This window comes from Pelophylax lessonae, assembly GCF_965119305.1.
Source record: "Pelophylax lessonae genome assembly, chromosome: 7".
Taxonomy (NCBI): Eukaryota; Metazoa; Chordata; class Amphibia; order Anura; family Ranidae; genus Pelophylax; species Pelophylax lessonae.
In genome coordinates this window covers 20602154-20746332 of record NC_138774.1, presented here as the reverse complement: position 1 = coordinate 20746332, position 144179 = coordinate 20602154, and positions in this window count along the sequence as shown.

The following is a 144179-nucleotide window of genomic DNA, read 5'->3' as shown; positions in this document are numbered from 1 at the left end:
CCAAGCAGAACAGATATATGTAGATGCCACCACCATAACTCACCGGAGTCTACACGACCCGTAGAAGAGATGGAGCTTTATTTGGCTCACAAATGAAAAACAAATGACACTAATGTATCAACCCCAACGTCGTTCTTTGATCTATAAGGATGATTATAACGCATGACATTTTATGCTGGGATAATTCAATAATACTTAGGATTTTTTTTCTTTCGCAATTTGGAGAACATTGTGTTTGGATTATTTATGGAGACCAAAGGACTTAGTGAGTCATTGTGAAGTTAAAATCTGTTTTTCTCTTACGTAAAGGTCAGAAACTGATAGAGAAATTTGAAAGCTTTGATAAGAGAAATTACCCTGGCTGGGCAAAGTCTTGCTCTTGCTTGCTTTTTATGGTGAAAGGGCAAATGGGCACTTAGCAGTATTTCCTAAGTAGTTGGAACGACTAAAGGTTTGCGGTCTTTGCATGGAGGTAAAAAACTTTCCATGTGCTGCTCCCCCCCCCCCCAATACTTATCTGAGTCCCCTCTCCATCCAGCGATGTGTAAAAGGGCCTCCGCTGTCCTAGGACTCCCTCTCCTCATTGGCTGATACAGTAGTGGGAGCCAGTGAGCAGGGGAGGACTGGGCCAGGGGGCAGGAGGGCAATTGCCCCCTGGGCCGCTCTGATGCCCCTTAAAAAGGCTGCCCTGCTTCTGCCACAGACATGCCTAAAGGATTCCTGGTGAAGAGAAGTAAAAAGTCCCTATTTCTGACCTACTATGTGCATGTTGAAGACAAGAACAGAGCACAGACCTGCCGCCCAGCATGGATGGTGTAAATTGTGTCTGAGCAGAGGCCGGTTCCATGCCCCACTGGAGACTCTTCTCCCCCGGCAAGCTCAGGCCGAGCTGTCCCAGGGCGGGGGGGGGGGGACGAGTTGCTGCACCATGGGCCTCTGGTTTGTACTTGCCCCCTGGGCCGAAAGTTGCCAGTCAGCCCCTGCCAGTGAGCCAATAAGGAGAGATTGGGGGGGGGGGTTGGGGGAGAGATCAGGCTCCCCTGATTACCAGCACAAGGCTACCTTTAGATAAAGTCCACTGGAGACTCTTCTCCCCCGCCAGCTCAGACCAAGCTGTCCCAGGGAGGGGGGGGGGCAGGCGATTCGCTGCACCTTGGGCCTCTGGTTTGTACTTGCCCCCGGGCCGAAAGTTGCCAGTCAGCCCCTGCCAGTGAGCCAATAAGGAGAGATTGGGGGGGGGGGATTGGGGGAGAGATCAGTCTCCCCTGATTACCAGCACACGGTTACTATTAGATAATGTCCCTGGAGCCCTCCTTGCTCATGATGACTTGTCAAACAAATGAACAGTCTAGGGGGGTTGGTTTTTTGTTGTTTATTTGTGATTGGATAGGAGAAGGGAATAGTGGGATACTCCAACTGAATTATTCACATTGGTTGAGGACTTCTATCTTCAGGTCTTTCTTAACAATTAGAAACAGCCAGGCTGTTAATCCACACTGCCACAAGTGTAGATGGGGTTAAGTCTCTTGCTCTCTTTACTCTCTGAAAAGAGGACTTGATGGACTATAACTTATCATCAGGACACTCTCACTAGCATCCCCTTTCAACTGACACCCGTCCACTGACTATCCTAGGAGCAGGGGTTGCCCCCCTCAGGTCAGGCTCCTTGACACGAGTTTCTGTACTCACTGTACTGCAGAGACAGATCCTCCAGTGTCTCCGCTCTCAGTCAGATTCTTTGGACCTCTGGGTTCAGTTCCTCACTGCTACACTTCAGGTCCTCAGGACAACCCCCTGAGGCCGCATGGCACCTCTACAGAGGAGGAGGCAGCTGCCCTCTCCCTCCGGGACTCTGCTGTCCAGACGAAAGACCTCAAGCACATGTGCTCCTGGTTTTTATACAGTATCCCAACATGCACCGAGGCAGTTTTCCATCTGCCAATCACCAGGACTGTATCAAAGCCCATGCACCCATTCGTCAGGTTTCCTCCAACTGTCCTCCCTATTGGACCAGTGTGAAACACTCTCTAGACAGAATGAGTTGCATTCTGAGCACAATGAGCAGCAGACCTCACTAACCGATCATGCTCTCTGGTAGGCAGAGAACAACAGAGAACTGGTAAGCAGACAGAGCTCAAACTATACTTTCTCACTAGCACCTACCTAGGAGGGTGCTACAGGAGTATGCTCGGGCAAAGCTTTGCCAGTATCCAATCATCTGAAGGCACCAGTCTATAACCTAGGGTCTATGACTATCCAGCATGAGTCATATCCTCTACAGTTATGATATTACATTTTTTAAATTAATAACAGAAGTATATCTAACATAATACATTTTTTTCCATAAACTAAATGGTGTGGGGAATAACTAAAACACCCATTATGTTTTGTTTTCTTTTTGCTGTTACATTTTTTAACCACTTTACCACCGGAGGATTTTGCTGTCTTACGTCCAGGCCACTTTTTGCGATTCGGCACTGTGCAACTTTAACAGACAATTGCGCGGGCGTGCAACACCGTACCCAAACGAAATTTACGTCCTTTTTTTCCCACAAGCAGAGCTTTCTTTTTGATCACCTGTGCGATTTTTACTTTTTGCGCTATAAACAAAAAAAGAGTGTAAATTTTGAAAAAATAACAATATTTTTCAAATTTTTTTATATAAAACCCCCCCCCCCAAAAAAAATGTAAAAATCAAATTTTTTTAAATTTTTGGCCAATTTGTTTTCTGCTACCTATGTTTAGTAAAAAAATCACAATAAGCGTATTTTGATTGGTTTGCGCAAAAGTTATTGCGTTTACTAACTAAGGGAAAGATTTTTGTAATTTTTGGTGTTTTTTTTTAACGAGTAATGGCGGCGATCTGCGATTTTTTTTTTGCGGGACTGCGACATTGCGGCGGACAGATCGGACCCTTGACTGACATTTTTGACACTTTTGGGGGTACCAGTGACATTACTAGAGTAATCAGTGCTATACATATGCACTGTTACTGTAAAAATGACACTGGCAGGGAAGGGGTTAATTTTATTGGAGAGGGAGGGGTTAATGTATGCCTGGTGCTTACTAACGTGTGTGGGGGGAGGTGACTGAGTGACACAGGGACAGATCGCATGTTCAGCTATGCTGAACCCTGCAATCTGTCACTGTTTGTCACTTAGGAGATCTGCCCGCTTTGTTTACACAAGCGAGCGGATCTCCAGACTCGATTCCCCGACGATCGGGGAAGAGCAGCGGAGATTGCCGCCGCTCCTCCCCTGGCCCGACTCCCGCTGTGACTGAAAACAGCGGGAGTGAGCCTCTGGCGGCGCGCGAGCGCCGCCCACAAGGGGAGGAGTCCAGCGTAGACGTAGACGTAGACTTAGGTCTACGTCGCTGGAGGGGAACTAACCACTAACCACTTTGCCGCAGTAGAGCTCGAGTGAGCGGTCGGCAAGTGGTTAATGTTATCATGATGAAATTTGTCCCTAGCCTTGACCCTGCCCCTGCCCCTAACCCTGACTTAGGTCAAACCCTGGTTTTGTTACATGGATGGAGCAATTGGGTCTGCCTGTCAGTTTTTGAGGCAGACCCAATCAGACCATCCATTGCTCTCTATTGAGTGGTGATGTCAACAGACATGTGTCCACTGACACCCGCCAAAATCCAATCCTGCCACTCAAAACAGACAGAAAGGGATTAGTTCCCCGCTGTCTAGCGGATTGGATCGGATGACAGTCGGATGAAAATTGACAGGCGGTCCATTTCCATGTGAAAGCCCATAAAGGACAGCAGGCTGTGTCCGTGTCTGCTCTGCATCAGTGCGGATCAGTGGAGAGATCCCTTGCTGTGCAGGTGGATTTCCTGGCAGACTCCGCCAGTGTGAAAGCGGCCTTTTTTTATTTATTTGTTTATTTATTTTTTTATTTACTTTGCTATTTTTTACACTTTTCTTGCTTACAATCTTTTCTAGCCAGGAGAAAAAGATACCATGTCTCGTTTTCTTCATTAACCCCCCTAGCGGTATTCCCGAGTGTGGCTCGGGGTTTATTTTCAGTACCAAAAGCGGTAACCCCGAGCCACACTTACCTTCCTTGCGATCCCCCGCCGTCCTCCCCTGCCGTCCTCCCACTCTTTCCCCGCTCTGTGCTCGGCAGATGTCGGCGCCTGTCTTCCAGTTCCCTTCGAAGCGAGCGTTGCGACGCAGGGGGGGGTGGAACCGGCAGCAAATTCAAAAATGTAAATACACCAAATGAGATGATGCAAAGCTGTGATCCTAACGCATTACACTGTATCATCCCATTTCACCACAGGATTTCACCTGGTGACTTTTCCAGTGCCCTGCCTGTGCTTTTCCAGTTCTTTGTGCCTGGAAAATAGAGAATGACCATGGCGTCCAAAAAGCGTTCTTTTTGCGAAAAATCGCTTTTAGACAAACTGTGAAACAGTGACAGAGAAACGGAGTTATTTGAAGAACTGAGTGATAGCGATTCATGGCAAAATTCACCATCAGGTATGGAAAGTGACGACAGCGACGATTCTGATTTCTGGCACACAGCTTGTGGAATTTGGGAAGTATATCAAATGATTCTTCAGAATTTCCAACGGGACATTCCCTCCTTCTGTGGACCTTCTGTTCCAAATATCCGGAAATCCCATTTTCTTGGGGTTTTTCTGGCTGGGTGAAAATTAACACCACTACACTATACGTTTTTGATACTTATCTGTGATTTTGTTGTCAATACCTCTATTATGTATATTTTATGAATGTCTTTTTTTTTTTTTCTTTTTTCTTTTCTATGAATTAATAAATAATAATTTTTAGTATAATTTTATTTATTTGTAGCACTACTCCCTTGGGAGCTGCTTGAAGCGGATTCCCCTGGGTTACCCATAGCAACAACTGGTGAATTCTTAAGACTGTAAGTGCTTGGCTCAGTCAGTAAACAGTCCAGGGGATTTGTTTTTTTGTTGTTTTTATTTTAGAACTTGGGATGGGAGAAGGGATGAGTGGGATAATCCAACTTTGTACCTATGCACAAACTTGCGGACTTCTAACTATGTTGAGTGCGGCAAGGCCACTGCTTCACCTTGCCACTGAAGTGAAGTGCTTAAAAGGTGAATTACTTAGTTGATTATGCTTCAGGGTTCCACTTGACACCCCCTTTACACTCTTCAGGGTTCTATTTGGCACCCCCTTTACTCACTAACTGTGTGAGCTGACCTTCTGTCCACTGACTTCACCGGGGTGGTCCCCCTTCCTGGGCAGACCCCTTGGCAAGCCCCCTGGTACTCATGGACACTGTTTTTCCCAGGTGACTCTGCCCACAGCTCCACCGTCAGCTTCACCAGGACCCTCAAGGCTCAGCTCCACACCTGGCTCACTAGGCCAACTGCCTGTGACCACTTTCCTCAGACTGCAGAAGGAGAGACAATCGTCACCCTCCTCCTGGGACTCTGCTTCCCGCCAAAGACGCCCTGTCACATGTGCCCTCAGCTTTTATGGTTACTCCCAGGATGCACTGCAGTGGTGCCCTCCCACTGAGACTGCCACAAAAGCCCGTTTGCCACTGGCTGTGTTTCCTCCACTGTCCAACAGGCTCCCCTATTGGATACAGTGGGGACACTCCCTCAGACCAAGTGACTCACACCTGGACACATGCAACAGGCATAACTAACAGATCAGGCTCCCCTGATAAGCAGATGGAGCATGTAAATTCTTTTTACTAGCACCTATCTAGGAGGGTGCTACATATTATTGCCTTCAAAATCCCAAACCTATAGGAGCTGCTCTTTACTTTCTTAAGTTTATTGATGCCACTCCTTTTACTGTCCTGTCACAGGTTGGGGGAGGGACAAGACCTGTAAGAGTTACTTTACTGCAGCAGAGAAAAATCAGGTCTTCTAGACCAGTGTTCCCCAACCCCCCATCAAACAGTACCGGGCCGCCCGAGGAACTTTAAATTATTTTACTGTCGCAGTGACGGCCGGTATCTCTGCATTGAAAGGGGGCACGCTGGCATCTCTGCATTGAAGGGGGCACGCTGGTCTCTGTGCATTGAAAGGGGGCATGCTGGTCTCTGTGCATTGAAAGGGGGCACGCTGGCATCTCTGCATTGAAAGGAGGCACTCTGGCATCTCTGCATTGAAAGGGGGCACGCTGGCATCTCTGCATTGAAAGGGGGCACCCTGGTCTCTGTGCATTAAAAGAGGGCACGCTGGTCTCTGTGCATTGAAAGGGGGCACGCTGTTCTCTGTGCATTGAAAGGGGGCACACTGGCATCTCTGCATTGAAAGGGGGAACGCTGGCATCTCTGCATTGAAAGGGGGCACTCTGGCATCTCTGCATTGAAAGGGGGCACGCTGGTCTCTGTGCATTGAAAGGGGGCACACTGGCATCTCTGCATTGAAAGGGGGAACGCTGGCATCTCTGCATTGAAAGGGGCACTCTGGCATCTCTGCATTGAAAGGGGGCACGCTGGCATCTCTGCATTGAAAGGGGGCACGCTGGTCTCTGTGCATTGAAAGGCGGCATGCTGGCATCTCTGCATTGAAAGGGGGCACACTGGCATCTCTGCAATGAAAGGGGGAACGCTGGCATCTCTGCATTGAAAGGGGGAACGCTGGCATCTCTGCAATGAAAGGGAGCACGCTGGCATCTCTGCATTGAAAGGGGGCACGCTGGCATCTCTGCATTGAAAGGGGGCACGCTGGCATCTCTGCAATTGAAAGGGGGCACGCTAGCAACTCTGCATTGAAAGGGGGCACGCTGGCCTCTGTGCATTGAAAGGGGGCACGCTGGCATCTCTGCATTGAAAGGGGGCACAGTCATCTTTTGTGATTTATATATATTTCACAGTTATTTTATCTGGCGCAACACTATTTTATGTTTTTATTGTTTCCGATTGTGAGGTGTGAGCACAGTTAAGTGTAAGCTGCCGGATTTGTGCACTTTATCTGATTTTAAAACAAGCGGGCCACGGAAAAATTATCAAACATTTACAGGTCCACGGCAATAAAAAGGTTGGGGAGCACTGTTCTAGACTGAAAGATTGGGCTGTACCAGAATTACAAATCTAATGGCAGGTTAAGTGGCTCCTATATACTGTATGTATTGTTTGCTGAAAGTACAATTTTACACTATTCTTAAAATACCTCTCTGGGACTCACTATGTAGCCAGGTAATGAAACACGACTTGAAAGCAAACTCCTGGAGCCGTCCTTGCTTTAAAAACAGAGCAGGTTTGAAAGAAACGGCTCACTTTATATAGCGATGGCAGCCTCAACCCCCAAAATAATCCATCTGAGAATCTGAATTCCCCGCTGTTGATGGATGGTTAATAGCTTGGCTCACAGTGTCACAGCAGAACAGTCTTTGCTATTTTAACTCAACTCAGAACCTAAGTCGAACTAATCCTTAAACCAAATATTCAGTTCACTGGCTGACTAGAAGGAGAGCCGTCATTTGCAAAGCCATTTCTTTTTTTTTTTTCTTCCTCCACGCTACAAATTAAATTGATCGTCTCAACTTCTCATGCAGTTTTTTTTTTTTTTTTTACTTTCTAAGAAAGAAATGCATTTTAAAAAAGACCCGAGCTGAAACTACAAGCTGGAGAATTAATTATAAATCTTCTTAATATTCCATATTGCCGTGTGTACAAGTCGGATGTTCTATTTTGGGCGCTACACGCGACGCAATGTGTTGAAATGTTCCACGCATGCTTGAGAAGCTACAAGCAAGAAAGATTATTATTCTGCCACAAGTAGAGGAGCTGTAAGCGTTCGCAAGGGCCCGTGTTAATTAACTTGTTATTCGGAAGTAAATCCATGAGAATTTTTTGCTACGTTGTTCACACATAGTTTGCTTACTTGTTTGTTTTCATCCCTGATGTCGTCCCGACAAAGTCGCTGTCGTCAATTAGAGTTCCATGAAAGTATATGCCTACAACACCTTACATCTGGTGGAGGAGCAACGAGTCATCGACCCGGATCATTATCGCATATCATTAACCACTTCTGGACCGGAAGGATTTGCCCCCTTAATGACCAGGCTATTTTTTGCGATTCGGCACTGCATGACTTTAATGGACAATTGCGCTGCCGTGCGACGCTGTACCCAAATAAAATCAATGTCCTTTTTTCCTACAAATAGAGCTTTCTATTGGTGGTATTTGATCATCTGTGCAATTTTTTTGTTTTTGCGCTATAAACAAAAAAAGAGCAACAATTCTGAAAAAAAAAAAAAAACAATATTTTCCACATCCTGCTATATAACATTCCCAAAAATTAAATAAAATAAAAATCAGTTTTTCCATTCTCTTAGGCCAATTTGTATTCTGTTACATATTTTTGGTAAAAAAAAAAAAAAATCCCAATAAATGTATATTGATTGCTTTGCACAAGTTATTGTGTCTAAAAACTAGGGGAAAGATTTATGTCATTTTTATTTGTTTGCTAGTAATGGTGGCGATCTGCGATTTTTAGCGGGACATTGCGGTGGACAGATCGGACCCCTAACTGATATTTTTGGGAGGACCAGTGGTATTACTACAGTAATCAGTGCTAAAAATATGCACTGTTACTGTAATAATGACACTGGCAGGGAAGGGGTTAACCCAGGGATGATCAAAGGGTTACATGTGAGCCTAGGGGAGTGTTTTCTAACTGTATAGGGGAGGGACTTGTGGAATCAACACAGAGACCTGTGATCCTAAATAGGAGGATCACAGGCGCTCTGTGTTCATTCCAGAGAGAATAACGGTCTGCTGTGTTTGCAACAGCAGACCGTCATTCTCTCTCCACAGGGAGCGATCGCGGGTGCCCGGTGGCAATCGTGGCTGCCGCCCCCCGTGGCTCGTTTTCCCTGCTGCCTAATAGGGGCCGGCACATGCCTCCGGATGCGCACGCGTGCCCCCAGGAGCGGTTTACGCAGCCGAGCCAGGCTGCCGCAGGATATCTGAGGCGGCCGGTCGGCAAGTGGTTAATTACATGAGTGCATGAGAGGGGAGCCAATTTTACCAAATAATAAATCAGTGGATAGACCTGGGATTGCAATATCACACCGGAACTGTGTCAGTGGAATGTCGTGGCAAACTGGGAGACGTTTATATTGTTTAGACACGTATTGTTCTGCCATCTGGTGAGTGTGAAGTTTGGAAGGTGGTGGATAATAGCATGCATGGATGGGTGTATCATCATATGAGCAGCTTTACACATTTGGCATGGAATGGATTAATATACTTTTTTTTACATTTTTATATATTTATTTTTATTTTAATATACATATAGCGGACTACCACTATATATATATATATGCATGTTTATCATTATTGTTGAAACTGCTAGTGTGCCCCTTTAAGGCTGCTTTCAGAAGGGGATCGGCCTCTCACAGGAAGTGGAAGAACTGGATCGTGGGAGATATAGTTCTGTACTGGGAAGAGTCTGTGATCTGGATTGCTGAAGGACCTGTACTCCCAGGGAGCCTTGGGGGAGTTAAGGACCATAGGAGAGCCTATAAACCTATCTGCTTCACAGTGTGCTCTCTCTCTTGCTTCCTGGACTCAGCGAGGAGAGGTCAGCCTGAGAGATGTGTCGGGACACTGTTGGTGATGGAGGCCCAGGGCGAGCGGCCTAGAGAAAGAGCGGAGCCCATCTTCAGCGGTGCGGATGCTGGTAATCACACAGTGGTGAAAGATCCAGTGGAGCTGAGTATGATGGCGGGTGAAGCTGAACTGACTGACCGGGACAGCCAGGTACCTATCACTCCCAGTGATGCAGGAGCATTGGAGAGCACATCGCCCGGGTTACAGGATAAACACAAGTGGACACCGACAGATGGAAGAGCGCCTTGTGTAATCCTAATCCCAAGTATAAATCTTCATCTATGACACCCTGATTGCAGATAGGATCACACATACACTATTGCCCTGTGATTACAAATATCACGCTGAATAGTGATAAGAGCTCCAACTGCCGGCGAAGACTTAGAAAGGCCTTGCTAGGAGAGGGACTTCAGCACCTGCTATCTTAAAGGGGACCTATTATAATTCTATTGAGTCAATATTAGTGAGGATTAGATATTGCTAGAGTTGATTCCAGAGGTCTTCAGTTAGAGTTGTAAGTTAATGGATGTTGCAATAACATTGACAGGTTTAGCTAATGATATAGTTTGTTTGCATTATCCATGTGATAAATTACCCTTTTTGCTGAATATTCACCTTCATGGTGTCAGTCCATTGAGCCTCACTGTGTTAGGTGGGGTTCAGCTGACTGATACTGCTAAATAGTGATGTCGCGAACCTAAAATTCGCGGTTCGCGAACGGCGAACGCGAACATCGGCAAATGTTCGCGAACCGGCGAACCGGGCGAACCGCCATAGACTTCAATAGGCAGGCGAATTTTAAAACACACAGGGACTCTTTCTGGCCACAATAGTGATGGAAAAGTTGTTTCAAGGGGACTAACACCTGGACTGTGGCATGCCGGAGAGGGATCACGCAAAAAAAAGTTCTTAAAAATTATAATTTTTTGATAGAGAGCCAATTATTGGAAAAATTAAAAAAAAATAAAAATAAAAAATTTCTTTGGATTTAGCATCTGGGGGGTCTAAAAAGTGTACCTGTGAAGTTTCAGCTCTGTAGCATGTCCAGAACCCCTAAAAAACAGCATTTTTCTTATATTTTCAGGAATATGGCTTCTCTGCGGCTGGCTTTTACTCTTGCAGGCATTTAGCGGGCATTTTTTTAGGCAGGCATGTCATTTTTTGTATTTAGTGTCTGGGGGGTCTAAAAAGTGTACCTGTCAATTTTCAGCTCTGTAGCATGTCCAGAACCCCTAACAAACAGCATTTTTCTTATATTTTCAGGAATATGGCTTCTCTGCGGCTGGCTTTTTCTCTTGCAGGCATTTAGCGGGCATTTTTTTAGGCAGGCATGTCATTTTTTGTATTTAGTGTCTGGGGGGTCACAAAAGTGTACCTGTCAAGTTTCAGATCTGTAGCATGTCCAGAACCCCTAAAAAACAGCATTTTTCTTATATTTTCAGGAATACGGCTTCTCTGCGGCTGTCTTTTTCTCTTGCAGGCATTTATCGGGCATTTTTTTAGGCAGGCATGTCATTTTTTGTATTTAGTGTCTGGGGGGTCACAAAAGTGTACCTGTCAAGTTTCAGATCTGTAGCATGTCCAGAACCCCTAAAAAACAGCATTTTTCTTATATTTTCAGGAATACGGCTTCTCTGCGGCTGTCTTTTTCTCTTGCAGGCATTTATCGGGCATTTTTTTAGGCAGGCATGTCATTTTTTGTATTTAGTGTCTGGGGGGGTCACAAAAGTGTACCTGTCAAGTTTCAGATCTGTAGCATGTCCAGAACCCCTAAAAAACAGCATTTTTCTTATATTTTCAGGAATACGGCTTCTCTGCGGCTGTCTTTTTCTCTTGCAGGCATTTATCGGGCATTTTTTTAGGCAGGCATGTCATTTTTTGTATTTAGTGTCTGGGGGGTCACAAAAGTGTACCTGTCAAGTTTCAGATCTGTAGCATTTCCAGAACCCCTAAAAAACAGCATTTTTCTTATATTTTCAGGAATACGGCTTCTCTGCGGCTGTCTTTTTCTCTTGCAGGCATTTATCGGGCATTTTTTTAGGCAGGCATGTCATTTTTTGTATTTAGTGTCTGGGGGGTCACAAAAGTGTACCTGTCAAGTTTCAGATCTGTAGCATGTCCAGAACCCCTAAAAAACAGCATTTTTCTTATATTTTCAGGAATACGGCTTCTCTGCGGCTGTCTTTTTCTCTTGCAGGCATTTATCGGGCATTTTTTTAGGCAGGCATGTCATTTTTTGTATTTAGTGTCTGGGGGGGTCACAAAAGTGTACCTGTCAAGTTTCAGATCTGTAGCATGTCCAGAACCCCTAAAAAACAGCATTTTTCTTATATTTTCAGGAATACGGCTTCTCTGCGGCTGTCTTTTTCTCTTGCAGGCATTTATCGGGCATTTTTTTAGGCAGGCATGTCATTTTTTGTATTTAGTGTCTGGGGGGTCACAAAAGTGTACCTGTCAAGTTTCAGATCTGTAGCATGTCCAGAACCCCTAAAAAACAGCATTTTTCTTATATTTTCAGGAATACGGCTTCTCTGCGGCTGTCTTTTTCTCTTGCAGGCATTTATCGGGCATTTTTTTAGGCAGGCATGTCATTTTTTGTATTTAGTGTCTGGGGGGTCACAAAAGTGTACCTGTCAAGTTTCAGATCTGTAGCATGTCCAGAACCCCTAAAAAACAGCATTTTTCTTATATTTTCAGGAATACGGCTTCTCTGCGGCTGTCTTTTTCTCTTGCAGGCATTTATCGGGCATTTTTTTAGGCAGGCATGTCATTTTTTGTATTTAGTGTCTGGGGGGGTCACAAAAGTGTACCTGTCAAGTTTCAGATCTGTAGCATGTCCAGAACCCCTAAAAAACAGCATTTTTCTTATATTTTCAGGAATACGGCTTCTCTGCGGCTGTCTTTTTCTCTTGCAGGCATTTATCGGGCATTTTTTTAGGCAGGCATGTCATTTTTTGTATTTAGTGTCTGGGGGGTCACAAAAGTGTACCTGTCAAGTTTCAGATCTGTAGCATTTCCAGAACCCCTAAAAAACAGCATTTTTCTTATGATTTTTAGTAGAAAACTAATGCAGTGTCTTTCCAGCTGTCTTTTTTTCTTTCTGGCAAGCTGAAATATGATATGCCAAGGCAAACATGCCTATCAGTTGAGCTATGACACAGACAACACTGCACACATGGGGAAATATGTAAAACAAAAAACAGGAAAAGGAAATTAGGTGACGGTAACAAAACATGATATTGTGATTGGCCAAATAAAAAGTCACCTCGCGATGAGGTCGCGCCAAAGTCGCGCTAAGTCGCGCCAAAGTCGCACTGGAAGCGACGCTACTTTAGTGGTAGCGGCAGTGTAAACCAGCACTAAAACATCCAGTGTGTGAATACGATCAGGTATGATGTTTTATCGGTCAAGTAGTGTAAGGGTTACGCCCGTTGCCCGCTTCACAGTGACAGACCAAACTCTGACAGACCAAACTCCCCGTTTAACAGTCAGTCAGTCCATTTGCACAACCGCAAACTCCCAATTTGCACAAGGTTGGATACCAAGCTAGCCATGTCCCGTTCCTTGTCCTCACTGACATCATTGAAGGTCTCTTCCTCCACCCAGCCACATACAACACCAAGGGTCCCCGAAAGGTGAGAACAAGCCCCCTGGGACGCCTGCTGTGGCTGGTATTCCACCTCCTCAAAGCCACCTTCCTCCTCTGACTTCTCTTCTTCAGACTCCTCTCTCTGCGTTGCCACAGGTCCAGCAATTGACAACGACAAGGCTGCTTCTGGTGGTGATGAGGACCACAACTCTTCCTCTTCATGCTCATCTACAGCCTGATCCAGTACTCTTCGCAGGGCACGCTCCAGAAAAAACGCATATGGGATGAGGTCGATGATGTTGCCTTGGGTTCGACTGACCACCAGGGTTGTCATCTCCGCAAAAGGACGCATGAGCCTACAGCCATTGTTCATGAGCATTCAGTAACGCGGCCAAAAAATACCCAGCTCCGCAGAAAGAATGAAAGAAAATGAATGTTTTTTTTTATGAAAAATTATCCTGCGGATCGCTTTTGGTCTGTACACAATGAAGCAACGACCTTATCATCTGGGGTGTGCCAACACAATCCTAGAGGTGATCGCTTCATTGTGATACGCAAGCCCCTTCACCACGACAAGGTAACGATCACGAAGGGGAATTGACACATGTATGTGCCTTTTTTTTTGTTTTTTGTTTTTTTGCAGCCACAGTGTAGCACCAGAGGCCAGAAAAATTAGGCATGTACACATGCATGAAAAAGTAGGTATTGTTGCAGCCGCTGCTGTAGCAGCGGCCTGAAAAATTGAGGTTTTAAGGCAGAAAGTGCACTAAAACATTGCTGCTTGAACCGTAGTTGGTGGCGGAGACGTCACGTAAGTCATCCGGCATGCAGAGAATGATTATATACAGCAGCGTGTGGACCATTTTTAGGCCAAGGCATCTCAGTCATCACCAGGCCTTTTTTAGTCAAATGCATCCCCCACTGTCAGTCCCTTCGGGATCCATGCCTCATTCATCTTAATAAACGTGAGGTAATCAAGACTTTTTTGACCTAGGCGACTTCTCTTCTCAGTGACAATACCTCCTGCTGCGCTGAAGGTCCTTTCTGACAGCACACTTGAAGCGGGGCAGGCCAGAAGTTCAATGGCAAACTGGGATAGCTCAGGCCACAGGTCAAGCCTGCACACCCAGTAGTCAAGGGGTTCATCGCTCCTCAGAGTGTCGATATCTGCAGTTAAGGCAAGGTAGTCTGCTACCTGTCGGTCGAGTCGTTCTCTGAGGGTGGACCCCGAAGGGCTGTGGCGATGCATAGGACTAAAAAAGCTCCGCATGTCCTCCATCAACAAGACGTCTGTAAAGCGTCCTGTCCTTGCCGGCGTGGTTGTGGTGGTAGGAGGAGGATTACTTTCACCTCTTCCCCTGTTGGATTCCCGTTGTGCTGTGACATCACCCTTATACGCTGTGTAGAGCATAGTTTTTAACTTATTTTGTAGCTGCTGCATCCTTTGCGACTGCCGGTAATTGGGTAACATGTCACAGACTTTCTGCTTATACCGGGGGTCTAGTAGCGTGGCCACCCAGTACAGGTCGTTCTCCTTCAGCCTTTTTATACGAGGGTCTCTCAACAGGCATGACAGCATGAAAGACCCCATTTGGACAAGGTTGGATGCCGAGCTACTCATGTCCAATTCCTCGTCCTCACTGATGTCATTGAAGGTGTGTTCTTCCCCCCAGCCACGTACAACACCACGGGTACCAGATAGGTGACAACGAGCACCCTGGGATGCCTGCTGTGGTTGGTGTTCCTCCTCCTCAAAGCCACATTCCTCCTCTGACTCCTCTTCCTCACACTCCTCTTCCAGTGTTGCCGCAGGTCCAGCAATCGATGGTAAGGCTGTTTCTGGTGGTGGTGATGGTGACCACAACTCTTCCTCTTCCTCTTCACGCTCATCTACGGCCTGATCCAGCACTCTTCGCAGGGCACGCTCCAGGAAAAAAACATATGGGATGATGTCGCTGATGGTGCCTTCAGTGCGACTCACTAGGTTTGTCACCTCCTCAAAAGGACGCATGAGCCTACAGGCATTGCGCATGAGCGTCCAGTAGCGTGGCAAAAAAATACCCAGCTCCGCAGAGGCTGTCCTAGCACCCCGGTCATACAAATACTCGTTGACCGCTTTTTCTTGTTGGAGCAGGCGGTCGAACATTAGCAGTGTTGAATTCCAACGTGTCGGGCTGTCGCAAATCAAGCGCCTCACTGGCATGTTGTTTCGCCGCTGAATATCTGCAAAGTGCGCCATGGCCGTGTAGGAACGCCTGAAATGGCCACACACCTTCCTGGCCTGCTTGAGGACGTCCTGTAAGCCTGGGTACTTCTGCACAAAACGTTGCACAATCAGATTCAACACATGTGCCATGCACGGCACATGTGTCAACTTGCCCAAATTCAATGCCGCCAACAAATTGCTCCCGTTGTCACACACCACTTTGCCGATCTCCAGTTGGTGCGGGGTCAGCCACTGATCCACCTGTGCATTCAGGGCGGACAGTAGTGCTGGTCCGGTGTGACTCTCTGCTTTCAGGCAAGTCAACCCCAAGACAGCGTGACACTGTCGTATCCGGCATGTGGAATAGCCCCTGGGGAGCTGGGGGGGTGCAGTTGGTGTGGAGCAAGACGCAACAGCAGAAGAGGACTCAGCCGAGGAGGTTAGCAAAGAGGATGGAGTAGGAGGAGTAGAGGAGGTGGCAGCAGGCCTGCCTGCAAGTCGTGGCGGTGTCACCAACTCCTCTGCAGCAGAGCCACGCATTCCATGCTTGGCAGCCGCCAGCAGGTTTACCCAATGCGCAGTGTACGTTATATACCTGCCCTGACCGTGCTTTGCAGACCAGCTATCAGTGGTCAGATGGACCCTTGCCCCAACACTGTGTGCCAGACGTGACATGATTTCTTTTTCCACAATAGAGTACAGGTTGGGGATTGCCTTTTGTGAAAAATAATTTCGGCCGGGTACCTTCCACTGCGGTGTCCCAATAGCGACAAATTTTTTGAAGGCCTCAGACTCCACCAGCTTGTATGGTAAAAGCTGGCGGGCTAAGAGTTCCGACAAGCCAGCTGTCAGACGCCGGGCAAGGGGGTGACTCTGCGAGATTGGCTTTTTGCGCTCAAACATTTCCTTCACAGACACCTGACTGTGGGCAGGTGACGAGCAGGAACTGCTGAAGGTGAGAGGCGGAGGGGCGGGTTGTTGATAGGGGGCATGGAGGACAGCAGTGGTTGACGTGGCTGAAGATGCTGGACCAGGAGGAGGATGGTGGCTTTCAGTTTGTGTGCTGCTTTTACTCATGTGTTGATCCCATAGGCGTTTGTGATGTGAGATCATGTGCCTTCGCAAAGCAGTTGTACCTAGGTGGGTGTTGGACTTCCCACGACTCAGTTTCTTTTGGCACAGGTTACAAATGGCATCCCTGATATCAGAGGCAGACACACAAAAAAAATGCCACACTGCTGAGCTTTGCAAGGACGGCATTCTGTTGGTGGCAACAGCTTGCGTTGATTGGCGTGCTGTCTGGCTGACCCCGGGTGCCGAATCTACATGCTGTCTGACTGCGCCACTAGCTCCTTGCGATGACCTCCTCCCCCTGCTTCCAACTCGTCTCCTCCTCCTCTCTGTCTCCCCATCTGAACTTTCCCCCTCTTCTTCTGCTCTTCGAGCAGGCACCCAGGTGACATCCACAGACACATCGTCATCATCAGCCGCTTCACTTGACAACTCAGCAAAGGCAGCAGCAGCAGGTACAACATCATCATCATCACAATGTACGTCCATGTGTATAATGCTGCCTGACTGAGACATATCCCCGTTATCTACATCCTCTGGCACTAATAGTTGCGCATCACTTATTTCTTCAAACTGATGTGAAAATAACTCCTCTGACGGATCAAGTGAAGCGGCTGTGGTGCTAGTGTTGGTGGTGGTGCCGGCGGGCTGGCGAGTGGTAAATTGAGAGGTGCCCGAAGCTGAGCTGGAGGAGGATGGTGCATTAAGGTTCCGAGCGGAAGCTGTAGACGATTGGGTGTCCTGTGTAAGCCAGTCAACTATGGCCTCAGAATTTTTTGAGTTCAGGGGCTGTGGTGGCCTCTGAACACTGGGCATTATTCTAGAGCCTAAGGAAATCACAGCACCACGACCACGACGGCCCTTGCGGGGTGGCCTGCCTCTGCCTGTCATTTTTATTTTAATGTGTTGTTACTGTTGTACTATGAGTGCAAGCTGCTGTGCCACCTTATATATCAGTGGTGGGTGGGCAGTGGCACAGTACACTCTCTGTGGACCTGACAGCAGTCACTGGCACCCAGGCAACTGCAATTTAAAAAATATATATATTTTTTTTTACTTTGCAAGCTGCTGTGCCACCTTATATATCAGTGGTGGGTGGGCAGTGGCACAGTACACTCTCTGTGGACCTGACAGCAGTCACTGGCACCCAGACAACTGCAATTTAAAAAATATATATATATTTTTTTACTTTGCAAGCTGCTGTGCCACCTTATATATCAGTGGTGGGTGGGCAGTGGCACAGTACACTCTCTGTGGACCTGACAGCAGTCACTGGCACCCAGGCAACTGCAATTTAAAAAAATATATATATATTTTTTACTTTGCAAGCTGCTGTGCCACCTTATATATCAGTGGTGGGTGGGTGGGCAGTGGCACAGTACACTCTCTGTGGACCTGACAGCAGTCACTGGCACCCAGGCAACTGCAATTTAAAAAAATATATATATTTTTTTTACTTTGCAAGCTGCTGTGCCACCTTATATATCAGTGGTGGGTGGGCAGTGGCACAGTACACTCTCTGTGGACCTGACAGCAGTCACTGGCACCCAGGCAACTGCAATTTAAAAAAATATATATATTTTTTTTACTTTGCAAGCTGCTGTGCCACCTTATATATCAGTGGTGGGTGGGCACACAGTGGCACTGCAGTGGGCACAGTACACTCTGTGGACCTGACAGTCACTGGCAGCCCAGGCAACTGCAATAATAAAAAATATTTTTTTTTTCAATTTATTGCAACAAGATGCTGTGCCAACGTATATATATCAGTGGTGGGCAGTGCACTGCAGTGGGTACAGTGCACTCTGTGGACCTGACACAGCACTCACTGCAATTATGACAGAGAAAAAAAAAATATTTTTTAAAATGCCAGGTACTGTGCCTGTGCCACCCGAAATGAGTGTGGTGTGCACACAGTACAGTCTGTGGTAGGTCTGTGGCCTCTCACACACAGCGGGCAGGCAACTGCAGTGTACAATAGATATATATATATATATATATATATATAAAGAAAAAAATCTATTACCTTACCAGCCCTTGAAAGGGCTTTTGGGGACACTATATATATATATATATGTATATATATAAAAATAAAAAAATCCTCAATTACCAGCCCTTAAAAGGGCTTTTGGGGACACTAGATAGATATAGATATATATATATATGAAGAAACAACTCAATTACCAGCCCTTAAAAGGGCTTTTGGGGACGCTAGGTATATATATATATATATATATATATAAAAAAAAAAAAAACACAAATACCAGCCCTTAGAAGGGCTTTTTGGGGTGCTGATATTACAGCAGTAGTGGACCAAGAACACTGCAAGACCAGGAACACTGACTAACTGTCCCTAGCTTAACAGCAGCAGCAGCAGCAGCAGCTCTCTCCCTATTCTCACTACACACACTGCTTCAGAATGATCTAAGATGGATGCTGCCCTTGCTTATTTATAGGAGGTGGGAGGGTGTGGGAGGGAGGTACGCTGATTGGCTGGAAATGTGTCTGCTGACTGTAAAGTTCAGGGTCAAAGTTTGCCTCAATGATGTCTTATGGGGGGCGGACCGAACATCGCATATGTTCGCCGGCAGCGGCGAACGCGAACATGCTAAGTTCGCCGGGAACTGTTCGCCGGCGAACAGTTCTATACATCTCTACTGCTAAACTTTGTTATTATCAAGTTATATTTGTTATCAATAAGTTATATTGATTTATCGTTTAAAGTAAAATCACAAAACGTAATTCCATTTGTGTCAATGTGTTTCTTAAAGGTGCATACACTCTAAAATTACCAGGTGTGCCAGTAGGTGGAGCTTGTTCTTGGGGTTGAAAGGCAGAGTGCAGGACTCGTTATACTTAAGTGGCTCCTGCGGGGGTAGCGCTACATGTGGGGGCTCGTCCGGGATATATTCCACTACCCTGCAAGCAACTTCTCAAGACAGAGCCCCTACAGACACCGAGATGGACCCTGTCACTGTGGCCCAGTGGTGTGGTGAAGAAGCGCCTGCCCAGAATCTAGCATGGTGATTGAGCTTCCTGGGGAGACCTGGACTGAAGAGCAGATCAGCCAGGTGGTGAAGACCTTGGTCTCAGACAGGAAGGCATTGGTAATTGATGTTAGACAAGACCAAGAGACCTCTCGCACCAATGTACTACTAGAGTGGAAGCTAGGGATCCCTGACAGTTTCCAAGGAACCAGTGTGCAGTTAGCTGACAAGACTGAGTTTCCTCTTATTCAGCCAAAGGTGCATAGACTCTAAAATTACCAGGTGTGCCAGTGGGGTGGAGCTTGTTCTTGGGGTTGAAAGGCAGCGTGCAGGACTCGTTATACTTAGGCGGCTCCTGCAGGGGTAGCGTTACACACACAAACATTTTTATTTCATCACAATTTGTTGGGTAACAGTGTTGGAACATGTATATTGTATCATTTTTATTTGTGGATTTTTTTGTGGATATTGACATTAATAATTATTCACAGATCGGTTAGCGCAGCTACTATAAAATTCTGTTTATTTGTACACACTCCTTTAAGGAGTTTAGAAAACCACACATTAGCTATCAACTATAGGTTTAGCCTGCGCCGGTGACACACATACACAATTAATAATATACATTAACTATCCTAAATGCACTCAAAAACTTTCTTTAAAAAAAATAACCTTTTTTTTTTTTTCAAGAAAATTTCACCTAAGCAGTTTAATAAACGAAAATTGAGAGTTACCCTCTCAGCAAAATGTTGCTAGCAGTGACATCAGCAATCTTGTGCCAAAATCAATTTGCTGAAATTATTCAGCACATCCCTACTCTTGATAGAGAAGAGCCAAAATAAATCAGTTTATCCAGAGAGCTGACTGAATTCACTCGCTATTGTCTCCAATGTTTATAAAGTGTCAGCCTCCAGACTAGTGAATTAAAAACGTTGAAGAAGTCTAAAGGGGTTGAGCACAAAAGTGCAGAATTTGTGAAATAAGCGGTGGCAAAAGTGGAGAATTAGAACAAAAATGGCAAACCCATTCATAGGAAGGTTAGGCAGCTTGTAAGTAATTATATAAATTGCATTTATAGTACTCTAAAGCTGCACTTCTTCTCCTCAAATTCCAATTTTACAGCTTTTATTAAGCTAACAAAGTTCAATGAAACATGTGAAAAATGGCTAAGAAAGAGCAGAATGTAAAAGTGCTGAACTAACAAATGGAAACAAGGGCACATGGGAGGATGAATTCTCCGATGGGTTTCAAGCTAGGCACTGTTCTGAGATCAAAAGGGACTTTGTGTAAATTGTGTCAGAGAGTTTCTGCTTCTATATGCCTTTATTTTATTGAATAAATGTGGATTGCTAGAACATCTACTTGGAGTGTATCCATCTTCTGTTTAAGCTACAAAGTTGGGGCTAAAGACAAGCCATATAGGTAGCCATATAGGTATCCCTTGAAATCCTTCTGAGGTTTGGGCTTTCTCTAAATAGGAGAGGAGCAGGTTCACTATAGCAGTGTTCCCCAACCCCCGGGCCACGGACCGGTACCGGTCTGTGGATCAAACGGTACAGGGCCGCCCGAGGAACTTTAAATAATTTTACTGTCACAGTGGCGGCCGGTATCTCTGCATTGAAAGGGGGCACACTGGTATCTCTGCATTGAAGGGGGCACGCTGGTCTCTGTGCATTGAAAGGGGGCACGCTGGTCTCTGTGCATTGAAAGGGGGCATGCTGGCATCTCTGCATTGAAAGGAGGCACGCTGGCATCTCTGCATTGAAAGGGGGCACGCTGGCATCTCTGCATTGAAAGGGGGCATGCTGGCATCTCTGCATTGAGAGGGGGCACGCTGGTCTCTATGCATTGAAAAGGGGCACGCTGGCATCTCTGCATTGAAAGGGGGCACGCAGGCATCTCTGCATTGAAAGGGGGCACAGTCATCTTTTGTGATTTATATATATTTCACAGTTATTTTATCTGGCTCAACACTATTTTATGTTTTTATTGTTTCCGATTGTGAGGTGTGAGCACAGTTAAGTGTATGCTGCCGGATTTGTGCACTTTATCTGATTTTAAAACAAGCAGGCCATGGAAAAATTATCAAACGTTTACCGATCCGCGGCGATAAAAAGGTTGGGGAGCACTGTACTATAGGAAATAGAAAGAGTGGTTTTAGAACTATCAAGGTTCTCATTTATCCAGGTCATTGTATAGAGCAGGGTTTCTCAATCAAGATTCCATATGTTCCTCCAGAGGTTGCTAAGGGTTCCCTGAGCAATGAGCAATGTCTGCCTCTCAGATAAGTTCCCACTGATACCATTAATCTTTTTAGCTATCTGTAAGGGGGTAATTATTCCCAATGATCACAAATGTAAGGAGCATTCTTCCCACTGACCATCACACCAATGTTTCATGAGTTGTAGACAAAACATTTTTTAGCAAGGGTTCCCAGAGCCCGGAAAGGTATTTCAAGGGTTCTTCTGTGTTGAAAATGTTGAGAAAGGCTTGTTTGCCCTTAGTAAATTGTAATGACACCCCGGGTATGAAAGGGGTTACAATTGTTCAGGACATTTCATTCCAGAACACAAAAGCAGCTACCGGACACTCCACTCAGCCAAACAAGAAATCCATATGAAATAACCCCCCCCCCCCCAAGTACAAGACGAGGCTCTGTATTGACGGTCAAGCAGGAATCAGACTCTTTATTGAAAAGGAATACATGCTTTATATACACGTTAGAAGTAATGCAATCACTACATGAACAATGACCCAAATCCAGCCCCCAACATCGCACAATGGTTACATAACGAGCCCCCAATACACATTATTCTGAGTGTCAATACATCCCTTAGCAGACAATTTACTTATTCAGACAAAAGCAACATCGTTAAGCAATAGACAGTTCATCTCCACATTGAACTTCCTGGAATGCCCATATTAGGAGTTGTACTTCCTGGTCATGGACCTCACAATGTACAGGGATTTCAAGAGAGACATCATCCTGAATATCATTGTCCCATTTGGAGCCATCTAAACCATATCTCCAGTGCCCCCCAGTTTCCTGGTCACCCCGGGCCCAAAGTGACTCCCGTCACATAAAATAACCCCATTATCTTAAAAAGATGATGAAAGTGAAGCTGAGCTTATCCAAAAAAAAATGTAAATAGAATGAGAAAATGACGTGAATAGATAAGTGAAGAAAACAGATGAATGAAGCGCTTACAATCCTGGTGATAAATAAATTAAATCTATAAACATAAATCAATGCAATTTGATAAAAAAAAATCTAGAAGATAATAGATAATGATGGTGAGGCAGTAGATGAGTGACAAAATAAATACACTATATAATCTAAAAAGCATATGTAGCACTGCCCCCTAGAGAGCTCCTGAGAATTACACTTTCCTGGTTACCCTGGGTTACCATTAGCAACTGACAGTAGATAAATGGCAGTAACAGTCCTTGGCTCAGACATTAATCAGTCCAGGGTATTTGGTTTTTTGTTTTATTTGGAACTGGGATGAGAGAAGGGATGAGTGGGATACTCCAACTAGGAACTGTGCACAAACTTGAGGACAACTATCTGTAGTGTGTGGCAAGGCCGCTGCTTCACCTTGCCACAGACGTGAAGAAAAATTGACTGTTTGAATATTCTCTTCAGGGTTAACAACTTGGCACCCCCTTTACTCTCGCTGCCTGTGTGCTGACAAACGTCCGCTGACTCTAGCCACTGGGGTGGTCCCCTTCCTGGGCAGACCCTTTGGCAAGCTCCCCTGTACTCACGGACACTGTTTTTCCAGAGTTGCTCTGCCTTCACCTCCACAGTCAGTTGCACTGGACCTCTGGGTTCAGCCACACCACTGGTTCACTAGGCCGACTGCCTGTGACCACTTTCCTCAACAAACAGGAGGAGAGACAGCCGCCACCCTCCTCCTGGGACCCGGCATTACGCCCAAAGACACCCTGTCACATGTGCCCTTGGCTTATATCACGTATCCCAGGATGCACTACTGTCTGTGCCAACCCTCTGGGACCGTTACAAAGCCTGTGTGTCATTGGCTGGGTTTCCTCCCCTGTCCAACAGGCTCCCCTATTGGACACAGTGGGGACACCCCCTCATGAATCACACATGAACACATGCAACAGGCCTAACTACTGATCAGGCTGCCCTGATAAGCAGATGGAGCAGACTATGCTCCCTAGCTAGCACCTATCAAGGAGGGTGCTACACATACATAGATCAAAAGTCCATTAAAGTGAATCATATGCCAAAAAATGTGAATTTCATGTCATGTGTAAATCAGCGCATACGAAAATAAATGCTACTGTGTGTATAAATAAAATTGTCTACATATCTGCTGTTAAGGGGAAAGAGAACCTTCCCCAACCAAGGAGAGTCACAAGCGTACATAGACCTTTTTTCTGGTAAGAGGCTGATTTTGCTTTTTTCACTGGAAGTTGAGAGCACAGGTTTTGCAGTTTTGTTTCACTGGAAGAGTCTATTTGGATATTATTTTGCATTTACCTTCATCCGCCGGGTGGGAAATCCACAAGGTGGTGGGAGTCTGCACCTATTATTTGGAATAGCATATTTTTGATTCCTGCACCTTTGAAAATATATTCATCTTGTTTTGTCACATATATATGGTATTATGGCATTATATATATGGACTTTTTATTGACTATGATTTCATACACTCTTCCTTTATTTCATTATTGGAATATATTGTTGTATATCACATTGGTTTATATATGATTTTGCGCACCAATAAGCGGTGGAGAAAAAAAAAACATGCAGGGAAGAGAAGGAGGGATGCTTTAAAGGGGAAAGGGAGGGACATACTTTATATGTTTTTGTTTACAAAAAGTTACAGCCAAAGGAATTGTGATTGTCCTTTAGGTTAATCATTTGAAATAATAAAAAACAATATGATGTTCAAACTTTTGACTTCTTTCTTTAATAACTACATAACACAGTACTTGTACTTTTACTTTCAGTACTTGAGTAGCAATTTTTTAAAAAAAAACTACTGGTACTTTTACTTTCAGTACTTGAGTAGCATAATTTAAAAAAAAACTACTTGTAATACTTAAAGCGGAGTTCCGGCCACAAAATCGACATAATCGATTTTGTGGCCGGAACTCCGCTTTAAGTATTACAAGTAGTTACTTACCGTTCTTCCACTTCCTGCCGTGGCCCGCGCCGTCACTTCCGGCTTGCAATGATTCCTGGGAGCTGAACGTCATCTCTCCCAGGAATCAATGTGCCGACACCGGCCCCACTCGTCTCTTCCGGAAGTGACGAACGGGGCTGGTGCAGGCGCATTCTGGGAGAGGAGGACACGGAAGAGGACTCAGAAGAGGATCGCGCTGGCTTCAGCTGCCCACATCCGAGATGGCAACGCTGGAGAAGAAATTTTAAAGGTGAGTATTTCTTCTTGCAGGTAAGTGCGAACTGGGACAGATCAGAGGCTATCCATTGTGGAATGTACTAGCCCTGACTGTCCCGGGGGTATTTTTAGTGAAATTTTTTTTTTTCATGGCCGGAACTCCGCTTTAAGTACAAAAAATGTTGAATACTTTAGTACTTCTACTCAAGTCACTTTTTGATAGAGCACTTCCACTTCTACTGAAGTCACTTTTTGATCGAACACTTGTACTTTTACTCAAGTATGGGTTTCGAGTACTTTATACAAGTGTGGGTGTACTACATCCTTACCTTATTGCTGTAAGGATACAGCATGTAAAAAACCTCTGGCACTCCTGCAGTATATCCAGGATGGAGACTGTAGCACCCTAAAAACTCCAAATGGAGTACAGAAAAAAGAGGTTCTCCTGGTTTAGTATCTTCTAAGTAGTCTAGTTACAAACAAACCAATAATAACTCACATTTGAGTTGCAGGTAATCGGTAGGTTATATCCAAAAGACACGGAGGCTCTGTGTCTTTTGGATGTAACCTGCCGATAACTTTCTTGATTTATTGATTCACCGCTTTATCATCTGGTGCTGGAGCCACTTATTTGGTTGTTCACTGAACACATATTGGAGATCACCCACAATTTCTGGCACAAGACTCACTTAAAATAACTTTTTTTTTTTTTCCCATAAACAATTTTTATTGAAAATAAAGTAAGGTAAAAGAGAATTTTTGCAACATATTTGAGAGTAAAGGTGAAACTGCCCAGCGGCAGAACAAGACATACACACAAATAAGGAAACAGTAGCTATGCAACAGTTGTATTTAGATACAAGGAAACTAGCAGTGGATAGCAAAATGGAAGGCCTACGGGGGTTGCCAGTAGACTCCAGGTAACCATCGGATCTTAGGGGACGTGCTAACAAAGTATGCGTAGACCGATTCCTAGCTTGGACATTCACCTGAGTGATTTTCCAACTGTTGTAATGTCAAATAGAATAAAAAACAACCCAAATAAGTTAAGAACCCAAAGGGTTTAAGTGTAGAAAGAAGAAAAGGAAAGCCAGAAGAGAGAAGAAGAGAGAGACAAAAAAAAAGGGGGGAGGAAGGAAAAAGGGGGGAGGGAGCACAGATACAAAATGGGTTATCCCAGTCTGGTTCCCGGTGTATTCACCGCACCCCAATCACAGAACCATCCTCTCAGCTAGATAGCAATTTGTATCGGTTGGTTGTTTTAAAGTGAGCCCAGCAACTCCAGGTGGAAGTATATTTCGGTATAAGGTCTTGTGAAATATGGATCAGTTCCTCCATCTCCTCTATGTTACTCACCCTCTTAAACCAGTCCCATGCCATTGGGACACGAGTCGATCGCCAGAGTACCAAGATGCAGAGTCTGGCCACATGGCTAAGGAACGTTTATAATGTTTCTTCGATAAGGAGGTATGGTGCAAGAGATATTGCTCACGTGTAAAGTCCAGTGTATATGTGGAGATTTCCGCTATGGTGTCATGAACCATTTTCCAAAAAGGCTTAATCTTGTCGCTCCCCCCACCAAATGTTTATTAAGGTCCTCACCTCCGAATCACACCTCCAGCACACCCTTGGACCTGATCTTGTATCCATTTTCCTGAATGACCACGTTTAAAGATCCTTTGTGTATGTAAGCATGGATGTCATCCCAGTCTTCGTCAGTCAGGGTACGTTGCAAATCTTTCTCCCATGCTTGCCTCGCTCTGCCTATTGGTATTGGTGCTAATTGCCATTTGAAAGAACTTTTTATATATATTTTTTAACCTCCCTTGCGGTAACCCCGAGCATGACTCGGGGTGGATTTTTTAGTCTAGGATCGGTATCCCCGAGTCACGCTTGGGGTGAATGTGCAGAGCGCGCAGCGGTGTCTCTTACCTTCTCCTGGCGATCCAGCAATGATCTCTCATTGCTGTGACCGCCAGCTGAGATCCCCGCCGCTCGTCCGTCGCTCTGATGACTTCCTAGTTCCGTTCCCTGCAGCAGCAATGCTGCATGGGAGCGGAACTGGGAGGGAAATTCAAACGCTGCACCAAACACAAACACATAACACATTTATATTATATATATATATGTGTATATATATATATATATATATATATATATATATATATATATATATATGCACACACACACATATATATATATATATATATATATATATATGTATATAACGCATGAATTATGAATTATAATCTAATCAATAATATAATTTTATTATATATATTATATATTATATAATACAATTATATTATTGATTAGATTATAATTAATGCGTTTGTGTTTCAAATTTATCACATCTGGGATGTCTACTAGAGTCTTGTTTTGGTCAGGTTTAAGTCAGTAATTACTAAGAATTGTAGGCCTATAATACATAACGCCAAATTTCCATGAAAAAAATTGTACCACTTTTGGTACAGAATTCCTGACATAATCATACCGCCAGGGAGGTTAAGCGTGCCAAATCTTAATATATTGTGTCACCCATCTACTGTTTCACCATCACTATACATTTTTTTTTTTATCATATTTTATTATTTTTAATTATTCATGTTTTTTGGCACATGATTCACTTTAATGGACTTTTGATCTATGTATGTTTTTTAGATTATCTAGTGCACTTATTTTGTAACTCATCTACTGCCTCACCATCATTATCTATTTTCTTCTAGATTTTTTATCAAATTGCATTGATTTATGTTTATAGATTTAATTTATTCATCACCAGGATTGTAAGCACTTCATTCATTTGTTTTCTTCACTTATCTATTCACATAATTTTCTTATTCTATCTACATTTTTTTGGATAAGTGCAGCTTCACTTTCATCCTCTTTTTATTCTATTTATTCAGTTTTTGGTAAGGCTGAACAAGGAGCAGCAGCTATCCCTCACTTTATCTTTCACGTGAGAGCGCAGGGGGCCTTCTCTTTACCCAACCCCATTATCTTACTTTGTGACCCTGAAATATCATGTGACCAGATTCCCAGATCCACAAAGAAAGTTGATGCTGAAAGATTCAGAAAATTAGAGGTGTCACTCCAGCAGTGTTAATTTTGGCAGCAAATTTCAATTTAGTTTTAGTCTTAGTCTTAGGACTAAAATGGCATTTTAGTTTTAGTCCCATTTTAGTCTTCTGCAAGTGTTTTAGTTTTAGTCGTATTTAGTCGACTAAAACTCCAGTATATTTTAGTCGACTAAATCGCCCTACATTTTAGTCGACTAAAACTCATTTTAGTCATCTATAATCAAATGGGTGTAGTTCAATTATAATTTGTAATGCATTATTTAAGCATTTCTCTACAATTTCCAAACTCATTATATACTACTGCTGGTCCTGGAGTGAAAAATCTAATATGTTATTATTTATGCTTTCAGCATGCACCAGTGTTAATTTTTGGCAGCAAATTTCGATTTAGTTTTAGTTATAGTCTTTTGACTAAAATGCCATTTTAGTTTTAGTCATATTTTAGTCTTAAGACTAAAATGCCATTTTAGTTTTAGTCGTATTTTAGTCATCTGAATTGTGTTAGTCGACGAAAACGTTTTAGTCGGTTTTAGTCGACGAAATTAACACTGCACTCCAGGCTCCTAAACTTCGATCTCATCTGGTGACCCACACTGAAGGGTGCAGGCTGGGAAGAGCTTGGTACACTAAATCCAGCAAAGCGCTGCACACCAACAAACCCGACAGTCACTTAGATAAAAATAGCCTCAACCCAGGTCTGTTCAGTCCACCCTTCCAACGCATTCTGCCCCGCCCACGGGCCTTAGTCATGGAGGTCTGGAGGAGATGCTAAAAGACACAATTCTGTACCTATTATGAAATAACCTTGTGGTCACTAGGATGTATTTGGACCAAAGACCAAAGATTTTCATTGTCCTTTTGCATATATCCCTTTCTAAAGAGAGCAACCTCCATGTGGGTGCCTCTGCTAAACATTTACTTTCAGGGGGCTTTTTTATCTTCACATTTAAAAGTTTACCTATTTTTTGTCATTCCTGCCTTCCCCAAAAAATGTGCGGACCTTTGTCCTCAAAAAAAGAGTGACAACTCAGACGGGAAATCGGCTCGGTTAATACGGCAACATGTCCCCATTGTGGTCAAAACAGGCCAACCTTAGTACACAGATTTTGGCAATGCCATGTAATTTCTTCTTTTTGGGATCAGGTGTTAGACTTTATTCAATCAATGACAGACAAAAAGTCACCCCACTTCCTACTCTTCGGATACGAGGGGTCACTCACGGTTACAACAACATCAAAGAAAAGCATTACACATATACCCCAATGGGTCCACTTATGTACATTGGCAGCCAAGAAAGCTATGCTAAAAACATGGACCTTGACTACTCCTCCTTTGATTTCCATGGTGTATACCGATCTAAAAACTCTGTTATACTCTGAAAAACTAGACACGGAAACCAGGAACTTTATCTCCACTAAACGATTCTTTACCAGATGGCAATCATTTATAGAACGTACCTTTACCTCCGCTGAAATAGCAACACTGATGTCCTCTTTTCGAAACACAAAATGGGACCTGCAAGCCTCAATAGCAAACACATTTGGGAAATTGAAGATCTAAGGCGCTTACTCCACATCTCACCTCCTTTATTAGGTCCCTGGACAGTAGCCACCGTCTTTCCCCCAGGTTCGATTCTCATGGGCTTACCACCCCCTTTCTCTTTCCCCCACAGTGTCATGTAAACACACTATTAATCTAGGTGGTAGCCTGTTCTTGACCAGTACAGAGTCATCCTAGTTATTGTTGATTAATGTTCTCTTCTCATATCATGCGAGTGTATCGACCCCCCCCCTTTTTTTTCTTCCCTACATTTGTCTTTGACTTTATCGCTATCTTAGTCCATGTATATACCCAGTGCCTGCATTCTGCTATGCATATTTGTTTTGGATTGAAAAAGGCATGTACGCCATGTTTCCATGGCATGTACGCCATGTTTCTGCAAAGTTGTACTATGTTCTATGCTCTATGCAAGGGCTCTATTCAAGGGATTGGACGACCTTAATTATGAAGAGCGTCTGCAATCACTTGATTTATTCTCCCTGGAGAAGAGACGCCTGAGAGGGGACATGATAGCAATTTATAAATACCTCAATGGTGATCTCAGCATAGAAAAAAAGCTATTCAGTCGATAGGATTGCATGAGGACTTGAGGGCATACAATGCAATTACAGGAGAAGCATTTTAACCTTTAGGCAACGCAGGGGGTTCTTTACTGTTAGAGCTACAAGATTGTGGAATTCTCTACCACAAGAGGTGGTTTCTGCGGGAAGTATGGTGGCTTTTAAAAGACTCTTGGACGTACATCTCAAGGATCAGAACATTCAGGGGTATGAGAGATGATTACAGCCACACACACCTACACAGGTTGAACTGGATGGACTATTGTCTTTATTCAACCTCAACAACTATGTAACTATGTAACATATTTAAAAAAAAAAGAAGGGAAATCGGGAGACAAGGACAGAGTGTTGTCACCTTATAAAAGAAGAAGGACCTTCGTGGCCAGATTACCAGGTGTCATTTTTAGTGAAAGCGGCAGATTTAAAAACTGAGATATTTGCAGATTTGCTTTACATCTGCTTTAACAGCTTTTTTTTTTATGGATGATAAAAAACAGTAAAGGGCTTTAGTTCTTTATGCCTCTTGCTGTTCTTCCATGAAGTCTCCCACTTCTCAGTTTATAAAAAGAAAAGCCAGATATCTAAAAGTGCAGACCTCCCATTAAACACAGATGCTTGGTAACCCAACCCATCTCTCATTGCTGCTAAAGTCATGTTGAGTCCTGTAGTCTTCATCAATATTTAATGAATCCCTTTGGAAGCACACTTTAATGTATGCTCTTTATTTTAACTTTGTCCTTTTAAAAACACAAAAGCTTCTTTTATTATTTGATTTCCAGCCTCTCCCAACAATTAAAACTCAGTTTGTTCTAGTTCTTACTGTCTATTTTTTCCCCCCATCCAACATGTGCTAATCATTAGCGTAGGTTTGTGTATCACAGAGCGTCCAACATGGAGAGGTCGAAAGGCTACCATAGATGAAAAAGGAAGTTTTATGAAACTCCCGGTATGTTTGCTGATCTCAGCAGTTTCTGATATTGCTGCAATAATAATTAGACATTTGCAAAGATGAAATCCCCAACAGGGAGAATCTCAGCCCATTTCTTAATACTGTACTTAAAGTTTACAGGAAATGACTAAGGGCGAGGCATGTTGTTCAGATTGCTTTATACGCCTTTACAACATGTTTTTGGCATAGCTTGGTATTGGTTTCCAATAACCTTCTGTGTGTTCCTAAAGCACCGCTGGAGGTCCAGAACAGCAAACACCAGATTTGCAAAAAAATTAAAATAATACAGTATCTCACAAAAGTGAGTACACCCCTCACATTTTTGTAAATATTTTATTATATCTTTTCGCGTGACAACACTGAAGAAATGACACTTTGCTACAATGTAAAGTAGTGAGTGTACAGCTTGTATAACAGTGTAAATTTGCTGTCCCCTCAAAATAACTCAACACACAGCCAATAATGTCTAAACCGCTGGCAACAAAAGTGAGTATACCCCTAGGTGGAAATGTCCAAGTTGGGCCCAAAGTGTCAATATTTTGTGTGGCCACCATTATTTTCCAGCACTGCCTTAACCCTCTTGGGCATGGAGTTTAGCAGAGATTCACAGGTTGCCACTGGAGTCCTCTTCCACTCCTCCATGACGACATCATGGAGCTGGTGGATGTTAGAGACCTACCGCCCTTCCACCTTCCATTTGAGGATGCCCCACAGATGCTCAATATGGTTTAGGTCTCGAGACATGCTTGGTCAGTCCATCACCTTTACCCTCAGCTTCTTTAGTAAGGCAGTGGTCATCTTGGAGGTGAGTTTGGGGTCGTTATCATGTTGGAATACTGCCCTGCAGCCCAGTCTCTGAAGGGAGTGGATCATGCTCTGCTTCAGTATGTCACAGTACATGTTGGCATTCATGGTTCCCTCAATGAACTGTAGCTCCCCAATGACGGCAGCACTCATGCAGCCCCAGACCATGACACTCCCACCAACATGCTTGACTGTAGGCAAAACACACTTGTCTTTGTACTCCTCACCTGGTTGCCGCCCCACACTCTTGACACCATCTGAATCAAATAAGGTTATCTTGGTCTCATCAAAGCACAGGACATGGTTCCAGTAATCCATGTCCTTAGTCTGCTTATCTTCAACAAACTGTTTGCAGGCTTTCTTGTGCATCATCTTTAGAAGAGGCTTCCTTCTGGGATGACAGCCATGCAGACCAATTTGATGCAGTGTGCAGCGTATGGTCTGAGCACTGATAGGCTGACCCCCCACCGCTTCAACCTCTGAAGCAATGCTGGCAGCACTCATACGTCTATTTCACAAAGACAACCTCTGGATATGACGCTGAGCATATACACTCAACTTCTTTGGTCGACCATGGTGAGGCCTGGTGGTAACCTATCCTGTTAAACCGCTGTATGGTCTTGGCCACCATGCTGCAGCTTAGTTTCAGGGACTTGGCAATCTTCTTATGGCCTAGGCGATCTTTATGTAGAGCAGCAATTCTTTTTTTCAGATCCTCAGAGAGTTCTTTGTCATGAGGTGCCATGTTGAATTTCCAGTGACCAGTATGAGAGAGTGAGAGCGATAACACCAAATTTAACACACCTGCTCCCCATTCACTCCTGAGACCTTGTAACACTAACGAGTCACATGACATCGGGGAGGGAAAATGGATAATTGGGCCCAATTTGGACATTGTCACTTAGGGGTGTACTCACTTTTGTTGCCAGCGGTTTAGACATTAATGCCTGTGCGTTGAGTTATTTTGAGGGGACGGCAAATTTACACTGTTATACAAGCTGTACACTCACTACTTTACATTGTAGCAAAGTGTCATTTCTTCAGTGTTGTCACATGAAAAGATATAATAAAATATTTACAAAAATGTGAGGGGTGTACTCACTTTTGTGAGATACCGTGTGTATGTATATATATATATATATATATATATATATATATATATATATATATACTGCATATATCCAAATTAAAGGATGTTGTACAAGTCCTTACTGTAATTAAGGTTTATTCATCTTATATCAGGGCAGTTTAGAAATAGGTGCAATCTTTGAAAAAAAATACGAACAATGAACAAATAAATGCACAATGGTCTTACGCAGTGGTCTCCAAACAGTGGCCCAGGAGCAGGATGGGACCCTTTGCTTGCTTTTATTCGGCCTTTGGGGCCTTATTCCCCCCACTGTCAGCAACAGTGGGCCATAGTGCCTACCAATATTCCTCCTACTGACAACAGTGATCGGACACTATTCCTCCCACTGACACCAATGATGGGGCACTATTCCTCCCACTGATACCAATGATGGGGCACTATTCATCCCACTGATACCAATGATGGGGCTCTATTCCTCCCACTGATACCAATGATGGGGCACTATTCCTCTCACTGACACCAATGATGGACACTACTGCTTCCACTGACACCAACGATGGGATACTATTCCTTCCCTAATACCAAAGATGGGGAACTGTTTACTCCCACTGACACCAGGTCAATTTTTACTCCCACTGACCAAACTCTGGACCCCCTAAATTTTGAAGGACAGTAAACTGGCCCTTTGTTTAGAAAGTTTGGAGACCCCCTGGTCTTGTGTGTCTCCGATGTTTTCTCAAGTTAAGTTGAAGCACTTTTGTTTATGTATTGTATCTATTCCTAAACTGTCCTCATATAGGATGAACAAACCTTAATTGCAGTAAGGCCTTTGTACGGCATCCCTTTGTCTAGGTTTACCTATTAAAGTGGAAGTTTGGTTGCATTGATTATGAATAGGGTTGAGCGAACACCTAGATGTCCGTGTTCGACGGGTTCGGCCGAACTTTAAAAAAAAGTCCGGGTCCGTGTCCCGGACTTTTACCGAACTTTTCCCGGACACCGAACCCCATTGAAGTCAATGGGGACCCGAACTTTAAGGCACTAAAATGGCTCTAAAACACCAAAGGAAAGGGCTAGAGTGCTGCAAATGGCAGCAAAACGTAATTAAGAGCATGGCAAGTGCTCTGCAAACAAATGTGGATAGGGAAATAACTTAAAACAACAAAAAAAAAACAGAAAAATAAAACAATGTTCTTCTTCATCTCTGAAGGACGAGGCCCATATGGAGTAGGAGGGAGGTTGAGGTGGTGGTGGATGTGGCGGTGACATAGGCGTGCGCACAGGGTGTGCTGGGTGTGCCTGGGCACACCCTAATCACCTAGGGCACATAGCATTGCCAGTGAGGAGATGGGAAAGATCTCCCTGGGACCTGCTCTGCTCTATTTCTCCTTGCCTACAGGTACATGGCCCCGATACATTACTCTCCCTGCTGGCAAACACATGCATGTGTATTTCAACTTTGGGGTGCACACCTTAATGCAATAGGCTGCGCACACCTATGGGCGGTGTAGGTGGAAGCGGCGGTGGAGGAGGACCAGGGCCGGATTAACAGCATCATGGGCTTGGTGCTGAGGATTTTGAAGGGCCTTAAGGGCCGTGCCTTGCCATGCACCCAGAGGAGGAAGGGTGCAGCCATGCATGCCTAATTCAACATGGGATGCTGTCTCTGAAGCCCATAAACACATCCATGCATCGCCAACTGTCCCTCCTTGTCCGGCCTTCACGCTGTGTGGGGAGGTTCTGAGGGTGCTGCCTGGGGAAGCGAGCATAGAAGCCAGACTTCTGTGTTTACAAGTGACAGAAGAGCGGTAACAGTGAATATGGCCAACCCGGGGCCTATATAAAAGGTAGGGGCCTGGAGCTGCAGCTCCAATAGCCCCTACATTAATCTGGCCCTGAGGAGGAGGACGAGGTAGCCAACACTGCTTCTTTTCAAAAATTTTAAATGAGGGTACACCCCAAAAGAGTGAGAAAGAGCAAAAATGGAACAATGGGTGGGTAAGGTCGGTATCCATTGCTATTCTGCATAAGGTACGGAAAAGTCCCGTGGGATCCATGCCTGGTTCATTTTAATGAACGTGAGCTTGTCCACATTGTCTCTGGACAGGCGGCTGCGCTTGTCTGTTATAACGCCCCCAGCCGTGCTAAATACCCGTTCAGATAATACACTGGCTGCAGGGCACGCCAGCACCTCCAAGGCGTAAAGGGCAAGCTCAAGCCATGTGCCCAATTTGGAGACCCAGAAGTTGAAGGGGGCAGACCCGTCATTCACTACATGTAGGCGTGTGCACACATACTGCTCCACCATGTTGGTAAAATGCTGCCTCCTGCTAAGACGTTCCATCTGAGCTGCTGGTGCTGCTGTTTGTTGTGGCGTGCTGACAAAGCTTTTCCACATTTCGGCCATGCTAACCCTGCCTTCTGAGGTGCTGGCGGTGCCCTGGTTGCGTTGGCGACCTCCTCCTCCTCCTCCTCTGCCTTGTGCTTCCACTGTGGCCCCGCTGTCAGATGGGAATGCCAGCAGCATGGCGTCTACCAGCGTGCGCTTGTACTCGCGCATCTTGCGATCGCGCTCCAGTGAGTGAATTAAGGACGGTACGTTGTCCTTGTAACGGGGATCCAGCAGCGTGGCCACCCAGTAATCAGCGCAAGTTAGAATGTGGGCAACTCGGCGGTCGTTGTGGAGACACTGCAGCATGTAATCGCTCATGTGTGCCAGGCTGCCCAGAGGCGACGAAAGGCTGTCCTCTGTGGGAGGTGTATCGTCCGTGTCCTCTGTATCCCCCCAGCCACGCACCAGTGATGGCCATGAGCTGGCCTGGGTGCCACCCTGCTGTGAACATGGTTCCATCTCCTCCTCCAGCTCCTCCTCCTCCTCATCCTCCTCATCCTCCAGAACTGTGCCCCTGCTGGACAATTGCGTCCCTGGCGTTTGCGTGTGCAGGAACCCACCCTCGGAGCCCCTTGCGAATGACTGCCCTGAAAGCCTTGGAAATGTTACCTCTTCATCCTCCTCCTCCTCCTCATCCTGTGCCACATCCTCTTCCATCATCGCCCGAATTGTTTTTTCAAGGAGGCATAGAAGTGGGATAGTTAAGCTGAGAACGGCGTCATTGCCACTGGCCATGTTGGTGGAGTACTCAAAACAGCGCAACAAGGCACACAGGTCTCGCATGGAGGCCCAGTTAAATTAAATAGCGGAATAGAAAATATGATCCAAAAAAAGTGTATGTATATCACACGTACACAACCACACTGGGCCCCAATTACTATTGTTTGTACCCCTAAAAGGCTAGATGAGGAGTAGGGGGAGTATGGAACAGGCAGCACCCTCAAACCTTCAGAAGTATGAGATGAACCCCAACAACTTGGAAAGGTGGATCTCTCTCACACGTACCGACACAGACTATCCTGCAATTCAATTGATCCTCAAAGGTTTTTATTGAATAGCGGAATAGGAAATATGATCAAAAAAAGTGTATGTATCTCGCACGTACACAACCACACTAGGCCCCAATTACTATTGTTTGTACCCCTAAAAGGCTAGATGAGGAGTAGGGGGGGTATGGAACAGGCAGCACCCTCAAACCTTCAGAAGTATGAGATGAACCCCAACAACTTGGAAAGGTGGATCTCTCTCACACGTACCGACACAGACTATCCCCCAATTTAACTGATCCCCAAAGGTTTTTGATTAAATAGCGGAATAGAAAATATGATCCCAAAAAAGTGTATGTATATCACACGTACACAACCACACTGGGCCCCAATTACTATTGTTTGTACCCCTAAAAGGCTAGATGAGGAGTAGGGGGAGTATGGAACAGGCAGCACCCTCAAACCTTCAGAAGTATGAGATGAACCCCAACAACTTGGAAAGGTGGATCTCTCTCACACGTACCAACACAGACTATCCCCCAATTTAACTGATCCCCAAAGGTTTTTGATTAAATAGCGGAATAGAAAATATGATCCAAAAAAAGTGTATGTATATCACACGTACACAACCACACTAGGCCCCAATTACTATTGTTTGTACCCCTAAAAGGCTAGATGAGGAGTAGGGGGAGTATGGAACAGGCAGCACCCTCAAACCTTCAGAAGTATGAGATGAACCCCAACAACTTGGAAAGGTGGATCTCTCTCACACGTACCGACACAGACTATCCCGCAATTCAATTGATCCTCAAAGGTTTTTATTGAATAGCGGAATAGGAAATATGATCAAAAAAAGTGTATGTATCTCGCACGTACACAACCACACTAGGCCCCAATTACTATTGTTTGTACCCCTAAAAGGCTAGATGAGGAGTAGGGGGGGTATGGAACAGGCAGCACCCTCAAACCTTCAGAAGTATGAGATGAACCCCAACAACTTGGAAAGGTGGATCTCTCTCACACGTACCGACACAGACTATCCCCCAATTTAACTGATCCCCAAAGGTTTTTGATTAAATAGCGGAATAGAAAATATGATCCCAAAAAAGTGTATGTATATCACACGTACACAACCACACTGGGCCCCAATTACTATTGTTTGTACCCCTAAAAGGCTAGATGAGGAGTAGGGGGAGTATGGAACAGGCAGCACCCTCAAACCTTCAGAAGTATGAGATGAACCCCAACAACTTGGAAAGGTGGATCTCTCTCACACGTACCGACACAGACTATCCCCCAATTTAACTGATCCCCAAAGGTTTTTGATTAAATAGCGGAATAGAAAATATGATCCAAAAAAAGTGTATGTATATCACACGTACACAACCACACTAGGCCCCAATTACTATTGTTTGTACCCCTAAAAGGCTAGATGAGGAGTAGGGGGAGTATGGAACAGGCAGCACCCTCAAACCTTCAGAAGTATGAGATGAACCCCAACAACTTGGAAAGGTGGATCTCTCTCACACGTACCGACACAGACTATCCCGCAATTCAATTGATCCTCAAAGGTTTTTATTGAATAGCGGAATAGGAAATATGATCAAAAAAAGTGTATGTATCTCGCACGTACACAACCACACTAGGCCCCAATTACTATTGTTTGTACCCCTAAAAGGCTAGATGAGGAGTAGGGGGGGTATGGAACAGGCAGCACCCTCAAACCTTCAGAAGTATGAGATGAACCCCAACAACTTGGAAAGGTGGATCTCTCTCACACGTACCGACACAGACTATCCCCCAATTTAACTGATCCCCAAAGGTTTTTGATTAAATAGCGGAATAGAAAATATGATCCAAAAAAAGTGTATGTATATCACACGTACACAACCACACTGGGCCCCAATTACTATTGTTTGTACCCCTAAAAGGCTAGATGAGGAGTAGGGGGAGTATGGAACAGGCAGCACCCTCAAACCTTCAGAAGTATGAGATGAACCCCAACAACTTGGAAAGGTGGATCTCTCTCACACGTACCGACACAGACTATCCCGCAATTCAATTGATCCTCAAAGGTTTTTATTGAATAGCGGAATAGGAAATATGATCAAAAAAAGTGTATGTATCTCGCACGTACACAACCACACTAGGCCCCAATTACTATTGTTTGTACCCCTAAAAGGCTAGATGAGGAGTAGGGGGGGTATGGAACAGGCAGCACCCTCAAACCTTCAGAAGTATGAGATGAACCCCAACAACTTGGAAAGGTGGATCTCTCTCACACGTACCGACACAGACTATCCCCCAATTTAACTGATCCCCAAAGGTTTTTGATTAAATAGCGGAATAGAAAATATGATCCCAAAAAAGTGTATGTATATCACACGTACACAACCACACTGGGCCCCAATTACTATTGTTTGTACCCCTAAAAGGCTAGATGAGGAGTAGGGGGAGTATGGAACAGGCAGCACCCTCAAACCTTCAGAAGTATGAGATGAACCCCAACAACTTGGAAAGGTGGATCTCTCTCACACGTACCAACACAGACTATCCCCCAATTTAACTGATCCCCAAAGGTTTTTGATTAAATAGCGGAATAGAAAATATGATCCCAAAAAAGTGTATGTATATCACACGTACACAACCACACTAGGCCCCAATTACTATTGTTTGTACCCCTAAAAGGCTAGGAGTAGGGGGAGTATGGAACAGGCAGCACCCTCAAACCTTCAGAAGTATGAGATGAACCCCAACAACTTGGAAAGGTGGATCTCTCTCACACGTACCAACACAGACTATCCCCCAATTTAACTGATCCCCAAAGGTTTTTGATTAAATAGCGGAATAGAAAATATGATCCCAAAAAAGTGTATGTATATCACACGTACACAACCACACTAGGCCCCAATTACTATTGTTTGTACCCCTAAAAGGCTAGGAGTAGGGGGAGTATGGAACAGGCAGCACCCTCAAACCTTCAGAAGTATGAGATGAACCCCAACAACTTGGAAAGGTGGATCTCTCTCACACGTACCAACACAGACTATCCCCCAATTTAACTGATCCCCAAAGGTTTTTGATTAAATAGCGGAATAGAAAATATGATCCCAAAAAAGTGTATGTATATCACACGTACACAACCACACTAGGCCCCAATTACTATTGTTTGTACCCCTAAAAGGCTAGGAGTAGGGGGAGTATGGAACAGGCAGCACCCTCAAACCTTCAGAAGTATGAGATGAACCCCAACAACTTGGAAAGGTGGATCTCTCTCACACGTACCAACACAGACTATCCCCCAATTTAACTGATCCCCAAAGGTTTTTGATTAAATAGCGGAATAGAAAATATGATCCCAAAAAAGTGTATGTATATCACACGTACACAACCACACTAGGCCCCAATTACTATTGTTTGTACCCCTAAAAGGCTAGGAGTAGGGGGGAGTATGGAACAGGCAGCACCCTCAAACCTTCAGAAGTATGAGATGAACCCCAACAACTTGGAAAGGTGGATCTCTCTCACACGTACCAACACAGACTATCCCCCAATTTAACTGATCCCCAAAGGTTTTTGATTAAATAGCGGAATAGAAAATATGATCCCAAAAAAGTGTATGTATATCACACGTACACAACCACACTAGGCCCCAATTACTATTGTTTGTACCCCTAAAAGGCTAGGAGTAGGGGGAGTATGGAACAGGCAGCACCCTCAAACCTTCAGAAGTATGAGATGAACCCCAACAACTTGGAAAGGTGGATCTCTCTCACACGTACCAACACAGACTATCCCCCAATTTAACTGATCCCCAAAGGTTTTTGATTAAATAGCGGAATAGAAAATATGATCCCAAAAAAGTGTATGTATATCACACGTACACAACCACACTAGGCCCCAATTACTATTGTTTGTACCCCTAAAAGGCTAGGAGTAGGGGGAGTATGGAACAGGCAGCACCCTCAAACCTTCAGAAGTATGAGATGAACCCCAACAACTTGGAAAGGTGGATCTCTCTCACACGTACCAACACAGACTATCCCCCAATTTAACTGATCCCCAAAGGTTTTTTGATTAAATAGCGGAATAGAAAATATGATCCCAAAAAAGTGTATGTATATCACACGTACACAACCACACTAGGCCCCAATTACTATTGTTTGTACCCCTAAAAGGCTAGGAGTAGGGGGGAGTATGGAACAGGCAGCACCCTCAAACCTTCAGAAGTATGAGATGAACCCCAACAACTTGGAAAGGTGGATCTCTCTCACACGTACCAACACAGACTATCCCCCAATTTAACTGATCCCCAAAGGTTTTTGATTAAATAGCGGAATAGAAAATATGATCCCAAAAAAGTGTATGTATATCACACGTACACAACCACACTAGGCCCCAATTACTATTGTTTGTACCCCTAAAAGGCTAGGAGTAGGGGGAGTATGGAACAGGCAGCACCCTCAAACCTTCAGAAGTATGAGATGAACCCCAACAACTTGGAAAGGTGGATCTCTCTCACACGTACCAACACAGACTATCCCCCAATTTAACTGATCCCCAAAGGTTTTTGATTAAATAGCGGAATAGAAAATATGATCCCAAAAAAGTGTATGTATATCACACGTACACAACCACACTAGGCCCCAATTACTATTGTTTGTACCCCTAAAAGGCTAGATGAGGAGTAGGGGGAGTATGGAACAGGCAGCACCCTCAAACCTTCAGAAGTATGAGATTGTGTTCACTGTACCCCACAAAGATTGAGTTCACTGCACCCCACAATGATTGTGTTCACTGCACCCCACAAAGATTGTGTTCACTGCACCTCACAAAGATTGTGTTCACTGTACCCCCCAAAGATTGTGTTCACTGCACCCCACAAAGATTCTGTTCACTGTACCCCACAAAGATTGTGTTCACTGCACCCCAAAAAGATTGTGTTCACTGCACCCCAAAAAGGATGTTGTTCACTGCACCCCAAAAAGGATGTTGTTCACTCCACCCCAAAAAGATTGTGTTCACTGCACCCCACAAAGATTGTGTTCACTGCACCCCAAAAAGATTGTGTTCACTGCACCCCAAAAATGATTTTGTTCACTGCACCCCAAAAAGGATTTTGTTCACTGCACCCCAAAAAGGATGTTGTTCACTCCACCCCAAAAAGATTGTGTTCACTGCACCCCACAAAGGATTTTGTTCACTGCACCCCAAAAAGATTGTGTTCACTGCACCCCAAAAAGGATGTTGTTCACTGCACCCCAAAAAGGATTTTGTTCACTGCACCCCAAAAAGATTGTGTTCACTGCACCCCACAAAGGATTTTGTTCACTGCACCCCACAAAGATTGTGTTCACTGCACACCAAAAAGGATTGTGTTCACTGCACCCCAAAAAGATTTTGTTCACTGCACCCCAAAAAGATTGTGTTCACTGCAGCCCAAAAAGATTGTGTTCACTGCAGCCCAAAAAGATTGTGTTCACTGCAGCCCAAAAAGATTGTGTTCACTGCAGCCCAAAAAGATTGTGTTCACTGCAGCTCACACACAGAAAAATGGATGTGGATCACTGACACCTGCCTATCTCCAATCCCACACCACACAGCAATATCGATTGTAGTTTGTAGAACACAGTTTCCCTAAAATTCAGCAGACTCTGTCCCTAACAGGATTGAGAAGAGATCGTAGATCAGGATTGAGTGCAGATTCACCCCACCCCCCACACAGCAATATCGATTGTAGTTTGTAGAAGACACTGACCCTATAATTCAGCAGACTCTATCCCTAAAATGCCTACAACTCGCCCTGCCTAAACACTCCGACCTGTCCCTCAATTCTATCCGGACACAAATGGTTTTTTCCTGCCTATCTTTCCCTAATCAGCAGCCAGCACGTTGATGTGTGCTCTGTCCCTGAATCTAAGCAGCATAATGACGCCGCTGCGGCTGCCTCGAACTTATAAAGACTTGGTCACATGCTTCAGACGGCCAATCACAGCTACTGAGACATTTGCAGGCATGGCTGGGATGGCTTAAGGCACACCAGTTAAACGATTGTTGATTGGCTGTTGAAAGCCCGCCATGAAAAGAGCGCCAAAGCATGCAAAACCCGGAAATAAAACGACCGAACACGGATTTTTACCCGAACATACAGTAAAGTGTCCGTGTCCGTGTTCGGGTACAAAAAAATCCAATTATTCGGTACGAACACGAATAATACAGTCCGTGTTCGCTCAACACTAATTATGAATTGTTTGCTACATGCAACCTGAATAAATAAATGAACGAATAAATGCAAGTGAATATCATCAACAACAAGCAGAGCAAAGTAAATGGATTTCTTTAAAACTCTTTGAAAAACAATAATACATCTGCTCTGTTTCAAATGCCAGTTTATACATTGGCACACCTCCTTAGATCCAGTCTGTTTGCACAGTATGGTCACCTGCTGACTTGGCACCATCCACAGGCAGCTTAACTCTTCAATAAGACACAGAAGTTAAAAGTAACACATTTATTTAAGCTAATTGTGGTACAAATTATGTTTTTCCAGTCCTTTGAAGTGCAAGAAGACTTTAGGGTTAATTTACTAAAGACATATAGACTGTGCACTTTGCAAGTGCAGTTGCACTCCTCAAGGGCATTTGCTTTAGAGCTTAGTAAATGAGGTAAAGTTTCCATTTGCGAATAATACACATGCAAGAAAAAAAAAAACAGCCTATTGCTTGCACATGATTGGATAATGGAAATCTGCAGAGCTTCTCCTCATTTACTAAGCTCTGGTGCAAATGCCCAAGCAGAGTGAAAAAGGTTCAGTCTTTTAGTAAAACAACCCCAATGACTCTCTTAAGGCAGGCCATAAATGGTGCTTTTTTTTTCTTCAACCAGAGTGTTAGCACTCCGCACAGAGGCCCCCAAAACCCACGCACGTTCCGCCGCGCCCCCCCCCCTCACTAATTTAACACAAATAGAGGATGATGAAATGAAATGGAATCAGTATACAGAGGTTTACTTCTTCTGAGAGATATTAAAGGAACACTCTAACCACCATGACCACTTAGGTGATTTGAAGTGGTGATGGTGGTAGGAGCCAGAAACACTGCACATGCTGGGATATTTACAGTTATGTGCTGGGGGATAGTTTCACCCCTAGCACATATGACTTAGGCAGACAGAAAATATCATGTCCTTATTCATACATGTATAAAGAAGGACATGACATATTATGACAAAACACAACTAGTTATTAAAAAAACATATTGCAACAATTTACAAACGCTAATGCACATACATGTTCTACTTATTTTGCTGGTTATTGACTGCTGGTGGTTACTGCTGGTGGATACTGCTAGCAGGTACTGCTGGTGGTTACTGCTGGCGGGTACTGCTGGCGGATACTGCTGGCGGGTACTGCTGGCGGTTACTGCTGGTGGGTAATGCTGGCGGTTACTGCTAGTGGGTTGTGCTGGTGGTTACTACTGTCAGGTAGTGCTGGCGGGTACTGCTGGTGATTACTGCTGGCGGGTAATGCTGGTGGGTACTGCAGGCGGGTAGTGTTGGTGGGTAATGCTGGTGGGTACTTCTGGCAGTTACTGCTGGTGGGTAATGCTAGTGGTTACTGCTGGCTGGTAATGCTGGTCATGCGGGTACTGCCAGTCATGACGTCGGGTACTGCTGGAGGAAGCAGCGGCTGCAGTAGAGAGCAGAGCCTCTGCTTCCTGTATGGCTCCTGTCACAGGGGGAGTGCATTTCATATCACTGTGACCGAGGCAGAACTATACAGGAAGCAGCGGGTATATTACTGACACTGCAGACATCCTAAGTCTCCCGTGGCAGCCAGGAGATCGCACAGCACTTGCAGGTGTCCGTGAGCCGCCGGCCAAAGGCGGAAGACTCCCGCAAGTCGCGGGTGACTTGGGATGTCTGCCATTGTTTTTATGACTTAAGATCACTTTCAATAACAGTATTCTGGATAGCAAGAAATTGTGCTGAAAGTTTGAAAATGACTTGCTAAGCTGTTGCTAGACTTGCCAGGCTTCACAAAAGTGTTGCACAATTGCAGCAAGTCCACATTGCATGACTCCAGTTTAACTTTCTTTGCAAACATTCTGGTTCTGTTACATTGTACAATAGTCATCCCACCACAGGGGTCACTGTGGCTGAGTTTTCATGCTGTAGACTTGCAGAGATCTTGCTGTAGACTCAGTCACGACTATAAATTTACAGAGAGATTCCCTTACCCACAGGACCGGGGAGAGTTGGGACAGCTTAGCTGGTCAGCAGAGGACTGAGAAAGCTGAGGCAATTAGAGAGTCCAGGAGCCCAGATAGAAAGCAATTAGAAACATAGAAACATAGAATGTGTCGGCAGATAAGAACCATTTGGCCCATCTAGTCTGCCCAATATATCTGAATCCTATGAATAGTCCCTGGCCCTATCTTATATGAAGGATAGCCTTATGCCTATCCCATGCATGCTTAAACTCCTTCACTGTATTTGCAGCTACCACTTCTGCAGGAAGGTTATTCCACGCATCCACTACTCTCTCAGTAAAGTAATACTTCCTCATATTACTTTTAAACCTTTGCCCCTCTAATTTAAAACTGTGTTTAAACTGCAAGTTTAAAAGGGACTTGTTAAGCTATTGCTATACTTGCCAGGCTTCACAAAAGTGTTGCACAATTGCAGCAAGCTCACTTTGCATGACTCCAGATCAACTTTCTTTACAAACATTCTGAAAGTTCTGGTTCAGTTATTTTATGCAATAGTCATCCCATCACAGGGGCCACTGTGACTTGCAGAGCTCTTGTTGTAGGCTCACCACTGCAACTTTGCTCTTGCTAGAGACTTGCCACACATATTTGCTACAAATTGGAAAAGTGTCAACTAGAACTTGTGCTTCAAGTGCTCTGCAAGTGTACAACTTGCCAGTGAAATTGTGCAGCAAGTTAACAAGACTTAATTCAACACTGTCACAAATTTTTGGCAAGTTATTCTTGCTATCTGGGAGTTGGATCTGTGAGTCTCGAGTGGGAGAGCCTGGGGTGCTGGGAGACCCTAGCCAGAGGCCAGGAGTGGGCCGGTACAGTGAGGCATTGTGAGTAAAGACAAAAGGAGCCTGAATAATCCATTGCCAGGCTTCACAAAAGTGTTGCACAATTGCAGCAAGTCTGCAATGCATGACTCCAGAGCTCTTGCTGTAGACCAGTGGCGGCCCGTCTAAACAGAGTGCAAGGGCGCCGCCCTAATAATCCATGCGCCTGGCCCCTAATCTACATGCAGGGCACTGGATGCATGGATTCCAATGGGTCTTTTTTATTTAGAAGCACATGAATTGAGCCGGGGGCTCTAATTGGCTTCAAAAAGGGGGGGCTTGGGGCACCCAGTTGTGTGAGTGAATATTTGCTAATGTCTCCCTGTTTCTCCTCACGTCCAATCAGGAAGTGGTCCTGAGTCTCGATTGGCCAGGAGTCCTTATATCCAATTGGCCGCAAGTCCTAACTCCTGATTGGCCAGGAGGAGAATAGAATGCCAGGACTCCGGGGAAGATGCCACCTGCATGGGGTAAGTGTAGGGGCTGGCGGGGTGCCTGACAGGCGATCGATAAATAGAGTGATGGGGAGTTATGTGGTTGGCTGGCTGGGGGGGTGTGGGCCGCCCCCCCAAGTAAATTAAGCACTAGCTGCCACTGGTGTAGACTCACACTACAACTTGCCACACAAATTTGCTATAAATTGGAAACGTGTCAACTAGAACTTTTGCTTCAAGTGCTCTGCAAGTGTACAACTTGTGAACTAATGAAAATGTGCTGCAAGTTACCAAGACTTACAATTCACAAATTTGTGGCAAGTTATTCTTGCTATCTGAGATGTAGTCCTAGCCCTGTTAAAGGGGGATTAGTCAGCAGCTGAAACATTTTGGCTATACTACACCAGTGATGGCGAACCTTTTTGAGCCTGAATGCCCAAACTGCAACAAGTGTAAAGAGCGGGGAATCCGTGGTGGGTCATTTGACTGTGTCCAGAGGAATGAAGGGAGGACAGAACTCTGCTCACCCTACCATATGTCAGATTTCCAGGAGGAGATCACACACGGTCTGCTACAGTAATGGCCCCTCTGGGAGCTCCTGCCCTCCCCAGCAGGTGCAGCGCCTCCTTCCCCCTCTCACCGGTGCACTCTGAGCCCCCAGTAATCCCCATCCTCTAGGGGCAGCGGTGACACCAAACACTGCTCAGACTACACCGACCCATCCAGCATCAGATTATAGAACCAAAGTCACTTACATGGTAAATCTCAGTACACCTTAGAGCCGGTACCAGCGCACGCTCTCCACCAAGCACAGCACTGCCCCTTCCTGGTTATGGCCGTCAGCTGAGTGCAGTGATTGGGACCAGCTGTAGCAAAGCTCCCAGCCGGGGGACATGACGGGGGATCTCCATCTACCTGTGATCACCGGACTGCACAGGAGGTTTTCAATCCACCTGCCTCTGGATCATCAGGCGATCCATTTAGAGGACATATGACTTATGCGACACACAGAAAGGGCTCTGCGTGCCAGCTGTGGCATACGTGCCATAGGTTCGCCATTTCTGCTCTACACTTTTGCTGTGAATAAAAAAACATTTACTGGACTAAATCTTCAGTTGCCGTGCTCTCATGCCTTTATATAGACTTTAGATTGCATGGGACCTGATGGAACTGGTGTGGCTGTGAAGTCTAGCGCTGGATACAAGATCGAGGCGTCTGTCACGCACAGGCTCTTGAATGGAGACGCTTTTCGGCCTCCCTGTATGTAGATATATGACTGTCGGTTGGTGCACGGAAGAAGGGGATTGTATGCACTAGTATATATGAATTGAAGTCTGGCATTGCCTAACTTGCTGGATATTATACTATCATTTTGCGGTGTAGGGAGAGGAATGGGAGGATTTTCCTCTTTATCTCCGTTCCCCCTTTTTTTAGAATGCAGGTTACCTGCCGGCCCGTCACGATTTTGGTCTCCTGGTTTTAAATAACTTTGATGGATCTGATATTAGGCATGGTCATTTGGTGGGCACTTGGCCTTTTATTTTTCAGGCTACTAGCACTTTTTTCGGGCTTTACAAGTGTTGGTAATTCTTCATATTTCAATCCTGAAGAAGCCACTGAATAGGGCGAAATGCGTTGATCCTGAATTACCCACATTATATCTATTTGACTCTGCATAGTCGGATACATCATCTGTATAGAAAATTGTGCTGTTGTTACCTTTTTGATGATTTTAATATCTTTGATGTACTAATAAATTATCCTGGTTTTTATATTTGTGGATTATATTATTATTTATGCAAGGCACCATAAAACCCCTCTTTTTTTTCTCCTACCTTGTTCTCCATTTGGGCAAAGGGTGGGGGTTTCTCTCCTTTAGTCTAATTTGGGGATAGTGCCGCGGATTGAATTGGATATTCATTTTGTCGAAACAGAATTCCCCCCTACTTTTTCTTACCATTTTAGATTGCATGACACTGGATGTCTTGTGGCAAAAATAAATGACTGGGGAAGATGGCACCAGCGGTGGAAATAAGTGCAGGAGGAGGGGTGAATTCCGAAAACTGGACTGCATTTTTTTCTTTTTAATTGTACATGTAGCACTACTCCCATGGGAGCTGCTGGATACGGATTCCCCTGGGTTATCCATAGCAACAACTTGATATTTCAATGTATTCTAAGTGCTTGGCTCAGTCAGAAAACAGTCCAGGGGATTTGGTTTTGGTTGTTTTTATTAAGAACTGGGATAGGAAAAGGGATGAGTGGGATACTCCAACTAAATGAACTATGCACAATTTTGGGACTTCTAACTGCAGCTGAATGCGGCAAGGCCGCTGCTTCACTTTGCCAATATAGTGAAGTAGTAATTAAGCGAACTGTATGGTGAATCACTCTTCAGGGTCCTGCTTGGCACCCCCTTTACCCCTACTCTTCAGGGTTTTACTTGGCACCCCCTTTAGTCTGACACACTGTGTGAGCTGACCTTTATCCTCTGACTTCACTGGAGTGGTCCCCCTTCCTGGGCAGACCCTTTGGCAAGTCCCCTGGTACTCACGGACACTGTTTTTCCAGAAGATTCTGCCAGCAGCTCCACTGTCAGCTTTACAGGATCCTCTGCAGCTCAGCTCCACACCTGGTTCACTAGGCCGACTGCCTGTGACCACCTTCCTCAGACAACAGGAGGAGAAACACAGAGGCTTAACTAGAACCTTCAGGGCCCCGGTGCAAGAAACCATGCAGGGCCCCCCTGGACCCCCTGGCCGGTGCCCTTCCCTTCAAGCCTTGGGCTCTTCTCACTGTTCTGCAGTGGACTCCCTTCCAGCCATCTTGGGGCCTCCCAAGATGGATGGTGGATGGAAGATGGTGGAATGTCAGGACCCGGTTGCAAGTGTGACCTTTGCGATCCTGGAAGTTCACCCACTGGTGTCAGTAGGTTTTATTTCTTGGTATTTTAATTGTATTATTTTTTATCATTCTATTTTATTTTTTTTACAATGTCACTGACTATGACTTTGTCCATTCAGAAAAGGAAGGAGCTGGTAAATTACATATTTATCGACCCCTTCCTGGTTCTCTATTGTGACACATCCCCTGCACCAGCCGTCAGGAGAGGGGAAGGAGCACAGTGGGGCGGGGGGAGGGGAGAAGAGTGGGGGGGGGACCAGGGGAGCACACAGGGGCCCAGAGACAGCAGAACACAAGTGAACTGGATAGGAGGAGTGGCGGGGGCAGCATACAGAGGAGCCAATCTCCTCCATTTTCCTCCTGCAGCTACAGGAGGAAAAAAGAGGACAGTGATTTCTCTACATGCTGCCCCAGCCATCCCTCCTATCCAGGTGTACAGGGGAGCCGCACAGGCCCCCTGGAGCATAGGGCCCGGTTGCAATTGCAAACTCTACTACCCCTGTTTGCTTCCCACCAAAAGACGCCCTGTCACGTGTCCCCCTGGCTTTTATGAGCAATCCCAGGATGTACTGTGGTTGTGCCCTCCCACTGAGACCCTCACAAAAGCCTATGTGTCACTGGCTGGGTTTCCTCCACTATCCTACAGGCTCCCCTATTGGATACAGTGGGGATACTCCCTATCACACATGAGAACATGCAACAGGCAAAACTAACAGATCAGACTCCTCTGATAAGCAGAGGGAGCATTATAATGCTTTTAAACCTAGCACCTATCTAGGAGGGTGCTACATACAATTCCTGTAGCACTTCTCCTTTAATGTGAAAAGGACCATCAAGGGCAGCAAAGGGTTAAAATGTTTTGGGATTTTTTTGGAAAATTTTGTGTTCGCCTTGAACAATGATAAATAAAAGAACAAATTAGTTTTTGCTAGGTCAGATCTGACTATACAATCCAATTATTTTTTATGAATGTAAAACCCGAGTAAGATCATAAAAATATTCATTGTTTAAAACAAAAAAAAACAAAAAAAAAAAAAAGAAGAAGAAGACATAGCATAAAACCACAATGGATGCTACACTGTATTCAGTTCTCTTTTATGCTTGTCTCTTTTTGGCTTTTATCATGAAAATAGTGCTTTCGGTCGCCCTAGATATTTTATCTAATGTCTGATATGAGACAATAAAATTTCTTATTATCTTGAAACTAAAATAAAACGCTATGAAGAGGCCTGAGTTGAGAAAATGCAGCTGTTTTTGATGGATTTAATAAACCGCAGCCCTGCTCTTTGTGTGGTACATTCTTTCCCTGTATGGGAGTCCAACTAAATAAGTGAAGTAGCGGAGGCTTTTATCTTGGCAACAGATGGGCAGTTTCGGGATACTTTGTAGCAAAGAGGGGGCAGTGCCGTGATTAACCACTTGCCGACCGCCAGCAGTACATATACTTGTGCAGGTCGGCTCAGTCCCGCGAAATGACGTAACTGTACGTCGGTTTGCGGGACCGCGAGTGGGGGCCCGTGAGCGCAGCCGGATGCCAATTTGCCACATGTGGAGCCAATCAGCGGGTCCGGCCACCGCGATCACTCCCCCTTGAGACAGATTGGCAGTCTGCTGTTGTAAACACAGCAGACCGCTGTTCTGTCGGCAGTGGCGGTCTGTCCATTTGGGGCGCAGGGGCACCGCCCCCCCTATCCATGCGTCCAGCCCCCTAATCTACATGCAGGGCGCCGGACGCATGGATTCCAATGGGTGTTTTTTTTTTTTTTTTGAAGCACATGATTAGAGCTAGAGACTCTAATAGGCTTCAAAAAAGGGTGGGCTCGGGGCACAGAGCACTGCGCCCTGAGCCCACCCAGTTGTGTGACAATAGCTAATTAATATTCCCTATTGTCACACAGATCCTACTCCTGGCCAATCAGGAAGCAGGTCCTGAGACCCGTTTCCTGATTGGCCGAAAGGAGAAGCCATGCCATTGGCCAAGGAGAAGAAGGAGGGAGGTAACGCAGGAGACTGAGGGGAAGCTGCCGCTGCTGCTGCTGCTGCCTGGGGGGGGGGGGGTATGGTGTGCAGGCTGGTGTGGACCGGGGGGGGGGGGGTATGGTGTGGTCCGTCTGCCACCCCCCCGGCCCATGGAGCACCAGCCACCACTGTCTGTCAGTAATGAACACAGGGATCCTTTGTTCCTCCTTTTTAGGATCACAGGTCCCTGTGTTCATTCAGTTAATACATCCCTCCACAGTTAAAAAGCACCCCCCTGGCTCACATTTAACCCTTTGATTGCCCCTGGTGTTAACCCCTTCCCTGTCAGTGTCATTAGTACAGTAACAGTGCATATTTTTAGCACTGATTACTGTAGCAATGTCACTGGTCCCCCCCAAAAGTGTCAAAAATGTCAGTTAGGGGTCCGATCTGTCCCCCCGCAATGTCGCAGTCCCGCTAAAAATTGTGGTCGTTTCAGGATACTTTTTTACAAAGAGGGAACAGTGCTGTGATTAACCACTTGCTGACCGCCAGCAGTACATATAATGCAGCAGGTTGGATCTGTCCCATTAAACAACGTAACTGTACATCACTGCGCGGGACTGCCACTGGGGGCATACGCGTGCCATCGGAGGCACGTGCCCATTTGCCACAGGGGGAGCCAATCAGGGAGTCCGGCCACCACGATCGTTCCCCGTGGAGACAGAATGGCAGTCTGCCATTGTAAACACGGCACACCGCTGTTCTGTCAGTAATGAATGCAGGGATCCTGCATTTCTCTTATTTAGGAACACAGGTCTCTGTGTTCATTCAGTAAATACATCCCCCCACAGTTAGAAAGCAGCCCCTAGGCACACATTTAACCCTTTGTTCGCCACTGGTGTTAACCCCTTCCCTGCCAGTGTCATTAGTAAAGTAACAGTGCATATTTTTAGCACTGATTACTGTAGTAATGTCACTGGTCCCCCAAAATTTGGCAAAAAAGTAATTTAGGTTTCCGATCTGTCCGCCGCAATGTCGCGGTCCCACTAAAAATAGAAGATTGCCGCCATCACTAGTAAAAAAGAAATAAATAAATACAAATTACATAAATCTTTCCCCTAGTTTGTAGACGCGATAACTTTTGAGCACACCAATCAAAATACGCTTATTGGGATTTTTTGTTACCAGAAATATGTAAAGAAAACAAAATTGCCTAAAATTATGAACATTTTTGATTTTTAATTTTTTTTTTTTACTGGGATTGTTCATAGCAGACAGTAAAAAAAATATTGCTTTTTTTCTGACATGTCGCTCTTTTTTTGTTTATAGCGCAAAAAATTTAAATCGGACAGGTGATCAAATACCACCAAAAGAAAGATCTATTTGTTGGAAACAAAAGGACGTCAATTGTATTTGGGTACAGCATCGCATGACCAAGCAATTGTCAGGTAAAATAACACAGTGCCCTATCGCAAAAAAATGGCCTGGTCATTATGGGGGAAAACCTTCCGGTCCAGAAGTGGTTAAGTAACTACAATCTAAAGGTGTAAGAGGTAGAATTGAGTGGTAACTGTAATAAGGAATGGTGGTGGGCTAGCTGAGATGGGTACCACATACAGTACTATATACACTGATCAGCCATAACATAATAACCACCCACCTAATATTGAGTAGGTTCCCCTTTTTCCACCAAAATACCCCTGACCCGTTGAGGCATGGACTCAACTAGACCTCTGAAGGTATTCGGCACTAAGCCGTCAGTAGCAGATCCTTCAAATCCTGTAAGTTGTGAGGTGGGGCCTCCATGGATTGGACTTGTTTTTCCAGCACATCCCACAGATGCTCAATTGAATTTCGATCTTGAGATTTTGGAGGCCAAGTCAATACATCAAACTCAATAATGTGTTCCTTTAACCATTTTTGAAACATTTTTGCCATATGGCAGGGCACGTTATCCTGCTGAAAGAGGCCACTGCCATCAAGGAATACCATGAAGGGGTGTATCCTTGGTCAAGAACAATTTTTAAGTAGGTGGTACGTGTCTAGTAACATCCACATGAATGGTAGGACCCAGCAGAACATTTGCCCAAAGCATCACACTGCCTCCGCTGGCTTGTCTTCTTCTCATAGTGCATCCTGGTGCCATCTCTTCAACAGGTAAGTGAGGGACACACCCCCGGCCATCCGCATGATGTAAAAGAAAATGTGATTCATCAGACCAGACCACCTTCTTCCATTGCTCCATGGTCCAGTCCTGATGCTCACATGTCCATTGTAGGCACTTTTGGCTGTGGACAGGCATGGAAAACCTGACCAGTCTGTGGCTACACAATCCCATACACAACAAACTGCGATGGTCTGTGTGTTCTTACACCTTTATATCAGAACCAGCATTCACTTTATCAAATTGAACTCCAGCAGCTCTTCTATTGGATCAGAATACACAGGGCCAGCCTTCACTCCCCAAGTCCATCAAAGAGCATTCACTCCCCAAGTCCATCAAAGAGCATTCACTCCCCAAGTGTATAAATAAGCCTTGACTGGGGAAGAATAGATCTTCAGAATGAAAACAATGCACACCAATATACATTAAAGGGCTAAAGGGCATCTCCAGGCAAATAATCATATTGTCACATGGCCGCGGGGGGGGGGGGGGGGGATAGGGGTGATTCCTTATTGATACCTTCCTAAAACCAAGGGAATTCCTTTCCAATACTACCATTCATAGTCATAGCAATTCCCTGATTCAAAATACTCCCACATTTTGTATACTAGGGCTTTAGCGAAAGCAATGCAAAAGTGGGCATATGTTTTAATTAACTTACGTAGACCATTCAAATTTCACATGCTGGTAGAGTAACTCTTATCTCATAACAAAGGAACCTGAAAGTGGGTGGGATATGAAAATGTTGTCCCTAAAATTTGCTGTGTTGAAAACTGAAAAAAATAGCAAATGTAAGGGTCAGAGCAACTTTGACAAGGTTCAAATTGTAATAGCTAGTCCCAGGGCATCTCCACCACGACCCTCAATCTACTACCGCTACAATCATTAAACTTATTGTGTCAAGACTTGGCAATTGATTCTTGGGTGCACACCGATCTAATTTCGGTTGGAAACTCATATGACCAAGGCCAGCTATCTGCCTTCTCTACACTACAAAACAGGTCCCATATACCCCATCAGGACTTCTATAAATACCTTTGTATTCAACATGCCTTGAAAAACGGTCTATGGTCTTCTTCGACACTTCCTCTTAAGATTGCCCAAAATTATTTGCGTCCGTCTAAATCATACAAAGGGATCTCCTTTTTCTACAAACTGCTGGCAACTACACTGGAGCAGCAAAAGCTTCCTTCCATGGAACAATGGGAACATCATCTTCAATTTACAGAAGCACCCAACGGGTGGAACCAAGCTTTGAGATACCCTCTAAAATTTTCCAAATGTTTGACCCATTGGGAATCAGTCCTAAAGGTTCTTCACTTCTGGTACTACACACCGGATAAACTATCGCGCATCTTCCCAACACATTCGAATAAATGCTGGAGAGAATGTGGACAATTTGGCTCAGCACCACACATTTGGCGGTACTGCCCCGAGCTTACCTTATTTTGGAAGGAAATCGATTTGCTCATCACTCAACTCACAGGACGACAGATCTCTCTAGAGCCACAAACTGCCCTGCTGGGTGTGGGGCTCTCTACTTGGCACAATGAATTCCACGCTGTCATCACTCACATCTTGATAGTGGCACACTTAACCATAGCCAGAAATTGGAAAAAGAGATGTGCACCTACCTCCCGGCAGTGCATAACTATTCATTACAGCCTGACAAAATTCTTTACACTGTGGAAACCCTGGCTTAGAAATCCTAATAGTAACTTGGACGCTACCTGACTCTTTATCTCCTTTCCTCCCTCTACCCTTATAAGGGAGCCATCTAAACCTCACTGATCAACTCCGCCTACCTGCTTCTTACACACAACGCCTTTTGTTCTAAGCCTATCTCTACTTACATGAAGCAGCTTCTCCCTAAACCTGGGACACAGCACACACTGGATAACTAAATCTGGAACTATACTACGTGTATGATTACAGTCTATCCATGATTCCTTGCTTATATCCCCCATTGAGATCATTTATATATATGTTTCTGTGTTTTTGTTTTGTTCTTTCTGTTTGCCCATTCACACTAGCACGACTTGTGAGGCGACTTGTGTCGCTCCTGGTCGCTTGACATAACAAAAGTAATGTTAATCAATCAGTGCCATCTTAATTGGCACTACTGAAGTCGCTCCGTCTTCAGAAAAGGGTCCGGTACTACTTTGAGGCGGACCTGTGATCCGACTTGTCCCATAGACTTCAATGGGAGTTGCCTCCTTATCTTAATTGAAGCGACTTGTTATCAGACTTTCCAGGAAGAAGAAAGAGATTAGCCAGACATTCCCCACAGACAATGTCGCCTGTCTCTTCAAAATAGTGCACAAGTCTCTTCCAAGTCTCTTCCAAACAAGTCTCTTCAAAGTCACGGGGCGACTTTCTGGTCGCGGTAGTGTGAACCGGCTTTATGCTCTCTAGTTTAGAGTTACACAATTACCACTACATGTAGCTGCCTGACTGTTGTGATTCATACTCTTAATTGGTTGTACTATGTGACGGTGGTATGTAGTCTTGAAGACTGTATATTATGCTTATTTGTACTCTATGGATATAACGTTGAACAAAATAAAAAGTTTCAAGTTAAAAAAAAAAATTGTAATAGCTAGATGACTGGGTCAGAGCAACTTCAGAACTGCCGCTCTTGTGGGATGTTCCTGGTCTGCAGTGGTCAAGACCGATCAAAAGTGGTCCAAGGAAGGAAAACCGAAGAACTGGAGAGAATGTTTTCCTTTCTTGGACCACTTTTGGTCAGTTCGGGTTCTATTGTCTGGAGATACTCTACCAACATGTGACATTTGAATGGCCTATGTAAGTTAATAATAAGCTTATGTCCACTTTTGCATTACTTGCGCTAAAGCGTATTTTGATTCAGGGAATTGCTATGACTATGACTGGCGGTATCAAGAAAGAATTCTCTTGGTTTTAGAAAGGTATCAAAAAGGAATCCCTCATCCCCCCCCCCTGCCGCATGACAGTACCATTATTTGCCTGGAGATGGGCTTTAATATATATTGGTGTGCAGCGGTTACATTCTGAAGATCTATTCTTCCCCAGTCACTGCAGAAATCTCTGCTGAAAATGTGTGTGAATCTGGGTTGGGTGCCAAATCCTGACTTCATGTTCTGGAGGAACAGTCCAGTCTGGGCTAAAGAATAACAGATGGCTTTGGAGAATTATCAAATGCTGATTCATGCAGAGAGGTTCTGTTTCAGGATGCTTCATGTTCTCTGATTACATATGTCTGCTTGTCTGCACTGTATAACCAGCGGGAGACACGGGGGCTTATTTACCAGAAAAATAACCGGCTTTTCTTACCCCCGCACTTTGCCTTATATTGCCCCTAAACGAAACCTGTTTTTCCATAGCTTACAAAAGTTTGATGCGGAAAGTTATTTTCCTGATGCGCAAAGTTAACCTATCCCCCCCCCAAAAAAAAAGAGATCCCTGCTACAAAAGGGGGCATAAAACTTACATTTCTGACTGTCTGTGTTCCCAATCCTTTCTTTGTTGAAGTGCTGCAGCCTCCATCAGACTCTTTAGTATTGAACATGTCCAGAAGCATCATATCCTTGTGTTCACTGTTGGGTGCTGTGATGTCATCTGCCGACCCCCTTCGCCACTACAGGATAGGGCCATACAGTAGGTTACCTTTTTCCTGGGGTGGGGGCAATGTTCAGCCTTGAGCACACAGAAAATAATTAGATGGTGCATGCAGTGCACCATGGTGAATTGTGGGTGATGCAAATGTGTGCAAAGTGTGGGAGGGGCTTAAAACATACTCCTAAATACACATTGCAGAGACAGGAGCACATTGTGCAGAGTTCAGAGGTCAGAAATGGATAGTGTAGGGGTCAGGAGTAGGTGATATACATAGTGCAGGGGTCAGGAGTAGGTGACATACATAGTGCAGGAGCCAGGAGTAGGTGATGTAAATAGTTCAGGGGTCAGGAGTAGGTGATATACATAGTGTAGGGGTCAGGAGTAGGTGATATACATAGTGCAGGGTCAGGAGTAGGTGATGTACATAGTTCAGGGGTCAGGAGTAGGTGATGTAAATAGTTCAGGGGTCAGGAGTAGGTGATATACATAGTGCAGGGGTCAGGAGTAGGTGATGTATATGGTGCATGGGGTCAGGAGTAGGTGATGTACATAGTGCAGAGGTCAGGAGTGTGCACTGTACAGAGCATAGGGGTCAGGAGTGGGTAGTGTACAGAACACAGGGGTGAGAAGTGGGTAGTGTACAGAGCATAGGGGTCAGGAGTGGGCACTCTGCAGAGCATAGGGGGTCAGGAGTGTGTAATGTACAGTGTACGGGGGCAGGAGTGGGAAGTGTACAGAGCACAGGGGTAAGGAGTGGGTAATGTACAGAGCACAGGGGTAAGGAGTGGGTAGTGTACAGAGTACAGGGGTCAGAAGTTGTTAGTTTACAGAGTATAGGGCTCAGGAGTGGGTAGTGTACAGAGCACAAGTGTCAGAGGTGGCTAGTTTACAGAGTATAGGGGTCAGAAGTAGATAGTGTGCAGAATGCAAAGCCCAGGAGTGGGTAGTGTACAAAATGTAGTGTTCAGGATATGGAAGTGTACATAGTTCAGGGGTTAAGAGTGAGTATTGTGCAGGAGTCGGGAGCAAGTGCTGTGCAGAATGTAGGGATCAGGAGTGGGTAGTGTACATAGTGTAGAGGTTAGGGGTGAGTGGTGTACATAGTGCAGGAGTTAGGCGTGGGTAGTGTATATAGTGAAAAGGTGAGTAGTGTACAGAGTGCAAGGGTCAGGAGTATGTGAAACACAATGTGCAGAGGTCAGGAGTGGGTTGTGTAAAGGGAAGAAGGGCAGGAGGGGAAGAGAAGGGAAGGAGGAAAAGAAAGAAGGAAGAGAAACCAAAGGAAGGGAGAAAGAAAGAAAGAAAGAAAGAAAGAAAGAAAGAAAGAAAGAAAGAAAGAAAGAAAGAAAGAAAGAAAGAAAGAAAGAAAGAAAGAAAGAAAGAAAGAAAGAAAGACATTTAGTTACTAAATATAAGTTGATTGTAGTTTGTTATGTGTGCAGGAAGGAAGATAGTGGAAGGAGAAGGAATGAATGAAGGGAGGGAGGGAGGGAGGGAGGGAGGAAGGAAGGAAGGAAGGAAGGAAGGAAGGAAGGAAGGAAGGAAGGAAGGAAGGAAGGAAGGAAGGAAGGAAGGAAGGAGGTAAATAATTTAAGGAAGGGATAAAGAAACGAAGAAAGAAGAGTGCAGAGGTCAGGAGTGGGTTGTGTAAAGGGAAGAAGGGCAGGAGGGGAAGAGAAGGGAAGGAGGAAAAGAAAGAAGGAAGAGAAACGAAAGAAAGAAAGAAAGAAAGAAAGAAAGAAAGAAAGAAAGAAAGAAAGAAAGAAAGAAAGAAAGAAAGAAAGAAAGAAAGAAAGAAAGAAAGAAAGAAAGAAAGAAAGAAAGAAAGAAAGAAAGAAAGAAAGAAAGAAAAAAGAAAGAAAGAAAGAAAGAAAGAAAGAAAGAAAGAAAGAAAGAAAGAAAGAAAGAATGCATTTAGTTACTAAATATAAATTGATTGTAGCTTGCTATATGTGCAGGAAGGAAGGAAGCAAGGAAGAAAGAAAGAAAGAAAGAAAGAAAGAAAGAAAGAAAGAAAGAAAGAAAGAAAGAAAGAAAGAAAGAAAGAAAGAAAAGAAAGAAAGAAAGAAAGAAAGAAAGACATTTAGTTACTAAATATAAATTGATTGTAGTTTGTTATGTGTGCAGGAAGGAAGATAGTGGAAGGAGAAGGAATGAATGAAGGGAGGGAGGGAGGAAGGAAGGAAGGAAGGAAGGAAGGAAGGAAGGAAGGAAGGAAGGAAGGAAGGAAGGAAGGAAGGAAATAATTTAAGGAAGGGATAAAGAAACGAAGAAAGAAGAGTGCAGAGGTCAGGAGTGGGTTGTGTAAAGGGAAGAAGGGCAGGAGGGGAAGAGAAGGGAAGGAGGAAAGGAAAGAAGGAAGAGAAACGAAAGAAAGAAAGAAAGAAAGAAAGAAAGAAAGAAAGAAAGAAAGAAAGAAAGAAAGAAAGAAAGAAAGAAAGAAAGAAAGAAAGAAAGACATTTAGTTACTAAATATAAATTGATTGTAGTTTGTTATGTGTGCAGGAAGGGAGATAGGGGAAGGAGAAGGGGGGGAGGAAGGAATGGAGGGAGGAAGGAAGGAAGGAAATAAAATGAGAAAGAAAGAAAGAAAGAAAGAAAGAAAGAAAGAAAGAAAGAAAGAAAGAAAGAAAGAAAGAAAGAAAGAAAGAAAGAAAGAAAGAAAGACATTTAGTTACGGGATATAAATTGATTGTAGTTTGTCATGTGTGCAGGAAGGGAGATAGGGGAAGGGGAAGGAGAAGGGGGGGGGGGGGAAGGAATGGAGGGAGGAAGGAAGGAAGGAAATAAATTAAGGAAGGAAGAAAGAAAGGAAAGAAAGAAAGGAAAGAAAGAGAAAGAAAGAAAGAAAGAAAGAAAGAAAGAAAGAAAGAAAGAAAGAAAGAAAGAAAGAAAGAAAGAAAGAAAGAAAGAACGCATTTAGTTACTAAATATAAATTGATTGTAGCTTGTTATATGTGTGCAGGAAGGAAGATGGGGGAAGGAGAAGGAAGGAATGAAGGGAGGGAGGAAGGAAGGAAGGAAGGAAGGAAGGGAGGGAGGAAGGAAGGAAGGAAGGAAGGAAGGAAGGAAGGAAGGAAGGAAGGAAGGAAGGAAGGAAGGAAGGAAGGAAGGAAGGAAGGAAGGAAGGAAGGAAGGAAATTAAGGAAGGGAGAAAGAAACAAATAAAAAAAAAAATAAAGAAAGAAAGACATTGAGTTACTAAATATAAATTAGTTGTAGTTTGGTATATGTGCAGGAAGGAAGATAGGGGAGAAGGAGGGAAGGAGAAGGAGGGAAGGAGAAGGGAGAAGGAGGGAAGGAGAAGGAAAGGAAAAGGGAAGGAAGAAAAAAAAGAAGGAAGAGAAATTTGCACCTATTAAACCAGCAGTTTGAATTCAGCAGGTGGCCCAGTCAATTCCGTTGCCAATTGCTAATTAATCTGCAGGACATCATTTCATTTCACACTTGTTATAAGAAAATAAAATAACCTCTTTCAAATCTCTACTACTTTACAGTGAGCACAAGAATACATCAATAATAATTCTCAATCAAATCAATTTCTTGTTATAAAGGGGATTATGATCCGTGCCCTGACCAGATATTAACTCATCTTCCTCCCGTTTAGAATTGTTTTATGCCATAATTTGTGGGAATATAGTTGAAAAGTAAACATAGTTTGGGTGACATTTGAATTAGGTGAATTGAATCAATCGGTGAAGATGAAAACTATAGATTTCTGTTGCTTTGATAATTGCGTTTTCATTAAATAAGAAGAGAACACACTCAATATAAATAAATTATTCTTTCAATAAACTCATATTACATGAGTATGCTAAAAATACTCGCTCAAATTCACTTTGCCTTCAATTGTATACAGAATATGACAGAAACAAACACAATAATAAACTCTAGATGAAAATACAATATATTCAGAAACCGCAGCAGATAAAAGCCTGAACATGAAAATAAATTAAAGTGGAACTCTGGTTATTGATATTTTTTAAAGCTGAACTCCAGAATAAGCCAATATTGTCTAAATACATTGGTCATGTATATTCTTCAATAAATCTTAGTGCACTTTGTGATTTGTTTTCTAGATCTGTGCAGTATTTCAGTGTGAGACTTTTCCTTCCTGTAATAAAGACCACTCACTGCTGCTCTCTCTCCTTGTGCAGGGTGACTGGTCTTGTCTCCGCCCCCTCCTGTGGTTTCTGTAGGTGGGGCATGCAGGGCCCTCCCACAGCTCTGCTGTCTACACAGGCTATGAAAAGCCCGTTAGGATGTCACCATTAGGAGAGTTGTAGGAGAGAGAGAGATGGGAGAGGTATTTAGGTTGTTTGGAGATGGTCTTTAACCACTTGCCAACCGCCGCCTGACTATATACGGTGGCGGTCAGCCCCTCCCAGGCAAAGTGACGTACCGGTACGTCATTAGCCTGGGAGCCAAAAGGGGACGAGCGCGCGCTGCCGGAGGCGTGCTCCAGCCACCACTCATTCACTAGAAAGCCCCCGCGTGTGACCGGCGGACCCGATGTCCGCTGGTTACTCGTGATCGTCGACTGTGAAGGGAGAAAGGCAGGCGGCTAATGTAAACAAAGCCGCCTGTCATTCTCCCTTGTGTAAAATCACAGATCACTCGGTCCTGCTATGTAGGACCGTTGATCTGTGCTGTTACACACACAGCCACATCCAATGACAGTTAGAAACACGCCCCTAGGGACACACTTAACCCCTCCCTCTCCAATAAAGTTAACCCCTTCCCTCCCAGTGTCATTTTTACAGTAACAGTGCATATGTATAGCACTGATTACTGTAGTAATGTCACTGGTACCCCCAAAAGTGTAAAAAAAGTCAGTCAAGGGTCCGATCTGTCCGTCGCAAAATGTTGCAGTCCAGCAAAAAAAATTGCAAATCGCCGCCATTACTCGTTAAAAAAAAAAAACAACAAAAATGACAAAAATCTTTCCCTTAGTTAGTAAACGCAATAACTTTTGCGCAAACCAATCAAAATACGCTTATTGGGATTTTTTTTACCAAACATAGGTAGCAGAAAACAAGTTGGCCAAAAATTTAAACAAAAATTTGATTTTTAAATTTTTTTGGGGGGGAATTTCATATAAAAAAAATTGAAAAATATTGTTATTTTTGCAAAATTGTCGCTCTTTTTTTGTTTATAACGCATGATCAAAAAATCGCACAGGTGATCAAAGGAGGAGAGCATATTTAAAAGAAGAAAAACTACCACAAGAGTACACAGTTTTAAATTAGAGGGGCAAAGGTTTAAAAGTAATATGAGGAAGTATTACTTTACTGAGAGAGTAGTGGATGCATGGAATAACCTTCCTGCAGAAGTGGTAGCTGCAAATACAGTGAAGGAGTTTAAGCATGCATGGGATAGGCATAAGGCTATCCTTCATACAAGATAGGGCCAGGGACTATTCATAGGATTCAGATATATTGGGCAGACTAGATGGGCCAAATGGTTCTTATCTGCCGACACATTCTATGTAAATACCACCAAAAGAAAGCTCTATTTGTGGAAAAAAAAAGGACATCAAATTCGTTTAGGTACATTATCGCACGACCGCGCAATTGTCCGTTAAAGTCACGCAGTGCCCAATCGCAAAATACCCCCTGGTCAGGAAGGGGGTAAAATCTTCCGGGGCTTAAGTGGTTAACTAATGCATGATGATACTGCTAAATCAAGTCTGGACATCTATGCATGCTCATACATCAGCTGCACACCATTTCCCTGGACCGGCTTCCTAATGGATTATGCCAGTCCATTGTGTGTTGGCATGGAATCTCCACAAGGAGTAGGTGTGACAGGTTGACAATGCAGGGCACAATTAGGAGACAGTTGCCAGAACAGGAACTACCTGAATAAGGCCCTTCATGGCAAGATCACTAGGTAATATCCAATAAAAGTTGCAGATTTAAAACAATTTAAGATTGACTCTAAAGCCAGGAAAAAGTCAACCAGAAAAAAATCACACAATAGAACAAGGGTCTCCACGCTATGGCCCTCCAGGTGTTCAGGAACTACAATTCCCACCATGCTTAGTCATGTCTGTGACTTTCAGAGTTTTACAATGCCTCATGGGACGTGTAGTTCCACAACAGCTGGAGGGCTTGGAAATCCCTGCCCTAGAAGGCCAACTCTGAAGCTGAGAAACTGAGCCAGAGAAGGCAATCTCTGGACCTAACAGGAGCCACCTGAACAAGGTAGCTGCAGATTTAAAACAAATTAGGCATTAGTGCAGCTCCCCCCATTAAGCATTAAAGTGAAACTTAAGGTAGAATTATAGGCAAAACTTTTTTTTTTTTTTCAGTTTGGATAGAGAAAGGGAGGGTTATAACCCCTGTAAGGTTTATTTTTGCCATCTGTGTCCCATTGTGGAGATTTCCCTTCACTTCCTGTCCCATAGCCAAACAGGAAGTGAGAGGGAATCCCTGCAAATTAATGGAATTCAGTGGTGGCTGGTGCATTAAGGGCGCAGGGGCGCCGCCCCCCCATCCATGCATCCGGTCCCCTAATCTACATGCGGGGCACTGGACGCATGGAGTTTAATGGGGCTTTTTTTTTTTTTTTTAGCATGTGATTAGAGCCAGAGGCTCTAATAGGCTAAAAAAAAGGGCGGGCTCGGGGCGAATCGCAATTGTGTGACAATAGCGAATGAATATTCGCTATTGCCACACGGATCCTCCTCCTGGCCAATCAGGAAGCGGGTCTGAGACCTGTTTCCCCATTCGGCCGAAAGGAGAAGCCATGCCATTGGCCATGGAGGAGGAGGGAGAAGACGCAGAAGACAGGGGGAAGAAGCCGAAGCTGAAGCCGCCGCCGCCGCTGTGTGCTGCTGTTGCCTGCCCTCCCTCCACATATCCAGGCAGGGTAAGTGAGCCGGCGACCAGGGGGGGGGGGGTATGTATGGTGTGCGGCCTGGGGGTGATCTGGGGGGGGGGTTGTATGGTGCGGTTCGTCTACAGCCATGGAGCACCAGCCGTCACTGATGGAATTCCTTGGGGACCCCCGGATCGCCAGAACTAGTGTCCCCATTGGAAAATTTCCCCTCTATTAGTTTTCTGGGGACAGCCCAACATTTTTAGTGGCAAACAGGACAAATAGAGAGGGTGAATCTCCTTAGTGGGGCACAAACAGCAATAAAAACTGACAACAGTTCTAATCCCTCCCCACTCCATCCAAAACTAAAAAAAAAGTTTTGCCTTTATTTATACTTTATCTGTATCTGAGCACCATAAACTGAAAACACTATTTATTTCATTTTTAATTTTCAAAGCAAATTCTCCCATTCATCCATGTCTCAATGCTTTATTTTGTTGAGAAATCACTTTGAGATACACCCCCCTAGAATTTCTAGCCACAGGTCATCTTGAGTAAGGGCCAGGGCTTTTTTTCAGAGGGAACGTAGTGGAGCACAGTTCCGGCACCTCCAGGACTGACTGTATGGAATGACAAGGGGTGCTGGGGTGTTCTGCAGAGTCCATTGATGCTAGCTGCTGGGGAATCTATTCTAGCTGGAGGGGATCTATTTTTGCATGGGGGTCTGTTGTTGCTGTTGAGGCTCTATTGTTGCTGGAGGGGGGCTGTAACAATTGTGGGAACAACAAAATTTATAATGAAGGTATACTGGACAGTTCCCTACAAACATTCCCCTCTGGGTGATCTCTGTACATTGCAGGGATTTTACCAAACTTTGTTGCAGATTCCTTCCTTTTGTTCTGAAGAAATCATTGTTTGTTCCTCTGTGCTGAGTGAGTCTAATGGGAGTGGTTTCATAATTATCTATCAGCTGTGGCAGCAGCAGGGCTCTAATGAGGAAAGCTGCTGGGCCTGCATACCTTTAGACGTGTTCCTATTGGGAGTGTCTCACCAATAATGACATTTTTGTTGCAAGGGATGCCAGAAATCTGACTTGTATCTTAGTGCAGACTTCTGGGAAAATTGATGAGCCAATCACACAAGCAGGAAATTATGTTTCTGGGGGTGTTGTCAGTATACATTCTGTGTACAAAACAGCTCCAGGTGGCCATATTGCATTGCATTTTCAGAAAATTACAACAGCTGCAGATTGAAAAGGAAAGGTCGGGGCGGAGCCGGCAGCCGGAGCGGATGGACGTGTAACACCGCCGCTCTGTACCAACGGGTCTTCATAAGCCTTACACAGCCTTCACACAGCTCTTCCAACCGGCCGCTAGCCGCTTCTACACACCGGACCTCGGGATGTCTGGCGCCGGGAAGCGAAAGCAGAGAGACCGGCCGAAGAAATTGACGGAATTCTTCTCCTCTATACCGAGCCGCACTGTCCAAGATGGCGCCGGCGCCAGGTCCCGCTCTGCTGCCTCACAGAAACCTGCTCAAGATCAGCCAGCAACGGCACCAAGTGAGGTAGGAGACTCTCATACTGACCCATATCCCCAGTTAGCATCGCCTTTTACCAGCCCAGTGAAACAGAAAAGAAGGCTGACAGGGGACACAGAGGACAGGGAGCTGGATGACTCCGTTCATGAGGAGGGGGAGGAAATGGATCAGACTGTTACTTATGGTCAGCAGCTAGATGCATACCCCACTATTGGACAGCCGATTACTGACACGGCTATGAAAGATATGATGAGAACACTGAGGGGTGCTCTTCAGCAAGATATGTCTGCATTTATGAGATCCACAAACAGGAAAATTGCCACGCTGGGGGAGAGAGTGGATTATGCTGAGAATAAAATGGGAGAATTCACAGGGGCTCATAATGATTTGGTGGATGCTCATTTTGAACTTGAGGAAGAAGTAAAGCAACTCAGATTGAAAGTGGCAGACCTTGAGGACAGATCACGGAGGAACAATGTTAAATTTAGAGGGATCCCGGAATCGGTGAAGCCTGCGGATCTGCCCTCATACCTGCAGCAACTCATGCAAACGGTTCTCCCTACACTGACACCGACAGATCTCCTCATTGATAGAGCCCACAGGCTACCAAAGCCACAACATATACCTGAAGCAGTTCCTAGAGATGTCATCGCCCGCATACATTTCTTCCATGTGAAGGACCAACTCATGCGGTTTTCTAGACAACATCCAGCTCTCCCGGACCCATATGCGGGTATATCTCTATTCACTGATCTCTCGCAAGCCACCCTAGCTGCCAGGCATAACTTGGTGCCCATAACCAAGATTCTCAGAAATCATAAGATCCTGTATAAAGGGGGCTTTCCAGCCAAAATTACAGTGACAGTCAACAACACCTCTCACTCAATTTCCTCCCTGGCTAAAGGCCTAGAACTCCTCCGGCAGTGGGGTTATCTCCCTCATGATGAAGACCTGAGAGCTCGAGCCCACCAAGGCCCCGCGGGCCGGAATACCAACTCCCATGCTCCTGCTAAAGGATAGCTCATCTTGGTCACTCTATACCCCGGGGTTCCTTTTGTTACCCCCTTGCTTCTCTAAAATATGTACAAAATATTTAAGAGGCAAGCCGGTCTCACTTTCCCTCAGTTACTCGCACCTAGGCTGGGGTGCAGCACACCCGTTGTGCGGTTCACATGACTTTGTTTCCCCCTACGATGCCTTGCGGGATGTCCTGCATCCTTGTTGGAACGTTTTTTTTTTCTTTTTTATATATTTTCCCGCTGACTTTGTTTTTTCTTCCAGGCATTTTTGGCCACTGCAGGCACACCTGCGGGTTAGTGCGCTGCATGGGGCCCAGTTCTGATGTACCAATCCTCAAGGTTACTACACCCACCTCCCCCACCTTCCCTCTCACCACCAGGAACTATCCCGGCATATACCTCCACCGCCATGCCAATTAGACTGATGTCCCTCAACGTTAGAGGCCTCAACAGCCCTTTTAAAAGAAGGAACCTTTGGAAAACTGCGATTGAACTTAAGAGCGACGTTGTCTGCGTCCAGGAAACGCACTTTGCGGGTACAAAAGCTCCATCTTGCACCCACAGGAAATTTCCACATGTTTTTACAGCCAGTCACACTGCCAAGAAGAATGGTGTTCTTATAGCTGTCAAAGACTCAGTGACTTTTAAGCTGTTAAGTAGGGCAGAGGAAGCTCTTGGTAGAGTACTTTTATTGATAGCAGAGATCAATGGTACCGTATATACTATTGTGAATATCTATGCTCCCAACAGACATCCTTTGAAGTTTCTGAGGAAATATACAGTATGGGCTAAGCGTCAAGCTAAGGGGCAATTGTTACTATGTGGGGATTTCAATGCGGTAATGAATGCTGATCTGGACTGCTCCTCGGTGGGGCGGAGACGTAGACCGAATCTAGCCCCCCTCTGTGTTGCGGAGGGCTTGTTTGACCCATGGCGATGTCTCCGAACCACCGAAAGGGACTATTCCTTCTTCTCGGCAGTTCATGGTAGCTACTCCAGGATAGACCTCTTCCTAACAGATAGATATCTGCTACAGAAGGTTCACAGGGCACACATCCACTCCATCACGTGGTCGGATCATGCTCCTATCACGATTGATGTTGTGGATGGCTTTAGTAGGCAGCACGCGCCGATCTGGCGTAACGACACATATGTACTAGCTCACCCGGAATACAGTGTGGAACTTAAGCGTAAGGTAGAGGAATACTTCGATATAAACTCGGGTGGCTCGACCGCACCTGCTACTGTTTGGTGCGCTCACAAGGCCATGGCTAGAGGTTTGTTGATTCAGCAAACGGCTAGAGATCGGAGGAAAAAAGCGGCACATATAACCCATCTTCAAACTCAAATAGCGCAATTGGAACAACAACATAAGACAGGAGGCCCCTTCTCGACGGATATACTGAGACAGCTTACTGACTTGAGGAATGACCTAAAGACTACTCTCCTAAGAGATTATGACACTTATTTTAAAAGACTGAAGGTGTCCTGGTATTCCCAAAGCAACAGAGCAGGTAAACTTTTAGCTTCCCAACTGAAACAAAAACGGCTAAAAGCCCATATCCCTTTCATTAAACATCACCGCACGGGTGAAGTTTTCAAAAACCCCAAAGATGTAGCCAACGTATTCAAAGATTATTACAGTTCTTTGTACAATTTGAAAGATGATCCCGCCACGTACACCCCGTCGGAGTCGGACATTGATAAATTCCTTCATTCGGTTAATCTACCTTCCCTAGATGAGGATTCCCTACAAAAATTGAACGAACCAATTTCCGCTGAGGAAGTTCTAGCAGTGATTAAAGCCCTTCCCCTACATAAATCTCCAGGGACAGATGGGTTCTCTGCGGAATACTATAAATTAATGGCCCCCGTTATAACCCCTCATCTGGTCACAATATTCAATGAAGCACCTGCAATTAGCAAATTCCCACACGAAATGCTTCAGGCTACGGTGGTGACCATTCCCAAATCTGGTAAGTCAACCGATTCCCCTTTAAACTTTAGGCCTATCTCCCAAATAAACGTGGATCTGAAAATTTATGCTAAGGTCTTAGCTAATAGACTTCTTTATTGCACTTCCTTCCTCATAGGGCTGGATCAAGTCGGATTTGTAAAAGGCAGACAAGCCCCAGACGGCACTCGTCGCATGATTAACCTCTTGAAATTCGTCGAACACGCTCCGGCCCCTTCAGTCTTTTTGGCACTGGATGCCGAAAAGGCCTTTGATAGGGTGCATTGGGGGTATCTATCCAAGACTCTCCTAAAATTTGGTTTTAGCGGATTTATCCACTCCGCAATTATGGCCCTCTATTCTAACCCCTCAGCGAAAGTTCTTACCGACGGAATTTTGTCTGACACCTTCGATTTGACTAACGGAACTCGTCAGGGATGCCCTTTATCGCCAATAATCTTCTCTTTAGCAATTGAACCATTAGCAGAGGCCGTTAGATCTAATGGCGTCATTAAAGGTATACAGACAGGTCACCTGGAACACAAACTAGGACTCTTTGCGGATGATATAATTTTGACGCTAACTGACCCACACTCATCTCTATGTGAGCTCCAATCCCTTATTCGCGTATTCGGCCGTGTGTCATACTATAAAGTTAATACAAGTAAATGCTTTGCTCTTCCGATCTCTGTCCCGGCAGCTGAAGTGATTAAACTTAAATCCACCTTCCCTTGTAATTGGGAAGCCCCTTCAATCACTTACTTGGGTATTCAACTCACCTCCCCGGTCTCTAAATTGTATCAGTGCAACATGGTACCTCTACTGACCAACATTGAGGAAGAATTTTCCCAAATAAGGAAAGTTCATCTCTCTTGGCTGGGAAGGATCGCTGCGTATAGGATGCAAATTCTCCCGAAACTTTTGTATTATTTCAGGACTCTACCAATTCCGATCCCACAAATATTTTTCAACAAGCTTGCTTGCCAGTTACGGAGGTTCATCTGGGATGGGAAGCCTCCTAGAATAGCGCTTTCCACACTGTATAAACCCTATAACTTGGGAGGGGTAGGCCTCCCGAATGCACAAGCCTATTACCGTGCAGCTATTTTATCTCAGGCCCGATATTGGTTTGTTGCTCAGGGAGATAATTTATGGAACCAGATTGAAAAGCAAGTCACCCCTGGTCAAGATATGTATGCTTTAACTTGTGCCGCTGCATTGCTGCATAACATCAAAGTCCCTGACTTCCCCACCATTCAGGCTACCCTCCAAGCTTGGACCTATCTTCTCCACACTAACTATCTAGAGGAGGAGTGTGTAAGCCTCGTTACCCCCTTGGCGGCGTATGACATCCTGATTCCTGGGGTGTCGACCCGGCAGTGGAGGAGGCGGGGCTTCAACTTCTCCAGGAGCTCTGTCCATCCTGTGTCTGCCCTTGATTTATTAACCAAGTACCAGATTGATGCCTTTGAACAAGCTAACAAACCCATAATCCCCCCTGTACCAAAGAAACTTTGGAATTTCCTTATAGATAAACAGGATCATCACGCCAGAGGCATTTCACTTTGTTATAGTTTTTGTAACTACCATCCACCACTACGTAAATCTCAGACAATTCTCAAATGGGAAGGCGAATTGCAACAGTCCTTCTCCATTTCTCAGTGGACTAATGCTTTCCAGCTAAATCGCTCTTCATCAGCTTGTGTGGATCATTGGGACAATTTCCAGAAAATTTTCCATAGATACTATATGACGCCTGTAAGGCTCCATTCTATAGACCGCAAATGTTCCCCATCATGCTGGCGTGAATGCCAAGGAACAGGTAATCTGTTACATGTCTTTTGGGGATGCCCAGTGATCCAGTCACTCTGGGGTGAGGTTTTTGACTGGATGTCTCAACGGGTGGCGGTGAGATGTGTGCCCTCGCCAGCCTTGGCCCTATTGAGCCTAGGATTGGAAGCTTACCCATATGGAGTCAGGAGGGTGATTGCACATATCTTATTTGCTACTAGAATAGCGATTGCAGCTAACTGGCGTTCTTCGATACCCCCGACGCTAACTGCTATTAAACATAGAGTAGCTAACCAATGTGAAATGGAAAAGCTCCTCGCTTTCGCCAAAAGGACAGTGGCTTCTTTCCAGTTTCATTGGCAGATTTGGTTAAAACAGTCCTCTAACGTGTAGGTTTCTTCATGTTACCCCTGACACTTATGCTAGTATTTCTATATAGTGTATTACTGAGGAATCTGGTGGTGAGGATTCTCCCCCCCCTCCCCCTCCCCCTCCATGCACCCCTGGTACATCCTCCCCTCTACTCTAGGCTATCTTCTGGATCTCAGAACAGGATCTGTTCTACAGGTAGTGGCGACACCAGTACTTTTAGTTTGCAACCGGTGGAAGCCGATCCCTCACAGTAAGTACCCAGTTGGGGTGAGGGCTCGGAAGGCCACAAGCCATCGCAATCCGACTTCTGAGAAAGGCTACCAGCTTTGTTTGGTGAATGCGCATTTGTAGTTATATTGCTCTATCTTTACATGTAAGGTCAGCAACCTGAGGTTGAACTCTTATTAAGAATGTTAACATGGAACTTTACGTGTATTACTGTTTTGGATCTTCTTGCCTGTACTGTTGTCTTGTTTTCCCTTTTATTCAATAAAAATTTATTTACAAAAAAAAAAAAAAAAAAAGAAAAGGAAAGGTCATTTTTAATAACATTCAATTACAATATGATTTGTGTCACAATTGTATACGCTGTATTGTTTTTTCTTTATTTGCTATTTTTTTCCCCCCACAAAAGTGGAGTTACAATTTAAAACCACATGGTGAATGGGATATGTGGCAGCCAATTTTACGCATGACGTCAAAGCTCACTAAACCACCTGTGGGTGAGAGATATTATTACACATGTATGGGAACATTTCTCATGAATCAGTAAAAAAATATCCACAACTGATACAGGAACCTACTGTTGCTGGGGGTGGGTCTTATTTTGCTGGGGGGGGGTCAGTTGTTGCTGGGAGAGATCTACTGAGAGGGAGGGGTCTATTGTGGCTGGCTGTCGGAGAGTCCATTTTTGCTAGGGGGAGATTTGTTGTTAGGGGCCCTTATTGTTGCTGGCGGGGGGGGGGGGGGTGCTATTGTTTCTGGCTGCAGGGAATCTATTAGATCTATTTTACTGCTTTTCTTGTTATCATTACCAAATTACATACAAATTACTTAGCACCACAAAATTATATGTGGTTCTGTATTCTGGGATTCTGGGAGGTGCATAGGGGGTAGAGCCAAAGAATAGTGCTCGGAGGTGGGTAGGGGGCGAAGTTTTGCTGACTCAGAAAGGGGGATTTCCTGCACCTATTCTCTGAGAAAAAAAGCCCTGGTAAGGGCGGATTATTCATGTAGGCACAGATCCTGACTGGTCTTAGTCCAGTCCAGTCTGGTGCTGTTTTTAGTCCTGGTCTTAGTCCAGTCCAGTACAGTTTTGTCCCAAGTGCTATGGGGTACATGGCAGCCAGGTACACAGTGACACCACAGTCTCGTAACAAAATACCCAGGCAGCTAATGTCTTTCTTTAGGTTTAATGCTGGTAAAACTTGGTTGGAGTATAGGGTTGGGATACTGGAAATTAATTACAAGTATGGTAGAGGACACTGTCTGGCTGTAACTAGACTCTTTAGGCTGAATCCCCCTTAGAAGTAAGTGCATCTCTCCGGGGGATATTATCCGGGGGGATGTTGTCCAGGGGGATGTTTTCCGGGGGGATATTGTCCCGGGGGATAATGTCCGGGGGGATATTGTCCAGGGGGGTTTTGTCCGGGGGGATATTGTCCTGAGACCCTCTACACCTCCCGGGATACCTTGCCCGGGTCTCCTCTACACGCTGAAAACTTTCCCCTTCCTGTGCCTGGGCCTCTAATGCCTGGTGTATGGGTTTTTCTACTGCCTTGCCCCATATGGGTAGTATGTTCCCCCCTAGAGATTCTCGTAATTCCATAACACCTATACTCCCCTCCTAGCGCCTGGGTCTCACACAGACCTAACTCCTCAAACCACGGGTCTTGCCCCTGATTAAGGTACCTTTTACGTATAAACTTTCTGAGTAGTTGCTTGGATTGTATTACTTCTTTTCGGATACTTGTTAATTCTGATCCTTTGTATTCTGGTTCAGTTGTCCTTTGTTATGATGCTTTATTTTTCTCGTTTAAAGGTTTATGCCTGTACTTCCATATGCATTCTTTGTTTTTGTATTGCATCTTTTACTCTCAATAAAAAAAAAAAAAAGTAGGTACAGGTGTACACATAGCTCCGGAAACTCCAGTTATAGAAGCAGTCCTTAGTCAGTCAGAAATTCTGGAACAGTCTCTCCAAGGGTTATATAATGACAGACACTAGTATCTCTCTTTCTTCCTCTCTCTGGCCTATACTCTTTGTTCCCCTTGTGTTTTTGGATACCTACCTCCAGTACCAGCCAGACTCTGTACTGTGAGCCTCAAGGCCAGATCTTCTGTAGAGTTCCTCTATACTGTTTTAAGCAAAAATAGAGCTCTCCCTGAACTGGGACCTAGTTGGGCTTCTGCAGACTTTGGCTGAGTGACCCCAGAGAGCCACAACCCTCCAGGCTGGGTCTTACTCACCAGGACAAGGACCCGGCTGTTCCAGACCCCATCCTTTTTATACACATCTCAGTCCTCTACTGGTCATTCTCTTCCCCAGGGATTGGCTGAGGCTCTATGAATATGCAAGTCCAGGGTCTGCCTCTTCCAACCTATTAAATTCTAGAATTCACTAGAAAGCAGGAGAAAGTAGTTTAGCCTGAAACCAGCAGAACCCAGAATAGCCAAAAGCAATACAACTTTGCCCCACTGGCTGCAGAGGAACCAAAAATAAATAAATAAATTTGCCTTAATCCTACTAGCAATTAGGGATGCACCGATCCGATATTTTGATCGGATATCGGCCCCGATACGGGCAAAATAGCTGGATCGGGGGATCGGTAAAATTAACAGAGCCACGGGCCGATCTGGTTTTGCTCTTTATAGCAGAGAACAGCTGTCAAAGAAAAAAAAAGAGCCTCCTGCAAATGCCTTTCAACTGTCCCAGTTAAGTAAACACAATGATTACAATGTATCTTTTTGTTCCGTCTGCCGGAGGAGGGAATTTTAACCTCTTAAAGACTAAACCCATGACATTTTAGATTTTGAATGCACAATGTTATAAGGTATCTGCCGATACCGATACCGATCCAGAAGTATTATTTTGTTATTAGCTCACAAAACTGTACTTCCGGATCGGACTCGGGATCGGCGATTTCACAAAGCAAAAGATCGGTATCGGGATCGGGACAAAAAAAGTCAGATCGGTGCATCCCTACTAGCAACCTAACTAAAATATAGGATTGGTGGTATTTTATCACCTTTTCTGTTTTTATTTTTTGCGCTAATAACAAAAAAAGAGCGACAATTCTGAAAAAAAAAAAACAAAAAAAAAAAAAATTTCTTTTACTTTCTGCTATATGACATTCCTAATAAAGAAAAAATTAAAAAAATCAAATTTTTTCATCTTTTTAGGCCAATATGTATTCTGCTACATAGTTTACATAGTTTACATAGTTAGTGAGGTTGAAAAAAGACATCAGTCAATCCACTTCAACCTATGATGTGAGTGTTTGATTGCTTTTACCGTACATTGTATACCCCTGTATGTTGTGGTCTCTAAGGTGCCCATCTAATAGTTTTTTGAAACTATCAATGCTCCCTGCTGATACCACTGCTTGTGGAAGAGAATTCCACATCCTTACCGCTCTTACAGTGAAGAACCTCTTACGCATTTTAAGGTTAAACCGCCTTTCCTCTAGTTTTAGTGAGTGGCCACGTGTCTTATTGTATCTCCTTTCTCTGAATAGTTTGTTCCTTATGCTAGGGTTGCCAGTACAGCATTTGTACATTGATATCATATCCCCCCTCAATCGTCTCTTCTCCAGAGAGAATAAGTTCAGTGCTTGTAGTCTTTCCTCATAGCTGATGTCCTCCATTCCCCTAATTATTTTTGTTGCCCTTCTCTGGACTCTTTCCAGTTCCAGCACATCCTTCCTGAGGACCGGTGCCCAGAACTGGACAGCATACTCCAGATGTGGTCGGACCAGAGTCTTGTAGAGTGGGAGAATAATCTCTTTATTTCTGGAGTGAATCCCCTTTTTTATACATCCCAGTATTCTGTTGGCTTTGCTTGCAGCGGCTTGGCATTGCATGCCACTGCCAAGCCTGTTGTCTACCAGTACCCCCAGGTCCTTTTCCATCCTAGACTCACCCAGAGGTTCCCCCTCTAGTGAGTAGCTTGCTTTCTATTTTCTGGCCCCCAAGTGCATTACTTTACATTTATCAACATTAAACCCCATCTGCCATGTAGTTGCCCACCCCGTTATTTTGTTCAGGTCCGCTTGTAAGGTTTCCACATCCTGCATAGAAGATATTGGCATGCTTAGTTTAGTATCATCCGCAAATACTGAGATTGTACTAGATATCCCCTCCTCTAGATAATTTATGAATAAATTAATCAGGACTGGTCCCAGGACAGAACTTTGGGGGACCCCACTTTCCACACCCGCCCAATCCGAGTACTCCCCATTAATCACCACCCTCTGTACTCTCCCCTGGAGCCAGTTCTCTATCCAGGTACTCACCTTATGGTCCATACCTACCTTCCTTACAGTAGTTTGTACAGTAAGCGTTTGTGGGGAACGGTGTCAAATGCCTTTGCAAAGTCCAGATACACCACATCCACAGGCTTACCTTTATCTAGGTGGCAGCTCACTTCATCGTAGAAGGTTAATAGATTGGTTTGGCAAGAACGATTTTTCATGATTTTTGGTAAAAAAAAATCCCAATAAGTGTATATTGACTGGTTTGCGCAAAAGTAATTGCGTCTACAAACCAACATACGTCTTAGTTATAAGGTTCAAATGGCTAGAAAACTGCATTTAAAAATCATTTTGTGGCTTTTGCAATTCTAACACGACTTCAGCTTTTATGAGAAGTTCAACATTTTTGGCACCGCCATTTTTTTTTTTTTTTTTATGATGCAGGCATGGGCAAACCCACAAATAGAGATTTTTTTGGTGGTATTTGATCACCTCTGCAGTTTATATTTTTTGCGCTATAAACAAAAAAAAGAGCGACAGTCCTGGAAAAAAAAACAAAAAAAAAAACAAAACAATATTACTTCCTACTATAAAACAAATACAAAAAAAAAAAATTAAAAAATCTCTTTTTCTTTTCATCATTTTAGGCCAATATGTATTCTGCTACATATTTTCGTTTAAAAAAAATTCCAGGAAGTGTACATTGATTGGTTTGCGCAAAAGTTATAGAGTCTACAAACCAACATACATCTAGTTATATGGTTCAAATGGCTAGAAAACTGCAATTAAAAATCATTTTGTGGTGTTTGCAATTCTAACAGGACTTCAGCTTTTATGAGAGGTTCATCCTTTTTGGCGCCGTCGTTTTTGTTTTGTTTTTTTTTGCTTTTTTTTTTTTTTTATGATGCAGGCATGGGAAAAACCACAAATAAAGCTTTCTTTTTGGTGGTATTTAATCACCTCTGTGTTTTTTTTTTTTTTTTTTTGCGCTATAAACAAAAAAAAATCGATGGTTCTGAAAACAAAAAACAAAAAAAAAAAAAACAATATTTCTTCCTACTATAAAACAAATAAAAAAAAATTAAAAAATCTCATATTTTTTCATCATTTTAGGCCAATATGTATTCTGCTACATATTTTTGTTTAAAAAAATTCCATGAAGTGTATATTGATTGGTTTACGCAAAAGTTATCACGTCTACAAACCAACATACATCTAGTTATAAGCTTCAAATGGATAGAAAACTGCAATTAAAAATCATTTTGTGGTGTTTGCAATTCTAACAGGACTTCAGCTTTTATGAGAGGTTCATCCTTTTTGGCGCCGTCGCTTTTGTTTTGTTTTTTTTTGCTTCTTTTTTTTTTTTTTTTTTATGATGCAGGCAATAGGCAAAACCCGTCGTTGGCAATTGTACTAATACAGACCTTCATTATTTCGGGCTGTCACGAAGCCAACTGATCTCATCTTTGATTTTATAAAATTATATACATAGGATCCGCAGGACACAATATTAATAGCTTGTTACACCAGCAGATAAACAAGGACCAGAGACACAAACAAAGAAGCAGATGCATCCTCTTAGCGGCATACTGTTCCCTTCGCTTGCTCGTAATTATTAGGCTGTCCGAAGTTTTCCAGTGATCTTAGATTTCTTTTAACTCTCATCAGAATATTAGGATCCTGCAGATTCGGAGCAATGAACATTCGCTGTCTTTTCCTTTATGGCCAAGGAAAAAGAATACACTTCAAAGAGATGCAAACATAGTATAAGTAATGTAAAGAAAATATTATAATAAAAACTTTGCAAAACACCACTTCAATGAGGTTCAATGTGATTTACAAGCCAAAGGAGTTAATAAACATTTCAGAGAGGGAAGGGAGGGATATGAGTGATATAAACTGATCTTAACCACTTAAGCCCTGGAGGATTTGACTGCGCAAAGACCAGGGCCTATTTTGCGATTCGGCACTGCGTGACTTTACCGGACAATTGCGCGGTCGTGCAACGCTGTACTCAAATGAAATTGACGCCCTTTTTTTTCCACAAACAGAGCTTTCTTTTGGTGGTATTTGATCACCTGTGCGATTTTTACTTTTTGCGCTATAAACAAAAAAAGAGCAACAGTTCTGAAAAAAAAACACAATACTTTTTAACTTTCTGCTATAAAACATTCCCAATAAAAAAAAAAATATATATATATATATATATATATATATATATATATATTTTTTTTTTTTTCATCATTTTAGGCCGATTTGTATTCTGCTACACATTTTTGGTAAAAGTAATCCCAATATTTGATTGGTTTGCACAAAAGTTATCACAAACTAGGGGAAAGATTTATGTAATTTTCATTTTTTTTCTTTTTTTTTTACTAGTAATGGCGGTAATCAGTGGATTTTAGCGGGGCTGCGACATTGCGGTGGACAGACCTGACACCAAACTGACACTTTTGAAACCTTTGAGGGGACCAGTGAGATTATTACGGTAATCAATGCTAACAATATGCACTGTTGATGTACTAATGACACTGGCAGGGAATGGGGTTAACACCAGGGGCGATCAAAGGGTTAAGTGTGTCCCTAGAGGGTGCTTTCTCACTAGATGAGCACAGAGATCTGTTTCCCTGAATAGCAGGAACACAAGATCACTGTGGTCATCTGTGACAGAACAGTGATCTGCATTGTTTACATTATGGGAAGCAATCGTGGGTGGCCGGTGGACATCGTGTCCTCCGGACCCGCTGATGGGCTCCCCCTCTGGCCAATCAGCTTGCGCGCCCATACTGGCTACTATACGATACGATGTACAGGTACATCGTTTCACATAATAGAGCCACCCTGCCGCAGTATATGAGCGGTGGCTGGTCGGCAAGTGGTTAAAGTGGTTGTAAACCTCAGACAAGAAATATGAACAAAGCATATTCCTCTATAGTGTGTACTTGTCCCAATCCAGAGCACTAAGTGCCATTTCTGCGTGCTGCCTCCTTTCTCTGCTATTTGCATGAATCACTTCTTACAACTTTACAACAGACACCAAGAGAGAAAAAGGTGACGGGGAGGAGCTCCAGCACACAGCCTGTGATTGACAGCCTCAGCTCTGTTCCTGTGTGCTGTGTGAAGGGGGTGTGTCCCTTCCCTCCAATCAGCTCTCAGAGCTCTCCTCACTGAGCTCTGCGGAGTGTAACTTCAGCTCTTTTTTTTCTGAAAGCTCAGGCAAGCTTTATAAATTATTGAATTTGGATGGATGCATAGAAGAGAATACTGCAGCTAAGCAGGTACAACTTATGTATTAGGATTTGCTTAATGTCTGTCTACCACCTGAGGCCAGTCACTTTACTGGCTATATGTAAGAGTTTACAGCCAATGTTATGCTGTGTAGCACCCTCCTTGGTGGGTGCTAGGTAAATTTTGTTATTTTTGTGCTCCTCTGTAATCAGTGGAGCTGCTGTTAATTGCACTAGGCTGATCAGGGTCCCACAGGCTGCACACTTGACTGCTTCTCCCTGCTTTCTTGAAAGATTCAGAACATAAGAGTGAAACAGGCCGAGAAAGCAGTTTGAATATTTATGAGGTTCCAGCCAATCTCTGGGGGGGCATGCTTAGAAGGTGGCTGGAGAGAACATAAATAGCCTGGGGCTGCATCAGTCAAGGTCTTTGTCTGATAGAAGAACCAAGCAGCCTGGAGGACTCCCACCCTCCCAGTCAACCCTGCGTCTTTACCAGGAGCCAAGCAAGACCCTCAGCTAGGAGGTCCTACCTTCAGAGAGACTTCAAGCAAGAAAAGGGGGATTTTCACCTAGGCTCGTGTCTGGAAAGTCCACTAAGCAGCCGTATACCTGAATCTATGAGAGGCACCCAAGCACCCAGAGACTTGTAAGTACAGACCTGAGAGCAGGATCTGGGTGAATGTTGTTTGTTGTTTGCACTGAGACTGTTTATCCAGGCCTGGGACATTGCTTTGGTGTTGTCCATTAGTAATGGAACAAAAACCCCCCAGTTTGGTTTACACCAGGACTCCCGAACATGGAAAAAGTTCAGACTCGAGCCATGAACCCCATTAAAGTCATTGGGACCTGAACTTTAAAAATCAAAAGTTCCCCTTTTGAAGGCTTTTATGCAAGTTATTGCCCATAAAAAGTGTATGGGGGACTGGATACTGCCCTATGGTGTTTTTAAAGGAGCAGTGATTTTATTGATGCTTAAAGTGAAACAATACAAATGAAAAATTCCTTAAAATGTAGTGCCTGGGGGTCCCCTTAGTCTGCCTGTAAAGTGGCCCATCTGGACCATGTATAGAACCTGCTGCAGCAAAACCGACAAATATAAATAACATAAAAAAATGACATTTACATTTTTTTTTAAAACGGTGTGCCCCCCCCCCCCCCCCCCCAAATCAATATAAGTCCATTTGGGTTTGGTATGGATTTGAAAGGGAACCCCACGCCAAAATGTTTAAAAAAAGGGTTCTGCTCCCCCCCCCCCAAAAGCACCAAGGACCTCTTCCCAACAACCCTGGGCTGTAGTTGTGGGGGTGCTGTGGGGGGCTTATCTGAAACTGGAAGCAAGGGACACCACACTGTTTTTCTTTATTATTATTTGTTTAATTTAGGTTCAGTGTTCTCCTTAAAATCCTTGTTGAATGGATGAATTTGACTGGCCTGCACAGAGTTCTGACCTCAACCTGATAGAACACCTTTGGGATGAATTAGAGTGGAGACTGCGAGCCAGGCCTTCTCTCCAACAACAGTGTCTGACCTCACAAATGTGCTTCTGGAAGAATGGTCAAACATTCCCATAGACACACTCCTAAACCTTGTGGCCAGCCTTCCCAGATGAGTTAAAGCTGTTATAGCTGCAAAGGGTGGGCCAACTCAATATTTAACCCTACGGACTAAGACTGGTATGCTATTAAAGTTTATGTGCGTGTAAAGGCAGGTGTCCCAAAACTATTGGTAATATAGTGTATATATGTAGAGAAGACAGAACCATGACTTTATCTACACTATTGAAAACTGTAATCAACCATTTTGCATATAGATAGGCTGTAAAGTGTAGTTCAACTTTTGTTGGCAGAAAAAAAAAAAACCCCTCTGGATAATCTATGCGACTGTAGGGATTCTAATAAACTTTGGATTTTGAAGAGAGACCTGTTTGTTTCACTATGTCCTTTCTCTCATTTCTCTTACACACCTTTATTGTTTGGAGGTTCACCTTTTCGAACCAGGGTCATTCAAGTCGGGATATATGCTGCTGTCAAAATGATCTTTTTGTCTGTAGTAGGCATTTTTGGATTCAGGAAGAGTTTTGAATAGAATCCCCCCACTACTGAGCACAAGTGCTTCTGCAAAAACATAAGCTCTATCAGCTGACGCCCTGGTCCAGGGACTGACCTTTGGTTTTGTGGTGCCTCTCTCCTCACATCCCTACCTCTATGGCAGTGACCTCCATCTGAGAGTGATCTATCTACTTACTTGGTGAATGTCCTTCTCCTGAAGTAGCATTGTGGAGTATATACCCTTGGGAAGTATCTCACCAAAACTGAAATTTCTATTGCAAGGGAAGCCAAAGATTCAACCTAGTATGGACTTCTGGGAAAATCAGTGAGCCAATCACAAAATCAATGTACAGACCACCTCTGGATTGACATATTACAGAACAAAACAACATTTTTACTCCCTGGTTATCTCCTATCTTAACTACTGAAACTCCCTTCTTTCTGGCCTACCACTATACAGGCTATTTCACCTTCAGTCTATCATGAATGCTGCTGCTGGACTTATACACCCTACTAACTGATTCTTGGCTGCTGCCCCTCTCTATTAATCCCCTCCACAATAAAGTTCAAAATACTAACCACAACATACAAAGCCATCCAAAACACTGCCCCCAACTACATCACCAACCTCATCTCGAGATATCACTCCAATTGTCCACTCGGCTCCTCCCAAGACATCTAGTTTTCTAGCTTTCTCATCACCTACTCCCATGCTAACCTTCAGGACTTCCCTAGAACCTACCGTATCCTCTGGAATCACCAACCCCAATATGTCCAGTTAGATCCTACCCTTTAGGCATGTCTTGTAAACTCACTTATTCAGAGAAGCCTACCCCACCTCCACCTAAAAATTATACTTCGGCCACGTCCCTACAGCTAATACCTTTTGTAGCCCCCCCTCTCCCTTTGATTGTAAGCTCCATGAGCAGGGCCCTCCTATTCCTTTTGTATTCAACTCTATTTGCCAGAATGGAAAACTTCAAGAGCAAATGGAAGGGTGTGCTAGGGCACCTTTCTGAAGGATGCACAGCCATGCTTCATCATCCCCTACAGGAATCTGGTTGATGGGAGACCCCCCAAGGCTAGTGTGGGGACTAGGGTGGCCGAATGTGTGCACAAATGATAATGCCCATTTTTTGAGATCCAGGGGTGCCATCTACCATATAAATGTTACTTTTGGTGCTTTAGACATCACTCTCCAGAACATTTCTTCATCCTGACCAGAATAGCACATTCCCCTCAGAAGGTGGATGTCCTCTCTGATAACATCAATATTATATGACTGCAATGGGGAATTATTCTAAGTCCTCCCTTAGAGAGATTTACAGGCTTTTATTCTCCTCTGTGTCCCATACAAAGAAGACCGGAATGGAATTTAAAGAAACTAAGTCTCGTGTGAGATGGACATTTCCAGTTTTATGGGTCTTCCTTTCAGGGCTATCCGCCTCACCAATGATCTTTATGGAGGTTCTAATCTCTGTGTAGCCCCTCTGAGGAAACAGGGTTGCTTCAATTCCACCATTACTTGGATGGTATTCTACTGTTGGCTAAGAGTCCAGATAACCTACTACCCTGTTTCCCTGAAAATAAGACAGTGTCTTATATTAATTTTTGCTCCCAAAGATGTGCTCTGTCTTATTTTTAGGGGATGTCTTATTTTTCCATGAGGAAGAATATGGTACACATTTATTGTTGAACAAAAAAAAAAAGGAAATTTATTACCTGTACACGGTACAGAAGTACCGGTAATTGTAATCAGAAACCAGCATAACCAGACAAACTGTGAATCCTACAGTATCAAGAATTTCTTGTTACTATGGTACCATTATTTCCATGTACTGTACAACAATCCATGGTACATTTACTTATTTATTCAATGACAGTCATGTCATCATCTTATGGAACATCATAACAATCCAAACCCTGAATTTCCTGGTGAATTTCTTGTGACTCAATTTCCTTTAGAATCAGTGGACCAAATCTCTCATGATTAGCAATAGCGCTGTCCTTAAATGAGTATTTCTTGTCAAGGTAGCCTGCTTGTAGTGCATTTGCAATGCAACTGTCAGTGATTTTCTCCCATGAATTCTTCACCCAAGTCACACAACCTCTTGCAGTTAAGGTTTCACAAAGTTTCCACGCTAATTTCTCTCCATTCTATTTTCAATGTAGTCATTCATTTCCATGGGCAAATTGTCCTTGAATGGCTTGTTGATTGCAATATCAAGAGTCTGGATATAGGCCGTCATTCCTGCGGGAATCATTATTTGATCTATTTTTCTTTCGTGAAGAAATGTCTTCATGTCTTTAGCGCGGTGAGTGCTGGCTGCATCCTGAACTTAAAGACCTCTTTGGCTCCCTCGCATAACAAGCGGCAGCATTAAATTGACCCACTTCCTTATAACTGCTTGTGTGGCCTGGGTTTCAGTTTCAAGAATAAAAATGCCCAAAACACGTTCAATCTTTTCCTTCTTGCCCTTAGAAATTATTAAAGGTGGGATTTTAGTGCCATCCAGACGAATTGCCAAAATACAGGAAACACGTGCACTTTCGTAAGCAGTGGAAGGAATGTACACTGAGGAGGCACCCCGCTGTTCAATGGTTGCTTGAGATTATTTGCCCATAAACACTGCAAGATTGTATTTAGAGAAGTCAGCATCATCAATAAAGGACTTGAATGCAAGTGCTTGCTTAATAACTTGAGCATCTTCCAGCCTAAACAATGTTGTGGATCTTCTTAAAGAGAGTTCACTTCGCTGAAGGAAATTATCCAGTCAGTGTTGTGATGCTTTGAAGTCTTCGGGGGCTATGTCAAACTGTGGTACCATTGCAAGGGCAAATTCTTGAATCTGAGCCCTATTCACAACCAAAGCCTTTGCTCTCCTGTCAACAACCCATTCACAGATCAGGTCTTCCAGCTCGGAAAATAGTGGTCGCCGACCTGATCCACACTTGCGCTTCTTAGCATTTCCCTTATCCAATTGTTCAAAGAGGTTACCATACTCTGCTCGCCATTTTCGGACCAATCGGATACTCAACATCTTCTCTTTGCAGAAAGCAGTAAGCTTTTGGCCCCAAGAGTCTTCCACGATTCCCTTCTTGTACTCCACGGAGTAGCTTTTTCTTTTTGCGCTCATGTTTAGGGGTAAAAAAAAAAAAAATTGGCACTGGGGTATCAGGGTGGGGGGAAGGGGGATCTCTTAAAATGACACAGGGGGGATCAGAGGGGGGATCAGAGGGGGGAATCAAAATGGCACAGGAGAATCAGAGGGGGGATTACTGTACCATTTTAGCAAGCCCCTCTGATCCTCCTGTGTCCTTTTGATTGACCATCTGATCCTCCTGTGTCCTTTTGATTGCCCCCTCTGATCCTCCTGTGTCCTTTTGATTGCCCCCCTCTGATCCTCCTGTGTCCTTTTGATTGCCCCCTCTGATCCTCCTGTGTCCTTTTGAATGCCCCCCCCCTGATCCTCCTGTGTCCTTTTGATTGCCCCCTCTGATCCTCCTGTGTCCTTTTGAATGCCCCCCCCCCTGATCCTCCTGTGTCCTTTTGATTACCCCCCTCTGATCCACCTGTGTCCTTTTGATTGCCCCCCTCTGATCCTCCTGTGTCATTTATGGCAAGTGATCCCCCCCACACCTTAATTTCCTACGGTACCTCAGTCACCAGTGCTCAGTGCCCGACTGTCCACACACTGTGCCCCGCGCGACCCACTGTCAAGGCAGAGCGAGCAGCAGACCGCAGTGCAGGCTCTCTGACTGTCCTATCTGCTCCGGCTGTGCTGTGGCCTACAGTGAGCTGTGTGGTGGCCACCGCTACGGTCCAGAGTTACGGTAACGGTAAGCTTCGGGGAGGGGGGGGCCTTATTATCGGGGGGAGGCCTTATTATCGGGGATGTCTTATTTTCGGGGGGTGCCTTATATTTCTGCGAGAGGCAAATCTATTAGTAGGTCTTATTTTTGGGGGATGTCTTATTTTCGGGGAAACACGGTAGTTCAAAAGGGGATTCTCCTGGCCAGCCTGAGAAGTTTTGGCTGCAAAGGTGGCGTCAAGACAGTTGGAGCAGACCTGACTAGTCATCGATATGGAGCCCCAGCTCAATGCTCACTCAAGCACTTTTTCTCCTCCTTTTTGAATGGGCCAAGCAGTTGTCAGCTTCGCAATGCAGGGGTCTCTTGGAAACAATGATGTCTTGCATCCCTATGCTATCCTGGGCACACTGTATTCTCTGGACATCCAATGAATTTTCTTTTTGCAATGCAAAAGGCAGCCGATTCAAAGTGCTTCTTCCCAGATGTGCAGGAGCCTCTGATGATGGATATGTCAGGGGATCCTCACTTGATCCCTTCCAGTAGGCTCATTATCTGAGACTATTGTCACCGTACTTGGTTCCCAATGAATGGGTCTTTAATCGGAAGATCTTGTCCATATCACTCAGGTACGGGGCCACCCTCAGCTGAGTCTGTTTACATTACCATCCATTCACAAGGTGCCTCTCTTCCTACCCTCACCTGTTGGTAAAGGAAGTGGATGTCCTCACTTACCAAAGAAATAGTCACCTAACAGATGCCTTTCCTCTACTGCTTTTGGTCATAAAGTTCCAAGACTGTTGTCTGATGGTCTCACTATGATAGCAAGCATGGCAATTGGCCCACAGGACTTTGGTTTACCCTAGCCGTGGAATATAGGCAGGACCAGGCACTTCAGCTACCAGTATTTCCACAACACCTGTCCCATGATGGGCTGTAAATGGAGGGGGAGGGATTGGAACTCTTGGGCCATCTTCTAGAAGTGGTTAAATCCTGACAAGGTTCCAAAAAAGACAAATCTATTTATTCTAAAGCCTGGAACAGGTTCACAGCTTGAGCAGAATTTTGATCCTTTCAACCCGGAGGTTGCTATCATTTCCTCACATGGTTCTGCATTTGTTGCTCAGCCTAGTCCTGTAAGGGCTCATTTCAGCTTTCACCAGGGAAAACGGGCATGTGATTTGCCAGGGGAATGCTTCATGAGGTCAGTCCTGAAAATATGCCCTGAGGAGGAATAATGTTCCCCAGTAGGTTTTTATTCTTGTCCTGGCTTTCTTGCCAGGACTCTGTTTGCATCATCAGGAAGCAGTCCTCTGTGGGATATCACTTGAGAGGCAGTGTCCCTCGATAACTTCAGGCGATAACTTCAAGGGGCAGAATATCGGCTCTGCAAACACTTGGAGCTACAGAGTCCTGCATTGTATTCCTTCTGAACAAATTGGGGCCTATGCTCCTCGGGCACTTCTGTTCCCAAGGTGGCTTCTGTTTTCATCTTACAAACAAAGTGATGGTTCTGTCCTTTTCCGGCAGAGACAGTACTTAACCTACACTGGATGTACCAGTGTGTCTAAAATGCCTACCTTCAAGCAGCTTACTGGGTAAAATCCTCCAGAAGGCTGATTGTGTTTCCATCAGGCAAATTCAGAGAAGGAACCTACAGCAAAACCTTGTCATCTTGAAGAGTCAAGGTCATCCAGAAAACTTACAGTGCGGCCAGGCAAGAGCCTCCAGAAGTAATACTTGCTCATTCAGCTAGGTCAATTTTTCCATCTTTAAATTTGGGCATCTGCCTATGGAGACCTCTGCAGAACAGCAGGCTGTTTGGCATAGTGCTCTTGCCTACAGTGCTACAGGGAAGATCCAGGGGCTTGTACATCAATGGACTTCGATGGAATGACGGTCTAGGCCAGTGTTTGTCAACTCCGGTCCTCAGGGCACACTAACAGGCCAGGTTTGCAAGAAAACTGATATTCATCACAGGTGATTTAATTTGCGTCTCAGTGATTGCAGTATTCTAGTCTGCATCTCCCCAGGATAATACTTAAAATCTGGCCTGTTAGTGTGCCCTGAGGACCGGAGTTGAGAAACACTGGTCTAGGCTTCCATGTCCATTGTAGCAAAGTTTGATTATACCCCACCCTGTTTAGCTCGCTATTTATGTATGCTGCCATGTTGGCGTCAGAAAAATGGAAAATTGTATCAAATACTTACTGTAATTTTCCTTTCCTGACGCCAATACATGGCAGCATACGAACTCTCCCTCTGATCTTTGTGCTTTATACAGAAAAAGGGGAAGCTTGCTCCCAGTCAGACTTTTATAGATTTTAACAGGTCCTGTGGGTGGATATAGGGGCGGATCTATATCATATGTATGCTGCCATGGATTGACGTCATGAAAGGAAAATTACGGTAAGTATTTGATACAATTTTCCATTTTTTTCATGGTCTTGCATATATTCGTATCTCTCTTTGTACTGGTGTGTTCCCAGCACAGAGACCAGTCTCGTACTAACAATCAGGACCCAGGACTCCCAATTCCAGATCATCTGATCGCTTTGATAGCCTCTGATTGGCTATCACAGTGATCAGTCCCTGTGAGCCCGCCCCCGTGTTTACTTCCTCTTCTGAATGGTGAGAAAGAAATGTTGTATCCTCCTCTCGCAGGGGATAAAGCTGTAAATAAATAAAAAAATGTGTAAAAAAATAAATAAACAAAAAATGTAAAATAAAGAATTAAAAATGAAGAAAAAATAAGGAAAAAATAACAAGGTTTACCAGGGTTAGTGTTAGGGTTAGGTTCAGGAGCTAAGGCTGAGGTCATAGGTCACGGTCTGCATATTTTGGCTAGAGTTTAAAAAAAATAAAAAATAAATGAGTATTAATGTCAGTCAGTGTTAGGCTCCTTTCCGTATTTTAGTCCGCTCCGGCACTTTTCTTTTTTTACAGACACGGATGACACTTGTGTCACCCCATCCGTATGTCTGCATATCATCCCATCCGTTTTGGATGATATACGGACATAATGTATGTCTATGGGATTGCGGATGTCAGCGGATGACACCGCTGACATCTGATTTTGCGTCCAGCCGGTTTTTTAAATGGAAGAAAAATAGAGTTCTGTTCCCTTCCAAAAAACGGAACAGAACTGAAAGGACGCAAATCGGATGTCAGCAGATGATCATCCACTGACATCCGCAATCCCATTGACATGCATTATGTCCGTATATCACCCGCAAATGGATGGGGTGATATACGGACATACGGAGCGCCCGTGTGAAAGAAGCCTTAGTGTGTTTTAGGCAGGATTAAAAAAAAAAATTAAAACTTGAGCACCATTGTTTCTGGGCTGTACAAAGGGCACAAACAACAACTAACATACACATATGTGGTATCGCTGTGACCATAAGAAGCAGGAGAAATTTATTTTTGGTTATTTTTTTAATGGTGCTTAATGGGAATACCAATAATACAAAAAAATATACAGCTATATTTTATTTGTTTTTTTTATTATTTTTTTTTTTACTATTTTACTTTTTTGATAATAAAAAAAAAAAAAAATCAGGAGATCTGCATTACTATTTACCATCAAATGAAAGCCCAATTTGTCCTAAAAAAAACAAGGTATAATCCACCTGGTTACACAAAGTAGTTGTGACGATATGTACAGTTTTACTAATGGCGCTTTTCCAATGCATGGAACCGAACGGTTCGGCTCGCTTTTGTGCTTTTCCGCTGCTGGTACCGCATGGTACAGTGTAGGAACGGTTCGGCTCGCTTTTGTGCTTTTCCACTGCTGGTACCGCATGGTACGGTGTAGGAACGGTTCGGTACGGTACGGCGGCGCTTTTCCACTGGATGGAACCGAACGGTACGGCTCTCTAAACAGTACCACCTCGATTGTGGTTCCAAGAGGTACCATACCCGGTACCATATCTCACAATCCTTTGCATGCAGTCACTACTAGCCACTGATTGGTCAGAGAATCGTTGTTATCCCACCCACTTAAATTTAGTACTACTTTAGTGGAAAAGCAAACCTATACCGTACCGTACCGAACCGTTCCTACACCGTACCATGCGGTACCAGCAGTGGAAAAGCAAACCGGGCCAAGCAGGGCCGAGTAGAGCCGACCCGGTACATGCAGTGGAAAAGTGCCATAACATTCATGTAAAAGTTGCAAAATGTTGCTTAGGCATTTGGATTTGTAAATGCTTAGGCATGAAGCGGTTCGTTTTTTTTTTTTTTTTTTAACAAAAGTGGAGCTATCCATTACGTGAACCTTGCAAAATCAATAAATAAACAAGTGTAGTATGTATCAGTGAGAGGGTGGCACATTTTACATGGAATCAGTGGTGGGATTGAGTTGGAAGCTACAAAGAAGACATTTTGTTGTTGAAATCCCAAAGATTATGGTTCTTTCAATCAACACTTCCTCTCCAGTGGTGGAATAAAGTAAGGGTTGAAAAAAAAAAGATTACCTTTTAAAATAGATTTTTTTTTTAAAAACTTTATTTGTTAACCCAACAAAACAAAATAAAAATAAAAGAATGAAAACACATTTAATTTGTGGATTATGTAAAGGAGGTTGTGTTTGCTGTAGATAGCCCGTATATTGGCCTCTTTTGAGTGTGTGTCTTGGAACATCAATGTTCTGTCTTTGTTCAGTTGCTAAATCAATTCAATTTTTTCCCCGCTGTTCAGCGATTCCCTTCTCATTACGACACTCTAGACAAATAACTGCTGCAGGGTACGGTGTAGATTAAAGCAACCCAGCATTAACTAATAGAAAGTGCTTTATTTTATGTAATGTTATTTTAGGTCATTAGTTTAGATGAACTACATAGCGAAAAAGAGATTGGGCAACCCCACTGATTGCTGGAGCTTGGCCAAGACAATGAATATGCTCCTTTGAACCAAGAGCATGCATTATATCTCTCTATGTAATGGTGTTTGACAGGCGTTTTGCAACAACCTAATTATGTAACATAAGCCCAGCATATGGAAACGTGAGAGGAGGGGTAGCCTACACCTATCCATACTGTATTTTAGGGTGTGCTGGATGACCAACTGCAACAGCGAAAGCTTTTACAGAAAGGAGGATTCCCTTCTTGTATTGATTTACTTATGTGTTTGTTTGTTTTTTCTGGGTGGGTGTATTTAGGGATGTTTTTGCATTTCTCGATGAGTATGGTTGAATGGAGTGATTAGGGCTCACTTGCTTTTGCTTTGAAATGACTGATTTCATTATTGGAGAAATATTGTTACAATGAAAACTCTCAAATTCACTTGTTGAACTGTTAACCTTCCTACCGGTATTCCCGAGTGTGGCTCGGGGTTAAATTTCAGTGCCAAAAGCGGTAACCCCGAGCCACACTCGGGGTACTGCTAGGAAAATTGCTGGATCCTGGTAGAGGGGTTACTTACCTTGTCACCGGGATCCAGCGATGTATCCCGGTGGTGTGTGGAGGCGGAGCTTCCTCCCCATCCTCTGTGTGCCCCGACTTCCGCCTCCTGCAACGTGAATAAATTCACATTAGTTTGCCCCCCAGTTTCCTGCTGTTTTACTGTACTTTTTATGTATATGTATATGTATATGTATATATATATATATATATATATATATATATATATATATATATATATATATATATATTTATATATGTATATATATATATATATATATATATATATATATATATATATATATATATATACTTTTTTTTTTTTTTTTTACTGTGCGTTCTTCTTTTTAACATCTCGGGTATGATAAAGTTTGAAACACAAAATCATAAATTATAATATAATAAAAAACTATAAATAAATTAAAGTATGTATATATATATATATATATATATATATATATATATATATATATATATATATATGTATTCATACATACATACTTCGCATGTCCGCGCAATTGTCCGTTAAAATAACCCAGTGCCGAATCGCAAAATAGGGCCTGGTCATTAAGGGGGCAAGTCCTTCCGGTCTAAAAGTGGTTAAGCAAAATTTAAATTGAAAAAAAGAAAACTAAATTTTTCTCTTTATTTTCGTTGTTTTGATTTTTTTTTTTTGTTTTTTTTCTGGGTGGGTGTATTTAGGGGAGTATAGTTTATTTTAAATCAAAATAGCAGCGTTGCACGAAAAAATTGTCCAAATATATCACAGTTTGTAGTCTTGTCTGCCTTAGCACTTTTCACTTGTGCATTGAACTGTGTTCCTTGCCTTTGTGCCCCACCAACACTAGTTGTGCTCTCACCTTGTGTTTATGTCCCCCATATATTGTAAGTTCATAAATAGTATGTGTCCCCTTTAAATGTGATCCTTAATCCTACTGGGTCTCTCTTTCTTCCAATCCTTTAAAAATCCTTTAAAAATGGCATGCATACCCTTTACGAACAATCCTCCAACTCTCCAGCAAGTGGTGGCTTAATATTTACCAACCCTCACCAATAATGCTCAAAGAGAATACAAAAGGCTCCATAGTGCTTTAAAAACCTTTATTTGACCCACTCAATAGAAATAGACTAGATTAGAATGTGGTGGTAATTTTGGTGGCATTACTGGTACCGCAATGCCTGGATCATTGTACTAAGTGATGATGTTATCCAAATCCCCACCCAACGTGTTTCGTCACCTTCAATGCACCTGTATGAATGGCCCTATTCTGTATTGTTTATTAATTCTTATTTATCATAAATATGGAGTGATATAAATTAGTGACAGCCGCTGGAAGATACACCAAATTTATCAGCATAAAACACACACTTTTTCCCCCTGAAAACAGAGTGAAAACAATGTGTGAGTGTTATAACATTTTCTTTTGGGCTGCCTCAGAGGGGAAGGGAGGGGGAGTGCTGGACTGGCTTCTATGATAGACAGCACGCTGGTCCAATGACGGGACATGTTCTGTCTATCATAGGAGCCGGCCCAGGAGGCGAGACTTCATATAACAGCAACAGCCGAGTAAGCGGGAGATCCCCACCCTGTTTAGTTTGGCGGCCCTATACTCCTTAGGCTGCAGATGGACACTGATCAGACTGCAGTTATGGCCAATGGTGAGACTGCAGATGGGCACTGATCAGACTGCAATGATGGGCAATGGTGAGGCTGTAGATAGACACTGATCAGACTGCAATGATGGGCAATGATAAGACTGAAGATGGGCACTGATCAGGCTGCATTGATGTGCAATGGTGAGGCTGCAAAAGGACACTGACAAGACTGAAATGATGGGCAATGGTGAGACTGCAGATGGGCACTGATCAGGCTGCACTGATGTGCAATGGTGAGGCTGCAAAAGGACACTGATCAGACTGCAATGATGGGCAATGGTGAGGCTGCAGATGGGCACTGATCAGGCTGCAATGATGGGCAATGGTGAGGCTGCAGATGGACACTGATCAGGCTGCAATGATGGGCAATGGTGAGGCTGCAGATGGACACTGATCAGGCTGCAATGATGGGCAATGGTGAGGCTGCAGATGGACACTGATCAGGCTGCAATGATGGGCAATGGTGAGGCTGCAGATGGGCACTGTTATACGCTGTAATATGGTGTATATACAGTATATATATATTTATATATACAGTATATAGTGAGGAGTTAGCTCAGTAGCGGGTTGTTTGACCCCTTGGATGAGTCGCGGCACAGATAAAAAGGCACAGCAAGACAGCAGGATCTTGGTGAAACACAAGTGGGGTTTACTTTATTTACAGTACAAAGTCTGTGTTCACAAAGTGCAGGTATCAAAACAGCAAAATAAATTAAAAACAAAAAATAAATCCTTGCCACGTTAGGCGTCTAACTACAAACACAGAAACCTAACTACTTGTCTTGGAAGAGCCTACTGCTGCTCAGACACTTGACTCTCATACAGAAATAAAGCAGAGTTCACAGTCACGAATACTTGTTCTCACCATACAAGCGAATAGTTGCTCCCCAGTCTGGAAGTTTTCAATAGCCCAGAGTACAAGATTTGTTTCAGCTGAGCTTGTTAACCTCTCAGTGAGCCAATCAAGCTCACCACTCAGCACAAAAAGAAAACTAATCTGTGTTGCTTGACTCTGAGACAAATACTGTATACCTCCCATCCTGAACACAACCAGTGGTTTTTCCTAGCTTCCTGCCACAATATATATATATATATATATATATATATATATATATATATATATATATATATATATATATATATATATACATACACTATATTACCAAAAGTATTGCACCTGAATGTTAAAGGCATCCCAGTCTTAGGCTGGCCATACACTATACAATTTTCTTGTGCAACTTTCCTTTAGATTTACCAAAACCATGTAATATAAGGTCAAACCTACAAACTTTCAATTTGTATGCAATCAGGCAGGCCCTTGCACTACATAGTTTAAGGTAAATCTAAAGGAAATTGAATAAGAAAATTGTATAGTGTATGGCCAGCCTTAGTCTGCAGGGTTCAATATTGAGTTGGCCCACCCTTTACAGCTATAACAGCTTAAGCTCTTCTGGGAAGGCTGTCCACAAGGGTTAGGAATGTGTCTATGGGAATGTTTGACCATTCTTCCAGAAGCACATTTGTGAGGTCAGGCACTGAGGAGAAGACCTGGCTCACAGTCTCCACTCTACCTCATCCCAAAGGTGTTCTATTGGGTTGAGGTCAGCACTGTGTGCAGGCCAGTAAAGTTCCTCCACCCCAAACTCGCTCATTGATGTCTTTATGGACCTTCCTTTGTACACTGGCCAAAATCATTTGGTGGAGGGGGGATTAGGGTGTGGGGTTATTTTTCACAAATGGGCTTCTGGAAGAACGGTCAAACATTCCCATAGACACACTCCTAAACCTTGTGGACAGCCTTCCCAGAATATCTGAAGCTGTTATAGCTGTTATAGCTGCAAAGGGTGGGCCAACTCAATATTGAACCCTACTGACTAAGACTGGGATCCCATTAATGTTCACGTGCTTGTAAAAGCAGGCATCCCAATAGTTTTGGTAATATAGTGTGTGTATATATATATATATATATATATACACAGTGACAGGAAGCTTCATGTGTGTGTGTGTGTATATATATATATATATATATATATATATATATATATATATGTATATATATATATATATATATGTATATATATATATATATATATATATATATATATATATATATATATATACAGTGGGTACGGAAAGTATTCAGACCCCCTTAAATTTTTCACTCTTTGTTATATTGCAGCCATTTGCTAAAATCATTTAAGTTCATTCTTCTTCCTCATGAATGTACACATAGCACCCCATACTGACAGAAAAACACAGAATTGTTGACATTGTTGCAGATTTATTAAAAAAGAAAAACTGAAATATCACATGGTCCTAAGTATTCAGACCCTTTGCTGTGACACTCATATATTTAACTCAGGTGCTTTCCATTTCTTCTGATCATCCTTGAGATGGTTCTACACCTTCATTTGAGTCCAGCTGTGTTTGATTATACTGATTGGACTTGATTAGGAAAGCCACACACCTGTCTATATAAGACCTTCCAGATCACAATGCATGTCAGAGCAAATGAGAATCATGAGGTCAAAGGAACTGCCTGAAAAGCTCAGAGACAGAATTGTGGCAAGGCACAGATCTGGCCAAGGTTACAAAAGGATTTCTGCTGCACTTAAGGTTCCTAAGAGCACAGTGGCCTCCATAATCCTCAAATGGAAGACGTTTGGGATGACCAGAACCCTTCCTAGAGCTGCCTTCCGGCCAAACTGAGCTATCGGGGGAGAAGAGCCTTGGTGAGAGAGGTAAAGAAGAACCCAAAGATCACTGTGGCTGAGCTCCAGAGATGCAGTCAGGAGATGGGAGAAAGTTGTAGAAAGTCAACCATCACTGCAGCCCTCCACCAGTCAGGGCTTTATGGCAGAGTGGCCCGACGGAAGCCTCTCCTCAGTGTAAGACACATGAAAGCCCGCATGGAGTTTGCTAAAAAACACCTGAAGGACTCCAAGATGGTGAGAAATAAGATTCTCTGGTCTGATGAGACCAAAATAGAACTTTTTGGCCTTAATTCTAAGCGGTATGTGTGGAGAAAAACAGGCACTGCTCATCACCTGTCCAATACAGTCCCAACAGTGAAGCATGGTGGTGGCAGCATCATGCTGTGGGGGTGTTTTTCAGCTGCAGGGACAGGACGACTGGTTGCAATCGAGGGAAAGATGAATGCGGCCAAGTACAGGGATATCCTGGACAAAAACCTTCTCCAGAGTGCTCTGGACCTCAGACTGGGCCGAAGGTTTACCTTCCAACAAGACAATGACCCTAAGCACACAGCTAAAATAACGAAGGAGTTGCTTCACAACAACTCCGTGACTGTTCTTGAATGGCCCAGCCAGAGCCCTGACTTAAACCCAATTGAGCATCTCTGGAGAGACCTAAAAATGGCTGTCCACCAACGTTTACCATCCAACCTGACAGAACTGGAGAGGATCTGCAAGGAGGAATGGCAGAGGATCCCCAAATCCAGGTGTGAAAGACTTGTTGCATCTTTCCCAAAAAGACTCCTGGCTGTATTAGATCAAAAGGGGGCTTCTACTAAATACTGAGCAAAGGGTCTGAATACTTAGGACCATGTGATATTTCAGTTTTTCTTTTTTAATAAATCTGCAACAATGTCAACAATTCTGTGTTTTTCTGTCAGTATGGGGTGCTATGTGTACATTCATGAGGAAGAAGAATGAACTTAAATGATTTTAGCAAATGGCTGCAATATAACAAAGAGTGAAAAATTTAAGGGGGTCTGAATACTTTCCGTACCCACTGTATATATATATATATACACAGTATCTCACAAAAGTGAGTACACCTCTCACATTTTTGTAAATATTTTATTCTATCTTTTCATGTGACAACACTGAAGAAATGAGACTTTGCTACAATGTAAAGTAGTGAGTGTACAGCTTGTATAACAGTGTAAATTTACTGTCCCCTCAAAATAACTCAACACACAGCCATTCATGTCTAAACTGCTGGCAACAAAAGTGAGTACACCCCTAAGTGAAATGCCCAAAGTGTCAATATTTTGTGTGGCCCCATTATTTTCCAGCACTGCCTTAACCCTTTTGGGCATGGAGTTCACCAGAGCTTCACAGGTTGCAACTGGAGTCCTCTTCCACTTATTCATGACTACATAACTGAGTTGGTGGATATTAGAGACCTTGCACTCCTCCTCCTTCCATTTGAGGATGCCCCACAGATGCTCAATAGGGTTTTGTTTGTCTTAGAGGTGTGTTTGGGGTCGTTATTATGTTGGAATACTTCCCTGTGGACCAGTCTCTGAAGGGAGGGGATCATGCTCTGCTTCAGTATGTCACAGTACATGTTGGCATTCATGGTTCCCTCAATGAACTGTAGCTCCCCAGTGCTGGCAGCACTCATGCAGCCCCAGACCATGACACTCCAGCCACCATGCTTGACTGTAGGCAAGACACATTTGTCTTTATACTCCTCACCTGGTTGCCACGACACACGCTTCACACCATCTTAACCAAATAAGTTAATCTTGGTCTCATCAGACCACAGGACATGGTTCCAGTAATCCATGTCCTTAGTCTGCTTGTGTTCAGCAAACTGTTTGCGGGATTTCTTGTGCATCGTTTTTAGAAGAGGCTTCCTTCTGGGATGACAGCCATGCAAACCAATTTGATGCAGTGTGCGGTGTATGGTCTGAGCACTGACAGGCTGACCCCCCACCCCTTCAACCTCTACAGCAATGCTGGCAGCACTCATATGTCTATTTCCCAAAGAGAACCTCTGGATATGACACTGAGCACATGCACTCAACTTCTTTGGTCGACCATGGCGAGGCCTGTTCTGAGTGTAACCTGTCCTGTTAAACCACTGTATAGTCTTGGCCACCGTGCCACAGCTCAGTTTCAGGGTCTTGGCAATCTTCTTATAGCCTAAGCCATCTTTATTTAGAGCAAAAATTATTTTTTTCAGATCATCAGAGAGTTCTTTTCCATGAGGTGCCGTGTTGAACTTCCAGTGATCAGTATGAGAGAGTGAGAGTGATAGCACCAAATTTACCACACCTTCTCCCCATTCACACCTGAGACCTTTTAACACTAAGGAGTAGTGTTGAGCGAACACGGACTGTATTATTCGTGTTCGTACCGAATAATTGGATTTTTTGTACCCGAACACGGACACGGACACTTTACTGTATGCTCGGGTAAAAATCCGTGTTCGGTCGTTTTATTTCCGGGTTTTGCATGCTTTGGCGCTCTTTTCATGGCGGGCTTTCAACAGCCAATCAACAATCGTTTAACTGGTGTGCCTTAAGCCATCCCAGCCATGCCTGCAAATGTCTCAGTAGCTGTGATTGGCCATCTGAAGCATGTGACCAAGTCTTTATAAGTTCGAGGCAGCCGCAGCGGCGTCATTATGCTGCTTAGATTCAGGGACAGAGCACACATCAACGTGCTGGCTGCTGATTAGGGAAAGATAGGCAGGAAAAAACCATTTGTGTCCGGATAGAATTGAGGGACAGGTCGGAGTGTTTAGGCAGGGCGAGTTGTAGGCATTTTAGGGATAGAGTCTGCTGAATTATATAGGGTCAGTGTCTTCTACAAACTACAATCGATATTGCTGTGTGGGGGGTGGGGTCTGCACTCAATCCTGATCTACGATCTCTTCTCAATCCTGTTAGGGACAGAGTCTGCTGAATTTTAGGGAAACTGTGTTCTACAAACTACAATCGATATTGCTGTGTGGTGTGGGATTGGAGATAGGCAGGTGTCAGTGATCCACATCCATTTTTCTGTGTGTGAGCTGCAGTGAACACAATCTTTTTGGGCTGCAGTGAACACAATCTTTTTGGGCTGCAGTGAACACAATCTTTTTGGGCTGCAGTGAACACAATCTTTTTGGGCTGCAGTGAACACAATCTTTTTGGGCTGCAGTGAACACAATCTTTTTGGGGTGCAGTGAACAAAATCTTTTTGGGGTGCAGTGAACACAATCCTTTTTGGTGTGCAGTGAACACAATCTTTGTGGGGTGCAGTGAACAAAATCCTTTGTGGGGTGCAGTGAACACAATCTTTTTGGGGTGCAGTGAACAAAATCCTTTTTGGGGTGCAGTGAACAACATCCTTTTTGGGGTGCAGTGAACACAATCTTTTTGGGGTGCAGTGAACAAAATCCTTTGTGGGGTGCAGTGAACACAATCTTTTTGGGGTGCAGTGAACACAATCTTTTTGGGGTGGAGTGAACAACATCCTTTTTGGGGTGCAGTGAACAAAATCCTTTTTGGGGTGCAGTGAACAAAATCATTTTTGGGGTGCAGTGAACACAATCTTTTTGGGGTGCAGTGAACACAATCTTTGTGGGGTGCAGTGAACACAATCTTTTTGGGGTGGAGTGAACAACATCCTTTTTGGGGTGCAGTGAACAACATCCTTTTTGGGGTGCAGTGAACACAATCTTTTTGGGGTGCAGTGAACACAATCTTTGTGGGGTACAGTAAACAGAATCTTTGTGGGGTGCAGTGAACACAATCTTTGGGGGGTACAGTGAACACAATCTTTGTGAGGTGCAGTGAACACAATCTTTGTGGGGTGCAGTGAACACAATCATTGTGGGGTGCAGTGAACTCAATCTTTGTGGGGTACAGTGAACACAATCTCATACTGAAGGTTTGAGGGTGCTGCCTGTTCCATACTCCCCCTACTCCTCATCTAGCCTTTTAGGGGTACAAACAATAGTAATTGGGGCCTAGTGTGGTTGTGTACGTGTGATATACATACACTTTTTTGGGATCATATTTTCTATTCCGCTATTTAATCAAAAACCTTTGGGGATCAGTTAAATTGGGGGATAGTCTGTGTTGGTACGTGTGAGAGAGATCCACCTTTCCAAGTTGTTGGGGTTCATCTCATACTTCTGAAGGTTTGAGGGTGCTGCCTGTTCCATACTCCCCCTACTCCTAGCCTTTTAGGGGTACAAACAATAGTAATTGGGGCCTAGTGTGGTTGTGTACGTGTGATATACATACACTTTTTTGGGATCATATTTTCTATTCCGCTATTTAATCAAAAACCTTTGGGGATCAGTTAAATTGGGGGATAGTCTGTGTTGGTACGTGTGAGAGAGATCCACCTTTCCAAGTTGTTGAGGTTCATCTCATACTTCTGAAGGTTTGAGGGTGCTGCCTGTTCCATACTCCCCCTACTCCTAGCCTTTTAGGGGTACAAACAATAGTAATTGGGGCCTAGTGTGGTTGTGTACGTGTGATATACATACACTTTTTTGGGATCATATTTTCTATTCCGCTATTTAATCAAAAACCTTTGGGGATCAGTTAAATTGGGGGATAGTCTGTGTTGGTACGTGTGAGAGAGATCCACCTTTCCAAGTTGTTGGGGTTCATCTCATACTTCTGAAGGTTTGAGGGTGCTGCCTGTTCCATACCCCCCCTACTCCTAGCCTTTTAGGGGTACAAACAATAGTAATTGGGGCCTAGTGTGGTTGTGTACGTGTGATATACATACACTTTTTTGGGATCATATTTTCTATTCCGCTATTTAATCAAAAACCTTTGGGGATCAGTTAAATTGGGGGATAGTCTGTGTTGGTACGTGTGAGAGAGATCCACCTTTCCAAGTTGTTGAAGTTCATCTCATACTTCTGAAGGTTTGAGGGTGCTGCCTGTTCCATACTCCCCCTACTCCTAGCCTTTTAGGGGTACAAACAATAGTAATTGGGGCCTAGTGTGGTTGTGTACGTGTGATATACATACACTTTTTTGGGATCATATTTTCTATTCCGCTATTTAATCAAAAACCTTTGGGGATCAGTTAAATTGGGGGATAGTCTGTGTTGGTACGTGTGAGAGAGATCCACCTTTCCAAGTTGTTGGGGTTCATCTCATACTTCTGAAGGTTTGAGGGTGCTGCCTGTTCCATACCCCCCCTACTCCTAGCCTTTTAGGGGTACAAACAATAGTAATTGGGGCCTAGTGTGGTTGTGTACGTGTGATATACATACACTTTTTTGGGATCATATTTTCTATTCCGCTATTTAATCAAAAACCTTTGGGGATCAGTTAAATTGGGGGATAGTCTGTGTTGGTACGTGTGAGAGAGATCCACCTTTCCAAGTTGTTGAGGTTCATCTCATACTTCTGAAGGTTTGAGGGTGCTGCCTGTTCCATACTCCCCCTACTCCTAGCCTTTTAGGGGTACAAACAATAGTAATTGGGGCCTAGTGTGGTTGTGTACGTGTGATATACATACACTTTTTTGGGATCATATTTTCTATTCCGCTATTTAATCAAAAACCTTTGGGGATCAGTTAAATTGGGGGATAGTCTGTGTTGGTACGTGTGAGAGAGATCCACCTTTCCAAGTTGTTGAGGTTCATCTCATACTTCTGAAGGTTTGAGGGTGCTGCCTGTTCCATACTCCCCCTACTCCTAGCCTTTTAGGGGTACAAACAATAGTAATTGGGGCCTAGTGTGGTTGTGTACGTGTGATATACATACACTTTTTTGGGATCATATTTTCTATTCCGCTATTTAATCAAAAACCTTTGGGGATCAGTTAAATTGGGGGATAGTCTGTGTTGGTACGTGTGAGAGAGATCCACCTTTCCAAGTTGTTAGGGTTCATCTCATACTTCTGAAGGTTTGAGGGTGCTGCCTGTTCCATACTCCCCCTACTCCTAGCCTTTTAGGGGTACAAACAATAGTAATTGGGGCCTAGTGTGGTTGTGTACGTGTGATATACATACACTTTTTTGGGATCATATTTTCTATTCCGCTATTTAATCAAAAACCTTTGGGGATCAGTTAAATTGGGGGATAGTCTGTGTTGGTACGTGTGAGAGAGATCCACCTTTCCAAGTTGTTGAGGTTCATCTCATACTTCTGAAGGTTTGAGGGTGCTGCCTGTTCCATACTCCCCCTACTCCTAGCCTTTTAGGGGTACAAACAATAGTAATTGGGGCCTAGTGTGGTTGTGTACGTGTGATATACATACACTTTTTTGGGATCATATTTTCTATTCCGCTATTTAATCAAAAACCTTTGGGGATCAGTTAAATTGGGGGATAGTCTGTGTTGGTACGTGTGAGAGAGATCCACCTTTCCAAGTTGTTGGGGTTCATCTCATACTTCTGAAGGTTTGAGGGTGCTGCCTGTTCCATACTCCCCCTACTCCTAGCCTTTTAGGGGTACAAACAATAGTAATTGGGGCCTAGTGTGGTTGTGTACGTGTGATATACATACACTTTTTTGGGATCATATTTTCTATTCCGCTATTTAATCAAAAACCTTTGGGGATCAGTTAAATTGGGGGATAGTCTGTGTTGGTACGTGTGAGAGAGATCCACCTTTCCAAGTTGTTGAGGTTCATCTCATACTTCTGAAGGTTTGAGGGTGCTGCCTGTTCCATACTCCCCCTACTCCTAGCCTTTTAGGGGTACAAACAATAGTAATTGGGGCCTAGTGTGGTTGTGTACGTGTGATATACATACACTTTTTTGGGATCATATTTTCTATTCCGCTATTTAATCAAAAACCTTTGGGGATCAGTTAAATTGGGGGATAGTCTGTGTTGGTACGTGTGAGAGAGATCCACCTTTCCAAGTTGTTGGGGTTCATCTCATACTTCTGAAGGTTTGAGGGTGCTGCCTGTTCCATACTCCCCCTACTCCTCATCTAGCCTTTTAGGGGTACAAACAATAGTAATTGGGGCCTAGTGTGGTTGTGTACGTGTGATATACATACACTTTTTTTGGATCATATTTTCTATTCCGCTATTTAATCAAAAACCTTTGGGGATCAGTTAAATTGGGGGATAGTCTGTGTTGGTACGTGTGAGAGAGATCCACCTTTCCAAGTTGTTGGGGTTCATCTCATACTTCTGAAGGTTTGAGGGTGCTGCCTGTTCCATACTCCCCCTACTCCTCATCTAGCCTTTTAGGGGTACAAACAATAGTAATTGGGGCCCAGTGTGGTTGTGTACGTGTGATATACATACACTTTTTTGGGATCATATTTTCTATTCCGCTATTTAATCAAAAACCTTTGGGGATCAGTTAAATTAGGGGATAGTCTGTGTCGGTACGTGTGAGAGAGATCCACCTTTCCAAGTTGTTGGGGTTCATCTCATACTTCTGAAGGTTTGAGGGTGCTGCCTGTTCCATACCCCCCCTACTCCTCATCTAGCCTTTTAGGGGTACAAACAATAGTAATTGGGGCCTAGTGTGGTTGTGTACGTGCGAGATACATACACTTTTTTTGATCATATTTCCTATTCCGCTATTCAATAAAAACCTTTGAGGATCAATTGAATTGCGGGATAGTCTGTGTCGGTACGTGTGAGAGAGATCCACCTTTCCAAGTTGTTGGGGTTCATCTCATACTTCTGAAGGTTTGAGGGTGCTGCCTGTTCCATACTCCCCCTACTCCTCATCTAGCCTTTTAGGGGTACAAACAATAGTAATTGGGGCCCAGTGTGGTTGTGTACGTGTGATATACATACACTTTTTTTGGATCATATTTTCTATTCCGCTATTTAATTTAACTGGGCCTCCATGCGAGACCTGTGTGCCTTGTTGCGCTGTTTTGAGTACTCCACCAACATGGCCAGTGGCAATGACGCCGTTCTCAGCTTAACTATCCCACTTCCATGCCTCCTTGAAAAAACAATTCGGGCGATGATGGAAGAGGATGTGGCACAGGATGAGGAGGAGGAGGAGGATGAAGAGGTAACATTTCCAAGGCTTTCAGGGCAGTCATTCGCAAGGGGCTCCGAGGGTGGGTTCCTGCACACGCAAACGCCAGGGACGCAATTGTCCAGCAGGGGCACAGTTCTGGAGGATGAGGAGGATGAGGAGGAGGAGGAGCTGGAGGAGGAGATGGAACCATGTTCACAGCAGGGTGGCACCCAGGCCAGCTCATGGCCATCACTGGTGCGTGGCTGGGGGGATACAGAGGACACGGACGATACACCTCCCACAGAGGACAGCCCTTCGTTGCCTCTGGGCAGCCTGGCACACATGAGCGATTACATGCTGCAGTGTCTCCACAACGACCGCCGAGTTGCCCACATTCTAACTTGTGCTGATTACTGGGTGGCCACGCTGCTGGATCCCCGTTACAAGGACAACGTACCGTCCTTAATTCACTCACTGGAGCGCGATCGCAAGATGCGCGAGTACAAGCGCACGCTGGTAGACGCCATGCTGCTGGCATTCCCATCTGACAGCGGGGCCACAGTGGAAGCACAAGGCAGAGGAGGAGGAGGAGGAGGTCGCCAACGCAACCAGGGCACCGCCAGCACCTCAGAAGGCAGGGTTAGCATGGCCGAAATGTGGAAAAGCTTTGTCAGCACGCCACAACAAACAGCAGCACCAGCAGCTCAGATGGAACGTCTTAGCAGGAGGCAGCATTTTACCAACATGGTGGAGCAGTATGTGTGCACACGCCTACATGTAGTGAATGACGGGTCTGCCCCCTTCAACTTCTGGGTCTCCAAATTGGGCACATGGCTTGAGCTTGCCCTTTACGCCTTGGAGGTGCTGGCGTGCCCTGCAGCCAGTGTATTATCTGAACGGGTATTTAGCACGGCTGGGGGCGTTATAACAGACAAGCGCAGCCGCCTGTCCAGAGACAATGTGGACAAGCTCACGTTCATTAAAATGAACCAGGCATGGATCCCACGGGACTTTTCCGTACCTTATGCAGAATAGCAATGGATACCGACCTTACCCACCCATTGTTCCATTTTTGCTCTTTCTCACTCTTTTGGGGTGTACCCTCATTTAAAATTTTTGAAAAGAAGCAGTGTTGGCTACCTCGTCCTCCTCCTCAGGGCCAGATTAATGTAGGGGCTATTGGAGCTGCAGCTCCAGGCCCCTACCTTTTATATAGGCCCCGGGTTGGCCATATTCACTGTTACCGCTCTTCTGTCACTTGTAAACACAGAAGTCTGGCTTCTATGCTCGCTTCCCCAGGCAGCACCCTCAGAACCTCCCCACACAGCGTGAAGGCCGGACAAGGAGGGACAGTTGGCGATGCATGGATGTGTTTATGGGCTTCAGAGACAGCATCCCATGTTGAATTAGGCATGCATGGCTGCACCCTTCCTCCTCTGGGTGCATGGCAAGGCACGGCCCTTAAGGCCCTTCAAAATCCTCAGCACCAAGCCCATGATGCTGTTAATCCGGCCCTGGTTCTCCTCCACCGCCGCTTCCACCTACACCGCCCATAGGTGTGCGCAGCCTATTGCATTAAGGTGTGCACCCCAAAGTTGAAATACACATGCATGTGTTTGCCAGCAGGGAGAGTAATGTATCGGGGCCATGTACCTGTAGGCAAGGAGAAATAGAGCAGAGCAGGTCCCAGGGAGATCTTTCCCATCTCCTCACTGGCAATGCTATGTGCCCTAGGTGATTAGGGTGTGCCCAGGCACACCCAGCACACCCTGTGCGCACGCCTATGTCACCGCTAGGCTTGTGACGGTATCAGATTTTCATGCTGCGATTAATTGATTAAGGTTTTGCCACGGTATACGGTATTATCACGGTATTCTATTATTAAATTTAAATTATTAAATTTCCACCTCACTTCAATTTCATTGCTGAATTTAGCGGCTTTGGTTCACTTATGCACATTATTATATAGTCAGTCAGTACAGACTCTGTGAACCAGGCCTAAAATAGGTCATCAAGCAGTGTCTGGCCTAACTGGTGATAACTGGTTCTGGCGCTCGGCTCCGATCCGATGGCCTGGTCATTAAGAGGGCAAATCCTTGTGGTCAAGAAGTGGTTAAACCTGAAGGAGGTGTTGTTTATAAATTACTTTACTATTGCTTTAGGCCTGGTTCACATGTATGCGGGTTGGTGGTTCACATTTGCACAGGCATAGCAGCCCATTGATTTGAATGGGCTGCTATGCCCTCATTTTCCGCAGAAAAAAGGTGCATGCAGCATTTTTTTAAAATTCAGTGGCCTTGAAATCCATCCTGCTTTTGCACCATGCGACTAACCTGCAGTTCCTGCTCTGGCAAGCTTTCTGCATTTTTTGTATACGTGGGCACGGCATTTAAAAATAAACAGTTTGCGTGTGCAGCAACGGCAGGTAAGTCGCATGGTGCAAAAGAAGGATGGATTTCATGGCCACTGCATTTTTTTAAATTCTGCATGCACCTTTTTTCAGCTGAAAACGCAGGCATAGCAGCTCAAGCCCATTCACATCAATGGGCTGCTATGCCTGTGCAAATGTGGGCCCCCAACCCGCATACATGTGAACCAGGCCTAAAGCAATAGTAAAGTCATTAATTGGTTAAACCTGCAGGAGGACCGGTGTTTTTATCTATTAATGACTTTACTATTGCTTTAGGCCTGGTTCACATGTATGCGGGTTGGGGGCCCACATTTGCACAGGCATAGCAGCCCATTGATGTGAATGGGCTTGAGCTGCTATGCCTGCGTTTTCAGCTGAAAAAAGGTGCATGCAGAATTTAAAAAAATGCAGTGGCCATGAAATCCATCCTTCTTTTGCACCATGCGACTTACCTGCCGTTGCTGCACACGCAAACTGTTTATTTTTAAATGCCGTGCCCACGTATACAAAAAATGCAGAAAGCTTGCCAGAGCAGGAACTGCAGGTTAGTCGCATGGTGCAAAAGCAGGATGGATTTCAAGGCCACTGAATTTAAAAAAAATGCTGCATGCACCTTTTTTCTGCGGAAAATGAGGGCATAGCAGCCCGTTCAAATCAATGGGCTGCTATGCCTGTGCAAATGTGGGCCGCCAACCCGCATACATGTGAACCGCCAACCCGCATACATGTGAACCACCAACCCGCATACATGTGAACCAGGCCTAAAGCAATAGTAAAGTCATTAATAGATAAAAACACCGGTCCTCCTGCAGGTTTAACCACTTCTGGATCGCAAGGATTTGCCCCTTTAAAGACCAGGCCATCGGATCAGAGCGCCAGGACCAGTCATCACCAGGTAGGCCAGACACTGCTTGATGGCTATATAATAATGTAATGTGGGCTGCTAGGCGTGTGTGTGTGTATATATATATTTATTAGAGCTGCACGATTCTGGCCAAAATGAGAATCACGATTTTTTAGCTTGGAATAAAGATCACGATTCTCTCACGATTCTCTGTGTAACAAAAAAAAAAAAAATTGGGATAACTTTACTGTTACGTTTTTTTTTTTTTTTTTATTCATTAAAGTCTAATCATTGCGTTTGAAAGACTGCTGCGCAAATACAGTGTGACATAAAATATTACAACAATCGCCATTTTATTCTGTAGGGTCTCTGCTAAAAAAATATATAAAATGTTTGGGGGTTCTAAGTACTTTTCTAGCAAAAAAAAAACTGATTTTAACTTGCAAGCTGCAAGTGTCAGAAAAAGATCCAGTCTTTAAGAGGTTAAACTTCCTTTCTCCCTGGCAGAGGGAAGGAAAAGATACAAATGTAATCATTTTTGTTTATAGTTAGGAGACTTAATGCTGAAAGGTGTTAGCTGAGTGAGTGAATGAGTCATCCAGCTCACTGAAATGTATCAATTCACAAGTCAGGCAGACTTGACAGAGAAACTCGGTATTTTAAAAATGCCACTATAACAATACCGTGGCTATGCAATACCGCGATATATCGAATTACCGAAAACCGGCATATGTCTAGTCACCGCCACATCCACCACCACCTCAACCTCCCTCCTACTCCATATGGGCCTCGTCCTTCAGAGATGAAGAAGAACATTGTTTTATTTTTCTGTTTTTTTTTGTTGTTTTAAGTTATTTCCCTATCCACATTTGTTTGCAGAGCACTTGCCATGCTCTTAATTACGTTTTGCTGCCATTTGCAGCACTCTAGCCCTTTCCTTTGGTGTTTTAGAGCCATTTTAGTGCCTTAAAGTTCGGGTCCCCATTGACTTCAATGGGGTTCGGTGTCCGGGAAAAGTTCGGTAAAAGTCCGGGACACGGACCCGGACTTTTTTTTAAAGTTCGGCCGAACCCGTCGAACACGGACATCTAGGTGTTCGCTCAACCCTACTAAGGAGTTACATGACACTTGGAAGGAAAATGGCTAATTGGGCCCAAATTGGACATTTTGACTTAGGGGTGTACTCTCTTTTGTTGCCAGCGGTTTAGACATTAATGGCTGTGTGTTGAATTATTTTGAGGGGACAGCAAATTTACACCATTATACAAGCTGTACACTCACTACTTTTCATGGTAGCAAAGTGTAATTTCTTTAGTTTTGTCACATGAAAGATATAATAAAATATTTACAAAAATGTGAGGGGTGTACTCACTTTTGTGAGATACTGTATATGTAAATATACTGTATGCACAATTTTTTTTTAGTTTGCTAGTTGTAGCAATGTGTCATTGCAATCTATTTAATTTCTTACGTAGAAGATCGGCAAAGAGATGCGTGCAGAGCTAGACACCACATACATCTGTATGCAGCATGTTTTTAAGCCCCCGTGAACAAAGCCTTATGCTGGCCTTAACATTATACCAAAATCTGTTATTTAGACAGTTTGTTCGTTTTCCAGGTTAGTTAAAAGGCACAATTTGAAAATTGGTTCTGATGTTTTTTGAGCCACAAATTGAAGGAAACGTTTGGAAAACTTCTACTGAACGGATGATAAACTGAAAAGTTAATGTGTTTCTTGCCTGTTAACAATTGAACTTATTAGCATTGCTGTACTATGGAAAACCGAAATAAAATTTCTTAAAAAATAAAATAAAAAATTGAACTGTTGGTACTGTGCATATGTTAACCAGAAGCAAAACACGAAAATCAAACAGATTCATTTATGTCCATTGAACGATTTATCATTTGAAATTCAGTCATTACATGATGGCAATATTGTTTGCTCTTACAACCATGTGTTCATTTTTCGTGAACACATTTGAACCATTTTTCGTATAGTGTATGGCCAGCGTAAGTGTTTTTTGCATTTATTGATGTGTAGAATTGAATGGAATGATAAGGCCTAATTGATTTTGCTTCAAAATTACTGAATTAATTGTCAGAAATTTTGTCACAATGGAATCTCTAAAATTCACTTATTGAAATGGTTAAATAAAATTTGCTTTGAAATAAAGGAAAAGAAAATAAATTCCCCCCCTTTATTTTCAATGTCTTTTTTTTAAATTTTTTTTTTTATTTCCTGTCGGGGTTTTTTAGGGTAGTGTAGTTTACTTTATTTTTTGCTTGTTGCATTTATCGATGAAAGGAGTTAAACTAAGTGAGTTAGGCTTAATTGCTTTTGCTTCCAAATTACTGATTTAATTGTTGGAGAAATTATGTTACAATGCAAACTCTCAAATTCACTTGTTGTACTGTTAAAGCAAAATTTGTATTGAAATAAAAGGCAAAAAAACATTTTTTTTCCCTTTATTTTATTTATTTATTTATTTTTTTCTGGGCAGTTGTATTTAGGGTAATATTTTTTATATTATTTCATGTTTTTAAGCATATGTGTTGTTGTTGTTTTTTTTCCTTATTTTGGTATTTGATTATTATTTGTTTACTGTTGCTTTACATTTTCTTTTTTTCTAGGAAAGTAAGTTAACCTCTTAGCGGTATTTCCGAGTGTGAAATTTTAGTGCCAATAGCGGTAACCCCGAGCCACACTCGGGGTACTGCCAGGGAGCATCGCTGGATCCTGGTAGAGGTTACTTACCTTGTCCCCAGGATCCCGCAATGTGTTCCTGCAGCATATGGCGGCCGGATCTTCCGCCTAATGCTGTGAGCCCCAGCTTCCGTCTCCTGCGGCGTGACGCTCGCAGGGGGGTGGAACCGGTGGCAAATTCAAATAGTATAACACACAAACACACTGATATATTGTAATCCTATTGGATTACATTACTAAATAAAATAAATTGACATTAGTTTGTTGCACTGTACTTTTTACTGTACTTTATATATATATATATATATATATACAATATATATACAATAATATATAAAAAAGTTAAGTTTATTTGTTGATTAAAAATACAGATAGGTACAACAATAAATATCATATGATTGGATAACATGTAAAGATACAGACAGTCATATGGTTCATGCAATCAATATGGTTCAAATATTTATTTATATATATATTTATTTATTTATTGTTGTACCTATCTGTATTTTTAATCAACAAATAAACTTAACTTTTTTATATATTATCGTTATGCTCACTATGGCTATACCTGTCCAATAAAGTCCTTCTGCTTTGGTAATCCATGTGGGTAATGGTCCCATACCCAGTGAGATTTACCTCCCTATCTATTTAAATTAATCATGGATGCGGACAATGGTCTAGCAGTTCTTTGTTTGGCTGCAGTCACACATAATCTATTGTGGGAGATTAGCTCAGTGGCGGGTATGGATGGCCCCTTGGGGGGGTGCGTTTACACAGGGAGATAGCCGAGAAGTGGTTGCAACAACAGTTTGGTTTATTCTTGCAATTTACTTCACAAAAGTGCAAGCGTCAAAAACATCAAAATAAAAATAAAACACAAAATAAATCCTTGCCACTGTGGGCAGCTACCTTCTCACATACAGGAACCTACCTACGGAGTCTGTCTCCAACCTACTGTTGGGCAAACTTTGCTGATCCTACAGCAGACACTCCATAGTCCATGTTTTTTGTTCACACAACAAATGTCCATTGAACATGTCCCTTTTCCTCTTCACATTGAACATGTCCCTTTTCCTCTTCACATTGAACATGTCCCTTTTCCTCTTCACATTGACCATGTCCCTTTGCTTGTCTCTTCACATAGCAAACAGTTCATTTATTTCTTCCACATAGAAATAGTTCATATTCTCACCTTGAGAAGTCTTCACACTTTTTACCCTCCTCAGCGCACATCGCTCCAGGAGGTCTTCTCCCATGCTCACACAGCGTCGGGAGGCACACATCTGACTGTCCTCCTCTCCCCAGCTTCACACAGCGTCAGGAGGCAGCAATCCATAGACTTCCTTTGGACAAATTATAGAGGCCTTAATTTCCTCATTCTGAACAGCTGAAGGTTCTTCAACTTCCTTTAGCCGTCCTGGCTACCTCTGCAGCCGACACCCTATAGTAATTGGTGAATTTTCTAAACCAGGTGGAAATGTATCTCCTGTCTGTGACTACATCCACAGATCTACCTGACTTCCTGTCACACTATATATATATATATATATATATGTATAATTTATTATAATTTATGATTTTGTGTTTCAAACTTTATCATACCCGAGATGTTATAAAGCAGAACGCACAGTAAAAAAAAAATAATTTGTAAATAGTTGATTTGGGCTGCTCGTCCTTAAGAATTACTAGCAAAATAATGGTACCGCTTTCAGCACCTAAAATCGGAAACAATCATACCGCCAGGGAGGTTAATGAGGCTAAAGTGTTTTTTTCTTTTTTGGGCATAAGCACAGGTCCAGAATAGGTGGAACTTCCAAAGCCACCCAAAGCCATTTAAAGCCTAATGTATTCTTACAACCCATGAAAAACCACTCTAAAGTTCATCTTCAGAGAGGATTCAAAAGTCAAACAAGTGCAGTTAAGAGCTTATTTTTAAGAAAGCCCTCTTTTTCCCTTATGGTCTTTTTCTTTTTGTTTTTTGCCTGGTGTACCTGGAGATAATGGTCTCCATAAGACACACTTGTCAATTAGGATCAAAGCAGCTCTGATATGACCAAGCCATCACTGTCTAATGTACCTTTTTTATTGCTACTCACCTCTTCCCACTTGTGTTCCCTATTGGTTCTGCAGGGTGTACTAAGGGCACAGGATGGAATTCAGAACATACCACAGATCCCTCCTCCAGGCGGCCAGGTGGAAAATAATCTTACAGGTTGTAACTGATGACATCACTGGCTTTTTATAAATGATTTCCACAGCCCTAAGAATAGCTTTCATTTCTCCTTTCTATGTCATAACATGTCACTGGGATGTCATATGCCAAGCATATCAGACCTAAAACTGGGAAAGGAATGGAAAGCACTGGAAGCCAATCAGTGCTGTCAGCCTAAGGGTTCAGGTGAGGTACATTGATGTGCATGGATCAATGCAGGCTTAACCCTTGGGCACAGAGAAATCATTTGTTTTCTATCTTCCCTGCTTCTGACAAGACCATTCACATTGTTCTCAATCAAACCCTAGTGAAGGGGGTGTTTTTGGACGTGTTGACTACTCTTTGGATTGTCTTCCTGACTTCTTTTTTTCCATAAATGCTTTTACTGAAAATACAAATTGCAGTTTACAGAAAATAGTCTAAATGGACGTTCTTATAGTGTAATCAAGTATATAACAGTTATAACAGCAAAAAGGTTATAGAAATGAAAAGGCTTGACGTCTCTAAATATCCATATCAGCAAGAAGAGCTTCCAACTTGCCTATCGGTCATACTGAGTTTGAAGCCCAGTTTTTTAACTATAAGGTATAAATGGAAAAATAGGTAGGATAGAGAGATGAGATGGTAGGGATGGGATGAAGGAGAGGAAAAGTAATGGAAGGGAAGGACAAAAAAAAGGGGAGGCATTCCGCAAGGGAAAAATAATAAAATATGGGGGAAGGGGATACATGGGTGCAGAGAGGGGGTTGTTGTAGAGAATGGAATAGAATAGAATAGTGAATCACCTTGCCCTCCTTCTCCACCACTTCCCGTGTTCTGGCAGGAGTGAGCCACATGGGTATACCTCCATGTAAGCAACTTCATCTTAAGTTGGTGGGGGGGGGGGGTCTTCAGAGCTAAATTTGTGTACGAGATAACTTATCTGCATTACCAATACCATTCCGTGGTCTTAAAATGGGACCAACAAGACCATGTGACTGTAAATTTATATAGGCATTCATGTGAAATATGTATGAGCTCTTCTATCTCATTTATTCTGTTTAGTCTAGCAAACCACTGCTGTTAGGGTGTTCGTTAATCTCAAATGGACTGGAATACAGCGTTGTGCTGCATTTAACATATGCATAGCAAGAGACCCACGGTATTCCTGTTTGGGAAGGGAAGTGTGATGTAGTAGGTACTGGGCTGGGGAAAAATCCAGGGAATACGAAGTTACGTGAAATATAGCATCGTGAGTAGTTTGTCTGTATGGTTGCAGGAGCTCACAGTTCCATCGGATATGTAACACTGTGCCTTGTCCCCCTGACTTCTATCATTCCTGGACCTTCTAACAATAGTGTGGTATTTCTATTTTTGTTGTATGTGGAAGAGGCTGGAGTGTAACTGTGAGCACTTTAGAAGAGTTATTGGAAAAAGAAGGCTAAGTGGTCCACCAATATTTTTTTTTTTTATACTTTGTCTGAGTATAGATCGACATTTGTCCCAAACATTTTTGAACCCATTTACTGTTGACTGACTCACTACCACTGCTAGAAGTCTATTCTAAGCATCATTTACTCTTTCGGTAAAATAATACTTTCTAAGTTTAGTTTTGAACTTTCCTCCTAGTTTGAGCTCACGTCCCTGTTTTCTTGATCTTGGCTTCATATCAATGATACTACCCTTCTGAACCTTATAAACACCTGTAATTTATTTAAAGGTTTCAGTTGTGTCTCCCTTCTTTCCTGCAGACTTTATATTAAGTTTCTGCAGTCTCTCTTGATATGTTTTATCTCCCAGGCCTTTCATCATTTTTGTTACCTGTCTGTGAACTCGTCCCGTCTTATCAATATCTTTTTGTAAGTGAGGTCTCCAGAACTGGACACAGTATTCTAAGTGAGGTATAACTGAAGACCTTCAGTATATAAAGGAATAAGGAACATCTTCCACCTGCTGGTGATCCATCTAGTGATTTAAAAATCTAAAAAGAGGAATCAGGAACTCCTTCCTTCTTTTTAGGATCCCTTTAGTGAAAATGGAGAACAACTGTGAGCACTCTTGAGAGGAGGCTTTACAGGACTGGTCACACTGCTTGTGGCTCCCCTCTAGTAATAATAAACATACAGTATATCCTTCTAGTGATGATATAAAAATTGATATAGAGGAATGAGGACCTCCTTCCTCCTGGTGATATAACGACTTATAAAAGGAATTAGAACCTCGTTCCACCTGCTGCTGACTCTTCTAGTGATAAGAAAGATCTATATAGAAGAATCAGAATCTCCTTCCTCCTGCTGGTGATCCCTCCAGTGATATAAAAATCTACCGTATTTTCCAGCGTATAAGACGACTGGGCGTATAAGACGACCCCCTACTTTTCAAGTTAAAATATTGCTTTTGGGATATACTCGCCATATAAGACTACCCCCCTTCCGAAGCAAGGCAACACCATTGAAAAACATTTTCTCAGATCTCTCGTATGTCTCCAAGGTACTGTAAGAAAGTGAGATAACCATTCAAACAGCACACTAGGTGCTGCATGGCTCTGTCACAGTGTGCCACATAGCTTTTGGGTACCAATTTTGTTATTGCTAAACTGTGTTATAGTCTATCATTCAGTAGCTGCTGGGACCAGGATTATAGGCATTGACAAATTTACCCCACACTGGAGGGGGAGCAATGTGAGGAGGGAGATCTCAAGACTTGAGACCAGGTGGATTTTTGACCTGAAGTGTTACACCCCCTTTGGTCTCAACGTGGATTGGGATGTCAACTGCTTTATCAACAACAGCTGATTGGCAGATTGACTCCCTAGACCCTCTTTCACCTGCTGTCTATTGTCTTTTTTCTCTAGTGTCCCAGTACCCCCGGCACTGCACCCGCATCTAAGTACAACAACTTGAGTGCACTGCTTGGGAACTTTTTTCTGTACCCCTAAGACTAAGATTGTTAAGGAAGCACCATCTTTCCACTGCAAATTTGCTTATCCCATTTTTCCTTCTCTTACTTTGAACAGTTTTGGAGGGTTTGCTGTCCCAGTGGATATGTAGATACCACCGGGCAAGATACTAGATTGAGTACTATAGTATCTTATATATACTATGTGACCTTCAATGTATTCAACTTTAAGTCATTGCATGCAGATGGGTTTAAATTTTATCATTAATTTTATTATTGGTTATAGTTTGTAACTCATTTAATTTGGTTTTATATATAATGCACTTGTTTGTATGTGTGTTTTTTGTATTCAACCTGGTTGCAAATTTATTTGTTTCCACTATGTAATTATACATTGCATATTAGATCGTTTGTAATGTGGCTGGACCATAATTTTCAATTTGTTGATAGTTTATGGTTTGGGGGGACGGTTTGCGATTTGATGGGTCTTTTCCGGCTGGCCTTGGGCGGTCGGGTGACTTCCATCCTCCATTGCTGACTGTCTTCTCTGCCTCCTTCTTGAGCTTCCTACGTCAGGCTTCTGTTAGTTCAGCACCGCCTCACAGCGATGCTGATTGATAAACCGGAAGTGCGTCATCACGCACTGGAAGCGGGAGTGCGTCATCGCGCAGCGGAAGTGCGTCATCACGCACCGGAAGTGACAACATGGCCGCATTCCAAACGATCAGGGGCACCCTATAAAAGCGTGCTGCATGTGGGGGGCTTTTGCCTTTGAAAACGCCTTTGCAGGACGAAACGCGTCAGATACGCTAGCCCCCATGCAGTCACGCTGTTCCAGCCGCGGCCTATCAATTGAATAACATGCCTGTATCAAGCAGTTACATGTGAGTTTTTTAACCTTCTTTTATTAATAAAATCCGTACATACTTCACCATGTGCGCCCCCATTTGTATTATTGGAGGTCATCCCCTTTGTACACCTGGAGTCCATTGAGGTCTATCGGTTCCATGGTCCTTATCCGGAGGTTCTGTGGTTGTTCGGAGAGGAATTCTGGTGACTGATTTTGCACGCCTGTTTGACCTTCCTTAACAGGGGGTCCAACTATCTGGTAAGGGTACATCCTCTTTTTGTGTGATCTCAGCCAAGAAACTTCCTTTGCAAGAATTTTGTTGGATCTGTGGCTACATTTTCAGCATTTTATTCTTTTTCCTCTATATGGACTTATGGACATTGGTTCACCTCTTTTCCTTTAGTTAGTTAATTTATTTAGTGGCGCTGTACCATCTTCACATTGTCTTTTTGGTTTGATATACTTTGTACTAGCAGCCTTTTTAGCTCATTGTTCTTTGTGCGCAGCTTTCCTCCATTACTGTATCACTTGACTTATCATCTGTGAGCTGCAGCCAACTAGTGTTTAATTTACACTTTAACATGGATATTTTCCCGTTTAGGAAAAATTCAGCCTCCAATTTTAAGGATGCTTTTGAAGGCTCTCCGGACCCTAATAGGTCAGATATTGGTGGTTTATTCATGAGGGTACGTAATGTCATGATTACTGAGACCCATACAAATTGGGACATAGCTCTCCTCGAGAAATACCTGGAGGAGGGCTTTGTACCACGGAGTCTTAGGTGGGAGGTCAATCCCCAAGATAATGAAAAAGACCTAACCCTCTGGTTTAAGTTTTTCAACGATGCGGGCCTCAATATGTTGAGGTTCCTCATCACCCGTAAAAAGTTGAAACTTACCAGATTGGATGAGGAGCTTACCATTCTAAAGACGTCACTAATCCCACATAAGGACACTCCTGAATTCAAAAATAGGTCTGAAGAACTTCAGAGGCTGTTGGAGAAGGAGGAGTCTGAACAGAAGTATAAGAAAAGGAAAAAATACTTCAGGGATGCTAGTGACTACGGAAGCGACCTTGTGTTTAAATGGCAAAAAAGGAGGGCAGAGGCAGCCAACGGGGATGTGCCATCTTTGGATCTGGTGGATTCCGGAATGGAGACCAACCAAGGTGCTAGTACTTCAGCTGGTGGGAGTGCCGACAGTAGACCATTACGTATGATCTCGGGTGGCACTCCTTACCGATTTGCACCTGGCACGCCCACGTTAGGCAGACCCTCTGGTCCTCCGGCTGGCCCTAGAGGTAATCAAACACCCTCTGGACCCAATGCTTTGAGGCCGCTTAGGGCCAATACTCCAACAAGACCTCTAAAGAGTAAGAATAAGAATAAAAATAAAAAGAAAAAACAGAAAAAGCTCCAAAACAACCAATATTATGCCCCTACTTCTAACTCCTATGCGCCTCTGGAGAATCACCAGGAATACTATGATCATTATGATGATAGATTCATTACGAGACATCCCTTACCGGTCCCTCAGAGGAATAATTACCCTAGTCAACGTGGGTATGATTCACCTAGAGGACCTCAGTATCCTCAAAGGTACCCGGATTTTTTCCTGAGGGACAGGTACGATTACGACCGCCCAACAGGACAAGCCGAGGAACCAGGGGAGGCAGAAGGAGCAGGAAAGAAAAGAAAAAGACTAAACTAGGTGCTTGCATCTTTAATTTAAGTTCTGCCTCACTCACAGAGGACGAACTATTTGTTCTTGACCGGGGTTTGAAACATGTCCCTTTCAAACCCTTAGACAAATTTACTGTATTTATGGATGTCCAAAAATATACGCGTAAACTTAATGTTATACGCTATATTCTCTCCAACCCTGTCAGAAATCCTGTTCAGACTAGAGAAGGCATCAGGCACTCCAATCTTTCCAATGCCTCTTTGTTTAATCCCCCTGGTCCCTTGGCTCCTTCACTGGGCGTGTTCAAGGACCTGGTGATTAAGGATTTGGAGAAACTGGAGATCAAACGCATGTATGCCGATAAGAGGTTTGATGCTGGGTTAAAATCTCTACAGTCCAGAGATGATCTGGTGGTTAGACCAGCAGATAAGGGAGGGGGGATTGTGGTCTTGGATAAGACAGCTTATCTGACAGAGATGTCCAATATCCTGTCGGATCGGGACACTTATTCACTTCTAAGATCCAATCCCACCCGTAAATATAAGAAAGAGCTTACCACACTAGTAGAGAAGGCTTTTGAGGACAATATCCTCAATAAAAAGGAGAAACTGTTTTTGATCCCTATGGCTCCAAGGGTACCCGTCATGTACTACCTCCCCAAGGTCCACAAGAATCCGGTTAACCCGCCGGGCCGCCCCATCATCAGCGGGATAGATTCTGTGACCTCAAGGGTTGGTAAGTACATTGACGGGTACCTACAGCCATTGGTGGTTTCCACCCCCACCTTTCTAAGGGATTCGACACAGGTGATCCGGCTCTTGGATGGGATACAGTGGAGGGAGGGCTATCTGCTGGCTACCGCAGATGTTGCCTCCCTCTACACTATCATTTCCCACGAGCACGGACACCAGGCAGTTTCTTCCTTCCTACAGAGGGACTCACTGCTCATCCCAGCACAAAGGGAATTGGTCCTAAATCTCCTCTCCTTTGCCATGACCCACAACTACTTCTGGTTTGGGGGTACTGATTACCTCCAGACCAGGGGAGTTGCCATGGGTGCCAAGTTCGCCCCTAGCATGGCGAACTTGTTCATGGCAAAGTGGGAGGAGGATTTCATCTTTAGGGACCAACGTAACGAGCTAGTGATGTGGAAAAGGTACATCGACGATGTGCTTCTCATTTGGAATGGCACCGTCGAGTCCCTTTCCCAGTTCTTTGAGGATTTGAACACTAATGTCTTTGGGATATGCCTACAACATGAGGCGAGTTCATCTAATATTCACTTCCTCGACCTCAACATTACAGTTAAAGGTAGCGAATTGGTGACTACAACTTTTTTTAAAGCCACGGATCGTAATGGCTATATTGGGACCGACAGTTACCATCACCCCTCGTGGCTTAAGTCGGTGCCCAAAAGCCAGTTTACAAGGATCCGTAGGAATTGTACCCTAATTGAGGACTACTTCCAGCAAGCACGAGTCCTTAAAGGGAGGTTCCTAGATAAAGGGTACTCCAACTCTCAACTGGATTTAGCGATTCAGGAAGTGGCTGGCCTGGATAGAACAAGCATGCTAGCAGGTTCTAGGGCTAACAGGGAGCCTAATGCAGCATTCACCACCGCTTTTGTGACTCCATACACTCACCAATTTCGGGATATCAGGAAAATCTTTAACCGTCATTGGAATGTATTAAAAAATATAGATAGAGTGTTGGCTCCTGTTGTTGGAGAAAGGCCCACAGTGGTGTTTAAGGGCGCCCCGCCTTTGAGACTTAGGGTGGCACCAAACATCGTGGACCCTCCTGCTAGGACCACTCACCTCTTTCCTGAAATAAAAGGGTTCTTTCCCTGGAGGCGATGTGTGGTTTGCAAAGCTAATGCCATAAAGGAACGAAAGGTTCTATCATTTCGTTCCAAAGCAACACAGAAAAGTTACCCTATTGACACGTTCATCACATGTACAACAGAGAACGTAGTCTATATGCTGGAATGCCCGTGCGGGTACCAGTACGTGGGTAGGACCACCCGAGCCATGAAAACCAGAGTGAATGAACATCTTGGTAATATCCGTCGAGGTTTTCCGAAACATTCTGTTTCGAGACATTACCTGGAATGTCACCATAAAAAAGCTGCTGGGACCAGGATTATAGGCATTGACAAATTTACCCCACACTGGAGGGGGAGCAATGTGAGGAGGGAGATCTCAAGACTTGAGACCAGGTGGATTTTTGACCTGAAGTGTTACACCCCCTTTGGTCTCAACGTGGATTGGGATGTCAACTGCTTTATCAACAACAGCTGATTGGCAGATTGACTCCCTAGACCCTCTTTCACCTGCTGTCTATTGTCTTTTTTCTCTAGTGTCCCAGTACCCCCGGCACTGCACCCGCATCTAAGTACAACAACTTGAGTGCACTGCTTGGGAACTTTTTTCTGTACCCCTAAGACTAAGATTGTTAAGGAAGCACCATCTTTCCACTGCAAATTTGCTTATCCCATTTTTCCTTCTCTTACTTTGAACAGTTTTGGAGGGTTTGCTGTCCCAGTGGATATGTAGATACCACCGGGCAAGATACTAGATTGAGTACTATAGTATCTTATATATACTATGTGACCTTCAATGTATTCAACTTTAAGTCATTGCATGCAGATGGGTTTAAATTTTATCATTAATTTTATTATTGGTTATAGTTTGTAACTCATTTAATTTGGTTTTATATATAATGCACTTGTTTGTATGTGTGTTTTTTGTATTCAACCTGGTTGCAAATTTATTTGTTTCCACTATGTAATTATACATTGCATATTAGATCGTTTGTAATGTGGCTGGACCATAATTTTCAATTTGTTGATAGTTTATGGTTTGGGGGGGACGGTTTGCGATTTAATGGGTCTTTTCCGGCTGGCCTTGGGCGGTCAGGTGACTTCCATCCTCCATTGCTGACTGTCTTCTCTGCCTCCTTCTTGAGCTTCCTACGTCAGGCTTCTGTTAGTTCAGCACCGCCTCACAGCGATGCTGATTGATAAACCGGAAGTGCGTCATCACGCACGCCACGACCGGAAGTGCGTCATCATGCACCGGAAGCGGAAGTGCGTCATCGCCCACCGGAAGCGGAAGTGCGTCATCACGCACCGGAAGTGACAACATGGCCGCATTCCAAACGATCAGGGGCACCCTATAAAAGTGTGCTGCATGTGGGGGGCTTTTGCCTTTGAAAACGCCTTTGCAGGACGAAACGCGTCAGGTACGCTAGTCCCCATGCAGTCACGCTGTTCCAGCCGCGGCCTATCAATTGAATAACATGCCTGTATCAAGCAGTTACATGTGAGTTTTTTAACCTTCTTTTATTAATAAAATCCGTACATACTTCACCATGTGCGCCCCCATTTGTATTATTGGAGGTCATCCCCTTTGTACACCTGGAGTCCATTGAGGTCTACCGGTTCCATGGTCCTTATCCGGAGGTTCTGTGGTTGTTCAGAGAGGAATTCTGGTGACTGATTTCGCACGCCTGTTTGACCTTCCTTAACAGGGGGTCCAACTATCTGGTAAGGGTACATCCTCTTTTTGTGTGATCTCAGCCAAGAAACGTCCTTTGCAAGAATTTTGTTGGATCTGTGGCTACATTTTCAGCATTTTATTATTTTTCCTCTATATGGACTTATGGACATTGGTTCACCTCATTTCCTTTAGTTAGTTAATTTATTTAGTGGCGCTGTACCATCTTCACATTGTCTTTTTGGTTTGATATACTTTGTACTAGCAGCCTTTTTAGCTCATTGTTCTTTGTGCGCAGCTTTCCTCCATTACTGTATCATTTAGTACAGCTATAAATTAACAAAGTTAGCACCCAAAAGCCATGTAGCACACTGTGACAGAGTAATGCAGCAGCTAGTGCGCTGTGTGACTGAAAATCCTAATGCTAATCATCATAAGGCACTTTGAGGATTCTACAGTGCGGTACTTAAGACATTACAATATGCAATTATAGTCCCTACTCACTGTGTGCTGCTAGTGCCATGCTACCCGCCGCCATCGGGATTAGTTTTAAATCTCCCACTCCCTGCGAGTCACCTCCACATACCGTAGTCCCGTCACCTGAGCAATAGAGTCCATGACAGTCAAATCACTCCGCCGCCAGAGAGTAGCTACGGTATCCAGAACTTCCTGAGCATGCGACGCGGCACCGATAATGTACATGCACCCGAAACAGAAGAAAAAGTCCCTGCATCGCTCCAATCTCCTGGGCATCTCTCTTGAAGGTACCTTGAAAATAGTATACTCGGCGTATAAGACGACCCCCTGTAACGCTCCTGCGTTTTTATTGTAAGCTGGATTTGCAGCTGCAGAATCTCCACTCAGTAGTCATGTAGAGATGTGTTGGAATACCAGATCCAACTCTCCAGACTCATCACTCTGGGCCTGTCTGCTTCAGCATACAGATATACACACACTCAATAAGATGTTCCTGGAGTGATAGGATGTATATGATAGTATGGAGGTGATGTGCTGAAGGGACAGGTGTGAGCAATGACAGTAATGGTAAGCACTTGATAGTAATGTTCAGGAGAGTAGTAGATGGTAATAGGTAGAATGCAGATAGGTTAGTAATCATGTATGGTAACAGGTGGTAAGGACAGCAGATGACATAGACAGGATAGACTAACCCAGTGCAAGGATAGATGGTAGTAGACTCAAGAGCTAGCAATCTATGTAACAGTGCAGATGGTAGAATTAGTATGCATAGATAGTAACAGTCCTTAATGTGCAGAAGATGATAGTGTAAGTTAGTTATGGAGGATTCCCCTGTGGGGTACTTATCACTAGTAAGGTTTAGTAAGTAGAGGGGTCCAGTAGTGAGGGAGTGATCCGGTAGCGAGATACGGGATCAGTTGCAAGGTTCCGGTCTGTTCCAGGTAAAGGCAAATAGCTGGAGGTTCCGACAGCAAGACAAGGCTTGTGAGCATGTAGACACACATTGAACGAACAACGTGAGAGAGAACGCCGGCGATTGAAATAGCCGCTCAGCGGCGCTCAGCGATGACGTCATCCGTCTTAAAGGTGTATGCGTTCCACCTAAGTAGAAAGGTGGGACGCAATGTTTTGAAAGGAAAATGGTAAATAAGGGTACCAAAGGTACCAGAATCTTACACCCCCGACTTTTGAGAAGATTTTCCTGGGGTAAAAACTCGTCTTATATGCCGGAAAATACGGTATATAGAGGAATCAGGTCCTCCTTCCTTCTGCTGGTGACCCCTCTAGTGATATAAAGGTCTATATAGAGCAATCTGTGCCTCCTCCCTCCTGCTGGTGATCCCTCTAGTGATATACAAATCTGAAAAAAAGGGTTGGGGGGGGTTACAGATCAACAGAGCAGGTGGAGCTGTACCAAAGGGGATTTAAGTGTGCCTCTAGAATGGTTGTATATACATACAGAACAGAGAAAAGAAAAACTGATTGTAAAAAAGTATTACAACATTTTTATTAAATATAACAACATATAAATTGCATATGGTGATTTTAAAATCTAAGAAATATGACCAAGACAAATCATTATGTTTGAATTATCCCATAGAGAGTAGGGATGATCGAACTTTTCAAAAGTTCGGTTCGACCAGAACACCAGAACTTTCAGAAAGTTCGGCCGGGATTTCAGAACCCCATTGAAATCAATGGGACTCAAACTTCTGTAATCAAAAAAACCCGTTAAATGCCCCTAAAAAGTCCCTAGGGTCATGAGTCGTCCCCCAGAGACTATTAATCACACAAAAAAAAGTTCTTAAAAATTGTCATTTTTGATAGAGAGCCAATTATTGAAAAAAATTGATTTTGACTTTGGATTTAGTGTCTGGGGGGTCTAAAAGTGTACCTGTGAAGTTTCAGCTCTGTAGCATGTCCAGAACCAGAAAAAAAAAAAGATTGTTTCTATTAGGTCACTTATAGAACAGGGATATGGCTCCGCTATTTTCACACCTTGCCGGTTTTGTAGCAAGCGTTTTTTTTGGGCATTTTTGGGGGGTTATTGGAGGCAGGCATAACATCAGAACTTCTGTGTAGGGGTATATATACACACACACTTATATGTATATATACACATACACATATATAGGTGTGAAAGTAGCAGAACACTATACTTGCGCTAATAAAATAATTAACACCCATATGGCTCCGCTCCTTTTACACCTATATGTGTGTAGGTGTATATATACATACATGCAGCAAAAAGCAGGCTGACCGGAGAGAAGCCATATTGCTGCTCTGAAAGTCACATAAGAGAAAAACTATCTTTTCTCTATAGCGGTCACCCTGAAATGGAAGGGTTTTGTCACCCTGCCATAGCAGTCAGAGTCAGTTAACCCTGGCCAAGCAGTCTGGAGACATGCTTGGCCAGTCCATCACCTTTACTCCCAGCTTCTTTAGCAAACCAGTGGTCATCTTTGAGTTGTGTTTGGGGTCGTTAGCATGTTGGAATACTACCCGGCGGCCCAGTCTCTGAAGGGAGGGGATCATGCTCTTCAGTATGTCACAGTATATGTTGTAATTCATGGTTCCCTCAATGAACTGTAGCTCCCTAGTGCCGGCAGCACTCATTCAGCTCCAGACCATGACACTCCCACCACCATGCTTGACTGTAGGCAAGACACACTTGTCTTTGTACTCCTCACCTGGCTGCTGCCCCACACGCTTGACACATCTGAACCAAATCAGATTAACTTGGTCCCATCAGACCACAGAATATGGTTCCAGTAATCCATGTCCTTAGTCTGCTTGTCTTCAGCAAACTGTTTGTGGGCTTTCTTGTGCATCATCTTTAGAAGAGGCTGCCTTCTGTGATGACAACCATGCAAACCAATTTGATGCAGTGTGCGGCGTTTGGTCTGAACACTGACAGGCTCCCCCTTTTAACCTCTGCAACAATGCTGGCAGCACTCATACATCTATTTCTCAAATACAACCTCTGGATATTTTGCCGAGCATGTGCACTCGGCTAGTTCTGAGTGCAACCTGTCCTGTCAAACTGCTGTATGGTCTTGGCCACCATGCTGCAGCTCAGTTTCAGGGTCTTGCAAAATTCTTATAGCCTAGGCCATCTTTATGTAGAACAACAATTCTTTTTTTCACATCCTCAAAGAGTTATTTGCCATGAGGTGCCATGTTGAACTTTCAGGGACCAGTATGAGAGAGTGAGAGCGATAACATCAACTTTAACACACCTGCTCCCCATTCACACTTGAGAACAAGAACCTTGTAACACTAATGAGTCACATGACACTGGGGAGGGGAAATGGCTAATTGGGCCCAATTTGGACATTTTCACTTTGGGGTGTATTCACTTTTGTTGCCAGCGGTTTAGACATTAATGGCTGTGTGTTGAGTTACTTTGAGGGGACAGAAAATGTACACTGGTATACAAGCTGTACACTCACTACTTTACATTGTAGCAAAGTGTCATTTCTTCAGTGTTGTCACATGAGAAGATATAATAAAATATTTACAAAAAAGTGAGGGGTGTACTCACTTTTGTGAGATACTGTATATCTGCTTTCTCTTTGGAAAGTGCAGATCGTGTTAGAAATCTTTCTTCCTCTTTCAGCAGTGGGTGGTGAATCTGGGCTTACACTGTGTGACTGCTGATTGGAGGAAAAGACTCCCCACATAGGCAGAGGAATGAAGGAACATGCAGAGCTGTAGTCTGAATAGACAAGCTCACAGCTAATCTTCCTCTAAGCTCCTTCCCCGACACATATTTCAAGCTGTTGTTATCTCATGTGTCATAGAGTTTGTCAGAAGTGACTCTGCTGATAACAGAGAAACGGAGCACCAACCACAAGCAGCACTTAGAGCTTTGGAGAGAGATAAGTAAACACTACAGATATACGGTACGTGCCTTGGTCAGATTTCATGAATGTGGTTTACAACCACTTTAACCCTTAATACAGAGAACTTGCTGACAGTAGGCAAAAGCAAATTGACCTCCTCTGCTGCTCCTTTGCTGTTTGTCAGCAGGCTGGAGGTATGTGCTGGACCAAGTTAAATAGCTTAAAGCAGAGTTCTGGTCACGGGGGTGAAATTTAGATAAAAACTCCCCCGGGACAGTCAGGGCTAGTACATTCCACAATGGATAGCCTCTGTACTGTCCAGGGTCGCACTTACCTTTTAGAAGAAATACTTACCTTGAAAATTTCTTCTCCAGCGCTGCCATCTCGGATGTCAGCAGCTGAAGCCAGCGCGTCCTCTTCTGCGTCCTCTTCCACGTCCTCTTCTCCCAGAATGCGCCTGCACCGGCCCCACTCGTCACTTCCGGTGCAGGCGCGTCATCCCTCCACATGCCCAGAAGCTGTTTAGCACCGGAAGTGACGAGCAGGGCCGGTGCAGGCGCATTGATTCCTGGGAGCGATGACGTTCAGCTCCCAGGAATCAATGCAAAGAGGAAGTGACGGCGCGGGCCGCGGGCGCAGAGGGAGGAAGTGGAAGAAAGGTGAGTATATTTTTCTTCAATAACAAGGTAAGTAAACAAAAAATAAATCGTAACTATCCATTTCTTTTTCAGGTGACCAAGAGCAAGCGGATGGCCCAAAATCGATTATGTCGATTTTGTGGCCGGAACTCTGCTTTAACATCCATGAAGGTCGAGGACCTGACCATTCTACATGGCTAAAATACATTTTCCATGCAGACAGGCTGCCCAGAGTTAAAAATCTTTTGCTGGCTTAGAAACCCACAATTATGCATCTCAACTGCATATTTAGCTGCTTTTCTGGAGTTGAGCTGTAAGAATTTTAAACAGCTGTAAGAAGTAAAATTGAAGACAGTCTTTATATGAAACTTCGCCCAGCATTGTCGGATTAATCTATGCGGCGATTAAAGGAATGCATTTTTTATATGTTGACGATCGTACATCAAATTATAGGGTTGACATTACCAACAAAGAGAAAATCTATGGCAAGCCCACTTCTTCTCTGCTGCTTAATCTAGATCTATTATGCACGTAAGAATTTGACAGATTTTCTTCCTGCAGACTTATCCTTTTTCTCTCAAGAAGAAAGAAATGTGACATTTTAAATTACCCATCTGCAATTAGCCCAGAGCCAAAGGTAAGAGTGACCTGTGCGCTGATTAAAATAAATGATCACTGTCTAGGTGGAGGTAAGCGCCATCGACAGGTCTGCGGTCTCGGATATCAGCTAGCTGGAGATGCGGTTTGAGAACTCCAATGTAATTAGGAACAATGCTAATTTTATAAAACACAAGCTATAATAACCAAGGAGTTCAGTCCAGACTTTTTTTTTTTTTTTTTTCATGTGTTTCATTGAATTGGGTACTTATTCATGATATGTTTTCATTTGCACTAGCATTCTCATTTTTCAGGACTAGTTTTTGGGGTGTACCCCCTTCTTCTAAGGTCCTAGCTGTACTGATACACAAAAATGTAACAAAATGTTAGGTAGGGCAACCTCTGGGAGAAAAAAACAACAACAACAACACAAACTCACGCAGCAATGGTAATTAAACCAGGATAGCTGGTGAGATAAAGCAATGTGGATCCTCAAGATAAGACAGTTATGGGCAGCTGAGAACAATAATGTGAGGGGGGGGGGGGGCTGAGGACAGTAATATGAGGGGTGTGTGGCTAAGGGCAGTAGGGTGAGGGGGGGGGGGCTAAGAACAGTAATGTGTTCAGGGGGGAGGAGGCTGAGGACAGTAAAGTGAAGAAGGGGGCTGAGGACAGTATTGTGGGGGGGGGCTGAGGACAGTAATGTGAAGGGGGTCTGAGGATAGTATTGTGTGGGGCTGAGGACAGTAATGTGGGGGGGCTGAGGACAGCAAATATGAGGGCGGCATGGCTGAAGACAGTAAGGTGAAGAGGGGGCTGAGGACATATATTGTGGGGGGGGGGGGTGGGGACAGTAATATGAAGGGGGGCTGAGAACAGTAATGTGGGGGGACTGACAACAGGGGGTTGGGGGGAGGGAGGGCCGAGGACAGTAATATGAGGGGGTGTGGCTGAGGACAGTAAGGTGAAGGGAGGGGCTGAGGACATTAATGTGAAGGAGGGGGCTAAGGACAGTATTGTGGGGGGGGTGAGAACAGTAATGCGGGGGGGACGGTAAGGTGAAGGAGGGAGCCAAGGACAGTATTGTGGGGGGGGGGGGCTGAGGACAGTAATGTGGGGGGGGCTTAGGACAGAAATTCGGGGGGAGGGGGGTGGCTGTGGACAATAAGGTGAAGGAGGGGGCTGAGGACAGTAATGTGGGGAGGGGGCTGAAGACAGTAATATGAGGGGCGTGTGGCTGATGACAGTAATATGAGGGGTGTGTGGCTGAGGACAGTAAGGTGAAGGGAGGGGCTGAGGACATTAATGTGAAGGAGGGGGCTAAGGACAGTATTGTGAGGGGGCATGAGGACAGTAATGCAGGGGGGGGGGGGTGGCTGAGGACAGTAAGGTGAAGAAAGGAGCTGAGGACAATATTGTGGGGGTGGGGCTGAAGACAGTAATGTGAAGAAGGGCTGAGGACATTAATGTGAAGGGGGGCTGAGGACATTAATGTGAAGGGGGGCTGAGGACAGTAATGTGGGGAGGGGGCTGAGGACAGTAATATGAGGGGGGTGTGGCTGAGGACAGTAAGGTGAAGGGGAGGCTGAGGACATTAATGTGAAGGAGAGGGTTAAGGACAGTATTGTGAGGGAAATGAGGACAGCAACGCAGGGGGGGGGGGTGGGGGTTTAGAACAGTAAGGTGAAGGAGGGAGCTAAGGACAGTATTGTGGGGGGGGGGGCTGAGGACAGTAATGTGAAGGGGGGCTGAGGACAGTAATGTGGGGAGGGGGCTGAGGACAGTAAGTTGAAGGGGGGGGCTGAGTACATTAATGTGAAGGAGGGGACCAAGGACAGTATTGTGAGGGAGGATGAGGACAGTAATGGGGGGGGGGGGGCTGAGGACAGTAAGGTGAAGGAGGGAGCTGAGGACAGTATTGTGGGGGGGGGGGACTGAGGACAGTAATATGAGGGGCATGTGGCTGGGGACAGTAAGGTGAAGGGGGGATGAAGCCAATATTGTGAAGGAGGGGGCTAAGGACAGTATTGTGAGGGGGGTGAGGAGAGTAATGTGAAGGGGGGGGGGGCTGAGGACAGTAATGTGAGGGGGGCTGAGGACAGTAAGGTGAAGGGGGGCCGAGGCCATTAATGTGAAGGAGGGGGCTAAGGACAGTATTGTGAGGGGGGTGAGGACAGTAATGCGAGGGAGGGGGGCTGAGGACAGTTTGCAAACAGACAATATTTTCTTCGGATCCAATTTCTGCAGTAAACATTTGAATGCCAAGGTAGAGCAAAGCACAGCTGCAGCTGTCTCCAGCCAGCCTTCCGCAGTGTACAAGAGGATGAAGTGAGAGATCTGCATGTCTCCTCTCCTCCAACTTCATCATCTGTGTGGAGACACAAAGCATCAAAGACAGGCAGCTGTGTCCCTAATACTCTGTGGAGGGAGATAAGAGACCTTTAGATGCTGTGTTGTCGGCTCTGTTTGCAAGGAGGCCAGGAGCCCAGAATCTCTCTATACGTTCTTGTACTTGTGATGTCTGGAGTTTGTCAAACGCCAGATCTATAGAATTCAGAGACAAAATAAATACATTTATCATTTCCTAAGAATCTGCTTCCTTTTAAGAGTCAGATTCTCAGCAGTACATTTAAGTATTAATTCACACATTCATAGACACAGGGAAAAATAGCATCCAATTATTTTTGTTACTTATACGAGTCTTGAAACTTTCTTTCTCGATCAACTTTTTTTCTTTTTTTTTTCATTATCATGAACTTAAAAGGAAATGGATTCCATAGACAGGAACTATACAAAAGAAAATGTGTTGCTTTTAAGATAGGACATCAGTTCGGATTTGTTTACATTTTTGTCATCGGGATGTGTGACATCAAATAGTGCTGTCTTTGGCCTGGGCAGCCCTGGACATTGCAGTTATTTTTTTTTTTTTAGAGCGGAAAAGATGTCTTGAGGACTGGCACTGAGAGGATAAGGAGTACAACAAACTAACTGAGAAAAATAAATATACCAGCTCATTGGAAGCAGATATTAAAGAGAAGTTCAGGATAAAAAAAAAAGAATACCTTTTTTTTATCTGTTATGTTTTCTTTTTTTTTTTAATTTTAACGAAATCTTGAGGTAGCCACTCAGCTACCCATAAAACTCTGACCCAGGATCTGGTCTTTTGCGAATGATTTACAGTGGGTACGGAAAGTATTCAGACCCCCTTAAATTTTTCACTCTTTATTATATTGCAGCCATTTGCTAAAATCATTTAAGTTCATTCTTCTTCCTCATGAATGTACACATAGCACCCCATACTGACAGAAAAACACAGAATTGTTGACATTGTTGCAGATTTATTAAAAAAGAAAAACTGAAATATCACATGGTCCTAAGTATTCAGACCCTTTGCTGTGACACTCATATATTTAACTCAGGTGCTTTCCATTTCTTCTGATCATCCTTGAGATGGTTCTACACCTTCATTTGAGTCCAGCTGTGTTTGATTATACTGATTGGACTTGATTAGGAAAGCCACACACCTGTCTATATAAGACCTTCCAGATCACAATGCATGTCAGAGCAAATGAGAATCATGAGGTCAAAGGAACTGCCTGAAGAGCTCAGAGACAGAATTGTGGCAAGGCACAGATCTGGCCAAGGTTACAAAAAGATTTCTGCTGCACTTAAGGTTCCTAAGAGCACAGTGGCCTCCATAATCCTCAAATGGAAGACGTTTGGGACGACCAGAACCCTTCCTAGAGCTGGCTGTCCGGCCAAACTGAGCTATCGGGGGAGAAGAGCCTTGGTGAGAGAGGTAAAGAAGAACCCAAAGATCACTGTGGCTGAGCTCCAGAGATGCAGTCAGGAGATGGGAGAAAGTTGTAGAAAATCAACCATCACTTCAGCCCTCCACCAATCGGGGCCTTATGGCAGAGTGGCCCGACGGAAGCCTCTCCTCAGTGTAAGACACATGAAAGCCCGCATGGAGTTTGCTAAAAAACACCTGAAGGACTCCAAGATGGTGAGAAATAAGATTCTCTGGTCTGATGAGATCAAAATAGAACTTTTTGGCCTTAATTCTAAGCGGTATGTGTGGAGAAAACCAGGCACTGCTCATCACCTGTCCAATACAGTCCCAACAGTGAAGCATGGTGGTGGCAGCATCATGCTGTGGGGGTGTTTTTCAGCTGCAGGGACAGGACGACTGGTTGCAATCGAGGGAAAGATGAATGCGGCCAAGTACAGGGATATCCTGGACAAAAACCTTCTCCAGAGTGCTCTGGACCTCAGACTGGGCCGAAGGTTTACCTTCCAACAAGACAATGACCCTAAGCACACAGCTAAAATAACGAAGGAGTGGCTTCACAACAACTCCGTGACTGTTCTTGAATGGCCCAGCCAGAGCCCTGGCTTAAACCCAATTGAGCATCTCTGGAGAGACCTAAAAATGGCTGTCCACCAACGTTTACCATCCAACCTGACAGAACTGGAGAGGATCTGCAAGGAGGAATGGCAGAGGATCCCCAAATCCAGGTGTGATAGACTTGTTGCATCATTCCCAAAAAGACTCCTGGCTGTATTAGATCAAAAGGGGGCTTCTACTAAATACTGAGCAAAGGGTCTGAATACTTAGGACCATGTGATATTTCAGTTTTTCTTTTTTAATAAATCTGCAACAATGTCAACAATTCTGTGTTTTTCTGTCAGTATGGGGTGCTATGTGTACATTCATGAGGAAGAAGAACGAACCTAAATGATTTTAGCAAATGGCTGCAATATAACAAAGAGTGAAAAATTTAAGGGGGTCTGAATACTTTCCGTACCCACTGTAGCAGTGGGTTCCCAACGAACATATAATGCACTCCGGAAGATAGGAGGCCCGCTTCCATCTGTGCTCTGGTCCTGAAGAGAGTGGCGCTAGGCTCTGTCCCCCACCCCAGCGAAGGTCTTGTGGGGGCGGCAGCTATCCCAGGCCAACCTAGGCTCCTTAAAAAAAATGTAAAAAAAAAATACCTGGGTAAATGCAGCATCAATCTGATGCTGCATATGTTCTCCACTGCTTCTACACCGAGAACTGAGCGATCAAAGACCATTTAGCTTTCCGTCTTCAGTGGGCAAAAAGCCGGTGACTGTCAGTCACGACTTTGTCAGGATTACCTGATCCGAGGCCAATGGTGCTGAGAGGGCTCCCGTTGCGGCTCAGTGCGCCACACCCCTGGAGATGGTACAGAGGGTGTAGCGCCCCAAGTGGCACGGGTTACCTTGTGCCAAGGAATAGTCTCTGGTAGCGGGAACCGTGGTACAAGCCGAGGTCATGCACAGGAGACAACCAGAATAGCCGAGGTCTTGAAGCAATCCGGGGTCATACACGGTAGGTAACAGAAGCACGGTCAGAGGAAAATGCCAAGGGTCAAACCAGGAGCAGGAGATCAAATGGAATCAGGAACAAGCCGAGGTCACAACAGGAAGCCCAAACAGGAAACAGGAAGCACAGGAACACAGGAAGCTGAGAGATAATCCAGCAATGAGTCTGATCCTATGGCCACCTTTTATAGGCCAGCAGAGGGCAGTGTCAATTGAGGCAGGAATGACCATTGCTATTACTGGCAATGTTGCCAGTTCTCTTACAACCATTTCCCTGATGGGCCAGCAGAGGGCTGTGTCGATTGAGCCAGGAGCATCCATTGCTATTACTGGAAATGTAAAAAAATTTACTTTTTATTAATTTTCAAAAAGAAGAAAACAAACAATACATAGTGTTTACATGAAGAAGACAATATATTTACCAAATATTGATGTTCTTGCAACAAAAGAAGAATAGGTATTACATACAACTCAGGGACACCAAAACTTGGTTGATATAAACACTAGGGATGATCGAACGGTTCTGGTCGACCATCGGTTCGGTCCAAACATTGGGTGTTCGAGGTTCGGCCGAATTTAGAACTTTTTGCCCAAAAAGTTCGGAATTCGGCAACCAGAACCGCCCAAAATGCAATGCTTCAGGAAATGGGCTTTAAAAGCCAGTGATTGGACCAGAACCATTAGCAAAAGCCAATTGAGGGGGCAGGAGAATGCTAGGAATGTGATTGGAGTGACTAGGGGGTCCCTAGACCAATCATTAGTGAATACGCCCCCCAGTATATAAGATCGCCTCCGCCATATTCCTAGCATTGTTATACTGGACATGGAAGAGAGTGGAAGCAGTTCTGTTAATTTTACTTTAAAAGTGTCATTTAGCTATTTTTAGTGTGAGGAAAGGGATATCTAGTGTAGTTAGAGTGCTCCTTTACACTTAAGTTAGCTTGAAAAATTTAGTTTCTGTAGGGAAAGTGTTAAGTGTAAGGGGACCGTAGTGTAGTGTAGGGTTAACTGACACTGACTGCTATGGCAGGGTGACAAAACCCTTCCATAGCAGGGTGACCGCTATAGAGAAATGATAATTTCTCTGAATTGCTTCGGCACACCCATATGGCTTCTCACCAGCCAAGCATTTTTTATGCTGCAGGGGCTGCCACTGCCAGTGCTTTTTTGAGGACATGTTTGATGTCAGACATGACATCTGAACATGTGTATAGGGGGTATATATACACATATATGTCTGAATATATACCCCTAGACATATATAGGTGTGATAGTAGCAGAAATAAATGCTTGCGCTAATGAAATCATTTACAGTAATATATTTCTGCTACTATCACACCTATATATGTCTAGGTGTGTATATAAATATATGTATGTGTGTACATATACCACTATACACAAGTTCAGATGTTTTGCCTGCCTCAAAAGAACCCAAAAAAATGCCAAAAAAACGCTAGCGTCAAAAAAAAAAAAATGCCCAGGTGTGTTTTTGCTGGCATTTTTTGGGGGGTTTTGGAGGCAGGCAAAACATCTGAACTTGTGTATAGTGGTGTATATACACACATCCATATATTTATATACACACCTAGACATATATAGGTGTGATAGTAGCAGAAATAAATGCTTGCGCTAATGAAATCATTTACAGTAATATATTTCTGCTACTATCACACCTATATATGTCTAGGTGTGTATATAAATATATGTATGTGTGTACATATACCACTATACACAAGTTCAGATGTTTTGCCTGCCTCAAAAGAACCCAAAAAAATGCCAAAAAAACGCTAGCGTCAAAAAAAAAATGCCCAGGTGTGTTTTTGCTGGCATTTTTTGGGGGGTTTTGGAGGCAGGCAAAACATCTGAACTTGTGCACAGTACCACTATACACAAGTTCAGATGATTTTCCTGACTGCAAAGAACCCAAAAAAATGCCTGCTTTGAAACCGGCAAGGTGTGGAGAGAAGCTAACCCCCTGAGCTGAAAGTTTTCTAATACATACAATCCTTTTTTTATGGTTATGGACATGCTACAGAGCTGAAACTTCACAGGTACACCTTTTAGACCCCCCAGACACAAAATCACACAAAAAAAAGTTCTTAAAAATTGTCATTTTTGATAAAAAAGCCAATTATTGAAAAAGATTTTTACTTTGGATTTAGTATCTGGGGGGTCTAAAAAGTGTACATGTGAAGTTTCAGCTCTGTAGCATGTCCAGAACCATAAAAAAAAAGATTGTTTGTATTAGAAAACTTTCAGCTCAGGGGGTTGGCTTCGCTGCTGTAACACCTTGCCGGTTTAATAGAAGGCATTTTTTTGGGTTCTTTGCAGTCAGGAAAAACATCTGAACTTGTGTATAGTGGTACTGTGCACAAGTTCTGATGTTTTGCCTGCCTCCAAAAAACCCCAAAAAATGCCAGCAAAAACACACCTGGGCATTTTTTTTTTTTGACGCTAGCGTTTTTTTTTTGGCATTTTTTGGGGTTCTTTTGAGGCAGGCAAAACATCTGAACTTGTGTATAGTGGTGTATATACACACATAATTATATGTATATAGACACCTAGCCATATATAGGTGTGATAGTAGCAGAAATATATTACTGTAAATGATTTCATTAGCGCAAGCATATATTTCTGCTACTATCACACCTATATATGTCTAGGTGTGTATATAAATATATGTATGTGTGTATATACACCACTATACACAAGTTTAGATGTTTTACCTGCCTCAAAAGAACCCCAAAAAATGCCAAAAAAAACGCTAGCGTCAAAAAAAAAATGCCCAGGTGTGTTTTTGCTGGCATTTTTTGGGGGTTTTTGGAGGCAGGCAAAACATCAGAACTTGTGCACAGTACCACTATACACAAGTTCAGATGTTTTTCCTGACTGCAAAGAACCCAAAAAAATGCCTTCTATTAAACCGGCAAGGTGTTACAGCAGCGAAGCCAACCCCCTGAGCTGAAAGTTTTCTAATACAAACAATCTTTTTTTTATGGTTCTGGACATGCTACAGAGCTGAAACTTCACATGTACACTTTTTAGACCCCCCAGATACTAAATCCAAATCAAAAAATCTCTTTTTTTTTTTTTTAATTTTTCAATAATTGGCTTTTTTTATCAAAAATGACAATTTTTAAGAACTTTTTTTTGTGTGATTTTGTGTCTGGGGGGTCTAAAAGGTGTACCTGTGAAGTTTCAGCTCTGTAGCATGTCCAAAACCAGAAAAAAAGATCATATAGGTGTTAAAGGAGGGTCCCACATCCCTGTTCTACTGAAAAATTATCTTTTTTTTTTTCATGGTTCTGGACATGCTACAGAGCTGAAACTTTACAGGTACACTTTTTAGACCCCCCATATACTAAATCCAAAGTCAAAATAAAAAAATCTCTCTTTTTTTTTTTTCAATAATTGTCTTTTTTATCGAAAATTACAATTTTTAAGAACTTTTTTTTGTGTGATTAATAGTTAATGGGGCATGACCCAGAACCCTATGCACTTTTTAGGGGCATTTATTGGGTTTTAGGGCTTAAAAATTGTGTTTTTTGATTACCGAAGTTCGGGTCCCATTGATTTCAATGGGGTTCTGAAATCCGAACCGAACTTTTCGAAAATTCGGGTGTTCTGTTCGAACCAAACTTTTCAAAAGTTCGATCATCCCTAATAAACACTGCTCATTAAGCTCGTTGTTGTGGAGGTTTAGTTGTAGAATGAACTTAAACATAACAACAAAATTAGTCCACATCATCAATGGATCCTGACATTGAAGTCGGGATCTCTCCAGAGTCTGGACCGGCTTTTGCAAAGTGTACTATTGTGATCCCCAGGGGAAGTAGGGTCAAAAGAACTTGGAGAGCTTGGCCCAAAAAATTGTGAAGTGGTTGTCAGCTGAGGAGGTATAAGAAGCTCTAAATATCATACCCTGACCCATTATCAAAGTTCTACACATAAAATTTAGTTTACGTAAAATTAGGTATGATTGTCAGAGAGGGCAGGCAATCTTCAAGAAATGATGGTCAGCGACTGTGGACACAATACAAGATGTTGGAGGTAGACATGCTGATGAAGACAGTGAGAAACCAGAGACATGTTACATGAGGCTAATAGAGATTCTTATCATTATAACACCTTTATTAATCAATGTTTCCAATCCCACTACAGACTGCAGAGGTCCAAAATCTGCACAACAGGTACCAAAGGTCCACAAGTGGCCCTCAGGACATACGTTGGGCACCAAGGTTTTAATAGTCTGTCGCCAAACAGTTTGCACCATTTTCAGTTCCTGGTAATCTTTACTGGTCTACCGCATGACCCCTTACATGTCCTCCCCTGCTCCCTTTCTCACAGTAATTCAGATGGGTTTGTTTCATTAGTGTAAGTGTAGCAGGTTTTCCAGGCCTGTGGCCTGATGTGGGTCTGCCGTTGTTACCGGTTACCTCTCCAGCCCATGTGAGCTGCGACACTGGGTGTGAGAACTGAGACATGGACAACTCCGGCATTTTGGTTTTGTGGTTTTTATTATATTTAGGGGATGGGAGAAGGGAATGAGTGGGATACTCCTTTAGGCTCAACTAGATACACTTGGGACTTAATCCAGAAAAATGCCCGTTGGCGCTTCCTTGACGCCTACCAACGCCAGCCAACGCTCACTGACACTAGTACACACTGTAACTTGATAGAAGTGCTGGATCCTTGACTTTATGTCCAGAAGATCCAGGACTGTGGAAATGCTTGACTTGTAACACTGCTTTAGCTCAAAGTCACTAAATGGCTACCTCCAGCACTGCACTGGCTGAGGTAGCTCCCTGTAAATTCCTGTACTGCTGCAACGCTCAACTGGCACAATTCACACTGTGCACTGACACTTCAGGGCCCAAACTGCAGGCGCCCCCTTTAACCTTGAACTCTTCGGGGTCCACTGACTATGTACCCCCCTCTGTAGCTTCAGGGTCCTCTACCTGGGTACCCGCTCTAATACTTCAGGGTTCCTCTGACTAGGTACCCCCTTTACAGCTAGCTGACACTTGGATCCCAGAACCTTCTCTGGAGTGGTCCCCTCTGACACTAGGCAGACCCCCAGGGGCAATCCTCAGTACTCACGACCTGTGTAGGCTTTCCTGGGACTGGACCCCTGTCTCTCTCCGCAGGCTCTCGGCACATCGGATCCCCTCAGCTCAAATCAGCGCCCTCTGGATTCTCAGGCAGCACCCAAAGATATCTGCTTCCTCTGACAGGAGGAGAGACAGCCGTCCTCTCCCTCCTGGGACTCTGCTTCCCACCGAAGACGCTGAGTCATGCACTCCCCTCAGACTTATACCCACTCCCAGAATCCTCTGTGGCAGAATCTGCCTTCTGGGGTAGTTACAAGCCTGAATGTATCTCTGATTGGGTTTCCTTCACTGCCCAATGAGAAGCCTCTCACAGGGCCAGTGGGGAGACTCCCTTCTCAGCAGACACACTTGGTAGCCGTGACAACCTACCTGCACAAAAGAAAACATGGCTCTGCTGTTAGACAGACAAAGCCCACTATATTTTACCTAACACCTACCTGTAGGGTGCTATATAAGGAATTGACACCCCTTGCAGATAACATAGGCTCACCTGAGGTGAAGAGTATACTTGCCATCTAGGTCTTCACAAAAGCATCCTGCAAGGAATGATGGACTGCTAATCCTAATGCCCCCTAGCTCGCTTTGCTGTGAGATAGTACCAGGTCACAACCCTTAGGATGGCTCCAGAAATACACAATGTTAACAGGCGCTTGATCACATATCGAACCAAAAGTCCACAGAGTTAAAAGTAATTAATGGCACAGGGGGAGAAAAAGTCCACCATGTAGGGCAGCCATCCAGAAACCAAAGCCAGGGGTTCCACAGGGCTAAAACAAAGACAAACAGAGGCGCCTCTAAGTGTAGACTTTATGCAACAGGTTTAATGAATAAAATTATGCACTCACGTTAGTAAGCATATATTCATGCCCATAAAACAAGGTTCCAGTGTGGAGAAGTGTACATCATCCGGTTATGGACATCCGTTCTGCTGGAGCCGAAATCCTTTCGCTGTGGCCGGCTTGTACGGCAAGGGTAGAACCAGGAAGTAGGCTCGGCGTATTTGCTTGACAGTGAGGCTTGGTGCATGGTCGAACCTGGATGATGTCATCTGCATGCGACGCGTTTCCGAGCGTGCTTGCTGCCTGGGGAGGGCAGCCGCGCTCCTTCTTCACGGCAAGTATATCCCCCAGGCAGCAAGCACGTTTGGAAACGCGTTGCATGCAGATGACATCATCCAGGTTCGACCATCCACCAAGCCTCACTGTCAAGCAAATACACCGAGCCTACTTCCTGGTTCTACCCTTGCCGTACAAGCCGGCCACAGCGAAGGGATTTCGGCTCCAGCAGGACGGGTGTCCATAATCAGATGATGTACACTTCTCCACACTGGAACCTTGTTTTATGGGCATGAATATATGCTTACTAACTTAGGATGGCTCCACCATGGGGTCATAGGAAGAGGGTGACTACAATGTGGAAACAGAGGATGGTATGGCAGGAGGTCTGAGGACTAGCTGAGGTTAGGATAGGTGAGAGTGCAGTTGGTGTCCAGGCAAAGGTCAAGGCATATGGCAGGCAGAAGAGTGATTGGTATTCAGGTAGAGGTTAAGGCAAAAGGCAGACAAGAGAGTATCAGAGTTGGCAACAGGGAAGGAGACACAAGCAGGGTAGGGCAGTCTGGGTCAGTAACCGGGGAATCAGCAATAACAAGAATTCTAGCATTAACAAAGTTAATACATAAACAACGTAATAATAATAATTAACCGGTTGCCGACTGCGCACAGTATATTTACTGCGGCAGTCAGCCCCGGCCAGGCAGAGTGACGTAGATCTACGTCGCTAGCCTGTCACAGGGTTTTGAGCCAATAGCGGGCAAGCGCGCGCCCGCTGAGGCTCGTTCACAGAGGAGTCCGGGCGTGTGACCGGCGGACCCGATGTCCGCCGGTCACACTACGATCGTCGGTAGAGCGGGAGAAAGGCGGACGGCTTATGTAAACAAGCCGCCTGTCATTCTCCCCTGTGTAAAAATGGAGATCAGACGGTTCTACTATGTAGAACCGTTGATCTCTGTTTTTACAATAGTAGACCTGTCCCATCACAGTTAGAATCACGCCCCTAGGACACACTTAACCCCTCCCTCTCCAATACAGTTAACCCCTTCCCTGCCAGTGTCATTTTTACAGTAACAGTGCATATGTATAGCACTGATTACTGCAGTAATGTCACTGGTACCCCCAAAAGTGTCAAAAATGTCAGTCAAGGGTCCGATCTGTCCACCGCAATGTCGCAGTACCGCAAACAAAATCGCAGATCACCGCCTTTACTCATTCAAAAAAAAACACCAAAAATGACAAAAATCTTTCCCTTAGTTAGTAAACGCGATAACTTTTGCGCAAACCAATCAAAATAAGCTTTTTGCGATTTTTTTTACCAAACATATGTAGCATAAAACAAATTGACCGAAAATGTTAAAAAATTTTGATTTTTACATTTTTTTTGGGGGAGAATTTCATATAAAAAAAAGTGAAAAATATTGTTATTTTTGCAAAATTTACGCTCTTTTTTTGTTTATAGCGCATGATCAAAAAAATCGCACAGGTGATCAAATACCACCAAAAGAAAGCTCTGTTTGTGGGAAAAAAAGGACGTGAAATTCGTTTAGGTACATCATCGCACGACTGCGCAATTGTCAGTTAAAGTCGCACAGTGCCGAATCGCAAAAAGTGGCCTGGACATAAGACAGCAAAATCCTCCGGTGGTAAAGTGGTTAATGTACAGCTGTCCTTTAAATGTGCCCTGATTGTATTTTGTAGTCCTAAGAAGAATATTTTCTTATTTCTCCACATTGCTTGACACAGTTGAGGGCCTCTGTCCATTTGGAATAGACAGGGCTGTTGAAATATTTAATATATCTCATTCCATCTTGCATGCACCATCAAATCATTCAGTGATAAAAGTGAAATGATTTTATGTATAGATTTATTCCTTATAAGATTTTTTTTTTCTAGACTGAATTCCAATATTGATCTATATGTCGCCACAGGACATAGTTTACCAGCTAGGGGTGAGCTTATTGACTTGTGTGGATTCTACAACCTGCTGGGCCCAATCTTTCTGATGCCTTGTTTCCAGCAACGCAATGCGTTCTGAATTCAGTTGCAGTGAAACAATATTTCTATATTTAACATGTGTTAAAGATGAGATATTGACATCTTTCACTGCTCTTTCTTAAAAGTTAATTTACCAGCCTATTGCTACACATTATTTATTTTTTTCTGAGCATTGCTGTTTTTTAATCTCTTTTCTTGTTTAGGTTGCTGGTTTTTAATCTCTTTTTTGTTTCATTTTTCTTTTTCATCTCTATTATCTTCTTGTCATTGTTGATTAATTTTTATTTATGGTGGGAGCTCTCCTAAGTGTCGCCCCCCCCCCCCCCATCTTGGCACCTACCCTCTCCCACTCAGTAGCATTGTGGGATAGGCTTCGCTCTAACAGTGACTTGGTTTCTCATTTTCGTCCATTAGCACATTTATTTACCACTCAGGATTTTCCTCCAGGGCTGGACATTAGGGCCTTTAAGTGGTGGTAGTTGAACAAGGGGCTGTACAGAATTGGGCACTTTATTACAAATAGGAGACCCTTTACTGTGTGCCACTGTATAGAGGTCCTCAAACTGCCTCAATCTGAGCATTTTGGTTTTTTTAAATTTCGCACAATCACTCTGGCCATTTAAGCCAGACCATTATCATGTAACCCCGGGGGGGGGGGGGGCATTTCCCTTATTTATGGGCTATTACTGGGCTCATCCCCCAGACTGCCTTTTTTATTTTTTCACAAAGAATTTTATTGAAATAATATCGTGTGGGAGATTAGCTCACAGGGATCACCTTTTCCAGCAAAATAACGTCAGCATGCAGGTAGTTTCTTAAAAGTCTGGTGGGTTGCCAGCTTTATTCAGCAGAGGTTTGCCAATATGAAACAAACAACAAAATAGTAAAATAAATCCTTGCCGTCCGGCGCTAAACTATACAGGAATTTTCCTCACTATACAGTGTGGGGCTGGTCCCCATCACCGACAAAACATATTGCAAAGCAAACCTTTTAAAGTCCAAATAGAGCTCCTCTCTCAGATCCCCTTCTGAGTCTCAGGCCAGAGCATTTCTGTGCTCTTTTCCTGTTAATTTAAAGTCCACCTGAGCATGGACTCAGGTAACTTACAATCTCTGGACCGGAACCTAGCCTGTCATAGAGGCTGGAAAAACCGGGCCGGATTCCGGTTCAGTCTCTCACCACAGAACGTATGCGAGGTGAAATATAGCGATTATCTACTATCTCACCTCACATACCGTCACAATAGGTACATGTGAAAAAGGAGGAGAAATTACTCAGAGGGCCGAAGCTAATCACATACAGATTATCCAGCGTACACGGATGAAATACCAAAAAAAGATAAAAAAATACCTTCCAAAAAAAGTCTTAGAGCCGGTTCACACTACTCCGACTTGTCAGGTGACTTGGTCACCTGACAAGTAGCTCCCAATGCTGTGCAATGGAACCATTCTAATCAGAGTGACTCAAGTCGCTCCAACTTAGAAAAAGGTTCCTGAACTATTTTTTGGTAAAGTCGGAGCGACTTGCATTGACTTCTATTATGAGAAGTCGTTTGCAAGCCGCGAAGAAGTCGCGCTGCATGGGCGACTTCAAAGTCGCCCAAAGTCGGGGAGACTTTGAGTCAGATCAGTGTGAACCGGCTCTTACAGAGTGGGTCAATGATTACAGAAGCAGCCTATGAACAGGAGTAGGTACTTAGGGTAACTGGACATACAGCTAATAAGGACCATAGAAAATGGAAGGGCAAGGCCCCCTAAACTGAGCTATAGACCCAATGTAATGGAGGCTTAGACGTCTGAAAGACAAATGCTTTTGGGCAGGAATGAATTACACCGGGAAATACTCTGGTGTAATTTGTGTGAGAGGTGGGTTATCAATTAATTTGGCTGGTAAATTCCAGAGGTGGGGTGTGGTGTCTGATTAGCCAGGAGTTTGAATGTCAGCAAGAAGAAGAAAAAAATATTTGGAGGTTGGATGAAGAACGAGAGGGGGAGAAAAAAGGAGGGGGGTTGGGGGTGAGGTTGGGGGTGAGGTCAGAAAGTCAAAGGGGTGGAGAGGAACAGGGGAGCTGACTGGGACGGGGTTATGGGATCTATGAGAGGAGCAGATTTAAGGAGAAGGAGGGGATGACAAGTGGATTGTACATCACACGCTTGGGGCACCCTGCCTCTCTCCTCAATCCCCGGCCTCTTGTAAAAGAGTTGTTAATGCTCTGAGAGACAATGCAGCAGTATACCGATTTGCCTGAATCAGATCAATCATGTTCTGGAAATAGCAGTCCGTTAAGGTGAGTTTCCTATAAGCCTGTTATATACTGTCGTGCAGACTGCCTTATATGATGGACTGGGGTACTGATCTGGGAGAGGAAAGGGATTTGGAGTTATGGCACAAAGGTTTCCTGCAGTCATACACAGGTGTGACAGGAGTCACTTTGGGCATGGGGGTTGTGGACCCCAAATTCCTTTAAAGAGGTTGGGAGACACCATGTCCAGCCTTGTGTGGCTTTCTTATGTTTAAGTCACCCTGCATCTTTTATGGATGCAGGGTCACCGGGAGGGTGGTGTACACTGAGAATATGGTTTGGACTATTTCAAATGGGACAGTATATGCATTACCAATATCTCTCAGGAAATATGGAGATCTACCTTATTCCTGTACACTGTAAGGCACAGGAAGTGCAACTGCTAATTTGGGCGTCCAGGAAATAGGAGAGACACTGTGTCTGCTAATCCATGTGTATTAGCTGCAGAGAGGGGGGGGGGGGGTTGTTTCCAGCAGCCCCTCCTAAAGAATGTCTACTGATTAACTAAGTGCTTTTGTCTAAAATAAGACAGTATGTTAATTGGGTCTGAGACTATTGATAAGTATGTTAATGAGCTCACCTGGCTGTCTACTAAGAGAGGTAATTACACAGTCATTGTTCATGTGGTATTCTTAAAGTATATATAAATGCTGTGTTTCTTTCAATAAATGAAGGAGAAGAGAGTTACTCTTGATCGAACCTCACTACAGAGCCTTGTCTCGTACTTGGGGGGGGGGAATTATTGATGGGCTTCATGTATGGCGGATTGGAGTGGTCGATAGCTGTCCTGGTGTTCGGGAGCGGATTATCCTAGACGACTGTAACCCTTTTCATACTTGGGGTGTCGTTACAACAGGTATTCTGAATATCGCTTTGGTGGAGGGAAATTTGAAGGTGCTTACCCATTGGTATCTAGTCCCAACACAGTTGGCCAAAATGTACCCTTCTGTATCGCCCTTATGTTTTTGAGGCTGTCACATGCCAGGAACAATGTGTTGTTTCTGGTGGGAATGCCCAAGGATTCATAGCTTTTGGAATGGATTTTTTTCCTGATTCATAGGGTGACAGGAAAGTGAGTTCCCCAGACTCCTAATACAGTAATCTCCCGTTATATCGCGGTTCAGTTTTTACGGTTACGGTATTTTACTTTTTTTTTCTGTAAGACCTGATAATTTGGATATCGCATACATTTTCGCCATTCCGCAGCATTGTTTATGAGTTTAAATCTTGCGTGTCATGATAGAATAGCCGTACATACCGATTCAGCCAATCAGAGCATCTGTATTGTTTTCTCGGCCACTGATTGGCTGTTGTGTTCTAGAAGCATCTCGCTGCTTACCTTGCTCTGTCTCAGTTCCGCATGTCTCCCTACAGTGTACGGTGTTCCGCATAACTTTGAGTGTTTTGTGCTGTGTTTTTGTGTTTTCCATTGCTCTTGCTCTCTCTCAATATCTTAAATGTGTTTCTATTGTTTTAAAAGTGTTTTTAACGACCTTAATATGCTTTGAAAAGTACCGTAAAAGTTATAAAAAAATGCCTAGTGTGTATTTAAATCGGGTATTTCTATTTTGCCGATTTTCACTTATCGCAGGTGGGTCTGGAACGTAACCCAGTGGATGGAGGGGGGTTTACTGTATAGCATTTCTTAACACTCCAGTGCCTGGTCTGATTAACTGTTTACAATGTTTGATATTCTTTATTTTACTAGGGGCTAAGATGACTCTTACCAAATCCTGGAAACAACTTGCTGTATCCTTGGCGCAGGCTAGGTAAAAAGTCACCTGGATCATGTTACATGAAAATATTTCTAACATTCTGAAGGACACAGTCCAAAAATTTGGACAGATTTGGGGGCTGTGGGCTAGCAATATATATGTAGTACATTAACATATTCTTCTTTGATTTTGGTCCAGACCTCTTCTTTTTTCTTTTTCCTTTTCTTTACTTGATCTTTTTATTCTCTTTTGCTTTTCTTCTACTGTGTGCTTGACTACCCAGGAGTATGATGGTCTAGTGCTTTACATGTTTAGTTTATTGACAGTTGGGTGGTTTTCATTGTGTATGTATTTATCTTATCTGTGCATCAGGAGGAAGATTGTTGTTGACTTTATTATTTTGGGATTGGTATCGCGGGTATTATTATTCCACGCATTTGTTTTCTTTATTTGTTTCGCTGACTATGATACTTGTACTGATACTTGTTCTTTTACTTGTAAAACTTCCAATAAATATTTTGAAAGTAAAATTTGTTACATTGTTTTTTTTTTGTTTTTTTCTGGTGAGATTTCCTCTCACTATCTCCTTGATAGGAAGTAACTGGAAATCTTCCCTATAAGAACAAAGAGACAACAATTTGACAGAGGTTCTGTTCTTGGTCTGTTGTCTGTGGTACCAAACCACATAGAGATGTTTAACCACTTCAATACAGGGCAGTTAGACCCCCTTCCTGCCCAGACCAATTTTCAGCTTTCACCGCTCTCACACTTTGAATGACAATTGCTCAGTCATGCTACACTGTAACCAAACAAAATTTTTGTCATTTTTTTCACACAAGTAGAGCTTTCTTTTGGTGGTATTTGTTCACAACTGGGTTTTTTGTTTTTTTGTGATATAAGGAAAAAAAGAGCAAATTTAAAAAAAAAAAAAAAACACCTTTTTTTAGTTTCTTTTAAAATTGTTTGCAAAAAATTATTTTTTCTTCATACATTTTGGCCAAAATGTATACTGCTACCTACCTCTGGTAAAAATAACCCATATTAGTGTATATTATTTAGTCTGTGTGAAGGTTATTGAGTCTAGAAGCTATGGTACCAATTCCTGAAAACTGATCACACCTGATGTACTAACGGCCTATCTCCTTTCTTGAGGCCCTAAAATGTCAGAACAGTACCAATACCCCCGAATGACCCCTTTTTGAAAAGTAGACAGTCCAAGGTATTTAGTAAGAGGCATTGTGAGTTTTTTTAAGTTTAAATTTTTTCCCACAATTCTTGGGAAAATAAAAAAAAAATATTTTTTTCATTTTTTTCCCCACAAAGTTGTCAATTTATAAACTATTTCTAACACATAGCATGTACACATCAAAAATTACACCCCAAAACACATTCTTTCACTCCTCCTGAGTATGGCGATACCACATGTGTGAGACTTTTACACAGCCTGGCCACATACAGAGGCCAAATATCCAAGGAGCACCTTCAAGCATTTTAGGAGCATAAATACACTTATAACTTTCTGACTACATATCACACTTTTGAAGGCCCTGACTGGCCAGGACAATGGAATTTCCCACAAAATTACCCCATTTTGGAAAGAAAACACTCCAACGTATATTCTATGAGGCATTGTGAGTCTTTTGAACATGTCATTTTTTTCCACAAGTTTTTGGAAAATGTGGGAAAAAAATGAAAACCTATTTTTTTTTTACACAAAGTTGTCAATTTATAGGATATTTCTAACACATAGCATGTACATAGCAAAAATTACACCCCAAAATACATTCTGCCACTCCTCCTGAGTATGGTGATACCACATATGTGAGACTTTTACACAGCCTGGCCACATAAAGAGACTCAACATCCAAGTAGTACCGCCAGGCATTCTAGGAGCATAAATTACACACATAATTTTCTGACTACCTATCACACTTTTGAAGGCCCTGGAGCACCAAGACAATGGAATTGCCCACAAAATGACCCAATTTTGGAAAGAAAACACTCCAACGTATATTCTATGAGGCATTGTGAGTCTGTTGAACATGTCATTTTTTTCCACAAGTTTTTGGAAAATGTGGGAAAAAAATGAAAACCTATTTTTTTTACACAAAGTTGTCAATTTAAAGGATATTTTTAACACATAGCATGTACATAGCAAAAATGACACCCCAAAATACATTCTGCTACTCCTCCTGAGTATGGCGATACCACATGTGTGAGACTTTTACACCGCCAGATCATAAACCGAGACCCAACATCCAAGTAGACACCTTCAGATGTTCTAGGAGCATGCATTTTACATCGAATTTGCTGACAACCTATTACATTTTTGAAGGCCCTTCATATTTCTAACACACACATGTACATACCAATTACACCCCAAAATATATTCTGCTGAGCAAAGGGTGAACAAAAGATTACCTGTGGTTTTAGTAGTGGTCCACAGAGGAGAGCATCCAGGTAGAAGGCAGGGATGTGGTCCGTGACAGCAAAAGCAATCGAACAGGCAGCAGGCAGAAATACTGTCCATAGTCATTACAGGCAGCAAGCAGGGATAGTGTCAGCACAGCCAAGCATTGGTCCAGGTAGCAGGCAGAGATGTGGTCTATAAAGTCCTGGGTCATTAGATGCAGCGATATGTTCAACACAGCCAAAATATTGATCCAGGCAGCAGGAAGGACCATCAAGCTTAGGCCTCTGTCAGGAAAGAATGGGGACAGGGGTAGAGGCTTCTCCCACCCAAATCTCTTTGAAGCCTCCAGACTCCAGACCCTGTTCTGGGAACACAGAAAACCAAAAACGTTTTTTCTATACTCTGAACTCTCTCTATGTGTGAGACCCCTGTGTACTGAAGTAGAAGGGCAAAAGA